At 37.4% G+C, this 144,179-nt stretch overlaps 4 protein-coding genes and 1 long non-coding RNA gene across 7 annotated transcripts; 2 read left to right on the top strand and 3 right to left on the bottom strand.

The window, feature by feature from the left end:
* Window positions 1–25,755: 25,755 nt before the first annotated feature.
* Window positions 25,756–26,929, bottom strand: GPR88 (G protein-coupled receptor 88). The gene has a single exon (XM_052802647.1). It carries the CDS (start codon window positions 26,842–26,844, stop codon window positions 25,756–25,758), a length of 1,089 nt encoding a protein of 362 aa, XP_052658607.1. The 5' UTR covers window positions 26,845–26,929.
* Window positions 26,930–29,287: 2,358 nt separating this feature from the next.
* CDC14A (cell division cycle 14A) lies at window positions 29,288–96,368 on the bottom strand. The gene is given in 17 exon segments (XM_052802642.1): window positions 29,288–31,788; window positions 39,962–40,022; window positions 40,024–40,284; window positions 41,248–41,376; window positions 43,015–43,062; window positions 43,641–43,756; window positions 46,149–46,305; window positions 49,101–49,239; window positions 51,602–51,832; window positions 53,718–53,805; window positions 57,023–57,085; window positions 59,297–59,363; window positions 68,165–68,244; window positions 76,191–76,283; window positions 84,334–84,409; window positions 95,432–95,522; window positions 96,088–96,368. Coding segments are annotated over 17 exon segments (1,836 nt in total). The 5' UTR covers window positions 96,194–96,368; the 3' UTR covers window positions 29,288–31,758.
* Window positions 96,369–96,611: 243 nt separating this feature from the next.
* On the top strand, window positions 96,612–100,406 carry LOC128148619 (uncharacterized). The gene is made up of 2 exons (XR_008237337.1): window positions 96,612–96,912; window positions 98,142–100,406. It is a non-coding gene; the product is annotated as an uncharacterized LOC128148619 (long non-coding RNA).
* On the bottom strand, window positions 99,753–108,289 carry EXTL2 (exostosin like glycosyltransferase 2). Its single transcript, XM_052802646.1, is given in 7 exon segments — window positions 99,753–102,457; window positions 103,059–103,129; window positions 104,526–104,953; window positions 106,233–106,264; window positions 106,266–106,303; window positions 107,484–107,546; window positions 107,987–108,289. Coding segments are annotated over 6 exon segments (1,116 nt in total). The 5' UTR covers window positions 107,539–107,546; window positions 107,987–108,289; the 3' UTR covers window positions 99,753–101,965.
* A 158-nt stretch (window positions 108,290–108,447) lies between these two features.
* On the top strand, window positions 108,448–143,578 carry SLC30A7 (solute carrier family 30 member 7). 3 transcript variants are annotated; one of them, XM_052802644.1, is made up of 11 exons: window positions 108,448–108,947; window positions 109,141–109,242; window positions 115,894–116,002; window positions 117,497–117,584; window positions 119,264–119,390; window positions 120,326–120,481; window positions 122,065–122,115; window positions 124,275–124,410; window positions 135,083–135,173; window positions 136,198–136,347; window positions 139,733–143,578. In XM_052802644.1, exons 1-11 carry the CDS (start codon window positions 108,893–108,895, stop codon window positions 139,778–139,780), a joined length of 1,113 nt encoding a protein of 370 aa, XP_052658604.1. In that variant the 5' UTR covers window positions 108,448–108,892; the 3' UTR covers window positions 139,781–143,578. The 3 variants fall into 3 exon arrangements, with proteins under 3 accessions (XP_052658604.1, XP_052658603.1, XP_052658605.1); XM_052802643.1 differs by having other exon boundaries at window positions 115,889–116,002; XM_052802645.1 differs by lacking the exons at window positions 108,448–108,947; window positions 109,141–109,242 and adding an exon at window positions 109,440–109,635 and having other exon boundaries at window positions 115,889–116,002.
* Window positions 143,579–144,179: the final 601 nt, after the last annotated feature.

Below are 144,179 nucleotides of genomic sequence, written 5' to 3'. Positions count from 1 at the left end.
AAAAACTGGAATGACTGAAAGACTACAGAGCTACTTTGCTACCAAGGATCTGTGTAACTGAAGTCACGAGGAACAAGATTCTTACGTATTTTATAGATGACCTCCTGCTATGATGGGCCACTCAGCCCAGGTCTCAAGCACAAAGAATGGCTGTAGTTCAGAAGGCTGTCTTTACCATAATACAGAAGTTTGCAAACCTTATCAGAAAGAATAAACATCTTTGATAAAGACTGAAAGTTGGCTTTGCAACACAACTTGAAAATACGTCAAAATGGATTTCAAAATAAAGAGACGTTTCAAAGGAAACACATGAAATAGGAAATCTCTAAGGCACATAGTCAAAATCACTTTATTTTCTGATTTTTTTTTTTCCATTATTCTCTTGGGAGAAAATTGGCAGTTACCTTTTTAGTAGCGTCTATTATGACTCTTTAAACATTTCTCAATTTTAGTAGAAAAATCTCCATCTTCTCCAAATACATCATAGATGAAACCTTCCCGTAGCTTCGGTCCTTTTCAAAATCCCAATGTCACACAGGGGATAAAGAAAGGAACAGGATATCCATGTAAAATACACAAAAATAGGAAGAAGTTTGTTTATTAAAGGGCAACCAGAGTCCTGACATATACAATATTCTCATTGTTTTTTTCCTTTGCCATAAGTTTTCTGACCCTTCTGTTTTGTTTTTCTGGTTGATTTATTCATCAGCTTTTTCTATCACTATGGCAAAGGCAAATATCCTTTGGAAGGAAGACCATCTTCCCTCCTCCACACTTCCTCCAGGACAGAGAAGAAAGAACACTGATTTATTGTCCTGACAAAGTTGGCCACCTGGACAGAGAGACCCATCATTCTCAGGCCAGAAGTGCAGGACTATAGTGCACTCTGGCAAAACCTGCCTAAGGAACAGATCATTTGCCACATTAGCAGCATTTACTGTTGGTCCACTGTCTAACTTACAGCGATAGTCAACAGCGGGTGTTTCAGCGGAAGACGAAGACTGCACATAACAGGCCAAGTTCACCATGCAGTGCTTTAAATAATTTCCTTATTTGCACAAAATATTATGTCCCCTTACTTGAGGTATGACTTCCTTCTTTAGCTTGGCTTACTTTACTGCAAATATTATTCCTTCAACAGTGAAAAACCACAAAATTTTTTCAAAAAGTCAAAACCCATGCAGAATGAACAAGACATACATACAAAGAGTGGTAAATACTGGCGCATATAAATTTGTATAAAATTTCAGCATTTTATCTCTGAAAACAACAAGAAGCTTCCTGAAAGTTTCCCAACTAAAAAGTATCACATAATCAGACAGTATCATTATCTGAAATCAAAACCTACTTAATTCAAGGAAATGTGAAGCCTTTGACTGGAAATGAGAGGAATTCTCGATTATCAAAGCACAGTGCTTGCTATTCTTCAGATAAGAAAAGTAATCTTCCTCATTTCATCTATGCTGTGATATTTTAACATTGGAATTGCCTGTATTTAGGCTGTGAGCTTAATATTTTACCTTTAATCAAAATAAGTTATAGAAAGACAGAAGAAAAAATGTAAAACAAAGAAACTTAAGGTTTATGATGGTCTAGAAGTTAAAAATCATTGCCATGCAAGAATTGATTTTTTATTTTTTATACATTCCACCTAGCTGTAGGACTTAGACCGGTTTTACTGAACTTCAGTAACTGCGAGTTGATATATGGACACCTGCAGATATCCTGCAGATGTCTTACATTTAGGTGTTTATATCTGCAGTTTAATCCCATCCTGTTATGTCCCTTTGAAAGGATATTCATTCCCAGTTACAGTTTAAAACTCCTCACAACACAAAACTTTATGGCCTATACTAATACTGTAAAAATGTTCTGTGTTATGTGAAACATGCAGATATATCACTATAATAAGGTATTAATGTCAAAGTGACTTTTACACTAAATAATTATATGCAAGAGAAAACACACAGCTGTTTCTCCATATATTATCATTTCTTTTAGAATAATTTTTTAGTGATTTGTGTGTATACTGCAGATTACTACTGAAAATTTCTCCTATAAGCTATGTTTTACTAAAGCTACATAAAATACAAATAATTTGTTTCCTAGTGCCACAAGGAATGCTATATCTACATTTATTTTTTCAGTATTAAGAAACTCCTACCAAAAAGAGAAACTCAACTCATTTCAACAATGAACTTCTTAGTCCCATTCTCCATAAGACAAGGAATTTATAGTTTAAATTATCTCAGATTTACTGAAATTTAAGTACATTTATAAACATTTTTCTCACTTTGCCGGTGAATGCCATTATCACCAAGTCATTTGTAAGTATACAAGTGGAGGCCATGGACTACTGTTTCTGATGGAAACTGCTATTTGACCTTGTCTAACAAGCTCAGAGAAAGTGTGTGCTGCTATTCAAACTGGGATGGAAAATACTTACTGTGAATGAACTACATGGGAAAGTTAAAGACCTAACTGTAGTATTAAAGGGAGAGAAAATAATACAACATTCCAAGTTCTATTGGAATCCTTCTAGACAATTCAAATGTTGAACCAATGTATCTACACGTGGAATTACGTCAATCTTCAGGAGTACTGTATTCTCTATAGGGCACATAAAGTCCATATACAAGTAAATAAGTAACTCAATCTCAGTTTTAGATTTCTTTAAAAAATGGTTTAAAAACATTTTCAGTTACAAAAAATAATAATTCACCCATATCTTGTTTTGATTTTGGTATAATTGTCATGTGCATTCACCAGCAGAACACAGAAATCATCTCCCCGATGCGGGTACGCAATTGCTTTCAATATCCTAACTTTTTTGTGTGTGTGTGTGTAATACATTCTATTCCTTATTATAGATTTTTTGAGTTGACATTCTAGTCATATTTTTTATAAATGTCCATCCAGCATTGTAATGTAGTAAAGCATCAGTGTTATTAATATTATTAATAACAGAGATAGTACTCATTTGGAAAAAAATTAAGGCAATTGAGACACACTGCTATTTTTTCATTTACTTCTCTACAGAGAAATATGTGACTGGAGTGATTTGGCCATACAAACATACATGAGAATTTCTTCATGTGGGCCCTGTAAATCTTGCCACTAATCAGGCATTGCAAGTTCTTTATCTGCAATAACTTCAGAAAGTTATTGGCAAGGATTAGTGCTAGCCATTGAATGCTATGCATTGAATTGCTTTTGGAGCAATTCAAAGAGGATGGAGCCTTGTCTTCCTTTGGAAGGACTTCATAATTATGAATGACTGCCAAGACAAGCAGCCTTTGCTAGGAAAAGTAATGTTAAAACAATGCAATAGGTCACTGGAAGTTTCCGTCTAAATTTTTTTATGCACAACATTTTGAGGAGCAGAGGGAGGTAGGGTCTTTCATTTGAAACAATAAAACCCAACTAAATATGATTTAAAATATCTTTTAAAAGGAAAAATATTCTTAGGACAATTGGAAACTGACTACTGCTATGTAGCACTGGGCTGTTCTCTTAATTCACAAACAATTTTACTCTAATCAATCCTGCTGTGTGTGCCTAACTGAATGAAAATCTTCCAGGACTAATACAGCTGGAGCAACAGCAGTGAAGAATGACTTTTTTGCTCTGTTACAGAGTGCAGTATTTGGGGCAGCTGTAAGTGCATGCATTGTGGCTTGTACCATGCCCCTGGATGAGCTCTAGACAATTCAGGATGAGCTGTTCCATATGAAATACAAGCAGAAAAAATGGTTTTGGTAAAATATATAGCACATGATAACAGGTAGGACACATTTTAACAAAATATATGGTAACATTTACATATGTTGCAAGACCATATAGCTTCCAGTATATGCTATGCCATGGCATGTGGAATGGAGCAGTTTCTAAGAATTTTTTAGTTACAAGAGAAGACTGTCACATTTAGGGGCAAGTCAACCTGCTGTAATGCTACTTTTGCAATTAGGTTGGTTTTGTATTACTTTTTACTGGGTACGGATACATATCAAGCTAATGTACAGCCAGTTCCCAGATGCAGAATAATTTTAGTCTTGGTTTTCAGTACAGCTTTTAGGACCAATCATTTTTAATTTCTTTCTTAAGTCAGTCTTGCTTTGTACTGGCTGTACTGAGAATCAACTCTGTGATGGAAGCATAACAAAATTCCTCCCTCTGCTATGGCCAATTTTTTTCCAAATATTTTGCTAAAGGTAATTTCCAAGCTTTTGTTTCATTTTGATGTCTATTTGAAAGGTGGTAAGAGGCAGTTACTTGATAACATCAGCAGAAGCTTAAAAATACTGAGGAAGCAGAGAAGAAAAATAAAGGACCCCAAATGCCCACACAGTGATTACAGAAACATAGGCATTTCACACAATTACGTTAAAGAACAGTAGGTGCTTTAGGAGTCCCCATCCGAAAACATTTTCCTGTTTTTCAAAACCTCAGCTACAGATGCTAAATGCTAAAAGATTCACCTTAATGCAGTTCATCTCATTACAGCCCCTATGCCCTGTTTGTAAATCTTCTCAATCACTGAAATTAAGCTTTCAAACAGCTGTGAATGCTTTGCAAACTGACCACTGTGTACATGCCAGATCAGAATCTTATGTGAACTTACCTGAATTAAGGACCTGTCTTCTCTGTGGGGTACCTCATATTTCTGAGGTGCTATAGTAATAATTAAAAGCCTTACAAATACACAAAAAAAAGGAAATTGAACCATTGAACTAAACTAATTTCCTAGTTCTTGATGAGTTTGTTCATTCAGTTATAGGGTTAGCTTTAGACTTTAAAAACACCTATTAAAACCATAAAGATACATTTACAGAAACACAGCTTCACAGGATAAAAGCAATTAGTCATGGATCAAATACTGTTAATAAAATGGAAGTGCTTTGTACTTCCAAACTTGTTCTAGTGAAGATGACTATTGATCAAAACACTTTCTTAGAAACTCCCACATCAATAGCTATATGTAGAAACAAAAAAAATTACATAGTCAAATCCTGTATTGACATCATCTGATAAAACAAAATCTGTCTCAGGGACCCTTCCAAAGTATATCTCCTGTTTTAGTCCATTTTCTCTCTTTGGTAATAAGAGAATGAGTCAGGCTTTTAAGAAACCTGGAGAGTAGACACTTAAGGAAGTACTGCCCTTCCCAAGTTGTATCTAAGCTCTTAAGATACTTTTTCATGATCTCAGAAATTTGTTCTGGTAAAGTATGAACACCGCTTAAGAGAATTTGTCTAGAATCTCTCAATTTGATTAGTGTATTTATTTTGTTTTGCTGATATCTCAAGCAATGGTTTTCAGAGTACAGGCTGCAACACCACGAAATCTGATTAGACCTGTGCTGCTTTACTGCACTGATCTGATTCTCAGACTGTAATGACACCCCCCCGCCCCAAAAAAGAACAACCAAAATTAAATTTGATCTGGACATACAAAGCCTCACCAGTACCCACTCATTGTCTTTACAGTACATGAGTTAAAGCAGGTTGATGGGAATGACTGCATTTTTCATATAAAGGCTTTTTGGCTTTGAGATATTGTCTGTCAATTAAGACTACTTTGAAAATATCTGTCCCCCCTCACAACATCCACTGAATTGTGTAAATTTTCCATACTACCATCATCCCTAAAAATCACTACAGAATCATTTCCTAGGTAAAATCTGAAAATTCTCAACATCAATTTTGACCTTTTATAAAATTTTTCAGTCTGTTAATCTTTGAGGCATGATCCTTCCCTATGCATATGAATGCCTGTATACATACATATTTTACAAATACAGTGGAAAACACATTTTCAGGTTCTTGTTTATTCAACTCTATTAGAGTTTAAAACACACCACCAGTATTTTAGCAACTTCCGTATAAAACAGACGGGTCATAGCAAAGTCCCCAGTGGATGTAACGGTATATATGCTGCTCTTACGATACAATTTTTAATATCCTGCACTCAAAAATACATAGTTGCTCACATTACTTATTTTAAGATATTCCTTAAAACACTCACAACTCTGCAAATTTTAACAATTTTTTTTTATTTTTGACCCAAAAGTTCATCTATTTCCAAATGGAGCTATTACCTAACTATTGTGTATGACCAGACCATACACACAGCACATCTTCAGAGCAAATAAACATGTTTCAGTTCTTGCTTGCATGTACTCAGGATAGTCCTAAATGCACATCCATCATAGCTCAACAGCACAGCTGACCTGGTGGAGCTGCAAGTTTAAGGCATTCCTACAGTCTCTGTCAATATGACACAGTATAATGGAATTTCTGCAATGAGATATTACGTTTAAAAATGCTATTAAGGTTGCAAACACACATGCTATAAAATGGGAAAGAAGAGAATTAAAGTTCACTTACATGCTCACATACTTTTTTCCCAGGAAACCTTCAGTGCCTTTACTGTAGGAGAGAGATTGACTGTAGGAATGAATGAGGAGTTGGAGGACAAGGGAGTCTCTTTGTACCTGAACTTTGCCTCATTTAGCCACAATTAAAGTTAGTGAGAATTAAAGTAGTAAGGAATGCTTATTACTCTGAAAACTCCGGTGCTCAAATTAGGCATTCAAAGTTAATGGAGTAGAGGTGCTCCAGAGAAGTGGGTGGAAAAAAACAATAAATTAATCAGTGGCAGTTTTCTTCCATATTTTGGTAATCTACATCAACTATGCGGGCATAGATACAATAAAAACACATGCGTTCAATTAAGTACATCTACTATCCTCTGAATAAGCTGCAAGGGAAGGGAAAGTTTTTAAATCCTGTTACTTGGGAATGGGAATTGCCGTAATATCCTCATGATTATAAGGAAATGCTTTGAGATCACAGATGAAAAATAGAAGGCATCATAACCGAGCAACTGAAAAAACAGCTTTAGGCTATATCCAGCTTCTAGACAGTTTTTACATGGGAAGTAACACACATTTGTCTGATTTCTGACACACACATCCACTTACACAAGGAAAGAACACCAAGCAAGACCCAGATCCTCACAGCAGTTTCCTCTTGCCAGAATTTCAGTTTTTTCTGTACTAAGTGCACCTCAATTCCAGAGAACTTGAGGGAAATAGCACCCCCAAGCAGAGACTGAGACTTTAGTCCCTGGAGCAGGACACATGCAGAGTCCTTTAGTTACACCAAGAATACCCTTCCTTTTTTAGAAATGGGCCTGATAAAGAGCTTGGTCTGTGACAGTCCATCTTGTAAAACACAGTGATAAATCTGAGATCAGTGAAGCTTGGATGAGCAGCGACTCACAGATAACAGTCCAGCACTTGTGGAGAACCCATGCACCTGATCTCAAGCAGGCAGCGATGTTGCTGTGAGACCCTCCCCAGCACAGGCTCCTCTGGGCTCCTACAAGAAAGCCTTAAAGTTGACCATGAAGAATCTATCCAGAGAGCTCATCAACCAAAGAACAACATTTGGACTATGGAGAGAAAGACCTCATGCAGAATTTAGATTCAACAGTGATTCCTAACACTGGGGGATTTTGTGTGATGTAACACTTGTAGGGAGTTACAATGGAAAAAAATGAGTGGAATTAAGTTTGTTTAATATCAGATAACTTTATATTCCCTGTAACCTCAAAAAGATTTATTTACAACAAACATACAAAAGTATATGCTCTGCAGATCTCAAAAGCTTCAGAACATTACTATTATCATCTCCATTTTCAAACATGGATGGGCCTATGCTGCGAGAGAAACCTTTGCTCACATTAAAATCTTATGCTTCAACTAGCTGTTGTACAAATCATTCCCAGCTAGATGTCCCATGCACAACAGCCTACATTCTGCAATGCAATGGCAAAAATAATAGTCTACCTTTTAACATGTTCACAACATACACAATTTGCTGCTCTTTCTAGAATTTTCTGCATAATAGCATACTTTGTCAATAGTGTGCAGAAGTTCAACATAATCTTTTCTAAATTTCCTTTTTTCTTAAATGGTCTAACTACCCCCAGAAAAAGTAAAACAGCCTACAGGAAAACATTTACTAACAACTTTTTGATAGATTGATGCGCATTAATAGAGCTCCTTCCTGATAAAAATAGCAATGACCAAGCCCCAATGACCTCTTTGTCACTATGTGAATATGTACATAGTATTTCTTATTCAGATGTACAGACAGCTGCACGTCATGTTCTCACAGTAATTTCCTCTTTCCTCTTTTCCTTTTGGGCAGTCAGAAGTTGTGCAAACTCCTTCCAAGTATGCTGATGGCCTCATACAGTGGGGAATAGGAAGTCATGGCATAAATACCTAATGACCACAAACATGTAAAGAACCAGTATCTTATGAAAAGATAGCTACAAAGAGAAATTCATCCTTGGGAAGAAAGCTGCCTCTCTGCCAAGCAGTTTTGCAGTACTGCAATGGCAAATGCCCCAAGTTATTTTGGCGAGTTTGAGATTGGGGAAGCCTCACTGTGTAAAGCACTGAAACACTTTAAACACTACTGTTTGAAAAGTACCTGGAAGAGTTACTTTTCACAAGCATATAGTTCTCCATGTATACAAAATTGTTCTCAGACCCAAAGGAACTCAAAATATTTCCTCCTTCACTATCACATGCTTATACTTCCTTCTTGATTATCACATGCCTTAGCAGCCTCTGGTTCTCTGCAACTGTTTGGCACTTTTGTCCAAGCAAACAGCAATAACCCAGAATGACAAAGACAATCTGCCGACAAAGGTAACTTGCTCTGTCATTCTATCCTTATGAGTCTGTACAATACCAAACCTTGGCTATTCTCCTGTGACAGAACAGTTGCAAGTGCTAACATTTAAATTCACACCAGGTATATGAAACTTTTGAACCTTTGTTGCAGAAGTGTCTCTTTAAGTACCTGGGCTCTCCTCTTTCAATTTCCTTTCAGTTATCAGAAAGTTCAGAGTTATTTTGAAATTCTTCTTGCTGGTAATTAATTTTTTATCTTACTTTCTGGATTTCAGTTTGACTATCTTTCTCCTTAATTATGAAATCATCTGCAACTTTATACACTAGTTTCAGCACATCCAGTTTCCCTTTGCATATTTATTTTCTCTTCCCAATTCTGCAGAGGGTAACTTCAAAACCTGCTGTTCTTTTCTTTAAAGACTCTCTTCTACACTGACAATTCTCACATTTTCTATCATCGTAACTGTTCTTGTGCCTTTTTCTAGTCCTCTCAAGATCACAGGCTAAATGTTCTAATTTCTTTTCCAATATGCCTTACTTACCAAGTCAGTTTCTGACATTTTGAATTACAGCTAATCTCTTATTCAGTATGCTGAACACCTCTCTTACTCCTTTGTAAGCATTTCCTCACTTGTACCTGAAAGGAGTTAGCAAGACCACTCAGCTGACTACTTTTTGACAAGCCATTAATGGTTCAAGCTGCTATTGAATGTAGCCTGCAATTGCTCTGATAGCTAAAACTAGCAGAACTGTAAGACATTTTGTAGCATAATATTTGCAGGCATTTAACTTGTTTACATTTCTTATAACTTCCAATACTAGCTGCGTTCTCAAACTCCTTGCTTCCAAATCCTTCCCAAATCTAGCCCCATATTACTTGCTAGTATTGTGTAAACATGCTATTATTCTTTTCCCACCTAGTTCCTGCTCTGTCATTCCAGCTAGTTCATTTGTACAAATATAGTAGAATTAAATTGATTAAGATTTCCTACTATTCTTTCTTTCAGTTATCTTGTTGGAAATGCCCCACCTACTTAGAAACCTGAAAAAAAATTCTGAGGTATTGAAACTGAAACCTTCTACAGAAGAATAAAAAAGAAAGAAAAAGAAGAAAAAAGGGGTAAAAAATCCTCTTATTTGTGAAATAAAACAAAAGCAGATTTAAAAAAATTCTCTTAATACTCCTCACACTAAGTTTAGTGTAGGCTCTCAGCACCTTGCAGACTCTCAAGACTGAAAAAAGTAGTATTTAGATGTTACTCTGCAGGTAAGTATTTTTGATTATTAGTTCTCCAGAATACTGAAATACATACATTACATCAGTGAAGGCATTAGTTCCAGTTAACTATGTAACTGAAGTCTCATGCTTAAGAGTTTTGCCAAAAGAGCCCTTACTATCATTAAACAAGAAGTGTAAATGAAGGTGTAAAAATGCTAGAAGATGCTCCCCTTAGTTGGTAGAACATTAACCAATGAACTCAGAGGCTCATAGGCTTTGTGTAAAAAAACTTTAACAAACTTTTACTATAGCAATCACATCTCAATAGCTCTGAACATGTTTTGTACGTATGTTCTAAGAGCAGACAGCTGTTTAATGAGGGTTTGAAAGCTGTGGAAATACCCTTGTAAAAGAGAGGAAATGGAAATCCCTCCATATCCATCATTACTTCAAAAATTTATTTATATAAAATTAATATCAGAGTCATGGATGAAGTTGAATGTTTAGGAATATGGAAAAATCTTCCTGCATTCCTGATATTTTGTGGAGAACCACAGGGGCCTGTGTTGTTCCAAAAATCTCCTGCTCATAACTATTCTTTCCCAGTAAAAAATTCATCTCTGTTAGATATTGGTCCCTTCTTTATTTTTTGTTGGAATCACTCTTGTGTTTTGCAAGACTAGACTAGAACGGAAAGAAAAGGAAAAGGAACCTACATGGTCAAACTAACAGCTGCTTCACTCAAGTGCTGCAGACAGCAGAGCAGACGCATGGAGGTGAGGCTCTTTTCTCTGGCTTGTTCCACTGGTTATGAATATTCTCTTTTTTTTTTTCTCTTTAGACCTCACCTGTGCTGGAGCAAGTTGCTTTCAGATACTCCTGCTCGTAATAGCAATACTGTAGTTTAGAGCTGCATTACTGGTCAAAGCTTACACTTGGAGAGGAAACAGAAAGAGAAGCAAAAAAGAGTGATGCACAAGTGAGACACAAGTAGGAATCTCTGTCCTTCCTCCACACAGCAGGCCCTGGAAGGAAGGCTGCTGCTCCCAGGACGGTGTCTTGGGGGTGGGGAGCAATTGTGGAAGCTGCAGCCAATTTCAAAGCTGTAAAGGAAAGAGGTGGTGGGCAGACAGACTGGAGTCACTTGCATATAACCTATTACCACAGCCAGCAAAATCAAGAGTTTCAACAGGAGATGAAAAGAAAGATGTGTGGCTTTCCATAAGCTGTCTCTTTATCTGCAAATGCAGTAGCAAGCTTGGGGGCTGCATCCTAAACTGAGGCAAGCAGAAAAATGGGTCTTTCAACCTCAGCTCTTACTCTGTTCTCTCCAGCCTGCCTTCTTCCACAGGTAGCCTGGAAGACACATTGTAGCTGAGTTACTGCAACTAAATTAGGGTATCTCTGGAATCACTGAGGCAGGGTTGGGAATTTGTCATGTAATTTGCAACGGAATATTGCAGCAAATATTCACAGAGGATTGAAATAAATGTAATTAATTTGGTACCTTCCAAGAATGTTAAACAAATTAATTTACCAGAAACAGTTTTTTAAGCAGAAGAGTGATTTACAAGTGACTATTGCAGTATAAATGCATTTATAATAATTATCTGAAATTCTAACCACTCTTCAAATCAGCACGGTGCAAAATGCTATGTCAATGAAAAGCCCATTCAACATCCCATTATAATGTTGTATATTTCTAATACATTCCTAGTATTGCTCAGAAACTATTTTCATTGTCATAAGTAATTGTTCATTAATTCAGAGCAATTAACACCTTTAAGAAATGTTAATATTTTCATGTACTGTCTGTGTCTTCTGCTAGAAGACTCACAATGCCCTAGGCCTGTTTCATAGGCCCTGTTTGGACTTCCTGGTGAACAGTCACCAGCCAAAATTTATCTTATTACTTTTAGTATTTTACAAATACGTTGCAGTTTTCCCTTAAAATATACTGTTTTGATGAACTGTCTTGTGGATAAATTCATCCAAGCATAGTGAAGTAAAATGAGTGGTTTCAATGTATGGTAAGCAATTAAAAAAAAAAAATTAATTTTTAGAACAATTATTTTTAAACATTCTCACAGACTTAAAGTACATTGACTTTATCAACTCACACTTTCTTCAGTTCACCTATGATACTAAATCCAAAAAACAGTCATGTTGGATTTCTTGCTGAGTGTGCTCATTTTAGGGCAGTTGCTGCAATCCAAAATTAGTACTTTATTTAGCATCAGCACTTTCTTGAAAACAAACACAAAGTTGATGGTTATTTTTAAGAATTTGCTGCATCACACATTTAGAAAATACACATAATGCCAGAAAACATGAAGGAGATGTACCTTATAGACTGTCACAGGAAACAGAAATCTGATAGAACAAAGAGATCTTCCTATCACCAATAACTAGAAATTGGACCTGCTATTGTTTATTTACAACATAGGGAAAACTCTGCTTCCTGTCACTATACATGTATTTTGCTCCATATACAACATGACCTTTGACTTATAATAGACATTAGAGAACTTCTTGGCTTTCATTCAGTTTAGCCATTATAGACTGAACCTGCAGAAGGTTCAGCCAACATCCACACTACTTTAAAAGGATTTGATACATCATCAGAAAAAAGAAAATGTGAGTTTCCTTGAATTCTAGTGGGAAAGCACTTGAATGGCAAAAAAAGGAAAGAACAGAAACATTGTTAGGTCAGACAGTACTCTGTGGACAGTCCTCGTCCTTGCTGCTGAGGCAGCACAAAGCAAAACTCACAGTTATACAAGTACTGCATCAGCACTACCATATTTCTTAGGGCTTTTGAAGGCTGAAATTTGCAGTCAGTTCTCAGATGTTCGAAGCCAAATGGCAAACTGCACAGTATGGTCCCCATAAAGGAAAAAACTGTATGATTCCCATAAGGTTAAAAAGAAATAAAAAAATAAAGATTGGGGTTCAATAAAGCAGCACTAATCCATGGTTAATTAAGGACAAGGCTCATGATCTTCCATGTCTTAATGTATGTTGGAGGAATGATACTACTTACTGGATGATGCTCATTTTTCTTGGTAATCTATGGCAGCTGCATATTCAATGCAAACAGGGGGCAGATCAGCAAATAGGTGGTGTTTCCTAAAAGGTGTTAACAGGAACTAGAGTTTTTCACATGTTGTTGACAGAAGGAAAAGATTTTTTAATTTGTTATATTTTATTCTGAATTTTCTTCCTAAATCCCTCCAGTTTAGCCATTTTGGTCATGGAGAGCTTTTATGTTTTCCAGCTCCTGGGAAGCATCATTTTTCCCATTTAAACTTGAAGTATGTCCTCCTAACATACTGACACTAAGCACAGGAGCTAAAAAGGACTCCTGAATCATCAAATACACAATAAAGCAGGAGCTGACAAATTCAGTGTATCTTGAAATGGCAGGAATACCTCAAAAATAATTGCTGTGAAATGGATTTCATTTTTTTCTTATTTTTAAACAAAGTGCCATGTTAAAAGTAATTGATTTTTTTCTCTTTGCAAGCCCAAGGAAAATTAGGTTTGATGCCCCAGCATATGGTTGTTCTAATAGCTTGGTTCTTCACATTTCTAATCCCACTGCCAATTAACATGGACCTGCTTCTCTGCACACCTTCTACAAAACTTTTGACCTTCTTCTTCTACTATGACTTCTCTCTACAGATAATTCCCTCTCTTCTAGCCTCTCTTGAAGCATCTTTGATAAACTTCCTAGTTCCTTGCCAGTATTGGCTATTTCCATTATCTCATTTTCACTTCCAAGGAGGAGTCTTGTTCTCCTGTTCATTCCGATCCCATTTTCTCCTCTTCATTCCTGCTCCTCGGCTCTATTTCTTTTCCAGCTGCTAGTTCCTTAACACTGTCCTTGTAGGATTGCAGTTGTATGAATTTGCTTCACTGACCTTCATATGCTGTTTTGCAATTGTGTAAGCATTAAAATTCTGTAATTATATTAAGCTTTTAATTTCATCTTGCTCATCGTTTTTTGCAGGTTTCCCAGAAGTTCCTCAAGCGCCTCCCTAGCAACTACTGACCTTGAAGCTTTTCTAGCATTTCCAAATTAGTTACATGCCCATCCATACCCCTTACTGTCATGTTAATGACAGACTGAACTCTGAAGGAACAGTATTCTATGTATTCTATTGTATTCTATGGTTACCTTCTGCCATGATAAAATATTACAAAATCAGTCATTTATTGCATCTGTTTTGTGACAGATGCATGTTTGTGTAACTTGTCAGTTTGTATAGCAACACCTTACCTCTAAGCCAACAACTATTGAACTCCTCTAAAAAAACCCCTCTTCCTTTAGCAAAAGACCTTGGTTCAAACATAGCATGATGCAATACAGACCCCTTCATTGCATAAGCAAAATATACTAATGAAAAAGCCAACAGGCTGGCTTTACTACAGATGCAAAGTTATTTGGCTGCCTGGATTTTATTTACTTTCAAATGTTGAGACCTTTTTTAAACTCATTATTAAATAAGACCTCCCCAGACATCCAAAGCTTAGGGATATTTTTGTTTATTTGTTTTGCGTTTTAATAACTTTCACATTCTTCTAAGGAATTCTTAAGCTTAAATTGCCTACTTGTACTCTTAAATACTAATTATAGGTTAGGTAAAGGCTTTGCTTCACCTTGTAATTTTAATAAAAACTATATTAATATATTCTTGTATGACTTTCATTTCTGATAAAAATACAAATGGATGAATTACATATATTAGTTAACTAAAAACTAGTATAACTTAGTAAAAAATCATTGTGTCCTAAAAATAGGTGTTAGGAAAACTGACATATGAAAGTGAAAATACATGTATATAAAGATAACTTAACGAGTGTCTTCCAGTAACTACCCCAGATATTTGCTTGTACAAAATTTATACTTTGGCAGTGCAGGTCCCTTTATCTCCATCCCTAAAAAATCATCAAAGAAAAGCTTCTTGAGTGGATCAGGGTGGATTTTTTTCCCCTCTAGCTTGCTGGACCAAATAAGATGAGTGTGTTGGTTTCCTTTAACTGCACACATGTGGTTCATTGCTTATCTTCTTCCATACATATTCACATATTTGAGCAGAAATATCTAGGTGTATGTTTAAAAAACACAAATATGTTTAAGTTATGTTGAGGCAATGATGCACAACCCATTTCTCACAGTTTTATCTGTCTAGGCAGTCTTAAAGCTATTTTACATCTGTAGCTTTCTCTTTCATGTCTATATGCTTAAGTTTAAGCCTATTAGTGTTACAAAAAACAAAAGCTAAATAATTGTATCAGTGGAAAGCCTGTTCTCTGCCTAATTCCACTTCAGGAATTCTGACTCTGTTTTTGCTAATATCTATTAAATTCTAGAGGCTTTTTAGACCAGATGACTTCCACAGATTCCTCTTGTTCACCAGCACCACATGATCTCTTTGGACCATAGTGCCATCTAGCTTCTCTTTTCCTGACCTCAGTAATTCTGTGTGCTGAACACAATTGTGTCATGTAGCAAAAGGAGGTCCAGGGAGCTACTGCCAATATAATCGTCAAGCTAGTCTTGACTATTTGTCTAGACATACAGCTGAATAAGGCAAAGAAATTACTCACTGAGCCTCTCAATAAACTCCTCTTTGATCATCCATTCAAAAATGGGAGATAAAAGTATGTATTTTCCTTTGGAATAGGTCTTATTGCTTCCCTCCGAAATGGAAAATCAAGATCCATACCAGCGCTCTAGGCAAACTACCTGTGCCTTTGCGAAAGCTCTGGCACCATACCAATACTAATACACACTTCACAGGACATCAAGGGCAACGTGGCTAAATCCTCTCACATTGCTGAAGGCATTTGTCTCTTAAAGAAAAATCCCTGCTCTCAAAGGAGCAATATTTGAAAAGACTTGGAAGATTCCCTGAGGTGCCAAGAAAGGAAAAATGCTAGAGAAAGATACTTTTTATTCACATGAAGGTGGGGGGCTTGTGTCTCTTCCTTTAGTAACAAAGACTTTTTAATGAGAATAGTAGAGCAGACATGAAATGGTCCACCATAACTCCTTGTAACAGGCTATGTGAAGTGGGAATCCTTTTTGGATAATGGATTTCCTTGTATACACTTGGAATCTGAAACCCACTCAGAGATGCCTGGGTTTCATTTGCTTTTGCAATATATGCAGGACCTACCTATATGCAAGCATACAACAAATCCAATCCCCTTAACAAAGGTGTAACCTCATAACAAAGGCAGCAGTAGAAGAGCAGATAAAGTCTCTTCCACATCTGGGTCTGGCTCACGTCCTTGGCAGCTTCTGGTGAGCCAGGACTATACAAGTTCCAATCTAGTTTCCTTAATCTTTCTTTCTAATTCACTGATGTGCTCTTTAATGCTAGGAGGGATATTTCCTGCTGTGTCTCATGTGCATGGTTTTCTTCCATCAACTGGCATCATTACACAAACTTCTCACTGTTAATGCCCAGTAGTAAAACAGCTGAGTCTGCAAACTCTCACTTCAGACTCAATGGTAAGACAAAGATTTTCCATGAAATTCTACTAATAAACCAAACATCTTAAATGATTAGGGTATAATAAGGCCTTAACCCCTAAATAATTAACAAACTAAGATTCCACTGCCCTTATTCCTTTTCACATAAACCACTTGAAGTCTGTGAAGAAACAAGGATAAATGTGCTACTGAATGTGTAAAGGTGGCATGTATGTGCAGCTGTTAGAGGGATGCAGTAGTTGTGACCTTTTGCAGCTGGCTTGTATGAGGGAGAATAACTCAGATCCCTGGCTGGACATGGTAAAAGAGTGGGCTGCCAGCTAGCAGCCTTCTTGTTCCTAAAGAACATACAGACACAGCTATCCTCACTGCTGACAGCATCCACTAGCATCAGACACCCTTCCTTAACATCTACAGACAACCTTGTGACCACTGAATGTTTTAATGGACATTCCTGGCAATAATTTGTTCATAGACTATCTGAATAAAAGTATTGACGTAATAGATACCTATGCCAATGTAGGAATGGCTGGCACATAAACAGCTTTGTACACTCGTGCTTGAAACCAAATATCGATGTCAAAATATTACCAAAAATATATTACAACAACTCACCAACTTTGTTCTCAAAATTGATTAATAAAAAGCAGTATTTCAATATAGTACTGTGTAAGTGATGAGAATAAGACACAAAGCAACACTGCAGTATTTCTACATATCTCATTTAAAGATAAAAACTTGTATGTACCATTCTATCCTCATTATGGTGATCATAATTATTTTCAAATTACAGATAAGATTAACATACAATCAGCTACTTTATTCATTACGTTAACATAATATTTATAGTATTAGATGTTACTAAATGAGATAATGGTTGCAAGACCCTTAGTTTTACATGTAGTGGGTTTTTATTTTGAACTATTTGCTCCCTGAGTTGCATTCACAGAGGTTCCTCAATGTGGTTTCCTTAGAATCTTTTTACATTTGGGAAGATAATTGTTTTTTACATTTGTATACTTATGAGACAATATTTTTTTCTTTAGAATTAAATGAACAATTTTCTCCCAAATCTAAAAGAAAATAGACCAATGATAGTAATAAAATCTGAAGAAGATACCAGATAATGACTTAAAATCTGTTCTCAGAGTTCTGCCCTTATATTCTACAGAAATCAGATCACACCCTGAAAGCACGCATTTTATTCTCTGGGAAGTCACCCTCTACCTGCCACCCACGATCTGCGGTCTCATAAACATGCGTCTCCCAGGAGTCCTGGCTCTGGTTCCCGGATCAGCTTCTGGGCATTAGAAGTCACCAGCCTCTGCCATGAGAGATACCTTGGGAGGTACAGCCGGAACGCCCAGGGCACCATGTATTGTACTGCAAAAGGGTATGGGCTTATCTACTACACCGACCATGCTGCCAAACAAACTTTCACATGATTTCTTCGATCTCTGAGTAATAACTGCATTTTTTAAATATTCTTAAATTCCCAAACTCAGCTGAAGGGATGTTTGGCAAGGGATAAGAAGTTCTGACAAGTTTTGTTTATCTCAAATGAAGTAAAGCCATAGCTCAAAAGGCTACATATTTTTTTATTTATATACACATATATGTACATATAAGTATATAATTTTCCTTGAATGTTAATAAAAGGCTATATATATTTTAATATACACACATATATGTACATATAAGTATACAATTTTCCTTGAATGTTAATAACTCAAAAACAAAATATTTCCTCCCCCCAAAATCTCAAAATGTATTCGTGTTTGGGCTGATACCAAGCATGGGACACTACCATCTCAAAGATACATTTTTTAGCATAGTATGACTACATTGCAGAAGGGACTATAATTATAATCTTGACATTACCATAACAACCGTGGTTGCTATCAGGTGACAGGTATAATATAGATAATCAGTAGACAGTACAATAGCAATATTTAATGATTCATGAGATAGAAGAAAATTAATTCATGCCCTTACTTCAGCTCAGAGCCATCATTTGTTATATTTGTGTGTGACTTTCCTAATCCTGTTAGTATGTATATAACAGTTACAATAAATAGCAAAGAGCCAAGCAAGATATCTACTGTGGAATCCCGAGAGCTTTCATTTACTCATCATATACAATGAATAACTTTTTTGTTCCTATTTATCTCCTTTTTTTAGCATGATAGATAGTTCTACTGTCTCGTTTTAATACCATACATAAAAAGCTGATAGCCACAGTGAAAGCTATGAAAAGTGCCTTTGCCTTGAAATCAAACAGAAGCAGTAGTGAGGTTGTTCTTTTGTTTTCCCATGTTGCAGTCTACCAACTCTCTCATTTCACCAGCCTGAGAGAAATAACGCCACAAATTGAAAAAAACTAATCTAGAGTAAAGGAAGATGCTCTGTTGAATGGAAGAGGGACATTTATGCTCACTGGAGGAGCTAACATGGCTGCACATTTCAAATCCTGCAAGATTTTACCACTACCTTTATAAAAAAAGGATTAATGGAAAGAGATTTTTTTATGGACTCTGCAATGAAGGTATTCCAATATGTGTAGATAGCAACGGATGAAATGCAACAGAAGACAAAGGAGTAATACTCAAACATAGATATGAAGAAGTACTACTCATATCTTCACAATATTTCTGGTTATTACCTCTGTTCAAACCTTGCTGCTCCTGTCTCCACAGCTACAACACTGCTACAGCCATTTCACTGAGCCTTAGAATGAAAGTTGTGAAGTTTATAAAGAATCACAGAAACAGTGCTTTATGAAATGACATCAAAGTTAGTGTCAGAGGCTCTAGGGCGAGAAGACAGTGTCCATCCCAGCACTGCAGTACACTGATGCAAGGCAGACAAAGGCGGCAGGAGAAAAAAAAGAGGACATTTCACTGTAACACCTCAGTGGAACAAACATGAAGCAAAGTTTGTGTAACGCTTTGCAAAACTGTGGCTATTGTTTGACTTTGTCTCTCAAGCTCTCTCTTTCATAGTTTTCGTCTGTTGCTAATGCTCACTTCTTTGCTTTCAGACTGCCATCACACCTCCATCACATCACCAGCTTCAGAACAGATCAGGATGGATGCAGCTCTTGTCCAAAGCATATCTGCATTTTTAATTCTGCCCTGAGACTGTCACAGGACAGGTGAACTCTCCGGACAGCCTGAAGACATCTATTAAGAAATTTCCACCTGAGATGGCAGATTCATGAAGCTACGAATAAAATAACAAGATATCAAATATATCTCTTCAAGGTATGGTAGTTGCTGCTGTTTCTCCCCCCAGGATTGCACTTCCACTTTCCTCACTCAGCTGCTCTCTGAACTTTCACGAAGAGAGGGAACAGAAAGGCCAGGTCAGTAATCAAAATTTGGCCTCACTGAGAAGCCCAAGCTGCACAGCTATATTTCACAAATATTAATACCTTCTCTAACAGCAATGTCACAGGCAAACACCACCAGTGTGTCCATTCAGAAAACAGCAATGTGACAACCGCCTATGGTATGGCTCTATGATAGCATTTTTCACCAGCAGCTGTTTCACTTTGTAGGGCTGCTCCTGAACACAAGGTGTCTTGGGTCTTAAGTGAAGCTTTTCAATAATAGCAGCTCCCTCTTTGTTCCTTGTACCTTGGTCATTGAACCACGGGAGCTGGTTCTGTCCAGTAAGAATAAGAATTATTCTTTCTTCCTTTGTGTTTCTTTAATAATTAATACTAAATATGGTTTTCATCCGCTGTCGATTCTAGAGCAGCAGGAAAACTTTTGAAGCAGGGGATGATCTCACAGAAGTACAGAAAAAAGGGCATTTAAAGAATGCTGAAAAATTTTGGCAGAGGCACATTTTTGTTATTCATCATTTCAACTCGTTGTCCCACAAAGGCATAGTTCAGCATGGTGAAGCCCATGGTGCTACATAGCTCCCTTGTTCGGCTTGAGCTCCCCCTCCAACAGGCAGTTTGCTTTCCTTCCAAACAACTCGCAAAAGCTTGTCTCTATACTTATGATAAGCTTGGTGTGGGGTTGCAGGTTAGATACCCTATAGTTTGCCCTAAACACCAGTTAACCTGCCTAGAGTGGTTATTATATTTCTTCAGAAACCCAAAGCTTCAGCCAGAAAGCAGCCACAAGTGGTTTTTCTTCAGGATTATTTTGTTTCCAGTTTTTAAATTTCATTAATACCTGCCCAGACTAGGTGTAGCGCAGACGGCACAGGAAGCCTTGCCATATTGAACTCATTGACAATAAACAAACAAGGTGGCCCACACTCTTAAAGCAGAGCTCTTTTCCTTTAAGGTCATGTTTTCCAAGCCAGAAGAGATCATTAGATCACCTTGTACGGTAACAGACTGATCTGAATACTTGCATAAGGGTGTGTATTCAGTAATGAGGTCACTTTTGATAAGTTAATCATAATGAGCTCTTCAGCTACGAAGTTTTTTTCTCCAGCCTTCAAACTATTTGTGACTTTTTTCTATATTACCCCTGTTTTTTACATAGCCTTAATCAAATGCAAGTATCTGTAAATACAGACACAGCATTTGTCCACTACTCTATACAGGAAAAAACCCACCTTCAAAACCTACTCAGTTTTAAGTAGAAATTTAAGCACATGGGATTTGTCCCTCAGTTCTTTTGTCTTAGTTCACAATTGTCTCCCCAAACTTACACTGCTCAGGGAGTCATGCTCTGATCAGCACTCAGTACTTTTCCCTTAGTGAAGGAAATTACAGAAAATACTGAAGAAAGGGAAAAAGGAAAGAAAATAGACTATTACCCTGGTAAAATTATGACAGTGCATGGGAAGGATTGACATAAAAGAGCAAAAAAGGTAGCTTTCTTAGAAGTTAAACAGTCACGAGAAAAGCTATTTTCACTGCCATTTGGGAAAGGGACTTCTGAATTTAAAGAATAGTGCAATAATCTAGATATGTGATTTAAGATGAAATAGAAAGCTAAAGTATATGTTGTCACTTTTTTCTTTAATGAAATGCTACACTTAAATGTCTTCATTTGAAAATAATCTGTATGTGGGTTTTTTTAAAAATAGCATCAGTTTGGTAGTTAGAAAAAAAAGGTTCACAGTGTGCTTATGGCTGACTGAATCTGGAGGTTAGCTAAGATGTTATTTCTGCTTGTAAGTCCAGTAATGCTGTTGAATGCAGTCTCCATAAGAATGCTGATGCAATTCATACCTTTAGTCTTTTTTTATTCCAGAGGTTAAAGAAAATTTGGTGGTGTATGGAATGCTTTGTTAAAAGAAGAAATTGAGACTACAATTGAATGTCTTTATTTATTAAGAAAAGCATAGAATTCTGTTTCCTCACATATATAAAGAATCAAATAATTTGAGACGGTTTATTTCATCATAATCCCAGGCCTCTTTTGGCTTTCAGACTTTTCTCTGTCTTGTTTCTCAGGCCCACACCGTTAGCGCTCCTGTCATGCTATCTTTATCTCCTCTTGTTGCACCTTCCTAGTTTCACTTTGCTGCCTGTACTTTTTTACGCACTTTTGTTTAGGGCAATGATTGTCCGGTTTTGGTGGAGGCTCATATTATTGTAGCTACCTGATTCCACAAAGCAGCTCTATGGCTTTTTACAACTATCTTAAATTAAGGGTAACTTCAAAAGATTTAATCAAAACTGTAACTTCACTAACACCCTCTGCAAGCAATTTTCACAAATAACCATATCACAATTTTACCTTCAAAAAGCAGGTCCCACATGTATTTCTGCACGGACAAACATAAACTGAGTGGCAGATTTACTTAGGCCATAATACACCAAATGGCTGTTTTCAAGCCACATCAGTACCACCGGCCACAATTTGTCCAGCCTATTACTAACTCCTAGCTGCTCTTGTTTCCAGAAGCCCTGAGAAAATAGCAAAGGAATAGGCACCTATTGCACATGAACAATGTGGCTGATCTGCACAACTGTGTAATAAATCCAGTGCTTTAACGAGATCACACCCCTCATCTAATATGTGTGAACCCAGCTGACCAGCCATTCTAGGAAGGGCAGCTTTAGGCTGTGCTCAGACAACTTGCTTGGCACAACACCAGAGCAAAGCAGCAATTCAATTCAAGCAAACCTTGCTTGAATTGCTGACAGGATTTCCCATCATCTTGATTTACACCTCTTGAAAGATTGTTTGGTTGAGACATTTTAAAGGACATTGGCAACATATATCCCTTGCACCTGTAAATTAGTTGTTTGAGCATGACAGAAATTCATATTGAAGAGAAGTCGCCATTGAACTAGCAGTGGACATATTTGAATCACCTGTAAAAGTAAAGCATAGATGCCAAAAACTGAGAGTCAGATCAATTTCCTCAACCAAGAAGCAGTACCACAGAGCCAGGAGAAGTTGAGCTAAGCCGAGCTTCTATTGCAATTTACCATGGAGTATTTACAATGTGGAAATACAAAGAATATGGCTGTAGAACAAGGCATACAGAACTTTTCTGAACAGTAATTTCTCAGAGAAACTGATCTTAAGTTGAGACAATTACTCTTTCTTAATTACTTTAAATTAAAATTCTTTTCTGCGTAATGCTATTTAGGTCACCTGAGTATATTAAAACAGTCAAAGATTTACAGTCAGATGTAATTACATCAAACTTTCCAAGGGATTTCCAGCTGTTCTCTGGAACTAATGCATAGCATAAGGATAGCTGACTGCAGTTTTGTACATGATAACATTTTTTTATACATGTTTGCATCTAAAATGTAGTCTATATAAAATACAGGCATTTCAGATTTAACTTGCATGCTACTTTACAAGGGAAGAAGCCCAGAAGTTCCAGTTATCTGATGTTTGGACATTGAATTCTGAAACAGGTTATTGCTTTAATTCCAGACTAACATGTTCCATAGCCAAAAATGGGGGGCGGGGGACACATGTTGTCTAATTTTTTGTTTTAAAGTTTGTTCTTTTGCTTATGGGCCCAGCACTGAGCTTTACCAAGTGTCTTCAGTTCCTTTAGCTATGGTGGGAAGTGGTGATGTGCATCCTTTTGTGGGTTCCAGCCTAAGGATTACTTTATAGTAGAACAGGGTCTTACCCCTGGATGGCCCTTGGTTTAGCTTTATTTTGGCAGTGATCCAGAGTATTTTCTGGAATTGGTATAGGTGTGGTTGCAACAGTTCTCCTTCTCCATTTGCTGCAAAAACCTAGCAAAAGCACAGTCGCTGTGATGAGGATCAGAGATTACAACAAGAATATAGTGGCTCCTCTGCTCTCCAAGATATGTGCACAGTGTTGATAAAAATAAATCTTGCATATCTTGTATGTTCATGTTTCCTTGCTAGCCCTCCCCATCTTTCTGATGCTGTCACTCGGTGACACACTCGGTCTCTCACACTGTCTCCAAGATGGAGGAAGAAGCTCTCTGTAAGCCTCAGACTCTAGGAGACTTCTCTTACTTATCCACAGGTCCTTGCAAGTGGCTAAAGCTGTTTTCATGTTGATACATTTTCAGGATGTCAAGATAATTTTTTTTTTTTCCTTTTGAGGCCTTGGTTCCTTGTCTTTGTCAAATCCTGACCTCAAGAAGAATCTTTTCTGTGATGATGGTGAATTTTTTTATTTAGAAAACTAAAATATTGGTATGGGTATTTTAGATACATCATTGTATCACTGATGCCTAAGAGGTCTTAGACTTGGGAAATAATGAAATTCTTCCCTTCCTTTTAAAGCAATTTCTGTTGAAACTCAAACCCCATCAGGTAAGGCAAGCAAAGTGTGGAGCATTATAAAATATGGCCATAGGGCCTTTTATGTTATACCCGTCACGCTTGTCTCTTCCTTGTTATTGTCCCATCATTCAAACATCCTCATGAGAGCTGCCAAGCTCGTATTAGCATCCGTCACCCAATGCAACAAACTCTTGTGAAGAAATTTCCTATGTTCCCATGTGTCCGTTGTTCTTCTCAAGATAGCACAATTTAGGTGATACTGCTCATGGATGCCCATGGATTCAGAAAAGAACTACCTTCTTCCAGCCTTTTGTGCCAAAAGGCAAACAGAGCGCTAGGTATCATCACCACAATAACAACAGCAACTGTGTTGGAAAAGGAGGAGAAGGTGGTCAAGCAACAGAGAAGGAAACACTAGGATTTTAGGTCCATTCTTGGGAGGAATGAGGCTGCAGCACTCACCGCCGCAGTTTGTTTCCCTCGCCACCCGCAGTGCGAGGAGCTGTCGCCTTTCCAAATGCCACACAGAATCTGTCATTTTATATTTAGCAGAGGCTGTAAAAACGCACTTCAGCAATACCGTATTTAATAGAAACACAATAAACTGGCAACTGAACAGGTGACAAGGTTAGATGGGTGACACTAGCCTCCATATTGCATTGTATTTTATCAAGTGCATTACCATAAGCAGAAGCCTTTGTCAAAACAGGCCTTATATAAAGAGCTTTCAAAATAAAATACCCAAACCAGATCACCACAAAGGTGTATGTGTTTTTCTTTTTAACAGTTTCCACAGACATCATCATCTGGAAGTTTGCCGGGGAAGGCTGAAGGAGGGCCTTGCATGGAGCACAGAGATCAGGTAACCCGGGGGAAAGGAAGCAGTTCCTGGTGGATTTATTTTTTGGTGTGTGCGTGTAATGAGACAGTCGCCAGTTCTTCACAAGTGAACCTTGTGTTCAGGGAGCTCACTTGAAAGAATTACTTCAAATGCTGAAAGAATTACATGGATTTTATAAAAACAAACTTGCAGTAAGTCTCAAAAAAAGCTGTCTAGGTGCCTGTCTCACACTGAAATCTTTAAAGCATAACAACAGTTACGTGCGTTGCCATATTTACCAGTTATCCCAGATTTCTAAATCCACCGCTTTTGGCTGAGTCCTGGCCGACACCCGGGGGCGGGCAGCTGCCGTGAGCCGGAGCGGAGCTGAGGGGGCGACGAGGGCCGCGCTGCGGGCGGGCACGAGCCCCCCACCCTAGCGCCCGTCCCGCTGCCCCGGAAAAGCAGCCGGAGCCTCGGGCTGCCCGTCAGCGCGGTGAAAGAGGGAGCGGGGAAGAAGTGCGTGGCGTCAGAAAGGAGCAACAGGATAATGTGTAAAGGAAGGAGCGCTACCAGGGAGGGGGCCGGGGCGGCAGGAGCAAGGGGACCGGGCCCCGCGAGGGAGGGGGCGGGCGGCTCGGCTCCCCGACGTGAGGTGACCGTCGGCGGGGAGGGGCCTGAAGGGACGCGGCTGTTCCCGCCCGGCGCGGGACGGCCCCGCGGGCGCCGCCAGGCGGCGGGGTGGGGGGCCGCGGGCCGCCCGGGGGCCCTCGCCCTCCCCCGCGGCGCCTCAGCGCGGCGCGGCGGCGGCGCTGGCGCTGCCCGCCGTCCCCCGGCGCCGCGGCAGCTGCGGGCAGGGCGGGGCGGCGGCGGCGGGGCCGGCGTCAGCGGCGGGGCGCGGGGCGGCGGCGGGGCCCTCGCCGCGGGGCAGGACGGAGCGGGCCGCCCGGCGGAACTCCTCGCTGCGCCACGTGTAGAGCAGGGGGTTGAGGGCCGAGAGGGAGCAGAGCAGCAGCCAGCTGGCGGCCTGCAGCGCCGGCGGCGCCGGCCGCAGGAAGAAGCCCAGGAGGCTCACCCACACCAGGGGCTGGGTGCCCAGGAGGAAAACGCAGCAGAGCAGCAGGACGGAGACGCTGCTGAGGCGGCGCTGGGCGCGGCGGGGCGGCGGCGGGGCGGCGGGGAAGGGCAGCTGGTGGAGGAGGTGGAAGTTGAGGACGCTGACCCGCTTGGCGCTGCCCCGCACCCGCCGCACGATGCCGAGGTAGCAGTGGAGCAGCAGCGCGGTCTGGCCCAGCACGGCCAGGGCGAGGAGCAGGGCGGCGTAGCGAGGGCTGCCGTCCGTCTGCCGCGGGGGCGGCCGCTGGGCAGAGCCCGGGGTCCAGAGCCCGGGCAGCAGCGGGACCAGGAGCAGGGCGAGGGCCCAGGAGAGCCCGATCATGCAGCCCGTGTGCCTCCGCTGGTAGAGGGCCTGGTACACGCTGGGCAGCTTGGTGATGAGCACGTACCTGTTGAAGGCCACCAGCAGGTGAGAGGCCAGGGAGACGGTGAGGCCGAGGCCGAGGAGCCCCCCTCGGAGCAGCCGGTACTCCGCCGAGCGAAGGGAGGAGGAGTTGAGAGGCAGCAGCCCCAGCACAGCCTCCTGGGGCATCCACAGGGCACACACGCTTAGGTCTGCCGCACAGCCGTTCACAATGAAGGCATTGCTGGTAGTCTGCAGCTTCTTGAAGGAGAAGACTAAATAGATGACCATCACATTGGATAAAGTCCCTGAGATAGCTAAGACTGCATAGAGCAGCGACAGGAAGATGCGGGTCCCGGAGGAGTCCTCCCAGAGCAGCAGCAAAGGCGAGCTAGCACTCCAGGAAGAGGCGTTGGGCATCTCGCTGAATGCAGCTCAGTTTTGACTTCTCCCTGTAAATCCCATCCTTGTCTGGGTCAGAAGATCCTGCTGCAGGAGTCCCCCACCAAGCACAAGGGAGGATGTGCAGCTGAGGGACTAAGGCAGGTTTCAGTCATACAAGCTGCAAGAAAACACAGTTTGCAGTAATGATCCAGAGAACAGCAGTGTCCAAGGCAGGTAGGTAGCAAGAGATCCCACAGATTGTAGCTAGCGAAGGTGGGTCCATAGGGAGCAGATGGCTGTTAGCAGACCAGAGCACGACTGAGGATTCTGTAGCTGTGAAAATGCCAAAAGCAGCAGCACCTTGCAATCAGCGGCAGAAACGGCAGCAACTGATACAAAGCTTTGCAGTTTCTCCTGTGCCACAGTACGTACACTGTATATCATTCCAGGAAGATTCAGCCCTTCCACTCTTCATGAATTATTCAGCAGATTTTCAATTTGTTAAATCAAGAAGAAAAAAACCACCAAACCCTATCATGCTCCAGAAATACTGCAGCTACACAGTCTGACTCTTTTCTCTTTGCCTTACCAGTTTCCTGGTTCTAACCCATTTACACAACTTTCATTTGCAGTAAGCTTTCAAACCAGTATCAGTCACTTCTGTCTGAAATACAGTCCATTTACTGTAGAAACTGCTCTACTAGATACTTAAACTGATTTTTTTCTGATCTTATTTTTGTTAAGAGAAAGCACACCATGCTTCTGCAAGCTTAATTCTAGAACTGGTCTATAACAATATACTTTTCAAATTAAATCTTTCAAACACAATAGGTACACAGATCCTTGGTAAGATAGTACTTATTTGAGGAAGCTGGTCCTCAATCTAAATATTCTACATTTCTTCATAAAACTCAGCCTGTCTCAGGCCACAGGAAATCCTGCATCACTAACCTGCCAGAGGTGAACACAGGTGTCAGTAAGTACACAGATAAAACAGAATCAGCACAGCATTTGAAACGGTCTCACACCAAAATTCATTCAGAGCACAATTTCCTGCAAAGCTGAATGACAGGTTCTTAAGCAGACTAAAAGCTGGTTGAAGAGTAGGGCTTAACAGTCCCTTCCCAACTGGAGAAGAGCTAGTAGTGGGATTCTCCCAGTAACTCTATAGTACTGTACTCAAACAGGGACAAAATGTTAACTGTCCTTACCCCGGACAAGATTTAGTAAGAAACTGAGTAAAAGAACTTGCATTTCCTCTCAAAAGCTTTCCAGAAAAGGAATGCTGATTAATTTTGTGGTGGCTTTAGGAAAAAAGCAGTTTTTGCAGGTGAGTTATATGCAGGCTACAGAAGTAAGCAATCTCAGCTCATAAGGTATGATCTGTATATTGACCAAAGATATCTTTAGGAGGTGTTTTTACATATTGTTAAACTCACAATGCTAACAAATAACAATACCAAAATAATATATTAGGAGGTAATTAGAGTTACAGTTTACATTCTTTAAGATAATGAAGTTAATGTGTGGTATAATGGTTTATTTTGTTGCAATACAGCACATCTTTTATTTGACAGAAGGGCTCATGTTTGCAATTGACAGGGCTATTGATCCAGATGTGGATTTGTTACAAACAAGAATATCTGTGCTCTTTTTAATTAATTAGATTGCTCATGTGCTTAAAAACATAACTGAGTGATTTACTTGATCAGGCCCTTAATTACCATTTTTTTTGCCTGCTGCACTTCACAGTGTAGATCTAATCAAGTGTCAAACCTTTTGAGGCCTTTAATTGTTTAGCTGTCAGTAGAGACTAGTTATTATAGAAACTAAAATCCTCCTCTTTCTGCAGTACTGCAATTGAAAAATATTCTCTAAATCTGTAACAAGAAATATCTCCCTAACCAAAAACCTTCATAAAGCATACTTTAAAGAAATGATTAAGAGTTTCATAAGGCATTAGGCACAGAATCATAGGCCCAGTAGAGATCTCTAGATTTTAATCCATCCTTACATGTTTATCAAACCTCTTTTTAAAGAACTCATGTGCTGCAGCTTGTTCTCCCAGAACAAGATATATTTATATATGAAACAACAGAAATGGTAAAGGTCAAGGATAAGCGAACAGAGGATATGAAACAAATTTCAGGGCATTTCTTAAAAGCTACAAGGTTCTAAAGACCTCCCTGACCTTTCACTGTCCCCCAATTTTTTGTTGTTTTAAGAAGCTGATTGGTACAGAATAGTAGCTATATTTATCATTCATTTTTAAGAACAAAAAATATATTGTATATTAGCTGGCATTTACCTATTTCATATAAGAAATCAAAAGAAATTAAGTCTAGAAAAAGGCTAAGGGAGAGGCTGATTCCTACATACTATGAATTTTTTAATTAGCTGTTCTTCCTTTATATTTACTCTACACATCCAAATCACCATCCATTAATTGAATGTAATGGCAGAAGCCTTTTATTGTGACAGATTAGACTGTCACTAGAATTTGGGCAATTTCTAAAGCATCTGCTCTATTCCTGGCTTTGCCATTCCTTTAGAGTGGCTGTATAACAGTTACATATTGTCCACAACATCTATTACAGTACAGATTTATCTGACAGGAATATTAAGCACTGTGGATAAATAATCATGCAACACAACAAATCTGCTGAAAATCAGTAGCAGAGTTAAACAATGTTAGAACCATTTGTGACTAGTTTTTAATTGAAGGAAGGATAAAAGCTAAATGAAGGCATGATCTTTTAGGTTCTTATGGACAAAGACCGTGCTGTTAGTGAGACTAAGAAACCTGTTGCACATGCAAGACAAGGTGTATTACACCTTTAACAAGGGTCCTTGTCCAGGAAAAAAAAAAGTTTCCTCAATTCAGACACAGCTTTTAAATTATGGTATTTTGAAATACAACCTTTACATCATAATACCAACATGTTGATTAAATACTTGATGTTATAAAAAGCAAATACAACAAGGTTAGCTAGAGAGATCAGTTATAAGAGATACCTATCATACTAATGTCTTTTTACATCATCTTATTTATAAATACACTACATACTTTAGAAGAAAGAAGGTGACTTTGGAGAGCTACTCTTCAATTAGAGATCTAATCATACTAGTTTACATCAAAAGATCTAAGTTAGAAAAGCAAGAAACAAGGAAGCTGGCTGATATAGGCATTTTATTATCAATTAGCTGTATGTATCTCTCTCTACGTTTCAAAATTAAACAATATTTTATTAAGGAAAACTATTTATAACAAAGTACATAACAAAATCCTTTATAAGAGGTAGAATTACCTTACCATTAATCTATAATTCATATACAGTATATTGTATATATATGCACACACATATGCTACTTTGTGTGTGTATATGTTACATATACACAGTTGTGAAGAAAGTACAGTATTTGCATGTAAATTTTATTCAGTGATTTATATAGCTGCTCTCAGTATTGCTTATTAACACTTTCAGTACAACTTTCCATAGCAATTTGTGATCTGATCTTTTTAAAAAAATAATGTGGCACTTAATCTTAACTTCAGTTGTAAAGCAAATGCAGGGCATTCACAGGTCTTCAGGAACAAAGACTGACAATTCAACCAAGTTTTATTTTCAAGTTTCCATAGATATCAGAAAAACTCATAGGTAACAAATCTGTTTTGTTTCTGTCTTCTAAATTAGTAGCAAATCGAGTCCTCAGAGCTGCTTACATTTTTTTTGCTTACTATGCACTTGTGGAGTTCTGACAATTTTACATATGATATGTAGTACTTCACTGTAACACCACTTCCTTCTAAGTCTCATTCCTGATCACACCTGATTAAACTATACCTTAAAGAGCATCTTTACTGACAAAAATACTCTGTGATACAGGAGGTTACATTAGCTGTATATTTTAACAATAGTTTTCAAATTAAAAGGTTTATGAAGCGTCCAGTTGGTAAGTGAAAATTTAATATACTTCCAACATTTAGTGTGCTTTGCTAATGAAACTGTACACATACTGCCAACTGTAGGTTAAAAACACGTAAGTATGCAGCACTGCCAAATTCATTGTACATGCACATTCTTACCAACTTAAACTTGGTCTGCCTTCATTTTTGCAGTATATATTGCATAGCAAAATGTAACATTCTATGTTGAAAAGAAAAGTTAAAACATTCCTTTAAGACAAATTGAAAGAAAGTGTTAATTGTACAATTGAATCATCAGATAAATTACTTTCTCTTTGCAGTGGAAGATGTAAGTTACATTACAGCTCAACAAATATTTTCCCTTTATTTTTCTTTCATAGTGTTTCCTTATGAAACATTAGCAGCTGAAAGTGGAAAGCAGACTATGTATCAAGTGCTTTCAGTTGATAGTGTAATAACTAGTTTCTCACTAGTTAGACTTCCATTAAGTTACCAGAAGACCAATTAGTGAGAAAGTAATTACATTGGGCTTTAAGCAATAATGATGGACCCATAAAACAAGAAAAACATCTTGTTCATAAAAAGATTTTCATATCTTTGATAAACATGTAAAAATTCTTTAAAATACACATTTTTGTAGCAAAGTGAACACTAAATTAAAATATATTCTAATTTTTACATAATTTTTATATATATTGCTTACCAAAATATTCTCTCAATACATATTTTAACACTGTACACAAGTTAATAAATGTCTTAATAAAACTCATTAGAAATATATTCAAGTTGTCTCAACATTAATAATTGAAATCCGTATATAACATAGGGTAATTTCCATAAATTCAACATCAGTGCATCTGCAGTAGTCATTAACAAGACACTTCTGCCTGTTAAGAAGCCTCCTGTTGGTGTTAAGGTTTTAATAGGTCTTGTATTGAAGATTCCTCCTCTGAGTGAGCAGCTTCCTTCCTTAAGTTCTTCAATTTTAAGAGGTCAACAGGTTTCACCAAAGCAGCAAGACTTTAGTACTGAACATACTCAGACTGAAGGGACTGTGCAGAGAAGAAAAAGTGATTAAAACTCACTGGGGAGGTTATATTTGCATATAACATGCATTTTGCACTTAAGGAGTAGAGGAGGGACAGGAAGGAGAAAAATAAACAGAGTTGGAGGGGTAACTGAATCTCTGCATAGGTAAACAAAATAACATAGAAGAAACTCAAAAACTACATACAGTAAAGTCCCACCTTCCTGTATCTACACTTACTTTTCCAAACCAAATTCTAGAGATTCTTGAAGAAAGTGTTACAAGTCCTTTAAAACACCACCTTAAAACAATACCTTACAAATGTGTTGGGAAAACATACAATTGCAGTTACTATAATTGAATTGTTTCCATTTATCCTGAATGAGATTCAAAGTGCTACTGTAAAAAATACAGCACACTTTAGATGTTGATTCAGGTAATGACATAGGAAACATATACGGTGTAGCTAATTACTGAGAAAAAAAGCTACAGCAGCACAATTATGCACATGAATAAATTTATCTATGATTACTAAAATCAGATGAAAATGAAGCACTGCAAATGGTTCATCTGGATTAGCAAGCAGTCAGTGTAATTAAGAGGAAAGCACAACCTGGTCTACTGTATTTATTTACATTTCTGGTTCTATTGAAGTCTAACGTTTTATGATAAAGTGATTAATCAATTTAGACAGCATCCAAACATTTTATTACCTCCTATACAGATGTGTTCAGGAAGTCATTCTGATGAATAAAAAGTCTTATCTGAGAGAGCTCTTCACTGTACTAGTATGGTTATAAACAAATACCAAGTAAAAAACCCAAACCATATTTTAAACCTGCATCAATTCATCAGAATTAGAGAACTACTGTAGAACAACATGAATCCCAAGAAAGCTTAGAAGCTTGGAGTCTTCTCTTCTATTTTCCCACTATTCCTAACTAGTCACTATAGAAATGCTCTTTGGCATCCATAGTGAAAACTATTAATAGAAGTGCATAATAGATATGTAAACCTTTAGAGCTCTAACTAATATCACAAGCCCACTTTTTTTTCTGTATCTTAAGTCTCAGTGTATATTTCCAAAGTTTTCTTTTAAATGCATTTCCACATCTTGAAAATCTGAGACCATCTGGATATTCTTTCCCAGGTTGAAAAAGAAGGGCTGTCAGCATATAAAGATTTGAATACCACTGACTAAAAAGGGTCTGTTTTTAGTACTGAATGGATTCAACAAGAAGGGTATAATTTAATAGAAAATACTTTACCATAAAACTAAACATGTAACAGGTATTTTTTCATTATAGGCTCAGAATCACCATGGAATACATAATCATAGAAGCTTATTTTTCCCCCACTCTGTTCTCTAATAATCATTCTGGATTATTAGCTTTGGTGAGAGCATTTATTATATGTGTAAGAGTGAAGCAGAAGGAATAGCCCCTCATTAATGAGCACTTGAAACTTCTGCTCTCTTAATGATCCTCAAAGCTTTCTCATTTTCAGATGTGTATTTTAACAGTCAGAAAGATGGTTACACTTAGAGCAGTATTTGAAATGGATCCTTCAAAACTGATTTCTAAGTAAAGTTAATTAACAAACATTAAAAAATGCATGACGTTTAATTATATACTCTCATATGTTGTACAGTAATAGATTACTTTAAGCTTGGACAGATGAAAGATGACCAGAAAGCACTGTACACTTTTGGTGATATTGGGAACAGCTATCATTAGTTGACAAAGAACTGTAACAGCAGCCCTTTACTTAGCAGACAGTAGTAACCAGCAATTCTACATCATAATTTAAATAAACAAGCAAACCAGAAATTAAAGATTCTGAAGCTGAAACTAAAATTGTTAGGAATCAAAGGTACAAAAATATGGAAAAAAATTAATAGCAACATATAAAAAAGAACAAATATCCATGCAGCACAGATTGCTTGGAAACAAGATAGCATGTTTTGTTAATTTTCATTACAGATGGGTAGGCAGGATTTATTTATTTTCAAATTAAGAAGTATGTTTTTCAGTGTACTGCCACCCTCACCATAGCTCTACTTCACATAGCAATGATTTCTTCCTAATGTTTCAAAGCCTTTTCTGAATACAGGGAAGAATTAAATCTAAGCAGCATTTTTTCCAGATTAAGATTAATTGATGTGACTTCCCATAAAGTTATTACTAAAAACGTGGTGATAGCCATGACAACTGAGCTGTTGTAAAATATACAGACTAATTTTTGAGTCTCAAAAATTAAATTATAGCTGGGCAGGGTTGTTTGGTTTGTTTATGTTTTTTTTGCTCTTTTGCAGTTAAGTGATTTGTGCTTTTAAATCTCTTCATGTTGTCCAAAGAGACTGACTGTAATATTTCAACACCTGTAATTGTGATTTTTTTTTTTTTTTTAAATCTTTTGAGGAGTTTTCTATTTTAAAATTTACATCCCTACCTCCTATTTGCAGTGACTTGAAGTATGGCCTGTGATTCTGAAAGCTTTATTGAAAACAAAAAGCCCCAATCCACCTTTACAAGTCATATGCTGGTATTTAACAAAATCTTAATTAAAATAGAGGTAAAAATAGAAGGAAAAAACCAAAGAAAATTGACTGCTGAATTGCAATGATGAGAATATAAAATCAGTTGAGTAGAATTCTCAATGTGTACTCCTGCAGTGGTCCCATGCAGTGTCAAGCTTGGCATTTTTTACCTAAGTATCAGACATTTAAACAAAGAATTAAGAATTCGATAGCTTCACTACAGTTAATGATATCTAATAAACTTCATGCTGAAGCAACTGCTTAGATCACTGTCAGCTTTCTTCTTCAACAGGTGGCACGGAAAGCCTCCTGGAAGAGAAAATAAGCCACATATCCATCTAGGCACTAGAACCATATTCGCATGCATTCAACTTCACGACCAAGTCAGCTCCGAGTTAACTTTTAAGAGGGAACAACCCTATAGCATTTAGGGCTATTTGTTAGGACTTGAACATGCACTTTTCCCAGATAATTGCAAAAAGTAATTTAATTTAAGTTTTTGAATTGTGTGTCAATGCTCCCAAAACATTGTTGCAGCAGGCAAGAATTACCATGAATACACAGGTTCTACTAAAATAAATTAGGATATATTAATAGAAAATGCATACACACTTGAAGTGATCCTTTGAGTCTGCTAAATTTACAGATCAGTAAGATGCACTAGTGTTTGTCTCTCTTTTTGCAAAGGCTGTCCTATATTCATTAATGATAAGTTCTTATTAAGAAAAACTATTCTACAAGTATAAAGATCACGTATATGAATTTTAAAATACTGCTACACTTATCAATTTTTTGAGATTTTTCCATCTTGCCAGTTTCCATGACTAGCTATAGAAGCAAAAGGTGACTCATCTTAAGACTACCCAGTTACATACTCCTCAATAAAAATACATGTTACAGAGTGATATTTGGATTTATAACTATTGTAAGAACAAAGTAAAAATCTTATTGTGGTACCTTAAATGTGATTATACTCGGTAAAAATATTTCTGCAAATTATAATTGCAAGAGATTCTGTTTAATCAAAACATAGATATGTAAAATTTGGAAATAAAATATTTATTCTATTTGGGTAGAATAGCAAGTTGTCTATTCTATGAAAATCAAGCTTTTCTTCTAGTTCATCAGCATACAACAGCATAAACACAATAAAAAGGAAGTGGATTGCAAGCTTACACTGACGAAGGAGAAAAACCATTAGGGAAAAATATATGGCTGACAAAACCAGGAAGTCATAGTCATGGTTATTTTTTGTTTGTTTTAAATGGAACGTGGAACAATAGTATTAATTTTTTTTAAATATTTTATTATGAAACAGGGGAAAAAAAAAGAGTATTGAATAAATTGCTCTTCCATACTGTGCGGGGGGAAGATGTACTTGCATTGCATAAAAATGAAGTTCTCAATTTCCTTGCTAATGAGATTAAGGAACATTAATTAGAACTGAAAATTTACTGTCCTAAACATTGTAAAATGCTCCTGCACCACTCATGTTGATAGTTAACAAACTTAGAAATAAGATTGATAAGGTGATTTTCTAAAATAGAGTACTTATACAATTACAGATGGTTAGTTTGATATGTAACTCAGGTAAGTGAGATTCTGCTAATAAAAAGAAGAGGAATATAATTCATATCATTCAAGAGTTCTTTGATGAGATAAGTTAAATGAATAAACATAACTACCAGTATATGTAATAGACCTCTGTTAGGTACATTATCTGATGTGCTCCAATTAGAAAAAAGTGCAACGTAATACAAACACTGCAACAAGACCAAGATTTGGCTGTCAAGACTTCCAAGCAATTTCAGCATTTAAAGCAGTGAAGTGGAAATCATTAAACAGAATTCTGTTAACAGAATTCTGCCAGAACTGGTATTAAGGCTTGATGCTGCTCCATATTTTACTCATGAGCTTAAGACCACTGATGAATATCACCAAAAGCAAAATAGCTGGATGTCAGTGGTTGAAGTCTTCCTTGGTTGGTTAATTGGTCCTATTAAGAAGAGGGAAGGGGGAAAGAAAAAAAAAAAAAAAAAAGACGACGCTTTTCCACAGAGTTCCACATTAAAAAAAACAGGGAATGCAGGACGTTGGACTAAAATACAAGTCAGTATCTTGGATGGCAAGAACTCTTTTTCTTTTTTTCTCCCCATGAACTCCCAATGCATTACAGTTCAAGAAGGTAACACAAGCTATGGATTTATAGGCAGGACAGCACTGAGTAGCAGCTTCCTGGACCTGAAAGATGAATGTTAGAGTGCTGCATCTATTTCTTGAAAAGGGATTTTCAAAAACTGTAAAGGATTCGAACACTTTCCAAAAGGATCTTTGAGCCAACTTAGCTTATCAAAAGACAATCAGGTTGAGATAACTAGCATGAAATATCTTCATGACAAGAAAATAAGGTAATAAAGGACTATAAGTGACATAATAAAGATATACAGCAAATTTCAGATTAAAAGTGAAATGGTTTTAAACATGACTGCATTCAACCAGTGGGACTAATGATCAAGAAAAATTATATTGTCTTCAAAATAAACCACAATCAAGATGAATCTGCATTAGCCAGTAAGTCAGAGGCTCACTACCAGACCGAAAGCATTCAGAGATTAAATGATCATATAATCTACTCGTCTTAAACACTGTGACATCACAGTAACTGCACTCAAGTCAGTCAATTGTGCATAAAATGGGTAACAGTTTAGTGCACTCGACTGTGGTTGTGACAGATGCACAGGGCCATACAGTATACATGCAACATTCAGGACAAGTTTGAAAAACATCTTCCAAGTAGGAAAGCAGTTTAACCATTATTATTATATTGAAGTAAGATTACTTCACAGGTAAGTCAGAAACTTGTATTTTGCCACATAGACTTTGCATGGCATGATTCTTCCTAAGAAATGCTGCTTCTGCCATCACATTACATAAAACCTTTTTTCTCTCACCTCACTCTTCCAGAGAAGACTGGATATAGCATCTCATTTAAAGATCTTGCTATATTTGACTGTGTATAACCTCTACTCCTCATCAGCAAATGATATAAAGCCAAGAATTGTTCAGAGGTTACACCCTTACATCCTTCCATGCATTACTAAGTCATTAAGATAGATAGGAGGAAGATTAAAATGTTCTTAAAGCAGGAGAAACGTGCATTCTAGAAAGCTACTTTTTCTGCAAAAATGTTTCCCATTCAACCTAAAACTTTATACTATGCCTAACATATTTCATTTAAATCACTGTTTTAAGTCACTTAATAGTTTTAGTGCAAGAGAACAAAGGTTCATTTCCCTCTTTACCAATAAGGTATTTCTTCCCCTTAGGGCTCTGCATGTAGGTTTACATACTTATGCGTAATATGCAGCTGTAACCAGAATATGGAACAAAACTCTTAAGAATTGCTGCTGGCAGCATATCATTTACAGAAGGTACAATACAAAGGAATGGGAATGGGTTGACCTTCCAAAGAGTTATTGTTCAAATACATTAAATACGAGACAATATTGAAGGTGAGAAACAAACAAACAAACAAAAAAATCAGATACTTTACCACTTAGTTAGTCAGGTGAGTGATTGCTCTCTGCCATTGCTGGTGTATTGACTTTGTTTCCAGTATATTCAACTGGAGCCTCTGTCAGTCCTCCTGAGGACTCAACTTCTGTAAGCATGTTGAATAAAAGACTGGAAACACCTAAAAAGGCTGACTTTCCAGAACCATCAGAATTCCTGAACAAATCAAAGACTCCTGGATGTGTCTTAAAACAATTATCCTCAGCTTGCTATACAGCTTTTTACCTCTCTCCTCATCTCTACACCTGGAGGAATTAAACTAAATTAGTCAAACTAAAACAGTTCTTTTGTTCTAGAACTGGTTTAATCATAAGAAAACTGGGATGGTTTCTATATCCAACTTGAGAAAAATCTCCATTATATATAGTTTACCTCAATCCCATGTAGCAGGTAAAAACACAGCCAAATTAAAAGGGTAAAACAACTTCAAAAAACTGAAAGGACGTGGCAATATTCAAGAAGTCCCTCGCAAATAAGTTACTGCAGATGTTTAAAGTAAACTTTAAACTCAAATTTAAACTCAGTGCAGAACATTCAGTGATCCTAAGATCATGGAATATTATCACTTATTTCCAGATAAGTTGTAGTGGATAAGAAGCTAAATGTACTTTCAAACAAGGAGTCTGAATACATCAAGTACTTCAAAGAGTTGCTTTAGGTCAAGCACATCCTAGCACACTAACACTACTCCTTTTCCAGTGGAAGTATCCATTGAATTTAAGGGAATACAGAATCAAGTTCCCTCAACTAACTTAATTTTCAATGTACTTTGTATACTAGTTAGGTTTCAGGCACACGTGCCATTTAATTCCACAATGGAACAATGAGAATTTATTTCCTACTGTCATCCATCCTCAGAAAGTGCAATTCATACTCCCAAGCTATAAACATGTGGCTTCTGAACTGTAAGTGGTGCCACAACCGAGCTATTAACAAGAGGGTTAGATCCCCCACTTTTTCAGGAAAAAGAGAACACAACCCATAAATGATCTTTTCAGCTGACATCCTAGTTACGTGCAATATGTGTATTAGTTCTTTTAAAACAGGAGACTTGCCACACTCAGAAAAACAGTAGCAGGTATAACACTAAAACTTTATACTGAAACAATTTATCAGTGGTAAGGAAACAGAAAAGAAAGGTGTAATATTCTGAAGTTAATTTTATATGAAGGTAATTTTATTGCCAGCAGCTAAAAAAATAAAAATTGGAAGTGTCAGTACTACTAGACAGAGGCTGACAGGTTCAATTAATTGTAGGCAATGTATTCTACTAGAAACACTGCACTAATTTATATAATTAGTAGGATATCAAATCTTTAGAAAGCAGATAGTTTAATTTTTTTTAGTTTTATAGTAGTAAATGTTTGTTTTTTCCCCTAAAATAGCTGAAGTTGTTTCTGATTTCATAACTGAAGTTTCTCTGCATTTTGTATAGAATCACTTTTAAGTTGCATTAATTTATCCATGTATCCTCTTTAGGCAGACTCTTCACACAGAAAAAGGGCACAACATAAGCCCAATGCAGCTAAGTTGTTGAGGAATGAAAGCTAAAATGCTGAGACCATCAGAAATATCTTGCTCTAAAATACTTCTCACATTTGGTGTTAGAAAATGACTAGGTTTCAAGTCAAGTGGACTCATCTTTCAAATAAGCCCTGTCTTTAAGAATGTTGTACCTTCCATTTAGTATGATATGTACAAAGGTCTCTTTAAATCTGTTACTGCGTGAAGATTAAGATACATAATAAATTTATAAACTATGCTATGGATAATTTGAAATAAAAAAAAAATCTAAAGGGTAAGAAGGTCCATAAAAAAGATATCAGAAAAGGTGTTAGCTTAAGTTCAGGAGTGATTTATTTTCATGAAGCCTCTATGATCTAGGTGCTTGAAAGAGATGGAAAAAAAGCAGCTGAAATGATAATTACTTAAAAAGGTAACAGACAAAGGTGCTGTTCAGAAACATTAAAGGAAGTCAGAGAATTATGCTGGGTTAAGTTTTTTTTGCAACAGCTTTTTGCAACAGAAGCAAGGGAGATAAGCATCGGTCAGATGCCTGAAAGTGCTGTTGTGGCTATGAACTTACAGGAATTGATTGAGTCTGGTATCGTGCTGGAGGAGTTGTAAGGCCCATAAAGGAAGCTTGATGCGTACTCATCTGTCACGGTGCTGTGAAAACTGGTTTGGCTGCTCAGGTTGTTGCCACTACTGCTGTTTCTGTTGTATAAGTTGTTGTTCAGTTCATGGTTATTTCTGTGAGACAGCTGCAAGCTGCCATTCAAGTGGCTGGAGATATGGCTTACAGAAAAACCTGTCCTAGAGGACGATGATGTCATTTTGGTCTCATCATCATCTGAAGCAGCATACAGGTTCCCTAGAGAACTGGCTAGCCTGGAGTTTATGGAAACGCTGAATGGAAAACACATGCAGGGAAAAAAAATACACACAACGTATGTACAGATATATACAAAAAAATAACAGACAATTCAGAAGACATTAGGTGAATAACATAGACCTTTCTGAAATAATTTGTGTTTGCACACAGGTTCATCTTCTAGCTCTCAAATAATGAAAACCAGAATTCTTTGTCAGCAGTTCCCAAACTTTGTTTATTCAAGCACTACCATGGCCAGCTTTCACTTCTATCAAACCATATGCATGTGCAGGAGATTGTGTTAAAAGGTTTAGGCAGTGGCTGATCTACACTGAAGTACTTTCTGTACATGTAATAGTTTAAGAACTCCTCTTCTGTTTCTTGAAATTAGTAATGTGATACAAGTCTTCAGGTAACCAAGAAGTAATATGATAAAATTTGAGAATAAATATAGAGTGTCCTGAAATATGTTTTTAAGTTAGTTATTTTCTTCAAGTAAATATTTGTGCCCAGAAGTTATTAAAAATGCATCAATCATTCTAAATTTCATTTAACATCCATAATTACTTAGTACAATAGTAATAATGGAATTAAATAGCAATAAATCAAGGGTTCATAAAAGTCATACTAATTACCACCCAGTATTTTTCTGAGATTAATAGTATAAAGACTTGTGGGAATACTTGCAAAACTTCTATAAACTCAGATGAGTAAAAAAAAAACCAAAACAAAACCAAAACCTGAGCAACATAATACTGTTTCTGACTTGATATAATGCCACCAAAACCCTTGTACCAGTACTTTAGGTTTTGGTTTTTGTTTGTTTTTTATATCTGCAGGCAACTAAAGTTTGGCTAGTGGAACAGCAAATCACTTTGTAAGTAAATTTGAGCCTTCTTACACCCAAGAACCGCAAGCGCTTCATAGACTGCATATGTGCTGAAAACCACTGTAGTATATAGCAAGTATTTGTACCAAAATGAGAAGAAGAAAAAAACCTTTTAATGTTAGAGCCTGAGGATGTGGGAATTCTGCTTATTCTTTCTGCAGATGGTGAATTAACTGCCATCACTTTGGAGGCCTTCAGAGGAGACATGGATCCTTCTGTGCTACCTGAAGTATTCAGTCTAAAAGGAGTGCAGAGTTTTAGTGAGAAGCAAGATTTTTATAATTGAAATATACAATCTCAAACACATACAGTCTTTCAATACATACACTAGTATTTTAAAAAGTGGGAATTCTTGAGTCTGAGTACTGAGAACTCACCAGCAAAAACTCAACAGTTTGCCTGTTTTCAAATATTTTTTCAAAAAAACTTTTCGAATATCCCACTCCCAAGTTTTTTCCCCGCTGTACCCTATTATACAGTTACAGGCTACTTTTCACCTTAATAATATGTGAAGACTAAGTATCCATTTTCTATCAAATTTATTGTAAATTTGATTATAAATTTTAAATATTGTAAATTTGAGAAATAATACTTTTTGTGCTTATAAAGCAAGTACAAGTGGAAAAAACCCAACACTGTAGGTTTCATGAGAAGAACATCATTTCCAAATGCCAGCAAGAACATTTTTACAAAGTTGCACAGAACATACAGCTCTTTCTAGGGTGGGACTCTTAATGACCAAATTCTTCATATTTTGATAATGAGCTGTAAGTATGGTACACTGGACTACTCAAAAATGTTAGCATTATAGCTGTCCTTATTAGTTTTTTAAAAACTAATAAACAAATAGCCTCACAGTAGTATGAAATTCTCTCCATCCTTAGACCAGGGGCTATTAGCATGATCAGCTCGTAAAGGATGAAAGACCTTGGGTACAAGACTCCAACTAAAAGCACAGAAGGAATGACATTGAGCAGGAATAGTTTTAATTCCACACTAAGAAAGAGTAAACAGACATCTCCAAGGTTAGACATCTGGAGTAATCCATCTCAAAAATCCAGGTTGTCACAACACTGAAGAGAATGTGTTCTTTTCAGTATTAATGCTTTATAATGACAGATCTTTTGTCTTACATGTTGTATTTTAGATGCAATGGTTACAAAACCAAAAGACTCAATTCTGCCATTCCTATAACTCTTAAAATTAAGTCAATTTTCACCCTATGTTTTATTTTCTTTTGGGGGGCACCGTCCGTACTGATTTGAGTTTAGTACAGGTCATAAATGAAAGAAACATTTAGAAGATGAGAAAAAACTATTGGTTCTATTGGCTCCACAGAAAGTTCTGAACAAAGCATGTAGTAAAGTGCAGTGAGGACCCTGTATTAAAATATGAAAAGGAACTAAAAATATTTATCTGGTACATCTTCTAAAAAAAAAGTACTGATTGTATCCACTAAGTAATAACTCCAATTCATCTACTAAAACACACAGGACAAAAATTGTGATACACAGAAAATATGTAGCCAATTTAGGCTTTTGAGACAAGTATTTAATTTTACAGAGATAAAGTGGTAATGAGTTAATTAGTCATCCTTCGTTGCATAACAGCACAGATATTAGAAAATGTGACTGAGGAAATTACTTGTATGTGCTAATTATTAAGAAGAATTCAAGGTACCCCCAAAGTAGAGCTGTAGCCCTCTGTCCATTAGATTTCCCTGTCTGCCCCCCACAGGTGTTTAAAAAAGTTTGTTACCTGCCACTTCTCAGAAGTCTGAAATTGCTAATCAATTGATGTGGAAGTATAATTCAAAACACTGAAAATTTAAGACCTGAGTGGTATACATTTAGAACTATAATTTTAAAGTTAATACCTGAAAGGTTGCGATAGTGACCTGGTGTGCAGTTTCATGTCTTGCAACCTAAAGAAATAAAAGCAGCAATCTTTACCAAACGATAAAAAGCTTCTTGTCTCCCCCAAAACATACTTGCATGTCTCATACTGGCTTTAAAGTACAAGCCTAACAAGAGTTAAGAATTATTGACAATCATTATTTTAATTTAAGGTTAAATAACAGAGAGGTACTCCAGGTTTATTTTCAAACTTCACATTTTTACTGGTTCTGAAAAATTCAAAGTTTATATAAGGAGTACAGAAAAGTAATTATAGAAAAATAACTAATTTCATTGAAGAATATTTTGTTTGAGACATAAGTTTTAAAATGCTAGATAGATATAAATTTGAAGGGTTTGAGATTTTTTTTTTACTTTCTTTTTTACTGCTACATAATAAGTAGATATCCTGAACAGGGAGACGGGGGGTGGGGAGGAATTCATAAACCAAATCTGCAACTAATACATACATACCTAGAGAAGTTTCCACCACAGAAGGTGGTACAGCTAGTACCACTGCCTTAAACAAGGCCATGTACTTGCCATAAAGATCTGATAGCATAGACTGAATTTAAAATTGCAGATTACCTCAGAATAAATTAATTACCTCAGAGCTCCAGTTGTAGCAGAACATGGCCGTCTCCGACTTTTTAAGGCATTAAGCTTATCTCCCTGCGTAATGCCATTCTGAGTTTCCACACCTGCTTTTTCTTCAAAATCATTCTGGGAAACACAAAGTATGCAAGCAAGGAAATATATCAAATCCTTAGGAGTAGTGCAGTTTCAAAGTATCAAACACCTCCTTCACAAAGATTATAATTTAAAAGGCTAATCTACAGTCTTCTGCATACATGGGGCACTACTCTGTCTTTCCATAGTTCCAGTAAATTAAATGTGTCACTGTAGGCGAACGCACATTCACAGAGGCTTTTTTCAGAATCTGACCTCAAAGTCAGTTCAGGATGCTTGAGTCTAATGCCAGTATTTATTTACTTCACAGAAGTCTGTTTTTATAGCATGTAAACTCCAACTCCTTCCTCCCTAACTATTTTAAAAGTTATCATCAATGTGGAAGGGAAGCAGTAACACACAATTTTGTGATATGCGCAAGATGAGGAAAAAATTTATCTAAAAGTTGTGTGTCCTGCAAGAGAAGCTAAAAATCAACTTCCCTAAATTACTAGATTTTTTTAAAAAAATAAAAAGTTCTCATGACCTCTAGAAAAATAGTTTTGAAAAAAAATTCCCTATGAGAACTTAATAAGTAATATAGGAAGACCAGATTTCAGAGTTTTCTCCTACTTCTAGCTTTAGAAAATATTATAAACTCTAAGAAATATTAAAAGTGTATGCCAACACTGTTTAAATGCCTATTTATAATTTCTGACTGATCTCAAAACAGACTTTTCGAAGTCCCAAGTATTAAGTAGAGACAGTATCTTAAGTACCAGAGGAATATGAAAGTTACACAAAGCAAGAAGAGAACTGTGATTTTTTTTAAATTGCCAAATGAAAAAAACTTATACCAATGATGCTTCATTTGACCTCAGATTAAATATTTGTATTACTGCGGTTCCTATTGTGCCTAAGTGACCTCACTGCTCTGCATAAAACAGAACAATAGTTTCTGCCATTAACCAAGATAAAAGATTGACAGAATTAATACAATAGAAGTTAATCAAATTATGTGATGGTCCAAGTGTTGCATTAATTACAGGAAAATATAAATATTTTAGCTAGATTTCATTGAACATTATATGCTAGGCCATTTTTACCTATCATTCAGCCTCAGTGCTGATAAATTTTGTTTCACTGTCTCTACCTGCCCAACAGTTACTGCATGTAGCTGTTCTGTCCTCTGATTCTTAGACCTTACACATTTTTGGGACTGGGAACATTACTTTGTTTTAAACTTCCAGAGAGCCTAGTATAATGAGGTCTTGCAATATAACCAAATAACCAAAGAAATAAAGAGATAAGTTAAATGTTTTGAAAACTGAATGTTAAACAGCTTTAATATGACATCTGTAAAAAACTGAAATACACATATTACGGACAGGGTTACAGTAGAAAAAGCAGCACTGTGGTTTATATTGTGGATCTGTACATAAGCTGCTACAGTGTACAGGTAGTTCAGTTACCTGCAAGTAAGTTGCTTTAAATACTGGAAGCAGTAAAGCTGTAGTAGTAGCTCAGATTCAAAAACATTACTTTTACCATCCAGCTATGTGCCAGCTGTTTTCATTAGGCATACAAGATCATCTCTACACATTGTTATATTCTCCAGTTAGTAATCTAGATATTTAACTTTACACATTCCAAGCCACAAATTGAACTTCCAAAAGGGAAATAGTACTTTTACAGAAATGCATTCAAGGTGCTCTTCCAGATTATGACAGATCACATGATAGACGGTTATTTTAATTTATAGTAATAACTAACTGAAGAAGGTGCCTACTACATCCCTGGTCTTTTACATCAAGTAAAGGATTCCATCAGCAGCATAAAAGCTCTTTAGTTATTACAGAGCTAAGAGAGAATTAATCAAATGCATAGTTTCTCTAAACTGCTTCTCTCAGATACTGTAGGAAACTACAGTTTAAGATTTTTACTAGCCCAGAAGCAGAAGTATGTTCACTTTAGTTTGCACTTCATGTCTGTGCTTCTGAGAAATAATTGTAAGGTCCTTACCCTAAATCTACACATCACATCAGTAATCCATAACACTGATAAAGAGATGGACATCTACACACTCATGCATTATTAGCTAGAAACTTGGAATAAATAGATTTCCAGGAGGAAAACTGATTTTTTTTTTTCCTCCATTCTCTAATAAACAACTGAAAACCCTGAAAGAATGACTTGAAATAATGCAAACCTTTTGAAGTTTGCAAAATGATCTGTAACAGTTTTAAATATAACCTAAGCTTTCTCTTTTCTTTGATTTTTTTAAGAGTGGAGATTTGTTCTAATTATGACCTATAAAAAAGTTTAGCTGTGAAAAAGCAGTCTAGTACTAATAAAAGCCTAAAAAAACCTAAAAATTATCTATAGCTAGTTATTAAAAGATCAGCTCTATCTCTGCTTCTTTGAAGTTTTTCCTACGAACTCTTACCTCCCTGTATTGATCCAAGTCTTGTACTTTATTCAAGCTGTCACTGATTGAAATGTCATTCAAGCCACAAAGAACTCTGTTAAAGTTTCCATCAACTACTCGTTGTTTCTGCTTTGATCGGATGAGATCCCCCTCCAGCCATAACATTGCTTGCTTCCTTTAGGATACAAAAGCAAATCAATTCATATCAACAAATCTGCATACACATAAAATACAATATGAAAACACACTACTCTTACAGGTTGCCAACACTTGAATCTTCTGTACATCTTCATCTGGAAAAAAAAAATTGAATGTCTATCATAAAAAAATCATCATTTTCAATGGTTAAAACCAACAACCACCCACTCTCCCCCTGCCCCCCAAATCACCAAAAAAGTCTGTAGCCATCACAGAAATGTTACAGGTACTAAAACTTCATTTTACAAAATCCTACTGGGAAAAGAGATTAACTAAACAGGAATTTGCAATGGTATTTTAAAGGCTTTTAAAACACAACTTAAAAATTCATATAAAATAATGCTTTTATATACGTAATGTGTAGACTAAATGATGATACAGCACTTTCCAACTTATTAGCATGAGTTTTGTGTATACAGATACTGTGTAGTAAAACTACAACTGACCTGCACAATGGAAGTGGTCATAATCATGTAAGGTTGAACAGGACTCTAGTATCAATTTTCAGAAAATGAAAGATTATATCCTTCAGACAGGTGGTAAAAAAAAAATTAATTGCTACAACGTGCATGGGCTAAGCAGGCTTTTGTTGATGAGACTGCATTATTCCTCAATAAGGAAGTTTGCTGGGTAGGTACCAGTCACGATAGTTCCATCCAAGAACTAAGACCCTATTACATATTATTGTAGCAAAATTAAATTCCTATACTGAACAGAGGAAAAAGAACGAGGAATTAAATCAGGATATACTTTCACTGGAAACTTTTCTTTGTTTGAAAATAAAGTATTACAGCAAAGCTTAAGAGGCAAGTAGTCTGAGCCAACTGTCTAAACTTGCTCAGTAATAAATGGGAAAGGTAAGCACTTCCAGAAAAATTTCACTACTTCCCAAGAAAACATCAAGAGAAGGGAAAAGGAGGGGGTGAGGGGGAGAGGGAGTGCCATTTATTCCACCTAACAGAAGTAGCCTAGAAAACATGCTTGAATTTAAATACCTTTGAAATCTTTCAAGATTAATTGCATTCATAGTAACAAACTGATTCAATACATACTTGGGTGGGAGAGTGTCTACAAAAAACCTACTCAAACCTCCCTTATTTAAACCTCAAAGAACCTCAGAGATGAAGCTTTGACATCTATGAAGGTTGGGAAGATCAAAGTTGCAAGATTTTACCTTTTTGTCAGATGCAACTTTGCAGCCCTGAGGGCAAGATATTTTATATTAGAATGATGCAACTGATGTTAGCTCCTTCTTTCTCAATCCCATTTTGACACTACTGGTGACATTGCTTGAATTTTGTCTGATTGTCAAAACAGGTATCTATTGCCATTAGGACAATAGAAAATTCTTATTGAACAATACTACAGCTCTTAGCTATGAATAACATAGGTATGAATGAAAAAAATCTGAAGGATCTTTGCCTATCTATAAAATCAAACCAAGTATTTTTACACAACTGCAGAAGAGACATGGGCCCTGTTTTTCCTATCTTTCAAGTAAACAGCACTTACTAATCACACTATCTACTACCTTTCTCTCTTAATCTTGCTCTGTTGTGAGAGTTATTTTTAAGAGTGCATCATCCAAGCATCAGCATGGTGTGGAGAAGTTTACTCTGCCTTCAGCGAGCACTTGCGGTTTGTGAAACTTTGTGATTCACAGTATTTTGAATAATGGTAGCCCACCTCTCAAATAAAGGACTGCCCATTCAGTTGCACTGGAAAATAAATTAGAATTCTAATGAAATTGAATTAGAAATTGAATTAGAAAATGAATTAGAATTCATGCTCAGTTTCTCTTACAAATTACAGTAATACTCCTCCTTTCTCTCTGATATCCTATGGATCTTAAGATGCAATGTCAGTGCATGTTTTTACTGTGTATTTACACAGTATCTAGCAGAGCTGTTGCATTCTCTTTTTTCCAAAAAGAGACACATTTGTGGTGGATTTTCTCAAAAAGTTTTTTCTCATAACAGTGAAAATGCCTCCAACTAAATATCATCACGGTGTCAACTCAAAAATATCAGCATAACTACTATAATAGTAAATGCACAATGTAGAAACCACTACGAAATTACATCACTGAAGCCAGTGCAATTTTGTCATTCATTTCCAGTCAGGATCAAACCTTGAATCACCCATTCAAATTATCTGTACATGAAATGTTCTCAACCCAAAGTATACAGTCAATTTTGAGAAGAAGCTGTATTAAAACCATACATTTCTTTTGCTAAAGACTATTGTCTCCAAATCAGAAACGCTTCATACATTATGCTAGGAATCTGACAGAGATCATAAGCTGTCCACCACATACTTATTTAATCTTTAGTTACAAGAAAGAAAAAAACATATCCGTTATACTGTTTAAGATTCATTTTAAGTGTCATCATAGGCTATATATGAAGTATGTAAAGTCTATCCTTTCTATGTTAATACTTTAATAAATCCTTACTGTTGAGTTAATCTTTTGTCTACATCTGGACTTTACACTTCCAACACATTTGTCTTTAACTCCTAAATCCCCTGGAACACAAACATGCTGCCTTGAGACCCTCCGCCCCGTAAGGTGACAAAACCTGTAGCACTCCAGAGAAGACAATTGCTACTAAGTAAGTCTGACTTCAATCCCAAATTAACTAACCTTAAATACACTGCAACAGGCAGTAATATACAATGTCAGCAGACAGAAAGTATATCCTATAAATAGTGCAAGATGGATAAGGATGTAGAGCAGCAGTTGATTCTTAGTAGCAAAGAAGGTATACATACTCTTCCAAGAAGTGTTGCTGGGGTCCTATAATAGAGCCTGGTCGACATACTCTTATCCAAGCAATGGCTTCAGCATGTGTGAACTTGTAGTGTTTCATTATGTAACAGGCAATCAGTGTCCCTGTTCTCCCCAGGCCAGCTACAGAAACACAAATATCAACATTCATATAAGAAGTCATGGGCATTTCATAATTATCAAATTAAAGTACGGGATATGAGAAGACCTCTTTGCAATGTTATTCACCATGTTAATATTTGAAGAAAGAATTTCTGAGTCAGTATCCCGTTTATCACATAATTGGATTTCAATGCTGTAGATATAAGAACAAATATATCATGCTTATAAAGTTAACAGGATTGAAGAACACATGCAACAAGTGATCACTCTTGGCACGTATACAATTGTACTTCAAACTTTTCTTTTTTTTTTTTTTTTTAGAAAAAAAGGCTGATATTTTAAAAAAAGTCATGACCAAGCTGGATACAAACTTCATATTTATAAAATCAGTAAAAAACAAAATCAAAGTACCTTTGAGAGGCCAACACACATACTCTACCAATCACAGTTCAAATGCATGCAAATACATGTGCATGCACATCACAACAGATAGCAGCATGTATCCTCTCAGCCAGTGGCTTTTTCTTTTTGAATCAGTTTTGTTGTGAAACCAACCTGCAAAACTATTCACTGCTATCTGTATAAACAGCAATGAATGTTGGCCAGCTTATAATTTTATATATCAATAGCTTAAAATAATTTAACCCATTGCCCCCCAAATCACAAACTAATCCTGCTTTTAAGGGGAGAATAGAGACAGAAAAAAATTAGCTTTTACTATCAGACAAATCTCTAACTATAGAGTAAGAATTAATCTCTTTCTAGCCCTGTGCCTTATCTACTAGTAAAGTGTCTCCCCATTTAAACCCTATTTTCCCACAAATACGATATTTGCAATTTACAGTCTCATGGTGGCCAGGTATTGTTTATGCAACAACAACTATCTAAATGGAAACTCTTTAAGCAGCCAGACATCTTTGCTGACAATTCTGTGCACAACTACAAGCTCTTTACATTTAACCAATAACTAAATCTTGCTGTGACTTTTTGGAAAGATGATTCAACTCAGGTAAAAGGATGAAGGTAAAAGTTCACAAAGAGTGACATTCCATAACTATATATTGGAAGACTAGCTCTGAAGAATCATTTAAAAAGGGGAAGTATTGTTAGAGAGAGAGTTTGGGGCTTGGAGTTTTGCTTTGGTTTTTTTTAAGTGCAAAAGGAATGCAACATGCAAATAGATAACCAAGACCTGTACTATGCTAAATGTACATCTGAATAAGAAAATGGTCTCTGAAAATTGCAGGTCACATCTACCAACTGCATATATTGCTAAGACTTCAGTTCTTTTCTCTAAGTTCCTGATAACATACAAACTTTCCATAGCAACCCTTTGCATTAAACCATTCTATAACTTCTGGGACAAGCAATTTCTGGTGTGGAAGCTGTGCTTGGAATAACTCTGCAATAGAACTACAGACAATACATTAACTCTGAGTTAACTATTGATTTAACTTCATATAGGCTTATTTAGAAGGGTGTAAAAACCCTAAAAAGAATGAGATTGTTGGTTTGCTTATTAAATGGTCAGATGAAAGACCAAAAATACTTCAGTTTAGCAAGCACATATCTAAGTCACTAGAGAAGTATATTGTATTCCTTTAGCAACTAAGCCTGGAGAGTAACAATCTACTCCTGCTAATCGATAGTTTATACTCTCATTGAGTCAATTAGCAGATGTGCAGCTTATTAATGCCAGGATTTCTGGGTTCTAGCCACAGTAACAACTTGTTAGCAAATAAACTTATTTATATTTGACATGCATGTTTATTGTTCATGGAAAAATTATGAATAGCACTATTCTTGTTTCAGATCAGCAAGACTTTTGTCACCACAATGTCCTTATACAACTCTAAACATAAATCAAGCCGAACCCTTCAAAGCCTTTGTTAATCATTCTTGACTAAGCATGTTTTGTGTATTTTCTGGCTGATTTGCTGAAATAGGCTGGTTTAAAATGCTGGCATCACAATAACTCACATTAACTTGAAATGTGGAAGTCATGCTCCACAGAAAAACATAGAACAGTCCAAAAGCACAAAGAAAACCTTTTAGTCTTTTGCATTTCATAGCCAATTATCATAATGCTGTGAAAGCTTAATGCAAAAGAGAAATCTCCGTCAACTAAAACTCAGGCCTTCAAGTGATATTAAAAAAAAAAACAGAACAATGAACAACAGATTGTCAGTTACTGTAAGTAGTAGTGTAGGATGAAAGAATTTAATATGCATATGAAAATAACAAATATTTGTCATATACTTAGTCAAGTATCATTAAGCAGTATTTCACAATCAGAAAGTGTTATTTTTTAAATGCTTTATTTCTGGAAAAACTCTATGGATTTATACTTATTTTGAACTGAGAAATAAATAAGTGCACATACCTTTACAATGTACAGCAACAGCACCGTCAGCATTTTCACAGATGTTCAGGAACCTCTGAACTATACTGTCACTTGGTGTGCTTCCATCTATGAAGAACAGGTCATAATGCTCAAAACCAGCATCAGTAAAGCGTTTTGCCTCATAAATTTTTTTGTTTAGTCTTATGATTGTTGTGACATTATGTTTCTTGAAATAGGGAAAGTAGGCTTCAGGTGCATGAAGAGGATAACCTATAAAAAAATAAAGCTACAATCATTTAATGTCATAGATGAAGTTCAAAGTCCTACTAATCAAAAGTGCCCCCAAAACCTTTTTTGAATAATAAACATGCTAATACTGAAAATGGTTTAATATTTTATTCAGAATAAACATGTTAAGTGATATAAAAATTGTCCACAAAATGCTCATGAAGACCACTATAATTAAAAAAAAGGATCAGAAAAAAAAATTGAAGCATAGTATATGTGAAACACTGTACTGTCTCCTGTTTAGCCCGTTCTTCTCTCCAAGTAGGGTTTTATAGATAAAGCTAGGCACATATATATGAATTCAGCATTCCAGAACAGCTGTTTATCTACAGTCAGACTGCAGATCAAAGAATAAGAACATGCTTTAAGAGGAAACACTGTGTTTATGAGGAAAATAGATTGGTGATCTATACTATGGACAAGAGGAACAGTCAAAGGATAAACTGCAGTACCAGAAATACTCTTGATCCACTGTGAAGTAAAAAAGCTTTAGTGCCTTTATTCAGTTGAGAGACAAAAGGATCCTCTAGATGAAGGGGGGGGGGCAGGGATGGAAGTCAAAGACCAACCACACCACAACTGTTTAGGACACTTTCACCAAATAGATGTTCTCTGTCAATGAGGGTGTGACGGAGTGTGTGTACATGCACACATGTCTATAGGATGTATGTATGTAAAATGTAGTTTATTCTTTTTCATTAACAATTAAGTCTTATAAACAAAACACAGGAACTACATAGCTATCACAAAAATCAGTTCTGTCATTGACCAGACTCACTGGTTTATTTCCAGAATTTTTATTCCTGTTCAAATAAAGTCCAAAAGCTTCCTCACAAAACATGGGTAATTTCCACAAGTCATATATGTATTAGTAAATGCAATTAGAGTCACAACAAATGAGAAAAACGTAGCTTTGTAATGTGTACTTACACTCACCCAGGTGAGGCTTATTTGTAGCCTCATAACTGGATTTCAAACATTAGTGTTAATTCAGTAATTTTCAGTTATACACGTTAAAAATAAAACACAGGTTTTCCAAATTCCATGGAACAATTTAAGTAATTTTTGAACAAATTCTGCAATAAGGGACTGGAACAGTAATTGCGGGAGAAACCCAAACCAACCTAAATATGTTCTCCTTGGATTTTGTTTAAATCTTCAATGGACACTATGGAATTAGCCACATTCCAGACATAAAGGAAACATAAGAGAGCAGAAGGGGGCGGGGGGGGGGGGGGGGGGGGGATAAAAAAAATAAGAAGAAAAAGGAGGTCGATATTCAGAAAACATGCTCCCATAAACAAAGTGACATGCCACAAAGAATAAGATGAAATTCAGCAAATATCTGACTGTAGTTTTTAAATGACTGACTTTCCTTTTAGCTGGACCGAATCTCTACTTACCCTCTGTCAGTCAAGCTTCTCTTTTTTATTCCATTAGAATCACATAGGTTCTTCCTATTATCCCAAGAATCTTCATTCAGTAGTAAAGGCAAGCTTCTTTTAAAAGTCTTTCTTGGCCTTTTTTACAAAACTCTTAACACAGTCTCTTTTGTTTTATGCAACTCACCTTTAATTCTGCATACTTATCATATCAGGTGTCAGGTTCCAGGAGAAAAGTAAGGGACTTGAATTTCTCAGGCACTTTGTCACTGAAAGTCACTGACAGAATTGGAATTTTTCTAGCAAAAAATTCCAAAACCTTTGGAATTAAGTTCTATGATTGTATATAAAATGTTCACTGTATGATTATTTCTGAAGATGAAAATTAATCTATAAACCTCTATTATCTTCTGCTCATTTGCTATAACTGTTTAACATGCTGGAAAAAATAAGATGATAGAATAGCATTAAAATATACACCATACCATTTTCAAGTTTGCTTTTTGGGTGTGGTCCACTAAATGCCAAAAATTTTCCTGGAACAATCCAGTTGAAGTCACCATTTTCCACTCTCTATAAAAATTTCAGAATAGCAAGAGAAAAGCATTTTAAGATCTGTACATACAAGTTTAAAAAAAATTACTCAAGATCTTATTTTACTTTTTACTATGCTCTTGCTGCATTAAAACAAACACTTCAAATGTAATTAGCTAGCTTACCTATATGGGACAAACTAACTAACCATAAGCTGCTTCTCAGAAATCTCTTAATAAAATGAAATGCAAAAAATTTTGCTTAAGTTTTCCAATAAAAGCAGAAAGGTCCTATATCTAAGATATTTCTCCCTTAGAGGGTTCATCATTTTAAGACACCTACTTATAACAACAAACACCAACATACTTGTATGTTTTAATTAAAAAAAAAAAAAAAAAGAAAAATGCTTCCTTGTAAGGCACTGGCTAAAAAACCCAATTCACAGAAAACAAATTAAAAACCAATTAGCCTTCAAAAACAATTATCCTTTCCCTGTAGAAACTGAAATTTACATATTGGCATAAGCTCTGATGAGCCAGTAATCACAGAAGCAAAGTACAAATCAAATAGACTAAATTAAAAAAACCCCAAACTTTCAAACTATGACGTTTTGCATTTCTTACTCACTTTTAAACAAAAACTTCAAAAAGGCTCTGCAAATTCTGTCAGTGCCAAAATTGGAAGCTTCTTTGGAAATACATAACTAAAGTTTAAAACTGCCTTCTTTATTTTTAATTGAAGAGTGCTCATTCCTCATTTGGCAATGCGGTTATTCTCAGCGTGACTTTTAAGGACATGGCACTCAGTTCAACTGCATTATTAAGCTTGTGTTTTTAGCTCTCCACCCATGAAAACATCCTAACGAGTGAAAGGTTCTGATAATGGACATTACTGTAATCAATTCACCAACCGTTTGCTTAGCTAAGCCCATTAGGCTTGCTCCAAATGTCCTCACACAGTGAAAACTCCTGTAAGTTAACAAGGTTGCATGAGGACTAGTGAACCAATCTTACTGCCAAGCCAGGACCCCTTGCCCCCCCAGATTTATATCACAGACTGCAATCTCAACATTGTAGCACCTCTACCCCCTTTAAGGAAGAAGTCCTGTTCAATAAGTTAAAAGTACTTTTATATTTGTATTACCAGTTTTATTTGTGAATTAAGTAGTTCTTCATAGTTACATAGGTTATTGTGAATAATTTAAATTTTAACCAATCTGAACTACACAACACGCAAACAACATTACTATTAAAAAAAGAGAACTTGAGTATTTTACATCTAGTCCAACAAAAGGGGAATTAGCTGCCTTGATAATGTAGTAAGATGAAAGAACTATAAATGTGAAATAGAATTTCCTTTAGCCTGCTTCCTTTAAGTCTTATGCAACTTTTCTCCACATAACTACACATTCACAGACCTAACGTAGCAAAAACCTGGAACATTTAAAGTTTTAGAAATATAACACAGGACATATCTAAACACAGAAAGCTGACCACGATGTGTAAAATAATAGAAAACATACCAAAAAATGGACAAAAAATTAAAGATGATTCCAAGTTCTTGCTTCTTAAAGTCAGACAGCGGGCAGCATACTTTAAACATCATTCACACATACATAATTTTCACAAAATAAAATAATGTTAAGCATTAAATGAGATAATAGGATAGCTTTAGTAAATTATTTTAATACTTTTTTCAGGCAGATTAATGCCTACTGTATGTAAGAATCCTAAGAACTCCCAACCATAATTTGTTTTTAGAACAAACATTTTCCTTTGTACATAGAGTAAGCAAAAAGCAGCAATTTCATACTTTAAATTGTAGATACTGTTCATTTAATTTCGGTAATTCAGCAAAGGCTATACCAATTTGTCAACCTAATCATTGTGGAACACTACAGTATACAGAAATCCTTCTACAAATGCTTTTAAATTTTGTGAATAGCTATATGTTATAGCATGCCTATTGCAGCCAACATCTACTGTATAGATTTGTGTTGTAAATTAAGTTTTTCCACTGTTTATTCCTCTCCTGACTTCACCCTCTTTCTTGAACATTTATGAAGCAGTTCCTATAGCTGTATGTATTTCAGATATGTTCTTGCTTGTAAAACAAAATAGTAATTTATCAAAGGTTACAAAAGTTAAGAAGAGTAATTATCCTTAAAACTTGTTTGATATTAGAGATATTCAACTTAAGATAATAAATTTTTAAATGGACACTTTCAGACCTCGCAAATTTATTCTCATTATTTCCAAGTTTTCCGAAAATTGCAATAGCGGGGCTGGGGGGAAGAATACGGGCTACAATAAAGTAACACAAATCTAAAAAGAGAGTTAAATATATATTCAAGTATTTAGTATACCTCTAGTTTATATATCTTTCTCCTTAACCAATACAACTGCAGGAACTTCAGGAAGTTCCAAAGACAAGGTCAGTACAACTACATGGTTGTCACTGACTTCAGTAAAAACCCTTTCCCTTCCTTTGAGTGTGGGAAATGGTAGACCAAGATCATGCAACTATTCTGGACCAGACATATATACACTTTCTGTGCCTGCGATTTCCTCTGTAAACAGCCCAGTTCACAGGTGCAGCATGGGCATATTTTAAAGGTTCTCTGCAGCAATATAGCTTGAGATAACGGTCTACTACTAGCAGGTGAAGGTGTGTGTGTGTTACGAAGTTCTAGAAGCATCTAGAGTCATCCAGAGAATCTATTCTTGAGTTGTAAGAAGGCTGGCAGAACAGTGAATGACATCTGTTTCTGGGAATTCATTAGGGAAATATTTTGGATGTATTTTCATTACTGGAATCCCCATATAATGCATCCTTACTAAAAAAGCTCAAAATACGCTTAATCTATGTGGCTATAAAAAATTATCACATATTTGGGACTAAGCATCTCAAGAAGCAGCTCAACACGTGTTGAAAGAAAATACAGATTCTGTGGGTCAGGTGAGAGACCTTGGATTGTATCCTGGGGGAAGGTTGGGAAAGCATGAAAGAGGTCCCAGAAGCCAGAAAGGCTATGAGAAAACAGTAGACTTATGTGATGCACCTAAATTGCAAGGATATTCATGCTGCCTGTTTTTCACATACAGCATACAGGTTTGGATGTACATACCTTACATATGAACACTGGGTTTTACTTGAACTAAAATGTGTTTCCAGTATGTTTTAAGTTGTGGGATACTGTATATTCTAACTTATTTTAACTAACAAATACATTCAACTCACTATTAAATGTACAAACCTCATAGTGTTCATATTCATCCACATCAAATGTCTTAAAGTCAAAAAATCCATGCTGCAAGGCCTAAAAGGCAACAAGGTGTCAGTTTATACTGAAATATGATATATGGTCTCATTTTATAATACTGTTTTTGAGAATCAAAACTAAATCACTAAATGTTTGTGGGTTTGGCTTATTTAAGCCTCTACGTTAAGACAACATTACCTTTTGCACAGATTAACAACACAGACAACAAAAACTCCAACAATGTCACTAAAGCATGTCAGGCTCATTACTTCCCCTTCAAAGACATTACAATGGAACATAAGGTTGTTGCATATCACTTAAATCCTAAAATTGATTCTCCCCACCCTGCTATGTATGTTTTATTCTGTAAGGCAGATGACAAATTAAAAAGCAATTCCCTTTTTGTCATATAGTCATTCAATGATTTCTATGCTGAATACATTTTCATGCAGTTGGACATAACGAAATAGAGAACATTAAGAGTTTATTGATTTTCTATACTTAATATGATACTCTCATTTAATCACCATAATACCCAGGCAAAATGACATATACAGAATACAGTACTGTGTATAACCTGTATTTTATTATTTGCTTTTAATATACATTCCACTGATAGAATGAAGTTCACTAGACTATGTTAGACTGTATTCCTTACAGGATTGAAAGAAGTCAAGTTTTGTATTTGATTACTGTACTATTACTAAATATGCCAATTTTGTACTAAAGATTTGTGCATAATACCATATTAAAAACAATTCTGTGAATAAGGAATTCATGCCCAAATTTCTTCCAAGGAATAGGTGGAAGACAGTTCTGCAGCATATATTTATACTGAACCTACTGCATTCTGAGAAGTCTAGGTGTGACACGACGTTCTGGGATTAAGGTGTCATAAAAAACACACCACAGATCTATGATTTAAAAAGCAATAATCATCAGTCTGCCATTATTTGCTACATATAGAGCACCTTTTTTAAGACAAAAAAAAAAAAAGCTTTGTTATAGACAACATAGGCTGAATGATTGGACCTGTCATGAAACCTAAGATACCAAGAGGTTTGTCCGAACAGCTGATCTTGAAAAATGTATTTCATTTAAGCATGGTTGCCTGGCTGCACTCCAGAATCTGTAGGCCCCCTGAATTACATGTATATGATATATGTGCATGCAAACACCAACCTTATCCAGACATACTAAGATTTTACTTTGGATTAAGGCATACAGTTTCTGCTCAAAGTGGTTTTATCTCTGCAGGTGAACTGGACAAAAATTCAATAATAGATTTTATGGGAACACAGGAAGAAAAACTGATTCTCAAAGTTCTTTTGATGTGTTTGTTGCAGATAAATTACAGTGACTGCACTGACTGCTTCACAGAGCTTCAGGATCCGTAGAATGCCATGCAAATTAGAGTCTTGCTGTTAACTGACAGCTCCTTTCCCACCCCCACAGAACTAAAAATATTAAGCTTGATCTCTCTTTTTTCATTTTTTAAGAAACACTTGTTTTGCCATACTTACAAACAGAATATAAACAGTCTATAAAGTGTCTGTACAGAACTGTTCATATAGCCTGCTCCCTTCATCAAGCTCAATGGGAAATGATGAAAAAATTTAATCTTTGCTTATAGTATGAAGTATATACTATAACACAACATTGCCAATTAAGACGTGAAGTAACACTTTAAAGAAAGCAATATTGGAGCTTAATATTGCCCAGGACCAGGACTGTTGAAACTGACATATCAAAACACTAGTAAGATACATTAGTTTTCAATTTTTTTCAACAATTCTGAAAAGATTAGTGTCAAACACTGAACCAAGTGTTTTGGGGGAAAGTCAGGGCCAAGTACATGCAAAAACTGCTCAGATTAAATCACAGTATACCTAGGTGTCTGTCTCACTTGACTTTATCAACCTATGTTATTCCCTTTTACCAATGGTTATAAATTATCTATTAGCAGATCTAGTGCACTGCCTTGCACTGTTAAGAACTGCCCCCAGCCAGGTCTGGTGCATTTACGCATTCCGATTCATAAGGTGAAGTTCAGAAAGCTCTCAAAGGCCAGGCCAGCCAGGTAGAAGCGTAACCTTCCATTGTCACTACTCAAAAACAGTCCTCAGTAACTTAGGCTTCATGACAGCATACTAGTCAGTCACACACATTTTGCTTTGAAACCCTATTTTCTAAGGTACTTTAACAGTATTTTCCTTCACCTTTTCAAAGTCAATTTAAATCTGTTTTCCTCAGGAAAAGTGTTATTACCTTATTTATTCCCTGTAAGCAGTCCAAGATCGTAAGATTGTATGTGCAGTTCCCAAACGAAGCATCCCTATAGATTTAATACAAATTAATTTAATATACACAGAATTATTTTAAGAACTCAGGGAAAGGCAGCACGCAACAGAATATATTCAAGTTATTCAATCCCCTCTGAGAACTCTGAATTAAAGTTCAAAGACATCTTTTTAGAAGCTCGTTCATGCTAAAGGACTCCCCTACCAAAGATGTAGCTCAGTGTAAATGCAGTTAGATACTGCAAATTATTTTAAGTGCATATTTTATGTCAGCTAACTACATGCCCTTTACCAAATTATTTCTGGTGTCCTGGAACAGGAAGCTTTGCAGCCCCTCTCAATTGTGTAAGGATAGTAGCAAATAAAGCAAAACTTGCTTTAACGATTATTCAAGTCTTAATTGAGTTACACTGTCTAACAGGGAAAGGCAAATAGACTACTTGTTTGGATTTCATATACAGACTCATTTTGATGTCTGATTACAGATGTGAGTAAAAATTATCCAGATATAATTAAATTTAAAATTACTTGACCTCGGTTCTGCCACTATGCAAATAACAATTTATCTTTAAAAGATGACAGGATACCCCAAAGCAAACATATTCAAATGGTAAGAGACACCAACATGAAAACAAATAACACCACCAAAAAATAACAGCAACAAATGCATTGTGGAAAAAAGAAAAAGTACTTTTCAAAGTGTGCTTCAGACCAGTTTGCATTTTAACAAAATTCTGCCTGGACAGATAATTTCCTAATCACTCATTAAAGACATTTTTTTATAGTTTTACTCTAAGCTATGTTATCCAGAGTGCCAAGAACTGTAATTTATCAGAACAGCAAAATTTCAGGTTTCAGCCAGATACATCTTTAATCTGTAACTGATTCAAAATTTCAATCTTTCATTGAAAACTTTCCTTTTTGATAGTCTACTCACTATAAGCAGTATGATATTTGTTATATTGATATGCTTCTTCAATCCCAAGTACTTCTAAGAGTAGAATATTCTCACCCCTTCTTTAAGAGCAGAATAAGTAGAGCAGTTTTGAGCAAGCAATGTTCATAGAAAACATATTTAAGAAAACTAAAAGCTACAATTATGGCAGTGTCATATTATAGGCAGCTATAGAAAAGCTTTCAAGCTGTTAGATTTTTAAAAAATACTTAGCCACAATGTTTTAGAATGGGAACTTTGAAGTGTGAATAAGCCTCAATATCTAAATCCAACAAAGAAGTTTTTCAAAATGAAAAGCCATAAAGTATTTTTATCACATTAGATAAGCAGAATCTAATCATACCAAAGCTGTAAAATATAAGCTTTACAGGCAATATGTTTTTGACACGGGAAAGTTGGATAACAGATCATTTTAGCACAAAAGCATTTTAGCAAACAAAAAGGTCTTCTGAGCAAAAAATCTTAAGGCCCCAATGGGAACATGTACATAGCAGAAAATCTTTAAAAGCTGTTACAGTTTTCTGAAGGTGACAGAAACAACAAAACCTAAACCAATGCAAACCACAAAACTAAGTATTTAGAGAAATACGAATGGAAGATAGGATTGTAGCAGACGTTCTATATTACATGTTATTTTGCTATAACAAGAATACGACTTTTATTTTATCTATCTGTATATAACTACTTCTTCAACTATTAAGGCATCTGATACTGCAGTACATGAAAACAATACTGGCAGAAAAAGCCACATAATCTCTAATCCATTAATAAGAAGCAATATGAGAGCAAGAAAGAGAAGGGAGAGGAGAGAGGGAGGGAGGACATTGAACTTGACCTCGATGTACAAGATAAGCCTATCACAATTCCAGGTGTACACAGTATTCTTAGCTACAGTTCCCACAGACAGCTATTACCAGTGACTCCACTGGATGCTGGCAGCCAACATCTATTGCCTACAACATCCATGCCTCAAACATCTCATTTCTGTTGCTGTGCACCTAACCATTAAAGTAGGTGTACTCTGACTGGAGAAAACAGCTCTACTGACACTTGCCATCCACACACAGTGAAATAATAGAAAGACCAAAAGCCAGGAAAATTCCAAATAGGCAAAGTATTAGAATGAACAAATAAGCTGTTTAAACCTAATCCCAAACTCCCAGAAACTCAAAGAATAGCAGTATTCTAATGTTTTTTAAAGAAATGCAACACACTGAATTAACATCTGAAAAACTCACACCCCCATCTATCTTTTGTGGCAGAATGCAGTAATGTAATGAAACCATAAACAAACTAGATATGAATGACAGTACAGCATGGTAGTGAAATAACACCTGGAAGCAGTGGCTTAATATTACCTAATGCTTCAAGGGAAAGCATGATGTTTGATGAACCATGGCAAATACTGAGCGTAGTATATCAGACCTTGCCATAGTCTCTCTCTTTCTCTCCCTCTGCCCCTCAAGTATTTTCTGGTAAGAAAACACAAGCAAATCATAAAAGTTCCTTCTACCGTAATTTGGAAAACAAGAAAATGGAACAAAATCTATGCACTTTTTTCCCCTTAAAGCCACAGCCATTTTTATTTTAGCACTCCCAATTCTTTTCAGGATAAATCCAGGAATATATTTATTTTTCTTTTCTAGTTTCCAAAAGTACAACTGGCTGATTAGAATCAATTCCATATGCAAACCCCTTTCTGAAACTTTACTGCTTTATGCTCCAGAATCTTAAACTAAGCTATCTACAGATATTAAATTTTAGGTGTAAGAACAAAGAAATTAATCTGGCAGAAGTTTTATGTATAATCCATGAGGACTCTGTATGCTGGATCCATTGATATAGTAGAGCAATATCTGAAGTACAGGTAAAGCCAGTGCTTGTGGACTCAGTATTAGGAGATGAAACCCAAGTTACTAGTTTCAGAACACACAGCAAGCAACAAAATGCACTTTACAGAGTTGTTTTAAAAATTAAAACAATGTAAAAAAAGTAGTTTATTTATGAAGCAAAGTTGCAGTTTACTTACGAAGTGACATTTTTTTATATTCAATCTTCCTATCAAATAGATGATTTCATATTATTCCAGAGAAGTGTTAGTATTCCTTTAGAGTTCAGAGCATTTTGCAGAAGTATTAGAGAGGACAGATGCTTAATGCCAATCTTACTGCCAACTACACATCTAGAAAGGCCTTGAAATACTCAAAAGGCAAAGATTAAGAGTTTACTGTGACCTGATTTCCTGAATGTTTTAAATAAATTACTTGAGTAAAATATCTTTCTGTTTAGAGGGAGTTGTCTAAGGTATTTTAAGGCACTGATTATTTTGATTCTTTCTTTGTTAAAAGCAAAACCAAACCAAATCTCCCCCCCCCACCGTCACCTAGATAACTTCCTCCAGGCTGAGGCTGAGTTATCAAGTTCTTTTTCTATCCCAGAGAAATCTGTCAGAAGTCATGTCAAATCATTAAGTAGCTTTGTAAATATTTAAAAACCAAATTTGATCTTATTTTCTGAATCCTCCTGAATTAATACATTTACTGGAGAAAACTAAATAATTAAAAACTAATGAAGAACAGCTAGTTCAATTTCACCATTCTTTGTGTCAACCTGTCTTCCTACTGATTTTGTATGAGTTTCCAGACCACGGATAAAAATATTGGATACTGTCAGAACTAGTACTAATCTTTACAAAAATCCTGTTAGAAATACAGCTATTCTCATACTGCATTGACATGAGAAGTCAATTTTATAGCACTAGATCCACCAACATGCATTTTCTTTCTACCAATGACAGATATACTGCAAAAGTTTTAGAGCACTAATTAATACTAATTTTAGCTTGCATAAAATGCAATCGATTCTGAATGGGTCACACTTTGTACCACAGTAAAAACAAATGCAAGCACTAACAGTTATGAGGAAGAGCACTGTAAAGAAAAAATACCTTTACTAACCTTGAAGAAACATATAATTTTAGATAAAATTAAAATTAATTCCGGACATTCTTCCTATTTAAACTTATTCTTCTCCTTTGTTCACTGTACACAGTCAGCATCCTATCCTACAGAAAACTAATGTATGTGCTTACATTTAAGACAGTAGTCATTTTTAACTTACTAGGACTACTTACGTGCATACAAAAAACTTTTAGATGTTTTCACTGGTGGAAACCAAGCAATATGGATTTCAAATGTTATACCTTTTTGTTCAACTCGGAAGTTTGTGTTTAAAAAAGCATAGAAGAGAAAGGAAGTCCTCTTCATTTCAGAATACTGGAACAGAGCACATATAGAAATCTCCTTCACAGTTTCACAGTACAGGTGCTCAGACTTCTGTTGCCGATCCCATTATGGTATTATTCCAGTCTTTTATGGCCAAATACATAACCACCTTGATTTTCAAAGTGTTTTACCAACTATTACCTGATAGTACTCTATTTTCTTTCAGAATGAGAAAAATGCGAATATTTCCATGAGATACAGATGTAGTATAAATCTGAGCCAGCATTAGAGCTATAAATCCCACATCCGATTTCAGTTATTGTAGCTGACCTCAATACTGCATAATGCTTTCCCTTTCACCAAACCTCTAAACACTGTCAATAACAGTTTGTTTCCCCAGCACTTGCTGATAAAGAAATAAAACCCCAAAGCTACAAACTAAAACCTAGCTCTGAAATTCATGTCTTATCTACAGACTGAACACAATAGTACTAAAATATATTTGCTTTTTCTCTTTAATAGAAAGCCAATACCAAGTAGTTTGAAGTAATCTAAAACTTAGTTTCACAGTAGGAAACTGGTATTTATGATAATTTTAAATGGTGTTGGCACCATTTTCTTAAATGGAAGTGAGAAGAAGTGAGAAGTACAAGATCTTCAAGAGACTAGATTGTCACCAAGTGACAGTGAATCAGCAAAAAATAAGATGCAAGTGTCTCAAGGACAGTAGTGCCTTATCCTCCTGCTTTGTCTTTAGTTTTTCTATTATAAAAACAAGCCAAAAAAACTTCCATGTATCTTTTAAGAGGGGTATTCTGATTTCCTTCCACCCCTGAACAACATCTGCTGAAGCTGTCTTTAAATGAAATACCAGCTGAAGATCTAAGCTGATTAAGGGTTTTTGAGGTCACTGAGCTAGATGAAAGTAGATCAGTTTCCCAGTGATCACTTCATGTAAACATGCCTCACTACTCCAGAAAGAATCTGACAATCCTGCAGCTTCTGCCTATTGAAAGTTGTCTATTTTTTTCCAAATAGAAGACACTTCAGATATCAAAAACCAAAACTTGTTAAATAGTCAAGGTGTAACACCTAATTGATCATTGCTTACTGATAAACCCTTGCACTTGAAACCAGAGATGACCTATATATACTATGGAAGTTACATAATATCCAAGTTCCAGGGTCCAAGAATAAATTCAAGTCAATAAGTACTGAATACCAATGATCAATATCTCAAAGTATTTCCTTCCTAGACCTTAGGATAGGAGGGAAGAGGTAAGACATTTGGGTTATATTTTTCCTTGTACGTAAGAGTCATTTTAGTCCTTTTCAAGACATTAAAGATGTGGAAGGAGTGCAAACTTGCTCATAGCACCAACTTGCTTATTCACAGTATAGCTTGATGCCAAGCAGATAGACTACCTAAGGCAGTGCTACTGCTTCCAACATAGGTTTATTTGCTTGAGCCTCTGTATCATGCTGTATTTTGCACCAGAGATGTCTCAAATGTCTTAGAATGGACAGGGGGAGAAAATCAGCCCAAAGGCCTTGGAAAACCAGGGAAGGAGGAATGAATTATTTCCTCCTCATTCCCAGCTAATCTAAGATTGTCCCACTGCAGGCCCTCATCAGATCTACTTGCCCTTCTCTCAGCCCCTGTAATTCTTAAGCTCCTCATGCATCTGTTCCAGCCTCTTCCTATGAATTTAACTCCCAAATATCTCCTCCCTAACTATCAGACTCCCCATTTCTTACCTAGCCTCCTATCTAGTCAGGATCCTTCAGTTTATTTCCTCACTCCTCTTTGTCTCACTTCCTATACAGCTAGATTACACAGCCTTCTTTCCCAGCAGGACAAACTATACCACAGGTAACAAAATCTGCTTAGGCTCTAATCCAGTGCCAAGACCTGACAGAGTCCAAAGCAGCTCCAAAAGAAACTTAAGTGTTTTCCAGCCCCACGTCACGTAAGAACACTCAAGAAATCAAGATGTTTAATTCTTCTAGCAAAAGCTCGTAATGCTATATTCCTTCTAGAAACAGCAAGACTCTGCTCAAGATTGCCTCCCTCCCATCCTCTAAAATAGCCAAAGCTGCGTGTTAAAAAAAACCCAGAACCCCCCAAAATGTACCAAAACCCATCCACACCACACAAAACCCCACAACCTCCCAAAGAAGCTTTAGTTTTAGCCAACCATTTATTTCCCAGCAACCCAGGGCTTGAAGCACACGGACAAAGAATGCAGAGGATTTATGTTTCAGAAGACTGCCTACTCTATCCATTGATTGACCTCTTCTCCTGAAGCTGACTAATGGAATGAAGCGATCATAGTTTTGTAATCATTTTGACAACCCAGACTGCAAAAACTGAGTAGTCCCTTTGCTGGACATGGCCTTGTTCAATGTTTTCAGTTAGTATTCTCTCCTCTCAGAAACATGAAATGCTCTTTGTATATAACATAAAGTTATCTTTGGAAAATCTTGCCATTTCTCGTATTTTGTGACCCCTCGTTTGCTGATCCCAGAGTAGCCAACTATTCTATTCTGGAATAGAATTTTATGAGTTCAAACTCACAAGGATTTGCTTTGAATAATTACTTAACACTTAAAATGAAATTGTTTTGTGTCATTAAATTTGTTACTGTGGTTCTTATCAGCCTCACAAGAAGTCACAGAGCCAATTACTTTCACTGCTCCCTACCAGTCGAGCAGAAACACCATTTTTTATTATTATTACTAATATTATCATCATCATTATTATAAGGAATTGGTTGCAAGGCAAAGGTCTATAGCCTTTGGTTTGAGGAAACAGGGTCATATGAGACTGTTCTGCAAACACATTATTCCTCCCAAGTTTTCTGTCTTACAGTTTTGGGATATGACAACTAAGGTTCTTTGCTTTGTCAGAACCTCTTTCCTACACACCTTAATCTTTACTTTGGCAGGGGACAAAGGAACCTAAAGATACAGCAATTTACTGTAATTCCAAACAGTATATTTCTTTAATCGGCAAACAAGATACAGCTATTCTCAGGTAACACACATCCTCCACTACTATGAGTTTTGCTTAAGCTTAAGATTCTAAAAAATTTAAGTCACTTTAGTATTAAAAGCTATTATATGAAAGAAATACTCCTGCCAAAGCTGAACCACTGAGAATCTGATATGAAAGGGAGAATCAGGTTTATTTTTTTTAGACTCCACTGAAATGCTACATAGTAATCCCCAGAAGGAAGGGAAAGACTGCAGGGAAATACTTCACTTGTTTCCCCAAAATGATAAGGAGACAGAAGAATGTATTGACACAGTTTCTGTGCTCAGAATAATAGAGTTTGCTTCAAAGAACTTCTTGTAGCAATTTTCCAATAGCTGAACCTTCTGTAAATGGAAAGGACCAATGTAATTATTTCAAACTGGGAGAAGATCAGGAACCAAAGAATCTAAAAGTGGAGAAAACTATACATTATGTTTTCTTTAACTTAGATCGTCACTCCTGTATTTTATATAGGATTTGGAGATGTTAAAAAACACTGACATGTTTAAAATAACTCATTTTTTTAATGCATTGTACCAAGTATCTTTAATTAGCTGAAAAAAATAGGGATATCAATAGCTCAGTAAACTTCTTGGGCTTTGGAGAGCTATTGATGACCAGGTCAATCCATATACTCTCTGCCAAAAAAACCCTATCACTGATTTGATACCTTTTTTAAAAACGTGTTCGGTGGTTTACGATTTCATAGTCAAACTGGTCTTTACATACAAATCTACCATCCCAACAGTTTACACTGTATCCGGCTCCTGTACAAGCTATGAGAAGATGGACAATCTGAGATTCCTTTGCTGAGTGTCTGTAGAATCAGATGAATTTGATATAGACAAGGTAGGTCTACATTTACAAACGCGTTGGCTGACAGTGAACACTACTTGTAAAATGCTGACTCCCCTAAAAAAGAAGATATTGACCTTCTTGCAGTTGCCTTCTATTGCCATCATTTGCATAAAAATACTGTGAGGTATTTTCACTCATAAAGCACAAAGGCATTTCATGGTCCACACCAGGAGAAAAATCTGGAAGTCTCTTTATTAGATAGGCATGATAGCTAAAACTCCTCAGATTCAAGTCTCAGTATGACCTTAGCACAGAGGATAAAGACAGATTGATAGAAATTATCTCCAATTCATTGAAAACAGAAAGGCAAAGCAATTTAATAACTTGAACATCAGTACTTGTTCTGTAAAATAGAGAAAAATATAACAGCATAAAACCCCTTTCATTCATTTAAGTCTAGCTGGTTAGGTACTAGGTAATTTAAAAAATCTGAATTATTTCCAAATAGTAAAACATGATACATGATGAAGAAAAGTTTTAATTGCTGAATCACAAACATGCTAAGAACTGTTTTCAAAACCTGACATTTTGCAAGATTGGGAGTCTTACTTAAGACTTAAATCAATCTAAATGGCTTTATTACTCCAAAACAGAGCAAGTAATTCCACCAGAAGTAAAAAATAGTTTTTCTGGAGATCAGTCATTTTTATACAATGTCTGTATCAGACATGAAACCCTTTTTTGGGAAGGCAATCTGAAAAATTTATATTCAGCAAATTCCAAAACACAAAAAAGTTAGGCCCGTTTCTCATGTTCACATACCTAAATGGAAGATACGGTGGATTAGATCCAGACAAAAGTGTTCTGTAAGCTTCTTCTGGTGTTTTCTTCAAGTATATTACCTAAAAGAGATGGGGGGAGAGGAGAAAAAAAAATAAAATCAGCCCTCAGCCTGAAAAAGTCATTAACTACATGTAAGCTTCCCCCCAGCCCACTAAACTCCTAAGAATGCATACTATACTCCTTCATGACCAACTCCTATGACATTTACAGGTCAGAAAAGACATACCTACACAAAGTGAAAGATTCAGAAATCAACAGAAACTGGGATTTCTGTTTTGTGTCATTCCCCTCCTTTAAAAAAAAAATTAATTAAAAAAAAATAAATCACATGGTGCTGCAACTGAGAGACTTTAAGACAGACTCAACATCATACTAAGATGAAAAACAGGCATCTATACTAGGAGTTCTCTGTCCAACTTCACATAAGTCAAAATATTATCACAGCAGATGACAAAGGAAACATTTCTCCACCACAGCTCAGTGGAAGATTTTCCAACACAAATATTTTTTGATTCTTAATTGTCAATATCAAACTACTAATTAACAAATTAACAAGCTGAACCTGTTACTATGAGACCAACATATAGTTAATGTAACACCCTAAGACAAGGCTCATTCTGCTATTGCTGAACACTATCAGGTGCATGGCCCGGAGTAAGAAATTAGAATACAACCACATCTTGTTGCATTTCAGTTCCGATTAGTACAGTAAAACTGGTCCTTAAAATAAATCTAATTTGGAATACATATTAGGCAAGTGCATTATTTACAAAAAAAGACTTCATCCAGTTTGGAGTGGCATATTTCATGCGCACAAATATGTTTTGCAAACAAATCCACACAATTTTCCTAGCCATTTCCCCCCAACTCACCTTACAACCAGCCCCTACATGGCTACTTTTTAGCTCTATGCACATTTAACTTGAATATAAAGTATTCTAATAATTATTTTCTTAACCAAGACATAGGTTAGTTCCCGATCTAAAAGCTTTATTCAACTTTTGACTTGAGCACATTAGAATATAAGTAAGTGGTGGTCACTCCCAGAATATTTGTATTCTGTAAGATGTCAACATAGTAGGTAGATTTTCTTGCATTTCTTCCTCAAGCATGGACAAGGCAAACAGAAAAGACAAGGATAAATCAAAAAATTGACTCAAGTAAAACAGCCTAAAAAACTCTTTGCCATGACGCAATGAAAAGAGGGTCCAGAATCATCTGTTTTCCAAATACCACCTATTTCACTGCTTTGAACAACTAGACTAATTTTGGACCAAACCCCTCTACGCAAACTGATTTGCCTTCAAAAGATAAATTCCCTGACATGGAGTTGTACTTCAGTCTCGTTCTCCAGCATTGCTGCTCCACTCATCATGGTCACACTGATAGCATGGATCAGTATAATCAGTACCCAAAAAGACGAACAAACCTCACTTATCTTCAAATGTTAAATCTCAATACTGCAGCAGCGTCAATATTGCTGTTTCATTTAGCAAAAGCGCCCAAATTACATGTTTCTCAAAATTAATGTCCCTGTATTTGCCAGAACTTCCATATTCCCCCCTCCTTAATCTCTGAAAGCAATGCATCCTTTCCACCATCAAAACAGACCACAATTTCTATATGAAAACCATTCCATTTGTTCTGTGTTATCAGAACAATTGTTTCTAACTCAATTATTGGAATATTTGTTGTTGGGGTCAAACCAGTGATTACTAATATTGGAACAGATTGAGAGATTTACTTAATGGATGTATGTATTTACTTAATGCAAAAGGTAGAGTGGCCCATTTCTTTTTATTTTTAAGCTGTAACGGTCTATCTACAGCAATGATTGCTAACTAATGGTACCAACTTCATGTTTTCAACCCCTGCAGCATAGCAATGCTATCCTGCTTTCACAGTTATTTGTAAAAGACTCTTTTAGTTTGTGACGACTTCTTTATATTTCCTTTATAGTCCCCCTCACCACAAAGGTTTTGCATTTAAGAACAATACATCCTTGCAATAGATTTCTGTGGGGGGTGTATTTCAGAGAAAAATACTGATTTTATTAATGACAATTAATGTCAATAATCACATCAATTAGCTTACATTTAAAGCCTAAATTCCTGCTTATAGTGAAAAGATCCTTAGAGGGTAGTTCAGAGGACTTCAGGGAAAGATGAGTTTCCATCTTACACAGTTAGGGAGTCAGAAATCTGAAGTAGGGGCAAATTTGTACTACATGAACGTTTTCCCAATGCTGCAGTTTTTATTTCACAGAAGTTATGGTACTTCAAAGCTGTCTCTGTTCAAGAACCAAACACTGCTAGTTGTCTGTCCACAAAGCTCATAATAAAGACAGCAGGTTGGAAACAGGAAAAAGACATTAAGAACACAAAAGTAAGGAGGAGAGGGAAAGAAACACTGAACAGAGCTCCTGAAAAAAGTCAAAAGTATCGCAGATGTCAAGAATAATGCAATAACTGAAGGAGGAACGATAATGAAATGGAGAAGGAAACACTACAGTACATGTCTTCAGTACTTAAAAAGTAGTGATATCCATTAAGAAAAACTGAGGAGACCATTTTCTGACTCATCTTTATCAATGAAAACTCAGCAACTGAAACTTAGCTTCATTTTTTAATCTGATGAATCTTCAGAGTGCTTTCATTCTGCAACATATACAAATAAAAAAAAAAAAACAAACAACACAAAGAGCCTGTTTTGACTAGTTTGTATAAATTGAACCTGTATCTAAGAAGTAATGTGAATAAAAGCCTTTAAAAAAAAAAAAAAATCACTTTCCAGATAGTAACTATAGTAACTATTTTCTTACAAGAGTTGTTTTACAAGGGACAAGGTTCTCCTCCCTTTCCCCACTGTCACTACTGTAACTCATATCATGTGGCACTGCTACCTGTAAAAAACTGATTCAGCAAATACTGAAAATTCTCAAATTTTTCTTTCTCTAACATTTCCGTTCTTATGTTCTCAACTTCCTGAATAATGAGGTGGTTGAAAGATAAAGATCTCTACAGTTGGGACACTATGCAGGCACATGACATGTAGCAATACTGGGCACATACACACTGCCAAGAAAATTCATACCATATGTCCTAAAAAGTTTACAGAACAAAAAGGGAATTAGTATTTTGCAAGTCCACCTTAACACTCATCCACAATATTTCAAATACAATTTGGATTCATCTTGTTCCCACCCGTACCTGCCATTTTCAAATTAGAAGCATAGGGAACAGAACCACCCCAGAGCTGCTAAGTTATCCCAAGAATTCTGTGAAGCCCATCTAAAGCAATCTGAAGGAAAGTGTTGCTTGAAACAACAGCGGCTGTACACACTGCAGTAACTGAAAAGCCTTTGTACTTGCTGACCCTCCAAGGGAAGGATTATGGATTTGAGTAGTGTGATATGCTTAGATTACAAAAGAACAAACCCTTAAAGCTTCAGGTAGGGCTGAGAAGTCTAATTCATATTTTTAAACTAGGAAAAAACTCCACTGCCAGCAAATGACTGAACATGTCACAGTAGTTCACTATTACCCAGTCATTTGCTGTAATAAAATTACAAACTTAAGAATTCAACAGCTTTTCTCCCTTATTGGCATTACAGAAGTCTAATAAAAGCTGTTACTACCAAAATACACACTTAAAGTAATTGTGAGAAAGAAATATGACCCGCCCATCTGCTATCTACAAGGAAAAGGAAAAAGAGCTCACTGGATCTCTTTTCAGAGTTTGCCACAGTATGAAAGCATTGTGTTTCACCAGGAGTGCTCAAAAGTCAGATTTTGGTCCACTAATCAAGTTTTGATCTTTGAAGAATTGCAAGAGATAACTACTAGGTAGACTACTAGTCTTCTACAAGGGTAGAATTAAAGCTCTAGGTTTACCAGGAGGAACAAGTGTCATACATATATGTTCTCTCTTCCCCCTGCCCCATTTCTCTAGAAGTACAAGAGCAGTCACTTGTACAAACAGACTAGTATTCCTCCTGCTCTTCTCCCCCAGGGAATTCAAACCTTACTAGGTAGCAGAGTACACAACCAGGTAGGGGTTCCTTGGTTTCCAACCAGAAAAGAAAGAATATGGAAAGAGGGACCCAGCCCCATTCATCCATATGTTATCAGACAGGAGAAAATGCACTCTCCTTCAGAATTTCTCCAAGAATGAATTCTTTGATGACAAGTGGGGAGTTCATGTAATCACTTCAGTATAATTCAGTTAAACCTGCTCCCTCTCACCCCCCTAGAAACTACTAGGGACAAATTGAGTCAAACCAGACAACTTTAGTTTTGGTATGCATGAAAGTACTTGTAATACTACTTTAAAACAATTTTTAGACTTTTTTTTCTTTTTTTTTTTTTTTTTAAATCAACTGTTGTGGAAGACTACATAAAAAATCCCAACAACTAAAATAAGTCTCCAAACAGATTAAGGGAAAAACAAAGCAATGCTACCTTTAAAATATTCTCTGTGGTGCCTGGTAAGACTTTGCAAAGCCTAGTAGCACCCTGTTTCTGACATCACTGAACAATCTGTGTTGTAGTCTTGGCCATTTAGGAGGAACCCTGAACTTCTCTGTAAGATCAGTGAAGTCTGTGTGTTCTTCTGTTCTTGTAACACTTTAAATATTTTTTTCTTCTTAATCTGAATTTTATGACAGAAGTAATCTTCGCAGAATTCTTAAAAGCAAGGGCAATAATTTAGCAACTGGACACGATTAGCCCAAATGTACTGAAAGTCCATTGTAAAAACTGAAATTTAGAAAACGCATCTTCCTAAGATGCGACTTACAAACAGGCAAGCTATTGCCAATAAAGTTTTAAGACTTAACTTTCACTTAAATTTATGACTCTCATTAAAGTATTTTAATAGCTATAGGGTATTTCAGTATAACATATCTAAGAAGCTGTTTAATGGAACAATCTAAGTTGCATAACTACCACTGGAAACCCATTCCTAGAACCTGATCCACAGTTTTCCACGTTTCATTTTACACTTAATATTTTAACACCAGGACAAATAAAACAAGACTTCTCAATTAACTTTCACACATTGGTAGAGTTCATAGCTATAAGACTTTCTGGTCTCAAAAAGCTTGTATAATCGAAGAAGAGACATACAATCTAGAAGGCCTTAAATCAAGGAGTATATATGTATCTATCACAATTTGTGATATTCAAATTGTGATAGATCAAATTGCCAATTACACACAGTTCTTTTACTGAAGAATACAATTAGCTTCCTTCAGGTCAGGAATCGCCCTGTCACGTAACCCAAGAGCGTACATCTACTGCATCTGACTGAATGTAGCATTTACAGGTAAAACACTCCAAAAATGCAAATATTATTTCTTGAGTGTGAAATGAATATGCCTGGATTACAAAAGCTAAGCTTCTGCAATTAAAAAACAAAAATTAGATTATTAGGTAGATCATAAATAACTTTTTAGAATAAACAAATATTCATTTTATTAATTTATTGGCATTCGTATCAATCATAATAGAACAAGGTGAATGAACTCCCATGACACTTGCAAGTTTAGGAATATACTTCTATAGAAATAATTCTGGGATGACATACTTATGTAACATTGGATATCTTTGTGCAAACTGTTTTCCAATGTTATACTAAGTTGAGATGAATTGGAAAGTGACTGTAAGGTGTTTTCAACATGAGAACAAATACTTTTTTTGTACTGGTAACACAGTATTAGTAAAAAATTATTCTTGGTACACAGTATGTTCAATAATCAGAAGATACTTAAAACATCTACTAGTCTGACAGGAGAGTAACAGTATCAAATGCAGATGTAGATCACTTGCATGTGCTAACAATTAAGAGCTATAAGCAGCTTAAAACAGGCTAGGGTAGGGTTAAATGTGCATGCACTTGTGGCACACTAATTTACCTTATTGTACACATAAGCAACCAACTCCTTATGTGATGTACCACCTGATATCCATTACAAAGTACACAGTCACACCATGGTACACATACTATGTGCTCCCCATCTCGGCTTTCTTTAGAGGGGTTTCTGCTGCCCTCCCCCTGCAGTGCGTGTGCTTATCCCTAGCTTTACCTGCTGAGCAGCTCCTTCAAATAAGGACTACCAAATATAGCAGACTGTTCCCATGTTTAAGTCTTAAATACTGTAAATATGGCACAGTCTTACTTAGCTGATCAGTCCTCTACTTGAAGGTCTGTCTTGCACCTTATGTACCTCCTCACTTTTCTGTTCCTACAACCTGTCTTTGCAAGAAGTTCTCTTTCAGTAGCACACTCTCCTTGGGTCTAGCTAATACTGATAAGGGCCTTTTAACCCCTTATCCAGAGAACCGCTACTTAGTTGAGATAGTCATATAACAACAACTTCACAAGGGGAATAAAAAGATAATCTTACCCTCTTCGAAATGCCAGTGTTCTACCCTTTCCAAGGCTTCTAAGATGTATCGGAAGGTGAAGGCAGGATCAGACAAAAGCAATCCAGTGAAGGCAATTATGTTGTAATGATGTTGTAATCTACATATGTGCTAGATGAATGTTCTTCTAGCTATAGGCTTAATTAGACCAGCTTTAAAACACAAAGTGAATCTCTCTAAATACAGACTGGAGACACAATGATGCAAACAAAACAAAAAGCAGTCTGAATGGAATGACTGAAGTTCCTTTAGAAACTATAGTGTGGGAATCATTACTGAAGATGCTACAACTTGGACAGATTTTGGATCTGAAGGGACTGCAAAGCTTATAAAGATATGCTATCAAATTTTGAGGCTCCTTAAACAGAATATAAAACACAGAACTGGAAATTTATTCCAGCATTATTAGATATAACCTTGTATGGTCAAAAACTTTAACAAACTTAGAACATTCTAACTCATTTGTTCTTACTATTTGTTTTGCAGAGTTGTTCCATCAGGTCTATTCCCAAGGGTTAAAAATCTAATCCAAAGATTTTTGAAATTTGAACTTATCCCCAATTTTTTTCCAAATTCCAATCCCCAATCTTTAAATTTAAATAGACCTTCTTTCTCAAGAGCATTTACACACTATCCCCATACTTGTAGTAAAACATTTGGTTTAATTACAAGAATCTGCAACGTAAATTCTTTCAATATTATCATCTGCATTTATTTAGCTTTGCTTTCAACATGACCTCAGGCCTGAAAGAAATATACCAGCTTTCACACACCATAAAGCCTGACTTGACAGACACTTCCAGAACTCAGCTGACCATGTGGATGTCAACTCAGGACCAGCAGCTTGTTAGGTTGAATACTTCATCAGCGTAAAACATGCTATCGCAAAGACTCTTCAAGTTTTCTACAAGAGTGCTCCACTTCTGGACAGTAGAGCAGGAATGTGAAATTGAAGTTTGAGCACAGTGCTATGAAGATACACAAATGGGTGTGCAAGTGTCAGCTTGGGACTATCAAAACTTACATGATATCATAATAAATTAGGCTTGTGTAACGACGACAGCCCTGTGTATTGCATATTATCTGTAATATCAGAAGGCTGAAATCCCTCAATTTTTCCATTATTCTGGGTAGGCTATGAAAATTAACTGAGAAAATAAATCCATCCAATAATCACTATGCCTCTGGTCTAGTAACTTTAAGAAAGGCTGTGCAAAAAAGCTTTCTTCTTCCCAGTATGAATCTCACTACTACCATGAGCAGCAATTGATCCCAAGAGTGCCAAGCTTAGAGGTAAGTTTGTGGTTTGCATTTTTGACATTCAAGAAGATGGTATCCTATGGGAAACATGCACATGATCTGCCAAAGCCACTCCCTGTGTAGTAAAGTAAATGGTGTTAAGTGCCAAAGACAGGGCTTCCCTAAAACTCATACAGCAGAATTTTCAAAGACAGCTTAGAGAAGAATCAAGTGATAATCTGCCTACCTCCCTAAAGGACCATCCCTTGAGTTGCTATTTTACACATAACAGATGTCTCTTAAGGAAAGTTAGAAGTATCCATGTGATAAATAATACTTACAGCATATGCACCTATTAAAAATGCCGCATTTGCTCGTTTTCGCTGGTCAAAACTAGTATAGTACACTATCTTCTTTCTGGATAGACTGAAATACTGTTAAAAAAAAAAAAAAGACAGCATATTTACTGACAGACTAATACACTTTAACAATACTTTAAAAAGTCATTTTTCCAAAACTGAAAAAAAGTCAGAAAAAATTCTTATAGAGAGATTCTTAAAATTAAAGGAGACAAAATTACTGATACCATGAACAATCTTCTTACATTATAGATAAGAGTGCAGGGAAACAGCCGCTCTATCAGGGCAGATCTCCTAGTTTTCTTTGCGAAAATGTCCTATAAAATGCAGTTGAACCAAAACATTCAATATAAAATACTGGAATTTTTTTCCCAAGTTTAAATATTTGAAAAATAGGTATGAACATTGATTAAAGACATTGAAATTTTCAGACTAAAACACCCTCCTATATGTTCAATCTCTTTAGCACATAATTCTGTGGAGAAGAGAAAAACTGAAGCAATCAATCTTATAGGCGTTTTATAAGTTAAACACCAGTCTTCCATCTATACTACCAAAAAATGGGGTGACAGACGTCTTTAGAAAGCTTCAACAGCAAGAATTTATAAGAGAAAATAAATGATTGCAAAAGTGAAAAGCCTGAAAAAAAAGGCTAGGCAGAGACAAAACTAGTAACACTTGCAATTCTTCTTTAAGAAGAAAAGAAGCCTCTGTCAGAATCCTGTGGACAAAACTCCCATTGAAAACAAGACCAACAAGCACCAGAAAAAGAACAATAATGACAAACTGCAGCAAAACTATTTAAAGCTAGAGAGAGATAAAATTGTCACTTAAAAACGGCAAGTTGGACAGTTTATTGCATTATTATTTTTTTAGCTTAATGAATTGCTACACCTTCATTATATTCTGCAACACTATCACTCATGTTTTTCCTGACAGTTTCTGCAGTACTACTACAGTTGTGCGGAAGTCATCAACAGACATACTGGAATCTGCTTCTAAATATTTGAAGCACGTTTCTATTTTTAAAAAAGTTGCACATTTTATAAACTGCCTTTATACTAGTGCTGCTGTTACCCACTTCAGGTTTTTAACTCCAATTTGACAATTCTAATTTACTTTCTTTTCCTACTCTTGGCACTGATGACACTTGGGGGTGGGAAATAAGGTAACTGCTGCAGAATTGTGTTTTATTTATTTAAGTAGTGCCAACTGTATTTCACTTCCACAAATCTGTAAACATCGACTCTCATCTTAAATCTTGTTGCAAATCTTAGGACAGCTTTAACCACAGAATCAAATTTTGCAAAAAACCAAATAGCTGATAAACTTAGGAGAAAACCGATGCATGTAGCACAGCAAGCATCTTACTCCCACCACCCCCCAGGAATAGCACCTTTAATAGCAGTTCTAACTGTACATTCCAGCCTGGTCTTATTACCCACAACTTCCATAGGTGGAAGGAGTGAGAGTTTACGCAACTGAGTATATCTAAATAGGACTGTAACTCCTCAGATAGCTGGTTGCTGTTGATTGGAAGAGGCCATCTCTTGAGACCAACAGCAACATCTCCCTCAGTGTATATGCAAACATACAAAGCACCAATAGTTATTTAATTAGTGAAGCATTCAATTATTAAAACTTGACAAAATTAATGCTGGTATTTTAAGATCCCTCCTTTCTTCCCCCTCCTCAATTTTTTAATTTTAGTGTTCTCTAACTGCAGTTCCACCCATGATGTGTAGGTGGGATAAGATTACAGGAGTTATGCAACAGTGACAGAACTTCAACTATAATTTGTTGACTACTACTTCTTTTAAAGCAAAGTTCTTTCCAACAGTTTACAGTTCACCTGAAATACTATTTTAAACTGCAAAAAGCATATTCTGCTAGCTAGCCAGAAGTAAGTTCTATGTAATAAGACCATATTTCTTGTTTCATTTTATGGAATAGGTTCTTTTAATCATATAGGTATGTCAAGTCATTCCAATTTTGAGATGCTTTTGTACCTGAAGTAGCCAAAAAGTGACAGCTCACCTTAAAAGTTCCCCAAACATTTAAATGAAAGCAATATATCATTTTCATTGCTTCATTTTCAAAATGTAAGGGTTTAATCCTTATCAGCCATATTGCTGTGTGAAACATTTAAATGTTTTTTGAATCCTGACTAAAATTTTAACACAAAATCGAAACCTGACATTAATTAACAGCTTACAGCATAGCAACCAGAGGAAAACTGCATCAGGATTTTACTTTTCGGAAGCCTATAAAACAAACCATTGTTTTTATTTGCATGAGTTACAGAAAATCAAGTTCTACAGTCAGTGTTTGCTGAAGTGCCAATGCAAAGCCTCTTTTAACATTAACACACAAATTCTCAACTCAGTACACTTTCAATATCAATACTAAGCTATATGATCTATTTTTAAAAATATTGATTTTCTGACCATGTTTAATAAGCTAAGTCTATTCCTTTGGCTAGGTTCAATGATAACAAGTGCTAAAGACAGTTCTTTAAGGTGACTGTTTTTACAGCTCCAGAGCTCCACCTGAATGGATTAGGGCTTTAGTTCCCTTAGATACTGCGCAACTCAGAACAAAAAAATGTTTCAAATAAGAATTCTTCAATACAGGTTGTCTACAGGATAGCTATAGTTAGAGATAATATAGTAACAAAGTTACAAATAATCTTTTTTCTAAAACAAAACTAATACATGCACTATTAAGCACTAAAGATACTTTTCTTTACCAGTAAGAAAATTTTAGCAGTTTCACGCATCATTAAAAGATATAAGGTAACAACATAATGGAACAGTATCTATCAAGATACATCCCCGAGGAATATACTTACGGACAATCTTTTGAACTAAAAGCAGAGGTTATATGAGAAGTGTGGCAGGTTTTGTTTCAGGTGATAAAATTAATTCACTGGGTACATGAAAGGGTTCCAGAACAAATTATTTTCATTGTGAAATTACTTTTTTTTTTTAAATAATATATCAGTTCTTGTTTCTTGAAGACCTCAAGAGAGATTTACTTGCACAGAAATTGATGACAGGCTTAGAAGGTGACATTGTGGGCAATTACTAGATTGATATCTGTTTAGAATCACCAGATTATTTGACAGTATTTTATTTAATGGATATGGCTTATTATACTTGCATTGTTCAAGCAAGAAATAACTGCAATATGTTTAATAAGCCTGGATCAATGCAAATACTGTTTTTATATATATACACACAGGTATATAGATGTGTACATATAAATAGCAGTGAATACAAGGCTGGCAAACTGTTGATAGAAAATGATGTATTAAAACACGTACACACAACCCTGCCTCAAAATCTAAGCTGTCCTAAAGGAGATGTATGCAAATACTATAATTCTATGTGTACGCCTAGCAGTTTATTTATATTAAAACAAAAATAAAGCAAACCCCTCTGTGATTCAGCAGCAATACAGTTAGCATACATGAAATGTTAACCCCATAGTGCATGAGCCTGCCAGAACCTTCCCTCTCCTGCCTTTGATCTTCTGTACTTATATCATTTATCTCAGCAACACTCCCTCTCTGATTACCCATCCTTCTGAATTTGAGATTGTGTAAGGCTAGACACGCATAAAACACAGCAGGTTTTTTAAAGCAGTTTTTATGAAATCAGACTTGTTTAAACAGAAGAAAAAAAATATTTGTTTCATAAATGAATCATGGTTGCTTAGTCAAGCATTTTTTCCCCAAACAGAACTCAAAGAACAAGTAGGAAGATAGCACGGCCAAGCATTTTTTTCCTGCTGTTGACTTGGCTAGTCAGGATCATCTCCATAGCAATCAGCAACCAAAACATTACAAACATAACAAGGTCAGAAAGGTTTTCCTGTAAAGCATAACTAGGACTTCAGCTCCAACTTTCTCAGCAAATGGATATCTGAAAAAATTTTTTGGCTCTTCAGAACAGAACTATTTACTGTTTTTAAAATCAGTCAGCATAAAGTTACAATAGTTTACTTTAAAATATTGGTCTGCCATTGGCACATTTCAAACTGGTACCCTTCTCCTTCCCCACCTGTCCCCCAAGAAAGGAGGTGAAAGCAGAAGGCTGCCTCCACGCCTCATTCCTCTCCCAAAACAGAAATAGATATAGCTGAAAGACTTGGAGGAGAAGTTTTGGGGGTTGGTTTGTTTTAATGAGATCTTATACTCTCATTTCTCCTGTTCCTAGTCATAGAATTTTTAAACTTAATAAAAGCCTAAGTCTTAAATTTCTTTTGAGACACCACATACACACGAAACCCATCGTGTTCTGTGAATAATGTTTTTGTGCCATGCTTCTTTTAAAGACTCTTTTCATAAGAGAAGTACATGAAGTGCGTACCCAACCAGGTATATACCAAATTACAGCAGGAGTCATCTGGGCTTAAGCACTGTGATTGCCTCAGGGTCCCAAAAGTGTTGCAGTATGGCAACAGCAACCATCCTGCAGCAGAGGCTAGATTTCCAGAGAATGATAATCTGCAGTGCCTTTTACTTCCCATGATCAGCCAACTCCTGCTGTTGATGAGGGGCACGGTTACCCTTAATGCAACGGTATGCAAACAGCAGGTTGCACAACAGGACTCTTTCTCCATGTTATTAGTCCTATCAGCACTTCCCACCTCTGAAACGCTGATCACAGGCTGCCTACATGTCCGCCTGGTACCACATGAGAGTTGCCACACTTTTGCTGCTGCAGTTGCTCATTGCATCAATGCCTTGCTGGCAGGTAAGTCACAGGTTATGAACTTGTCTTACACACACTTTCTGCATGAGATTTCTCTGTCCTGTTCCTGACCATCTGTACTCTTCACTTAGCACTGCAATTATGTTTGCTTTTTTCAAAAAAATAGAAAAGTTACATTAAAATGACATCACGGTTTGCTTGATCAACCCTGCAAGTGTCAGAGTTACTAATACACTTTCAATTTGGCTTCCTTGTGTATTTTTTCCATTATAATACACAATCTTTGTATCACCATGATTACAAGCCATTTATGACAAGCAGCTTGCCTCATTCAATGCAGATGATGGTCTTATAATAAGAATAAAGTCTGTAGAGACATTCCTGTTTAATACTGAATCGTTTAAAAAAAAAAAACAACCAAAACAACCAAGTCCTGAGGTATTTATTAGCTGTGTTCTTATTTTCTGGGTGAAACTCTTGGTACTTAGGGTCCAGTTTGAAGGCATTCTAGTTCAACTATAGAAGTATGAAGGTACACTTCAACAGTAATACACAAGACTGTATTCAGGTCCCAAACTGATCACAGTCTCAATTTGAATCTGGAAAAAACAGAACTAATCTCGCTAGCTCTCATTGGCACAGTGAAAGTTAGAATAGTAGGTTTATTATTGGTTCTTCTCTGGAGTAACCGCTTTACAAAGCAGGCATTCTCCGCAGTCTTTAACGCAAATGTAAGGTCACAAACAGCAGAATTAAGGTTAAAAAAAAAAAAATAGATTCTTAGGTGGGTGAGCATCATTGGTCACGTGTTTGAATGGGATAGTGGCACTGGAAAATAGGCCGGTAAGATAACGTATTTATTTATAAACTCTATTTAGTGTTAACACAGAAATGGCAAATCCAATGTCTTCCCAATATGAACACAGGCATTCAAAATTAGAAATATTAGAGTTTAATTTGTAACTTATTTTCTGTACTAAGCAGCAATGTAAATTTTCACTAGAAGCACTTTTTTACAAAAAGGTTATAGCAATTCTAAAAACCCCTCAATTTGCAGAACCTCCTCTTAAGACTACCTGACTTTTAAGTCAGCACACCCCTGGAGGCAGCAGATAGCATGAATCAACTTGCAGAATGGTTTCACTTGTGCAGCTGTCCTGGTTTCAGCTGGGATAGAGTTAACTGTCTTCCTAGTAGCTGGTACAGTGCTATGTTTTGAGTTCAGAGCGAAGAATGTTGATAACACTGATGTTTTCAGTTGTTGCTCAGTAGTGTTTAGACTAATGTCAAGGATTTTTCAGCTTCTCATGCCCAGCCAGTGAGAAAGCTGGAGGGGCACAAGAAGTTGGCACAGGACACAGCCAGGGCACCTGACCCAAACTGGCCAACGGTGTATTCCATACCATGTGACGTCCCATCCAGTACAGAAACGGGGAAGTGGGGGGCAGGGATTCGCCGCTCGGGGGACTGGCTGGGTGTCGGTCGGCGGGTGGTGAGCAATTGCACTGCGTATCATTTGTACATTCCAATCCTTTCATTATTGCTGTTGTCATTTTATTAGTGTTATCATTATCATTATTAGTTTCTTCTTTTCTGTTCTATTAAACCGTTCTTATCTCAACCCACGGGTTTTGCTTCTTCTCCCGATTTTCTCCCCCATCCCACTGGGTGGGGGGGAGTGAGTGAGCGGCTGCGTGGTGTTTAGTTGCTGGCTGGGGTTAAACCACGACAGCAGCAAACATTAGTCCCAAAACATAATGTCATTTTTAATACAGGAATCCTCTAAACAGTGGCCAATGTTATCGCATATGCTGTCCCATTTTCCCCTTCTGTCAGTGACAGCTCTAATATTTTATATTTCTAGAGATTTTAAATGTCATATGTAGTAAAGGGTCTCCTTGATATTTGCACACAAGTGATATTAACTAGTACTTTGGAATTAAAACATGTTTCATTTCTTGCAGTTGATAAATTTTCTATATATGCTGCAAACCACTTTTTCCACAGGCATCTGGAGACCAGGTTAAATCTACAGCTATGCGCTCAGTGTACTGAGTCTTGCTGGAATGGAGTTCGGTTTTCTCCATAGCAGCCTGCATAGTGCTGTGTTTTAGATTTGTGACTAAAACCACACTGATAACACACCAACGTTTTAGCTATTGCCAAACAGTACTTGTACAGCATCAAGGCCTTCTGTTTCTCACTCTGCCCCCACAGCAAGTAAGCTGGGGTGGGCAAGATGCTGGGAGGGCACATAGCCAGGACACCTGACCCAAACTGACCAGAGGGATGTTCCATACCATATATCATCATGCACAGCAATAAAACTGAGGAGCAGTCTTTCTAAATTAGCAGTTGCTCAGAGACTGACCAGGCATTGGTCTGCTGGTGGGAGGTAGCGACTGATTGCCTTTGCACCATTCATTTTGTTCCCTGCCCCGTCTCTCCCCACTTCTTATTCCCCACTTAAGTTGTCTTTATTTCAACCCACAAGTTCTACCTGGTTTTGTTCTTCTGATTCTCTCCCCTGTCCCACACTGGGCTTGGGGCAGTAGAGAATGAACAGCTGCCACATGTTTAGTTTCTGGCCAGTGTCAACCCACACCAGGCTTGTGGTTTTATGATGGGACAGTGTCGTTAGAACAAAATTCAGTCATGAATTAACTGCTGCGTTTACAGATTCTAGACAACTTTATAAAAAAAGGACCAGCACTTTGCAGTCAAAAGAAAAACTAATGTGGTATCCAAAGAAGATAGCAAAATTTTCTATCTTTAGTGAAGAGTAACTCAAAATTGCCTTGAATCAGCAATCATTATATGGAAGTAAGAAAGCTTCTACAAATTAATTGATAAGGAGTGACACTTCTCCAAGACAGACAAAAGGAACCATTTTTATATGTGTAAAAACACATTTCCATAACACTTATTAGAAGCAACATTTTATTAAATTGAATGAGATTTAGAAGTTTTAACTTTTCCACTGAGTGAGACTTAGTTCAGATAGTGTGATTTCAGGGCCCATGTTTTGTTGTTCTTCACAGGTGTGAGGTTTTTTGTTTGGTTGGTTTTTTTAATAGCTGTTTTAGTTATTCATATGAGCATACCCATGCTGCAAACCCATGAAATACCCAGCGCAGTTCTTGTTACTATTGTCTTGAAACTGTAAGGTTACAAAAAAAAAGATGAACACAGCCTTCAGTGCCTCACCTACTAAGCAACAGTGACAGCATATTCATTTTTTTCCATTCTTCAGAGAGAAAAGAATTCAGAACAAAGAATAAGCCTAAAGCTTAGTAGTAACTATCTAGATAATGAGCACCTAACAACCACTTTCAAACTGGATGATACATTTTAGTTGAATTTCAAAAGACAAAAATATAGGAACATTGTTTTTAAACAAAGCTTACCTTTAATTTCTTATTTAGTTTACAGCAGTATCTATATAACATTGCCAAATTTAAAGGTCCAAAGTCTCCGTAGAAACTGGGAGAAAAAGAACCAAAAAAAGTGTTATTTATACAAGAGCTAAGCAAATTTCAACATGAATGTTGTTGATAGTTAAAGCTGCAGTAACTTTTGGAGGATACCGAGTAGCCAATATATATGGTACAACAGATAAGCCCTTTACTGATTCATTTAAGAGGAAGATAGTAACAATGAATTTGAAAGCATTTGTAGCTTCAGTTTAAGATGCTCTGGTAACTACCCTTTCCGTTACATACGGACACTAACTACAGAATTTTTTCTTCATCCCATGATATCCAGTCTGGTTTTGGCCAAAACTACAGAGTGAAGAACTTAAAGACATGATCTACTCCCCTTTAAGCCATGTTGATGTCATCCTAGATAAAGGTTCCGCAACTGCTGAATATGAGAATATCTCATTAGATACTATGAAGAATAAGCCAAATAGAATTTCTTATGGGTAGTAAAATTTATTTAATAACAGCTGTCTTGATCTCTGTCTGAAATTCATTTCTTTGTATCCCATCCTCCACTATTACATATACACTTTACATATGTTTCCCTTTGCCCTCCCCCAATCCTCATCTCTAGGCTGTTCTTCCAATTTATTATTTATTTCATGTCTTCTGATTGTTCTTGTTTCTCTCTTCTAGATTCTTCTTAAACATTCATATTACCTTTGAAGCAGCAATCACTGTCCTTAGCATAAGAGCTAGCAGCAGTAGTCTGTACAGGAAAATTATTGCACAATAAAAGTAAGTTCCTGGTAGGGATTCACAGTGCTCTTCCTAGCTAACCTTTCATATAGACACCTTTACAAGTAAGAGCAGTCTTTATGCAATCAACTTATTATGAGACCTTCTAGAGCTTTCTCCCTCCCCACCCACTGTGCAAAATTACTCAAAATTTAAATTGCAAGCTTTCTCCAATATTTTTCCTTTTTGCGTAGAGAAGTCTTTATCTTGATGGTCTATGAAAATTTGTTGATGCACACGTTATAAATTACAGTGAGAACGAACCTTAACTTAATCTGCTCTGCCTTAATAAAGGAGACAGGACACTTCTTGCTTATTGACAAACAAAACAGGCCATCAGCATCTGAATGTGTGTTATTTGGGGAATGACAAAAGAAAAAGGTAACTGTTCTATGACTTCTGGGCTCTGAAGGAGGGAAAACTTACTGAAATCAGATGACAGAACAGGTGGTAGTACCTTTCAAGCTTTCTTCCCCCATGGCAGAGGGTTTATTTTTCAGGAAAATTAATTACATTCCAGTTAAATATATGAAAACTTTTACTTTGAGGGCAGTCAAACATTGGGAAGAGGTTGTTCAGAGATGCTGTGGAGTCACAACCCAGTTGTACAAGGCTATGAGGAACCTGCTCTTGTTGACCTTGCTTTGAGCCTGGGGGTTGGATTAGATGATCTCCGGAGGTGCCTTCCGGCTTCAGCCATTCTGCTATTCTAAGTGGACACAACAACAAAGTAGGAGTTTCCTATCTTTTTGGTGCTTATAACTTTACTAATATCTTCCTCCCTACATTCTCTCAAACAAAAAAGCCAAGCCCAGTGCAAAAAGATACAATTACATCCAGGACGAGTAGCCTGCCTGCCACACCAATGCTATTTCAATATCAGCTACTTTACAATTTCAAACAACAACGTAAGTGTTTGTTAAGATTCAGTTCAACCCTTCAGTACAAAATACTATGACATAATGCTTAATTACAGAAACTCATTAGCTGGGTCAAAGACTAAGCTGTCCAACTATTAGGACTTTATTTGTAGGGTGCACAGAAGTTAACTCACTCAAGGAAAAATTGCAGCAGCAGTAAAGCAGGGTTTAACTTTAGAATTCCTCATCTTTTCTTAGGTAAGCCTGCCAGATATGGTCAACAGTTATAGCTATTTTTAAAACAAAACCATCCATACAGTTTTTTTAAAAAAAAAAATTTCTAAGAAGGACAAGTACGAGTTATGACAAATAAGTTAAAGCTGGAACTCTAACAACACTAGAGTTAACGTAGCTTCTAGAAAAGCTACATAGAAGGCTTACTAACATATCTTCCCATTCTGCTGCACTAACACCTGCTCTAAATCAAAACATGAACCCTATCTTGTTCCATTAACTTTAGAGTATTATTTCACTTAAATATATGACGGAAGAATAGAATTTAGGATTTTAAGATTATTTTGTGAAAAATACTTTAAAAAGTATTGTGAAAAAGTGTGGAATATGATAGTTGCTAGAATACAGAACACTTTTTTTTTTAAATCAGTGTAGGCAAAGTAGCTTTGATCAGCTCAAAGATAGAACTGAATACACAGTTCATCTAAAGCAGTGAAGCACTACAGCCATGCTTTCAATAGTAAGTTATTATTACTATTAATTTCCTAGAAGTACATCAGTACAAAGTCATATATCCACTTCTACTTTTCCATATGATTAAACTCAAACAGAAGTGTAGGAAAAGCACATTAAAATGAATTTACAAATCGATTTATTGACAACAGACAAATTAATTACTATTTTGGTGGGGATAAGGATAAAATACATTTGAGTCTATCCATGAAGTAATTATATTTCTACAAAATAAAGCTATTCAGATTCCCTTGGCCACCAAGCTAAAGATGTAAATCTTAGACCAACTATTTCTCCATCACTTACTACCATTAAGTATGCTGTGCTTCTCTTAACACAGTGGGGGAAGTATCAGCATTTAAGATTCTGGTACTACCACTGTTTGTCTATGCTGCAGGAACAAGATATTTCTCAGGATCCAAACACAATCATAAAGGAAAGGCACTTTTGGTCACTGTTCCAACAGCATTATTACCCATAAACCAAATACTGGCAATTCCCAAGTTATTTACATAACACTATGTAGGCAGTATGAACCAGCCATTGGCTTCACTGACAAAACACTGTGGTAGATATGTGAGGGAGAAAGGTTATTTGTTGTATGTATAATTTTAACTTTCCCCACTTAATACCTCTAAACTGGAATAAGCTTGAATGTCCTTTTTTTAATGTGTTTAAGTGAAACAAGTGCTTTACAAACCTCCAAATCAAAGAGTTCTCTGAAATACAAAGCTCTGTATTGAAGTCAATGAACTCTGATCTACAAAACCCTTTTTCAGTTTATATCCTTAGAACTAAATACACTTTGACATGTTTAAACAGAAGGGTTTAATCTTATGCGCCCTCATTACTTTTAGAGTAACAGGCCATTTTTGTACTTGAATTAGAGACACTTGATCCTGACTTACCCAGAGGATTGTCTTCTTAAGAACAGAATTTTGACAGAGTTAAATGTAAGTGGAAGATGGGAAATGGGGGCTATGGGAATAGCGAAGAAACGACACACTAAGTTGTCATCTGAACAAAGAATTTTATCTGGCAAAAGTTGAAGATAAAAAATATAAAAGTCATTGAATCTTCTTATGTCATACTCACTGATAACAATCTACCCAATACTATTTTACTTCCATCTCTTTTACAAGTAATAGGCTTTCTTTGTATCTACATGTTTTAATAAGCATTTATACCCAATAAGAAATCAGGATGCCTCTGAAGCTTAAGCCAGTTAAGAGAGACAGTCATTTACAATGGAGGTGGGAACCAGATATGAGGAACAGAAGGCAAGTATAGTATTAATCTACATTTAATTATATTTTGTTTTAAGCAAGTACTTAGATGATAGCTTAAATTATTCTTCCCCCTCATCCCATGGAAACTTGCTATCCTTATGCTTCTCAAACTAAGCAGCAAAACCCCAGAATATACTAGATGAATATTTAAATACTCTACTTCAAAAATACTACCATAATGCTACCTGGAAGCAGTAGCATAGGTTTCTTGTACCTGTATTCTCCTTAGAATAGACTCCTAGATCCACTCCTTCCTATCAGTTCTTATAGCTATGCTATAGACATTATACGTCTGAGGTATTTGCTGTACTGTATCATAGGAATGGTCATCCACCTAGAAAGGCCAGCCCATGAAGAGCTCATTGGTCTACTCTGTCATGCGAGCAGTTACTGTACATTCTTCCAGGAAATTTAATGGTGAAAGAAGTGTAGTCCACAACTCTTTAGGACAGCAACTCAAGTTGTTTCTGACTGCAGTTCCATGGGATGCCACGTGAAGGTGCCATGAGTCAGCTCAAGCCTTGGGCACCTCTTCTGAATGCTAAAGTCACTTTTTGCTAAGCATTTGAATACCACTGACCCTAGTACAGTAGAAGAACGATAAACGGCTTTTGTATCTTGAGCTATTGGATGGAGTCTGGTTATGGTCAATGAAGGAATCCTATAGCCTGGCAGACTTTGAAATGAATTGATAACCTCCACATTAACATTACAGTCAATCTATTTATGGCCAAGGTATCAAGTTATCTTTCAAAGATAAATTGCACTACTTATACTTTACCCCAGAAGCCTGATACTTTTTCTTCAGATGAATACACCAGAGCAGTAGTTTTATACTGCCATTCACTTACAATTTTGTGATATAGCAACAGAGGTACAGATGAAAGGATAGGAGATTCCTATCTGAAAAGCTATTTCAGGATTCTTTTCTTCATGACAGACCAGTGTAAATTCAGTGTTATTGCTATGCTGAACATGCATAGGGTATGCACGCATTCCTACCAGGGTGTAGGCATTTCCAATGGTTTGAATATGGTCCAAAGCCTAATTACCATATTGGGAGGGGAAAAAAAAAAAAAAAAAAATAGGTGAGATCCACCAAGTCAGTTCTAACAATGCAATAATGCTCAGAGGGGATGATGTTACTTGCACGGAAGCTTACTCAATAATTGGTTTAGTAACTTGAAAACAAGTTTAACAGTTTAACGATTACAATAATTTTCTGGAGTATTACCCCAGAAGTAGAGTACAACTACTCCTTTAGGTAGGAAGCTTGCCTTCTTGGAGACTAGCAACCATATAAAGTCATTTTTCTGCCAGAAAAAGAGCACTCCAAGCTTGCAATTACTCAAACCAAAACGTTAACCACAAGAACTTCAGGAACTAGCAGAAATACAGCTTCCTAACTGCAAAGCTACACTAATTTTTCAGCATTTTAAAAGATCCAGCTTACTATTAAGATAAAGCAATGAGAGTGAGTTGAAATAAAAACATTCTCCACTTGCTTTTCTCTCCTCCTTTCCTAGGCTGGATTACGGGAATCTTCAGTTCACTGCATTGTAAGGCCCTTGCTGCATGTGCTCTGAATCTAGTCATTAAGCAGTACAAGAACCAGCTACTGCAAAAGTGGCCAACTGGCTACTATGCATAAATGCTTCAAATCATAAGCTCAACACATCTTACATGCAACAAAGTTTCTGGATGAAAGCCAAGAGGATCAGTCCACACATACATTACAACCTAACTGCTGGTCAGGAAGTGTTACCTCTTCAGTATTCTTTCTCCAACTCCTGTTTCCTGGAGTGTGTTTCTCTTTCCTACTTCTCAAGTGCACAAAAAAAGGTGGGATGCTCAACAGCACTGTCTACCTGCTTTAGCCCCACCAATTCCAGTAACACATGAATTGCTAGGAGCTTTCTTATCTGGGCTGAGACACAATCCCTAACACTTACTACTACTTAGAGATTGCACACTTCTGAGTGGACAAAGGATGATACAGCAAATATAACCCTAGAAATGATGTATCACCTCACTGCCTGCATCTGAAAGTAGGAATAATGCAGAGGCTCTGAATTATGCAAAACACCAGGTACTCACTCCATTTCCCCTTGAATGTTCCAAATCCTCCTCAAGATCCTGATTCTTCAAAATCCAGCAAGAACTCATAGATCCAAATTATAGAAAATTAAATAGCTATTCCAGATATATGCATTTTTGATACAATGCTCCATGACGTCAAGAACAAAGCATCAGTGAAGAGGTTCTCCTATAAAAAAGTTTCCCTATAGAAGAATCTTCAGGTCGTGTTCAAAACCCACTCTCTATGGAAAAAAAAAGTCATCTTAACAGAGGCCAAGTTTCTCATAAGCGGTTTCCTATATCAAGCTACACTCCTATCCAATATAAAACTGGAGGCCAGAAAACAGATCTGTTTTATCCTGGTACCCTTTTTACTGCAAACAAAAAAATCCTCAATACTTTTGGCAACTGCTTTTATCTTTTCCATATGCAGAAGTGAAGACAGATATGGTAAAGCAATATGCGGGTATAAAATTTATGAAACTGTTGGACTGGAGAAAACACCGCAGGTGTTAAGGGATAGCACTTCACAAGTTTCAAATATAATATTATGTCAGTAGTTTGTGTCTGAAGGAAAAATTGACACTCGAGTTCTTAGATCTTCTGATTTTCTTGTTTGCAGTGAATTTAAAATCTCTCATTTTAAGATGGAAAACAAAATAAAGCTGGAGTACTACTCTTAATACTCATCTGTAAGATTTAGACATACAAAAGCTGGTATTACTATGAGGTTTTTCTGCTCTGTATTTACATTCACACTGATAGGAGTTAGAAGTTGGGAAATTTCCTAATTTTTTTTTTTTGTGGACTTCAGCTTACTAAGTTATCTTGGTCATTTGACAGTCAAGTTCAAGTCTTCAAAAACTACTGATGTGAACAAGGAACATCCTGTTCTCCGTGTGAAGTGACAGCTCTGTTTGTTGTAACGCGGCTAAGTTTAAGTTTTCTTTTTCTTTTCAAATGATATAAGCCACAGAATAATGGAGAAGTTCAGGTTTCCTATGCAAGTACTGTTACTGGATAGCCACAGAAAAGCAGCATTTAGCCAAAGTACAAATAAACAAGTTAACCCTTACTCTTCTCAAAGGAAAGAGAAACTGCTTGTTTGCATATATACATGCAGCGAAGGAAACAAGTCCTACAAGTCGAAGTCCAAACAGTAGTCATTTAATATTGTTGTAGCTAAGCATGTAAGAGTTTTATTCTACTGCTGCTCGAACTCTAAGCAGCAGCTAACATTCAGACTGCTGTGAAATGGGAAAGTAACATACCATGGCTTGAAACAAAGTTTTAGTGTAAAACATATCAGAGAATATCATATTACTTTTACAGCCGTTCACAAGATGTCAGAGACTAGATTTGCAAAAGCTGTTTATACAAGAGATCCAAAGTCAGAACAAATGACTGAATAAAATTATTAGGATTTATGAAAGTTGCCATTGTAATTTATCAGTAACAGATTCCTGGTTTTCATTATCTAAATTTTAATTTTGTTTGAGAAAACTACTCAACAATAAAAAGGACATCAAATGTTGCTTAGATAAAAATATGTGAAAGCCAAGTTAACCAGTCAAGTGTAGTATTCTCAACCCAGATCTGTTTACTGAAAGGTGAAACATGAAAGACGCTATTCTTGGAGAATAAAAAGCTTCTTACTAGTGCCTAACTCATTAACTGAGGTCTTGCCAAGGCAAGGCTTGTCTATTTGCCAAATGACAGTCTTCATCAAGCTGGATTATTTCTCATTAACTCAATTTTCTTGAAGTAATAGCTACCTGCACTACATTACCCTGAAAGATTGTATTCTCTTATAAGCAGTGGTGCAGACTTTCTCAGGAGGGACCTCGGAGAGTTTCAGAAAGAGACTGACAATCTTACAGAAACGGAACAATCAAAAACAAGAATTCAGAAGTGGTTAAATTCATTCAGGTTTCTTGTTCCCTCAGCTGAGGAATTTACATACCATTTCCCTAGCATAATAGGTTCAAGGTTAAATTGCAGCACATTTAAGTGAAATGGTGACAGTTCTAGTAGCGAGTTCCTAGTCAGCCAGCATTTGAGATGTTCTTAAAAGCATTTAAGCCTATCTTTATTATTTTTAAAAGTGTGAATGTTTAAATAAGACAGTGGTATGAATTCATTAGAACAGCTGACAACTTCAAGTAGAAACTGAAGGCTAAAGTACTCAAGATTACATAACCACACTTCATGTACAATTTAGCAATAAATCACATGATAAGCTGCAAGAGCAAGTCAGGTCAAAACTTCCAAAACCATTAGATCTAGCACTACAGCTGTCTGTTTAATAAATGGGGTGTACTATTAATGTACACTATTACTTCCTTACATCTCTTCAAGAGAGGAGGAAAAAAAGGGAAGCAACGCAGTGAGATTTTAAGTACTATGTGATCCAATAGTATACTCTCTGTAATCAGACAACCCCAAACCTGCGTATTCATGAGGTTTTCAGATCACATATTGCTTCAGTGAAAGCAGACTGACACCTCAGTAAAGTCACCTAAATAAATTTCTGTAACACTTCATACTTAAGCATTATCACTAAAGTTAACAGAATAACAGCCCAAAGAAAAGCAGTTTACTTCCATGCACGATGAAGTTATATTTGTCTTGTCACTGGAATGATGCATTTAAACATAATTAAGGCAATAAACAGTTGTATTAACAAAATTACTTATGTACCTCACAGGTGCTGAGGATTTTGTGCCCAAGTCAACATCTCCTATCCTCCTCCTTGTAACAATCTGAACAATTCATTTGATTAAAAAGCAGAAGTGGCCACGAAATTGTGATCAGCAAGAACAGCACAGGCAGGCCATTTTGATGAAGACTCTGGAAAGCACTGTTCTGAGCTACAGCACTTCAAAACTCACTTCCAAATGTTTATTTTGCTATCATGTAACAAATATTTCTAATCACTTTCTCAGAAAGAAGGCTGCATTTTTGAGAAAATGAGCAGAATATCTGATCTGGTGTATTAAAGTTACACTCCACTACTACTTACACACAACCCCTGACGTCAGGCCCCTCACTTTGCTGTGCAGCCTGTAAAACGTAACAGACTCATATCTGGCTTGCTGATAAGCATAAGGAAGAGGAAAGCTATAGTAAAATCAGTATTTCCCCAGGAACCAAGAGACTTGCATTCTATTCCTCATTTTGTCTCTAGCTTTCCAATTTCAGAAAGATATTAAAAGAACAGATAAAGTGGTAACCCTATTGACACTTGCTTTTACTTCCCTGAGACAACATAAATTTCCTTGGAGATGAGAGGGAAAAGAAAGAGGAAAAAACAAAAATAAAGTCAGGCATGGTTTTACTACCAAATATTGCATATATTAATAATGATGGGTGCTGTAATACAAGTATCAGGGGAAAGTTTAATAACCTAACTCTTTTACATAACAGTGCTAAACAAAATTCATTCATATCACCTGGTGACTGTCACTTAATTTCTACCTCATATTATGCTTTAGTATTTTAATTTGAAAGCACAAAAGGGAGACTACTATTACAGTATCAGATATACGATATGTTTAAAAAAGGCCACATAGATTAGGAACTATCAATTCAGAAAACACACCATGAGTTACATGCCCAAAATCTTTAGATGCGCCCTAGAAGATAAAGGGAAACTTTGCTTCCTTCCATTATCTTGTAGTTATATCTGGTATAAAGTTACACACCCTGATATGTGGTTAAGAGGTGATTGGGTTAAGGAGTATACTTACTGAATTTCCTTTACACATGTTAAAGAAAATTACTCTCCCCCCCCCCCCCCCAATTTCTCTTTTTTTGTAAAAAAATATGATACTGTCCTCACACAAAATACCCCAGTTACAGTCCTTGGTTAGTACAATCATCTGTAACTAACAGTACAGAACTGCTCCCCCTTCCCACCCTCAAGATCAAATCCCACATAAGATTCCTTCACCCTTCTTAGAAGCATATTAAGAGTTAGGAACAAAATACCTCAGGTCAAGCATAACACAGAAGTCTTAAAAGAGATACAAGATCAAATTTTTCTTTCATTAAAGAAAGTGGAACATACTCATGTAACACAAATTACTAAGGACCTTCTCCAGTCAAATTCTGCTTTTAATATTAGGTCAACCTTGCCTTAGGGTACTCCTGAGGTCCCTTCCAATCTAAATTAGTTAGTTAATTAATTACAGAAACTACTCCCAATCCAAGCAGTTCATTACAAAAGTCAACTTTGGGAACGAATCTCTGGGAACTCCAGTAGAAGACACACAGCTTAAGATAATGAAGACTCAAAAATGTGTGTAGAAAAGAAACCCTAAAAGCTGTAAGCTGCACATAGAAAGTAAGCTAGAAACCAAGAAAGATCGGTTTACACCTTCACAGAAGCAGTACTGAAGTCACTGGAGAAGGGAAGGAAGAATGGTTGATGCTCACAAGTTTAACTCATATGGAAAGCAAGTTATATTTAATATAAGACCGTATTTTTTGTTTCACCTCTGCTGCAGCAAACCCCTTGTCAAGTGGCTAGATATATCATCACACATGAAACAGTTGATCTGGAACACAGTGTAGGGCAACTACTTTTTAACCACAGCATAGAGCGATTACTTTGTTTAGTGCATTTTATGTCCTTTAATAGTATTCACAACTATAATCAATTTTACTTTTGGAGGACACTGACAGCACAGAGAAGGTCAAACACATGAAGCTTTTACTTCACAGAAAATACTTTTTCTGCTGTTCTAAAGCTACAAAAGCCAACAGGAAGTGCTGTCTCAAAACCTTCTGCAGACTTACAAAAAAAGGTGCAGATGTTCTTCAAAAGCACATTTAAGCTTTGCATTCTCATGATTCTGTATAAAAGATGATCACTTCATACTCTCTATACAGGAAAATACATATAAAACAAACTATTGTTTCATCTATTCATACCAAGTAACAGTGTTCAATTTAAGACACCATTTAATAAGACGTAATTAGTCTTGAGATCTTCTCCACCTTATAAACAAATCTTACAAAGCTCAGATATATTTCCCCTAGCTCAACCACAATTTAAGCCATTTAACTGGCCTCATAGCTGGTTTTGTGGTTTTTTTTGTTGGTGTTTTTTAATAGCAATCTTGTTAACTAGTTTCAGCTAATGTATAAATGTATTTAGGCTATATATAAATATATGTAGGCTAACTTTATACTCATGCTTTGTGGAAGTAGCTAAATGGAGAAAAAATACTCTAAACAGTATTAAACTGTGTTGGGAAGAATCTCAGGCAATCACTTTGAGTATGCAAAACACAACGGATCACTTACTTTTCATAGACCAGTTCCTCATCGGTACAAAAGTAGTGGGTATTTACGGTACTTTTCGGTTTATTTCGTAAAGTAGCGAAGTACAACCGATCTGAAAGACAGATTAAGGCAACAGCGTAGGACTGACGAAGCAGACCGCCACTTCCCCACCGCACGCCCGTCACCCCGCCGCCCCGTCGTGCCCCGCCGCGGCCCGGGAGCGGAAGAGGCACCGCTGATCCTTTTTCTCCTGCGTGAGCGGTGGCGGGAGCGCGAGCGCCCGCTCCGCCCGCGGGCCCTGCCCACCAGGACCCCCCCGCCCCGCTCTGACCGGCCGGGCACCCCTCGGGAGCGACTTCAGGAGGGCGGGGGAGATTTCCGACCCAGAACACAGCAACACATACCAACAGGTGCCGGCCCCGCTTCTTACCGGAAAAGAGAGGAGGAAGGAACCGCTTAGGCGTGCCCCGCAGCAGCCGAGGGGCAGGCGGCTGGCGAAAACCGCAAGGCAGAGGGGGCCGAAGCCGAGCCAGGCACGCAGCAGAGCCCACGGAGCCGGGGGAGGGAGGTGGAGGGAAGACGGGGAAGAAGCCAGTGGGTTTCCTTTTTGAGGGAGGCTCCGGCGAGCGGGACCCCCGCGGCCAGGGGACGGGGAGGGCTCCCCGGCCCGTTCTCACCTTTCACGAACTCCGAGGCTCCCCCCAGCACTTCGGAGGCGGCTGCCGCTGGCTCCATCTTAAACAGGGCGCGGAGCAGCGAGGCGCGGGGCGGCTCCGAACTCATGGTGCTCCCGGGCAGCCCCGGCGTGGCCGGGGCGCGCTCGCTGGGAAGCGACCCGTTGCCCGGAGGGGCCGCCCGCCAGGAGCCACGCTGCTGGGAGCGCCTCTGCCGCAGCCCGCATAGGAACGGGAGCGGAGACGAAAACTAGCTCCGGGACGCGGCAAGCCACCGAGCGAACAGGCGGGCGCCCGCAGGGACTTCAGCTCCGCTCCACCCCGCCCCCAGCCAGGAGACGCCCCCGGATAAAGAGACAGCGGGCGGTTACCAGGCGACCGGCGGCGCTCTAGCAACCGCGTTACCCAGCCTTTGTTTCGCCCGGCTCGGGGCCGCGACGTGCGAGTGACCGGCCCCCACCTCCCCCCCTCCCCGGCCCGGCAGCCCCGCCCTCCGCCTCACAGCGCCTAACCACCGGGCAGGCAGCCCGCCAGCGCCCCTGATCCGCCAGGCAGCGGCTTTGCACCCGGCACAGCTCCGCCCTCCGCCTTAGCCTTGCTCTCACGCCCACCTCCCGGTGGAACGCGGCTCTCTCCGCGCCTGGGCAGCGCCTCAGCGCCCCGCTGCACTTTTTTTCTCCTCTACCCCCGCCCGAGGGCGGCCCGTGGGAAAACGCCCCACGGAGACAGAGGGGGTCTTGAGGTACAGCTCGCAGGCCCTGAGGCAACGGGAAGCAGACCTGAGCCGGAGCTAGTACCTCAGCAGTGCAGGTCCAGTTCAGGATGGAGGTGAGCGAGCCGCGCAGGCTGGGCGGGAGGCCGCCTCAGGGGAGGGGAGGGGAGAAGAGAAGGGAAGGGAAGTGCTGCGCTGCGCCGGCAGAGTTCTTTCTCCTCCACCTGGGACACTTATTAATGCCGGGCCTGGCCCGGCTGGGTCTGCACCACCTGATAGACAAACAGACTCACCAATCAAAAGCTGCTTTCTTACATCTCCAGCCAATGAGCGAGCGGTGCCTGGTGAAGATAGGGCTGCTGCCGGGCGCACATCTCGAGCGGGGTTCTCCTCAGCGGAGTTGCCTCCCGTCCAACGGCCGCACTCAGGCGCCTTCTTTCCCGCCCGCAGGGGTTGCTGTCACCTGCTGGGCCCTCCCTCAGACGAGGAGTTGTATATGCCGGGCGGCGGCGTCTGCTGGGGAGAACTGAGGCGGAGCAAGATCTCGGGGAAGCCGCTTGCGAACAGAAAGGGAGGACGCGCACCCCTATCTCAAGAGAGTTTCTTAACGCGCTGGTTCGAGCTACGGGCTCTCGCTGTTACTGAGAAGTCATCCAGCAGTGAAGAGTTTCACGTATACTTCTAAGGCTGTCGTGAAGCTACACAAAATTACTTGTAGCTTGAGGTTTTAGAAAAGTGAAAGATTGACTTTCTGGTGGTTCATTTACAAAAGCTGAATTAGCTTGTAGTCTGCAATTAACTTACTGCCAAAGAAATAGAAGCATTAAAAGGGTTAGAAATGCCTTTCTTCTACCAACCTCCCCTTTAGAAAGAATTAGTAAGTGCCAGAGCAGACGGTCCATCTCTTTTTTACAACTAAAGAAGCAAAAGGTTGCAAAGGAGAGGTACCTTGAGGAGAAAAAGATGCTATTCTCCCCCAAAACAAAAAAACCCACCCTCAAAACACCTTAAAAAAATGTAATACAAAGCAATATGAAGCCCTGATGTCCATATTATTATCACCATGTTTTCCTAACACTATAAATAACCTACTGTAACTACCAGTTCATATAATTAATTCTAGTGTGTCTGCAGATGAGGCTAAACACGACTGTGAAACACTTTTGACTCTTCAATTTTTAACCTAGTGTCATAAACACTGGATACTCTTTAAAGCCTTACAAATGCAGTAGTACAGAAAACACTTCTTTCGTGCAATTTTTTTGTAGTTGCTTACTTATTTTTGGTATTTCTAATAATTTGTACCCATGTTCTTAACGTTGCTCTTTTTTCCTTTTTTTCATAGCTCCAGAACCAATATTCCTAAATACAACTCTTTTTGGGCCTGGTCCTGTGAACTGAGGTAACAAACCTCATTTTCAGTAGCAAGTACTATTCCATATAAGATGCTTGCAAGACTGAGACTGTAGTCTTCTGTAACAGCAAGCTAAATAAAGGTTGTTGGTCGGTATTTGCTTTTCATGGAAATCAATGTGTTTATCTTTTCCTGTATTGTTCTACAGGACTTTCACTTGTATTTAACCCTTAATTAAATCAAATATTCCATTTTTTAATTTAAAAGCAAGGGGTAAAATGTCCTGTGTAAGAAAAGAGGTATCAGTGTATTTTCTCCAGAACCATAGTTTTTTAACACCATTTTTTACTCAAACTTTCACTACAGTTCAATGTAACATACATTTCTAAGTCTCTGCTGCACTCTACTTGAAGGGACTTTGTATGAGCATACTCAAATTAGCTTTAACAAAGCTATCTTGAGCAAACAAGCAAAGATGGAGCAGCGTAACAGGCTAGCTATCCAGTATCTAGAACCCCTAGGTACATAGTTTGCGTTAAAGCCTATTATTTGTAAATCCATCCAGCTAGGCTGGTCAATCTAGGAGGCAAACATGACTAGAAACTGAAACTCCACTGTCAAATGTTGTTTGTATACTGCTTATATACCTTTTGCAAAATTACAAATATTGTTTTGGTTGCATACAAGTTCTCACTTGTGGCAATTAGCTAGAGCCTTTGTAAGAATAGAAAACACTTAAAATAATCTTTCTCTTTTTCCCTGTAAAAATATGTACAAAATAACCTCTACATTTTTTCAGTGCCAGTATTGTCTCATAGCTTTTAGTATGATTATCTAACGAATTTCACCTTGTAAAATGCTAGCTTTAAGAATGTTTTCACCACATACAGTTTTGTTTTTGTAATAATTCCAATTACTATTTTTAACTTTGATGATATCAAGGCCACAGTGACATCTTGTGGCATTTCTTTAACTGTAGGTAAAGAGCAATTTTCTTGTAGTCTTGTTGCATCATTTTAAGACTATATCCCGATTCTTTCAACAAGGATTTTTTAAATATCTTTTAGATACCACTTTTAAAGTTCTGTGTTGCATAAACATTAATTTCTACAGAACATTCAGAGGTGGTGATGAATCTGTTTAGACTCCAAAATATTTCCAAATGACATCTAGATAATCTCTTCGAAGAAATCATCACATGCCTATTATTTTGTTAAAAATATAAATTCTCAGTAATATATTCCATTAAAGGATCTTAAGGCACTTTTGTAGCCATCAAGGGATAAAAAGTTACCGCCTTTAAAAAATAAACAAACCAACCCCTTTTGAATCCTAAGCACAATGAATTATGGCTAGAGCTGAAGTCTTACCTTTGAATTTTCTTTGCTATCTAAGACTAACTGCTTAAGGCTGTGTTTTTTAATGGCTTTTTTGTCCTCATGAGTGGGCCTTACCTAAATTCAGTGAATATATGTGCCAACAAGTACACTTTTTTTAAAAAATGAAATCTTGGTGCTGCTCACCTGTATGCAAACTGTGAGCTTACTTCAGATATCTAACTGAAAAACTTAGTCAATAATCTGAAAATAAACACATCGCAAATCTGTTCTATGTATTTTATTTGACAATGGTACAAATTAAATTTACCAGTATAATAAAAGCTTGTTCTATTAATTCTTGCACTTACACAGAAGAACAAAAAAAACCCCAAAACCAAAACAACTCCTTCCCCCATACAAAGAAACCAATACTAAGATTTGGCTGAATTGACAGTTCATTTCACATTTTAAAAGTAAGGTAAACAACATCTTGAGTTTTAACAATTCTAGTTGATACTGCACAGAACAGAAATTACAGAAGACCAGTACTAAATGAAATGCAGTAAACAGAACAGAAACTACAGAAGACCAGTACTAAATGAAATGCAGTAAACGACCACTAGGAAAGTTGCATTTTTGGAAAGATCATAGACCTGTTTGTACAGTACATATCACTACAGTACAATAATTAAAATCTACTTTTCACTATTACAACAAAATTAAGCAGACTTTGCATTGCCATGTTAAGATTTCGCTCTTCAAATCTTACAAAAGTACTAGGAAGACTTCACTGAACAGAAAACAAATCCTTTAACACTGATAGTACAAGGCAAAAGAATCCTCCGTTCCCCCAAAGAAACCCAAAGACTCACACCCAGATTCAGCCCTGCTGTAAAGAACTTGTCACATTTTTCAACCCCTCTTTGTTCAGCTAACTTACTACCAAAAAAAAAATTATAAAATTATACACCATCTGTGCAGATGCTATTTGTGTACTAGGCATTAGCTGTTATTGATTGCCCATAGATACCTTTGAACTAAGAATCAATTAAAAGCTGATGCAGATGAAACTAAATCTACTTTGGATGCCAGATTTGATTCCTCTCTTGTGATCCAGGAAAATTGCTGTCTTTTGTTCTTTCCTCCATACCACAAAAAAGTTCTGTAACTGCAACGGAAAAGGTTTGTCCTGTCTATATTAACACCTGTCCAGAACTATGGAGTCCCGATCTAACAAAAGCTATTAATAATAGCTCTGTTTCTTGCTATAGATGAAGCCAGGGAATTCAGAGACTGGTAATAGTCCAGCCCTATCAAATATCACTGTACCTTAAAATGCTTTACCCATTCATTGCACATTTTAATTCTGTTGTCATAGCCACTAAAAACAGATGAAAGGAACCAAAAAGCAAACACTCATTTGAAAGAGTAGTTAAAAAAACAGTAGACCTGTAATATTACAAAATGTACATTCTGTAATAAATGTAGAACAGCTTGCTCTTAATAGGAATTGTAAATAAGACATTTTTTAAAAGTGAGGATTTTCTTGGGCACATTTTTGTAACAATGTACATGCAAAATATCAAAATAAAACTAAGTACTAAAGAAAGTATTAGTAAGTAACATCCCATCCACTTCTTCTGGCTGCTTACGTAAGTTTCGTATTTCATGTATTCATGTTTCTTACATTTCCAAGTACTAGGTTTTACCTTTCAGCTGTTTGCAGTGTTTCAGCAACTCTAGGTGAACAAATAATAGGATAAAAGCCACATCAGAGATCATTTTCCACTATTTCAGCAGTAGTAGATATTGGAGGCAATGGTTTTAGAACTATCTGCAACTAAGGTGAGGTACTCTCTTTCCGGCTTGCTTTCATAGCAGCTTCAGGAACATCTCGGAATACAGAATAGCCTATATACAAACTTCAAAGGGGTTTTGTACAGGAGTCTAGAAGCCTGGCCAAGATTTTACTATACCCCTTCTATAGTTTCACTGGGAACTGGGTAGGAGGAGGTGAGGAGAGGAGGTGGAAGGCAAGGAAGCATCTCAACATACAACTATCAAAAATATGCCTAGACCTCATTTGACTAGATACATATATTTAAAAAAAAAAAACAAAACCAAACAAACACCAACCCCCCCAAAACTCCAAACAAAACAAACAAACAACAGAAGCACTAAAGGGTAGGAGTGCATTTTTGTCTGCATGTTTCTGAAGAACTGGCCTAATTAATTGTAATAGCTTTTCAGGTTTTAAGGAAAGAAGATGATTTTATCACAGCTAAACATTAGTATATATTCTTTAAGTTTTCTCAAAACTTACCTTGGAGAATTAGTAAGAAAGGAAAAAAAAAACCCTATAAAAAGCCATATGGAAAAAATTCAGAGGCTACAAATAAGGACAACCAAGATGCAGTAATTACACCTTCTTCTCTCCTTGAACTCAGTACAATTCACTGAGTATTGTTTAACATCTAACCCCTTAAATTCATTGGCTTACATTTTATTTTTGTGATTGGCATAATTAGGAAAACCAAACTGAGAAATCATGATATTAGAATATTTTAAAGGCATGCCATCATAAATATTAACCAGTTTATTTACACAGTAAGATCTCTGTAACAAATGCTCTGCTCGGTGCCACATTCCAGAATAGCCACTGTTGGTGTCTTTTTCTAAATTTCTTATATCAACAGGCTTCACAAACACTCCTGAAGGCTTACCAGTATGCTTGGCTACGAGAAAATTCATGGCAATATCATCACAATTTTGAGTTTCATCTATTAAGGCGTAAACAGCTTCTGGCTGTCTTTGAAAGTCTTCTAAATATCCACTATGAAAAAATGCTGCACCAATAAGAACCATAGAATACTGATCTCCGTTTCCAAACCCAGGATTCTGCAATTCGAAGCTGCCATAACTGTATACACCTGAAGGAGTAGAAATGTGCTTTCTAGGAACAAATCCCACTATATGCTCTGGAAATTGCTGAAAGAAAAAAGAAATTTAAAACATCAAAATGAAGCCCACACTGTGAAATATGTGCTAAGTATTTTCATGAGAGAGATTTTATTTTAAATGAGAGGAGCACAAGATTATTGCCAGGAAAGAATGAAAATTGCTGGCATATGGTCCTTTGATCTGCATAAATGTTGCAATTAAATACAGTTTTGCAAAACTGACACAATATGCCTCATTCCGTATCATGTAGTGCCAAGAAACATCTATCCACAATTTCCAGCTGTACATTTGGCACTCAAAGTAAGTTTACAGACAATTTCTCTTAGAGAGATAAAACCCACACAATTTTGTTTTGCAGCCTACTATAATTTAAATAAATTCAGCAGTCAGCAACTTCAGTGTTCTTGTACAAGAAGAGTTAAAAATTTGAAAGTTACAGATTACGGGTATAGCTATTATTGAAGAATATTTTTGCAATTTCTACTACTCAATGCTTCAATCCTTATAAAATCTAACTTTATAGCTAGAAAGTCAATGGTAAAACATTATGATATAGCGTTACTCTAATTAAAACCATTAATCTCAATTGTAACTCACAAATACTGCCTGTCAAGGTGCAAAACATTACCTGCCAAACAGAAAAGGCAAAAGCAAGGTCATGAGCACTGACTAGTGTATCATCATCCATCATTAAAACAGCTGAACGGAGAAAAAAAAAAGAAGAAAAATTTTTAACTTATCAAAAGATTAAACACATGAGCACAGTATGTAGCGCAGTATTTGACAAGTTAGCTGTGAAACTTCTGTAACTATTAAGCTGAATTGCAGAACTGAATCGTAACTCCTTAAAAGTAGATTGAGAAAACATATTTAGATTTCAAAGCTAAAGCAAGGTTGCAGCTTTGTAGTAACTGTAAGCAAACCTAAGTTTTAGATTATTTGCCAGGCTCTAACAAAGCTCAGCAACCTTTGATCATCTGTAGTACAGCTGGACAGATGTGTGTTGGAAAACTTGGGAGTGTTTGGCAGAGCAACTTAAAATTCTACTAATCTTGTGTAAAAATACAACTAAAGAGTTAGATACCGTTCTTTAGTGTATGAGATATATACGGGATTCTTAGTATAAAATTTTACCAATCTCCTTACCACTTGCAAGTTCTAAGTAAGCAAGCTTAATAAATCGCACAGGCAACATTCAATATGACTAACTACAGAAGGAAGAATCTTTGCCTTAAATTTTAGGCAAAAGACTATCAGAAAGTGGAAAAGGAAAGATATTCTTAGATCAGAATTCCAGACGCATTAAAACTCTTTAAGTTTACAGTCAGAACAAATCCTATTACAGTAAATAAAACACTTGGCAAGTTGACGTTTCTAGTGTCTTCCTAGAAGTCATGGGTTTTGAGTAGCAAGGCATGTTAGGAAGGGGGCAGTAAACAGAATTACCTTTACTAATCATGAGTAAGGTCAGGTCTGTAATGCAACATATGGGGTTTTTTTTCCACTTGAAACAAACAGGACTTATTGTTGTGCTTCTCCTGAAAGAGCTTAGGAAGAATATTTAGATGAATAGCCAAAAGACTGGGGAAAATACTCTTAAAAAGGATGCATAATTTGAGATAGACAGCCAGACAGCTAAGGAGGAAAGTTTCTCTGAAGAGCAGAACATGCTTGAGAACTTAGTCTTAAAATGAATGGATTAAATCAAGTCTTTACCAGATGACTTAAGTCCAGATTAATGCAGAGACTCAACAATACATGCACTATGAATTTCAGTTTACACTATAAAGGGAGGAGAGGCTGAACTACATATGTTTGCCTGACAAAGGAAATGGAGAACAGACAAAGTTGCAAAAGCCCATGAAATGCATTTGACATCCCTCTTTTTTTCCTTACTCTTCACCGACAGCCTGGTAGTGGTGGTGTGCATCTGGTATCATAACAGGTTTTTTCTTCTATATTACCCAAATTCTATTAAGTGGCCCAACAGATCCATGGATTTATTACACAGTATAACTCAAACCATCTCTCTTTTAGCATTCAGATTTTAAGTGTGAAAATAATCTTGGTAGTAGCGATATGAATGGCTGATTACCTTTTGTTTCCAGTTCAGGGAAATTCTGGAGTCTGTTCCTCATGCGATTTACAGTTTGAACTTTAAAGACAACAGGGACAGGATGAGGCCCCAAGGAATTCCACATTTCCTCTGGTATCTTCTCACCAATGTTGTTCCACACAACAATTACTTTATGAAGGTGGGGGATGGCTTGATAATGATTTAAAAGCTTTAGCAGTAAGTCAGTTCTATTATATGTCTGCATAATAAGAGTAAATGAATCCAAGGCAGACTGACTCTGGCTTTTTGGTTCCCTTCTCAAATTGGGCATTTTGTCATCTTTGATATTGGGAAGCAAAGCTGTTAAAGCACCTGCCACAAGAAGCAAGACAATGATCACCACAGAAGTGAAGCGTAGTAGACGGACTCCCATAACTCTTCCTGGAAGCTTACAGAAGTGAAAATACCTTTAAAACAAGTAACAGGAAAGGAAAAGTCATTAATCACATGTATAGTTATCTCCCTTACTTGAGCAAAACACCCACAATATTAAGTAGACTTTTGTTTAAGTAAATAAATAAGGAGCATTTTAGGACTTGAGTCAATTACTTTCAACTATCAAGACAGATACTTCTGGTACTCAGTTTCTATGTTTACTTGCTTTTCACTATTTTTGGTTAACTTTGGATTTCATCTTTTTGTGAAAATGAATCTAGAGTAATTCTTTAACTCTACATTGTTCATCATGTCTTATTTTCTCAGTGCTGCAATTTTGATTAAACATCTACATACCTCACCAAACCCATCCAGCTGAAATTAGAAAGCTAATTTGTACAGAGACTCAGTATTTTCAGCATTGCAGGAGCTCTGCCTTAGCTGGGAAACAAAAGGGAGAAAAGGTGCCTTCTCAAGAGCTCTGGCAGAAAGGAGGAAGTAAGATGCTCTTTCTTTTTCCATTGCTGAGGCACTGTACACAGAAGGAATGATCTTTACCACTGATTTACTGGACATTTTGTCAATAGTTTTTATATCTGCTCGATAATGGTTATTAATGTGGAAAATATGATTCTGATCATACTAAATGAGGCTACAACACAGGTGGAGCAAAAGAAACATGCCAAATGGAATAATGTGGGAATGCAACAACATCAGTAACAGCTTGTCTGCTAAATCTAGAACTCAGCAGAAACTGGAAACGTCAGATGCTAGGTGCTATGTATCAGCTAACTGGGGGAGCAGCCTTAGTATAAAGCAAGGGTTTCTTGATCCTCCTCATTTTGGAACTAAACAGGAGCTCTTAAAAACCAGCTCCTACAAAGGTAGCCCTGACATTCACGCTGCTTAAGTAGCCCTCCCAATTCTCCAGCCATTTATAAATTGTAAACTCAGCAGGATCCAGCAGCCACTGCATTCCAAAGTTTGCCCCTCAAATGTGTCGTCCACATCTCTTCTTCCCCCTTTACTTGCAAGATTAGTATTAATTGAATAGAAGATGAATATTCTAACTACTAAACAGTTACTCACCTATACATATTACTCATGTTACTCCATTAATAATTTCTAAGCTTTCAGCAGGGAATTCTGATCAAATTAGGTGATCCAGGACAGCCCCATCAATTACAATTTTTGAGAGAGTATCTGCGTGTTTTTTTCACAGAAGTTTTGATCATTTTTTTCCAAAGTGCATATACCATGCTAGAAAATATGAATGTAAATTATTTTAGTCTAAAAAACGTCTCAACTTACCTCATTGTTGCCAAGTAGGATTGTTTTTGCCCCCCTTGTTTTTACAGGACAGTTGTTTGTGATCTTTGAATCTGTTGGAAATTAAAGGGACTGTAGAACTGAAGATCAACAGTTACCCCACATGCTACCCAGCATTCTTTTACAAGTAAACTTTCTTCTCAATTACTGATTGATGTACGCATTCTTGGCAATCATCCAATCCCTCTTCCTATTGCTCAGTTGAGTAATTGTCTCTGCCTTTCAATGAACACTCCAGAAAGAAGTTATTACACCAGCTGGTTAGAAAGAAAAGCACAGCATATTCCTCTGCTTGTAAAATTGTCGCTTTGTGCCAATGCAATGTCTGTGTGTTCCATCCTTAGGGTCAACTACAGAGATACAGGTAGGTCTCCAGAACCTCACAGTCTGTTGCTTTGTTCACCAGGCACCACTAAAATATATATTTGGCTACTACAGTCAGGCAAGTATTCCCAATAAAATTATTTTCTTTTCTGGCTCATCCCCCTCACACTCTCCTTCCACTAGGCTTACCAGTTGTGTTAGAGGTTTAAGACACAGCATTTTGTTCTTCCATCTGGTTGGGCAGCTTGGCAGAAGGGAAAGCAAATATGAGTGTAAGCACAAAAAGGAAGGATGAAAAAGATGCAGGACAGCAACTTAAGAAACCTGTGTCTGTTAAAGCTCCTAGGTTGTTAGAGGAATTTTTGTTCTTTAAAACTAGTTAAACAAAGAAAGGGAGTTTTTATTTTGGATTTAGGAATGGTACTACAAAAACTTAGAAAACGGTAATTTGTTGAACTCGTTGAATACTTGAACCTATGTGAAATTTCTTAAGAGTGGTTTGTTTAGGTTGTATAAACTTGCTTCTTAAAAATTTGTGTGTATACCAATCTGAATATGCCCACACATGCAGGTCTTCCCAATTTGAGTTCCAGTTTTACCACTGACTTATTTTGTGAGGCTGGAGAGGTCACTGAAACTACTTCCAGAAGCTAATCACTTGTTCTGGTTGCTTCATTTTATAGGTGTAAACAATCATGCCTGAATTCTAAAAATGATGGGCAGCAGTGGCTACTCAGCATTTCTGAGGTCCACCATATCTTGGTCACGCGTGCTTTTAAAAAAGGTGAACCTGAGATTCTCTTTCCCCGGTTGCAACCTAGACGCAACAATACTTACCAATACTACTGTAACGACTAATTAGTTAAAATTTAAAAGCATGCTTAAGATGAAAATATAAATATCGTTTACTGTGGTTATGAGGCTTCCTGGCTTTCCATACATTCTTGCGTTTACTCACTTGCATACAATAAGCTGTAATGATAAGTAAGGATGATATTATAACATACTCTTTTTTTAAAGTAAATGCCTATACAAAATCTTTAAAATCAGCATACTGGCACTTTCCAGTAAGAAAGTGCCCATCAGTTTTGCCAATTAAGTCATCAGATTGCAACGCAAGATTGACCTCTTCAAAGAATTCTTACAATACCCCCTGTAGAGAATACCTCTTCAAAATAAAACTGAAGAAAACAAAAACCCTGTGTCAAAATACAGTACTTTAATCCTCATTCCAAGAGAGTGACTTCTTGAACGGGTTCCCCTCTCTTCGCGGGCAGCACCTCGTACTAGCATTTCATAATAATTACGTGCAGCCAGGCAGCAGAAGCGAACAGCTTCCCCTCCCGGGCACAGCACGCCGTCCCCCCGCACAGCGCCCAGCCCGGCCGCCCCTCACGCACGGTTTCACTCACGTTCAGGAGGGCGCCAGTATTGCCGCTTGCTTCCCCGGCCGTGCGGCGCTACCAGCAGCTGGGCTGCGCTCCCGAGGCGTCACCAGCAGCAGCGAGCGCGGCGGCAGGCCGCAGGGGAGAGGAGAGGGAGAGGAGGTGCCGGCCCGGCACCCCGCGGCGCGGCTCGGCTCAGGCCGCCCGCGCAGGCCGCTCGGGTGACTCAGAGGCGGCCCGGGCTCGACCGCCGCAGCGCTACGGCGGCGGCGCCGCCCTACCTCGCTTCCTGTGGGGCGTCCCTCCGCTTCCTCCCGGCAGGCCCCGGTTTGTAGTTCGGGGTCCTGCCGCGGGCGGGGACTTCGCCGCCGCCACCGCCCCCCCCCCGCGCCCGGCTCGGGCAGCTCTGGCCGCCACGCAGCTTCCCAGAGCGCGGCGTTACGCCGCAGCCTGCGTCCGGCCGCGGGGGGCCGGGCCGCCGCCCCAGACCCGTACCGAGGGCTGCCGCAGCAGCTGTGCCGGGAGCACCGGACATCGTAAGCAGAACGCGGGCGAGCAGCTGGCGCGGGACGGATGAGAATTCATATTCTGGCTTTTGGTTTGGTTTGGATTTTTAGTCGGCCGCGGCAGCTCGGGCAGCGCGCACTCAGCTCCGTGTGACCGGTACCCTGGAGCCCAGGCCGGTAGCGGGCCGAGCACCACCCGCCGCCGCCGCCGCCAACCCGGGCCCCGCCCCCTGCGCGCGAGCGGCCCGTGGCGCCACGCCCCCGTCGCCCCTCGTGCTGTGGCGGCGCGCAGGCGCGCAGTGGTAGGCCGGAAGTGTGACTGGCGTGTGGGCAGGCCGCGGGGGGAGCGCTCCCGCCCCGTCTGGCTGCCCTGCCGGCCGGGCGCGCTGCGGCCCCGGCAAGATGCTGCCCCTCTCCATCAAGGACGATGAGTACAAGCCGCCCAAGCTCAACCTGCTCAGGAAGGTGTCGGGCTGGTTCAGGTGAGCGGGCCGAGCCGGGCCGGGCGCAGCGGGGGCCGGGGCCGGGGCCGCGGCCGCGGCCGATCGCCCGCGGGAGGGACTGGGGAAGGCTGATGCCGAGGGCGCCTGGGCCGCCCGGCGAGCCGGTCCGGCCTTCCGCCGCTGCCTCCCGCTGTGCCGGCGGCGGGTGACCCGCTGTGTGCTCCGTGCGCAGGTCCATCCTGGCGGACAAGACCTCCCGTAACCTCTTCTTCTTCCTCTGCCTCAATCTCTCCTTCGCCTTCGTGGAGCTGCTTTACGGCATCTGGAGTAACAGGTACCGGGGCGGGGGGGGGCGCGGCGCGGGGCGGCCGGCGGGGCGGGAGCGGCTCCCAGCGCGCAGGAAGCGGCGCCTCCCGCCGCGGCCAGTGCCACGTCTGCCTCTCGGCGGGGCCGGGGCCGCGGCCAGGGCCGTGCGGCCGGGCCTGGCCTCCTGGCCCGCCGTCCGGAGGGGGCCGCTCGGCAGAGCGTTGGGGGCTGCTGGGGAGCTTCCCTGGAGCGCTCTCGTGGGTAGCGACCGGCTCCGTCACCCTCTCAGCCGGATCTCAGGGGGGAAGCGCTCCTGCGTGGGGGCGCGACTCGGCGCGTGATGGAGGAACGCTGCTTTGAAACTGGTGTCTTGCTGGCCGTGCTGCTCGGCTCTTCGCTGAGGAGGAAGCCTGGCCTTGGCGTGAGTTACGGGACCCGGGGGTTGTAACCGTTTCGTGACTGCCGGTTGCCACAGAGGTCCTTTGTCTGGGGACGTGGCTTCATTTGTAAGTTGGTAGCTGGGTGGGAAAAACTAGCGGCACACCAGACATCCATATCCCTGAGTGAGAAACTGGATTTAACACATCCTGGTATAGCTAAGTGGTACTTTATATAGCACGTAAATTCACAAAGGTGGAAGGAACAGGTGGGTCTTGACTACATTGCTACTGAAAAATCTGTAGTAAAATATAAGCGGGAATGCAAAATAGCTTCAGTACTGATGTATGGTGTACAGGTAGAGAACGGACAATAGTGGTAGTATATCCATCATGCTTTATTCTTGATAGAGAAGTTGTTTGATGGTGGTATTTTTGTCTCTATGTCAGTAGTTCAGTTCGAAGTGGACTGGCATGGGAATGTCATTTGTCGTGGTTTAACCCCAGCCAGCAACTAAACACCACGCAGCCGCTCACTCACTCCCCCCCCACCCAGTGGGATGGGGGAGAAAATCGGGAAAAGAAGCAAAACCCGTGGGTTGAGATAAGAACGGTTTAACAGAACAGAAAAGAAGAAACTAATAATGATAATAATAACACTAATAAAATGACAACAGTAATAATAAAAGGATTGGAATGTACAAATGATGTGCAGTGCAACTGCTCACCAACCGCCGATCGACACCCAGCTAGTCCCTGAGCGGCGATTCCCCGCCCCCACCTCCCAGTTCCTATCCTAAATGGGACATCACATGGTATGGAATACCCTGTTGGCCACTTTGGGTCAGGTGCCCTGGCTGTGTCCTGTGCCAACTTCTTGTGCCCCTCCAGCTTTCTCGCTGGCTGGGCATGGGAAGCTGAAAAATCCTTGACATTAGTCTAAACACTACTTAGCAACAACTGAAAACATCAGTGTTATCAACATTCTTTGAGTACTGAACTCAAAACATAGCACCGTACCAGCTACTAGGAAGACAGTTAACTCTATCCCAGCTGAAACCAGGACATCATTTAAGCCCAACAGTGTGTCCTTCCACGTGGAACTTAAAGTAGTCCTTATCAAAAGCTGTAATATGGACACAGATTACTGGGCTCTTCATCAAGAGTCTTGAGTGAATGCAGCAATGCAGATTTGGAAACAGTTGCATCCTAATATTTACCATGTTTCTCTGAATCTCCCAAACTACTATAAAATCCTTAACCTTGATTACAGTAGTTGCTAGTGTAGTACTAGTGAGAACACAGTGCTATCTTGGGCACAGACTGTATCATGGCAATGTGCTAGACCATCTCGGGTGTGCTTGGTTTTGACTTGCATGTTGATTCACTTTGATTCACTTTTCAGTTGTGTGAGGATTATTGTACGCGTAGCCAGTCTACTTGAATATGGATATTTTTTGTAATAGCTCAGAGGATACAACAATTTTTCTCAATGGTTCAGGTATAAAGAGCTTTATATTCATGTGAATTTGTTCCAATGTCTTTCTTTTAAGCATTTTTTTTTTGATAGTGTGACCAGAAATAAAATCTGTACCAGAAAAAGTCCTGTATGTGAGATAATTAAATGGAGAAACTGAAGTGACACTTCCGAGAAATATGTCACTGAAGAGTTGGGCTTACTGGAATTGAGAAGACTCTTATTTATTTTTGTTCATTATAGAGATTAAGAATTCAGATTTGTTGGATAATCATTAGTTGGGCCTCTTGTTTCTATTTCAAGTCACTAATATCAGGTATCTTTACATTAAGCCTAGATTTTGGGCTAGAACAAAACAGTATCTTAGCAAGTATCTCTTTCGTAGAGAGGAGTAGCAGAGAATATGATGAGGAATGCCTTCTGTCAAAGCAGATGGTTCATGCCTTGGAAGAACAAACACACAACAAGCAAACAAGGAGCCCTGTAGGGAAAATTATTTCATCAGTTTGAAGAGCACAGCTCCTTTGCTCGTCACGTGAGAGATGCAGAAACGGAATGTTTGTGAAGGGCATTTCCTGTATCATCTTGGAGCACTTCTTTATTCTACTGTGGCCTGTCTTGGGTATGGCCAGTGCCTGATGCCGCAAGTGTTAGAAGCGTCATCTTGAATTCTGTTCTCTCTTGTGTCCTTGATGATGTCAGTGAGTGTAAGATAGCAAGGTTAACAGGCTGCCATGATTATTCAGATGATTCTTCCCTTGACTTCCACAGACTAAGGAATTTCTTTTTAATTGTGATTCTGAAAAGTACACTTCTATCTGTTTAAATTTAAGCAGATTGCTGTGAGTTCTTTGACTGGGATATTCTTATCTCAAGATCAAATCTATGATTTCAGCCCCCAAAATTTTTGTCAGCAAGTTCTAAAAGTCTTCAATTTTAATTTCTTTTTTTTTTAATTCTTAACTTCTTACATTCTCCTTAGCTTTTGTTTGCCAAGTAGGTTGTTTCCTGAACTCACGTAGCTGTTTTGTTATTTATATGATTCTCTTAGAAATACTGTGGTATGTTGATGTTCCTGAAGCACAGACAACAAAACTGGATGTGGTATTTTGCGAGCTGAGAGCTTGTTTAAAGTTGAAATCTGCTACTTGGGCTGTTCTGTTTTAAAATACTATTATGTGCATACTTGTGTAATTTGGTTTTAAACTTGTGTTATTAAATCAACTGTGGAAGCGTCCTCATTTAGACATAATGTGTTTGAGTACAGGGTTCCTACTAGATTATACTCTGGATGATGTGTTCCAGTTCTAATGGAAGTTCTTGCATACATCCCATGTTGCTAGTGGTTGATTGGATCGCTTGTTTACTTTAGTAACTAATCACTTTGCACCCAGTTTTTTAAGGTCTCGTTAATTTACAGGTTATGTAAAAAAAAAAAAACAACTTGAATGAAATCAGATTGGCCTCTTACTAGGCTTCCGGTCGTTTGTGCAGTTGAATCAGTTATAGCTGTACATACAATACAGAGTATGTTTATGCCATGTGGTGAATTGTGTTGCATACACAGTCTGTACTGACCCCTGTTGATAAATTCGCATGCCTCTGGCTACTTGGAGATGTTAGCTTAGGTCTTGAAAGCAGCACATCCGTGTTGCTGTTGCACCTATGGTAAGTCTTGTCTCTGTGAGATTTGAAGGTGTGAGCACAGTGCCATGACAACTTGCTGTATGATTTCTGGTTCTAGACCTACTGTGGGATTTTGTTTCAATAACAGTCCTTACATAGTCTTCTCTTTCCCAGCAGACTCTACAAAAAACCAAAAAAACAACAAAAAACCCCAAAACAAAAACCCCAACTCAGAAACCACTAGCTATCTCTGTTTAGCCATGCTTATTCCTTCCATTTCATAATCATTACAAACTTAGGGTTAACTGTCACCCTAAATACCTTCTATCTGAATGTTTGGTGTGTTGTGTGGTTTTTTTCCCCACCGGATCTTCCTTAATGCTCAGAACCAAACCTAAAATGAGCTGTTTCCCTAGGGATGTCACCTGGTTTTGGGGAGGGGGAAGCTGTCACCTATACCCTTCAAGAATTTGATAGGGAATTCTGTTGTGCTGCTTCATAGGCATCCAGCTAAAACCTTTGGTCTTCCTTTAAAGTTTGTTCAGAATGACTTCATGTTTCCTGCTTTGGTGGCTAGAGCACCTAAGGACAATTTATCATGCCATCACCCTCTGCCTTAAATGTGTTATAGTTGTATGTGTATGTACCTCTGTATGTGTCCATAAAGTATATATGTAAATCTATAGAGAGCGCAAGACTTTTGTTCTCTGTCCTCCAAACCCACTCCTTCCACAGTTGAGTGTTTCATCTGAAACACTTCAGATTAATCTTGAAATTGATTTCAGTCAGGTTGAAATGGTTTGGTTTCTTAATGTGAAGTAGTTCAAACTTTGGCTAATGAAACTTTGTATTTGACTTAAGTGTGAAAAGGTGGCTATCCTCTAGAACTTGTTACTACCAGTAGCTGCTTTTTGTTCTTCAGTTTCTGAGAACTGAGTTGTGTAAATAATTGTTATTAGACAGCCAAAGGATTGGGGAAATGGAACTTTTAGGACACTTGTAATAACAAATGCTCATCAGTACCTCAGTATCAAATGTCTCTTCAAATATGAAGCAATTTTTGTGTTTTGATGCACACACTTCCTTGCAGCCTTACAGAACCTGTTTATGATTAGTAGTTTAGTAAAACTTGGCAACTGTTGTGCGTGGTGTTAAATCCAATTTACATACAGCCTACAAACTGATAACAAGTTCTACTGACCAGGTAACTTGTGAACTAAGTTAAGTTGCTTTGAACTTTGTAGGGTAAAACATCATGCTAAACTTTTCCTTTGTTTGTCAGTCAAGGCTGTAGTTGTGCATTGGTCATTGAAATAAAACATTTAAGAAGTGGTCTTTCAGCCTTTGCTTCCTTCAGCTTCTAGATCAGAGAGGAGTGTGTCTTCTAGTCAATACCTTGCAGCTGATAAGGCAAAGATTTGAGGACTGATAAGGTTTATAAGCAATTGGTCATCATTGTTCTAATACCACTATTTTTGAACTGGAATTAGCTTGGATCCATTCAGCTGAAAACACAGATGGAGCAAGTATTTACTTGCTTTTATTTCTCTGTGGACATATTCCAGTCAAACTAAAAGAGTAATGGTGATCACCAGCAAAAGGAGCAAATGATTGCTATCGTTACACTTAGCAAAATGAAGAGGCAGCCATCCATAGCAACTTAGCACTCTTGTCCATGTTTTTATTTTTTAAAATTGTTGATAGAGCTCTGTGCTCTCAGGAGTACTATTGTTGCTTCCTTTGATTTAGTGTAGCTTCACCACAGTATGTTAACCTTGGATGTGTGTGATCCCAGTAGAGATCCAGATGCTGGAAACCTTGCTTTTTGCTGTGAAGTAATGTAGTTACTTATCCCACTCTCATCATGATCTGTTATAGTGAGAAGAACTAGATGCGTCTTGGATAAATTCTATACCTGTTTATGATGCAGGCTAAAACGCTGGCTGAAGGTTTGTGATTGGAAATTTGGAGACTGAGCAGCAATAAATTAAAAAGAATGTAGGTGTGGTGCTTTGGCAATGCCATCAGGGACTGGCTTCTCTGCTCAGATAAAATGTAAAAACAGCCATCTTTTGTGTTTACATCTATTTAGGAAAGGTATGTAGTAGTCAAAAGCAGTTAAGGAGTATATTGCTTGCTGTTCTGCTTTTATTTCAGGCAAAAAAAATGCTTAGAATTCCCTGTGTACTGAAACTCCATTTTTTCAGCCTGCCCTACTCATAGAAAGTGTCAGGTTGCTGCAGTGTGAATGAACATCAAAGACAAATTCTCATCTGGTGATGTGTTAGTTCTTAAGTAAGATGCTTGAGAGGAAAACTGCTATGCTGAAGTAGACTTTACAGTCTTGGAGTGTTTGACATAATGTACTAAGATTGTAAGTGGAAGACTTCAGTCTTTACAGGCCTAAAATACTTTACGTTTGTCAAAATTTTATGAAACTTTATTTTGATTGATTCATTGGTGGTTTTTTACTGCAGACATTAAAGAATTTTTGACCAATTCTTCCTATGGGTGAAAACTTCCAAAGTATCAAGTTTGAAAATGGATTTGAGAATATTGCTTTTGTAATTGCTTAGTGCCATCGCTATGGTGGTATTGATAGTCTTCAGCAGAACAGTTTTAGTGTTATTGAACTAGTTACCCTATATATACACACTGCGTATTATAGATCCTCAAAAGCAGTATCTTTACACCCAATTTTCTTTTTTAACTAGATGTGAAATACTACTTTTACAAACTTATGTGGGATCAGTATTTAAACGCAGCTTGTGTGTATACACTTTTCTAGCTGATTTTGCTCATATGGTCAAACTGTAAATCGAAATATAAGAACAAATACCTGCCACTAGAATTGTGCTGGCTAGAGATGCGGCTGTGTGTATATCTACACCAGGGGCTTTGGCTTTTGTCAGTGGAAACCACCCTGCACTACCATCAAAATCATATATTAGGAAGATTTCTTTTGCCAAGCACTCCTCCAGAGTGCCTTCCCAAAGCTGACAAAGGCAGTTTTGTCATCGTATTTGTGTTGGTGATCTAGTGAGGATTTCTCCTCTGTGCTAGCAAAACCACGCCTGAAGCTTAGACACACAGTGTATTCTGCTAGTGTGTAAAAGATTAAATGCAAATGCTGTTTTTTTCATACTGAACATGTAGCATGTGGAACATAACATTTTTTTTTTTTCCTGTTCCAGTTTAGGTCTAATATCAGATTCTTTTCATATGTTTTTTGACTGTACTGCTTTATTGGCTGGATTAGCGGCTTCAGTTATTTCAAAATGGAGGTCAAATGATGCTTTCTCATATGGGTAAGAAACTTCAGGCTGTTACCTTAATGTATTTTAGTAAATATCTAGGTAGTCATTTTTCACTGTATGAACAAAACCTCTTTTTGCAGAACATGGAAAAGCTATGTTGAAAGTGTGGGTTTTTAAGGTGAGTTATGTAAACCTTTAAGTTAACATCCCCTTAGAAATAGTAAAAATGTGAAGGCATTGCTTTTGGGGGGCAGATTTATCACTTCTAAGATCGCTGTGATCATACTAGTGGAAATAAGTTACACAACAGGAAGTTGCTCTGCATCGTCATGTGCTAATGGCACCAGTGAAGTTAGAGCAGCCACATCATGGGGCATCATGGGTTTGTCCTCACAGTGCAGTGAGGTGCGTTACAGGGAATTTCAGTCTGCTGATGCCCCATGTCTTCTTCGGAACAGAAAGTTAGAACTGAAAGGAGTTCAGTCTCAGTGATGCTGCACTTGAGATTATAAGCTATGCTTCTCAGAACCAGCAGGACTGAACAGCTGTGACTACCATTAACACAGATCCTCAAGGCTGAGGTATATCGTCCCATACCACCCTTCATGGATAGAGCTGCTGCAGCTGGTTCTGTTTCAAGGGCACTTGGTTCCCCTGCACATTGCAGTTGTGCCCTGTAAAACAATACTGGTGATACAATATTATTAATTGGTGATACTGATTAATTAACAGCAAATGAACTATAACATGGGTTGTTGCATTCCCCATAGCATTACTGACCTGAATGTCAGCATTTAGCTTCAGCTGTCTCGCCTAAGCATGGATCATGTAGTTTGAAACTTAACAGCACTGTTTAATTAAGGTGGAAACTCCAGTGTGCCTAGAAATCAATTTAGGAAGAATTGATTGTACCATGAACTAATTGCAGTGAAAGCAGGTTCTGTATTAATTACTGCTATGCATTTAAACAGCTGGTGTTCCATTTATTAGAGAACAGCCACAATTTATTAAGTCTGATGTTTGCTACATTGGAATTACATGTTATTCTAACCTGGCTGGTTTTAATTGAAAAAATTTCATAGCTGAAATAATTAATTTCTTCCCAAAACTTTTACTAAAGATCCCCCTACCAGAGGGGGAGCGAATTACTGTGTGGCTGTTTGATATTCAACAGAACTTTATATCAGCAGACTTCAATTACATCTCATATGCTTACCTTACTTTGTGGCTTCCAAGTATAAGTTTATACCATAACTTCCAGTACGGAGGATCTTAAATGGGACGATGTTGACAAACTGAAAGTTTTCTTTCATCTAGATCTGGTAATGGCTGATCGGGATCAGGTAATTTCTGTGAAAATACAACATACTGAATTTCATATACTTATCTGTAGTTTATATACTGCATCTTCCATTTAGCAAGTCCCTGTGTAATACAACTGTTTGAGATCTAGAAGACTGTACTGCAGTCTCCAAGTTCCACTTTTAATTTTCAGCATTTAAATGGAGGTGTTAATACCTGCTATTGCTTTTTTGTGTCTTTCAGGTATGTTCGAGCAGAAGTACTTGCTGGTTTTGTAAATGGTTTATTCCTCATCTTTACAGCATTCTTCATTTTTTCAGAAGGTGTTGAGGTATGTTATGAAGCCAATTACACTATCAATTGTCACATTTCTATTTGTAGAGCATATTTAATGGGGAAAAATGGAAAAATTGAAAAATATTGGTTAAAAATCTGTGATTTGAACAGAGAATAAGGCCATCTGAAATAGCTGTTTTGTGACACAGAAACCCAGCTTTTTCAGTGTATCTATACTAGCTTCTTAAATAGTATATTTTTATTGTGTGTTGTCACCAGGACATGTGTAAAGACTCTGTGAGATTTAACCTGTCCTTTTTTCAGCCAGTTAAGTATGTCATAGGAAGTTCTTTACTTCTCATTGTTAGACAAATGAGTCTGAGAAAGAAAGGCCAAAACTAGTCGTTCAGAGGAGAGAAGTTAGTCGTAAGTCACATTCTGTGACAAAGTTGGACTAACTCATTAAAGAAAAAGCATTATCTTCCAAATCTTGAAGTCTAATATAAATGGCAAGTAGTGATAGCGCTAATGTTTACAAGGGCACTTTTCTTGAATTTTTTTTGCAAGATGGTTCAGGTGATTTCAAGATTAAAATTTAGCCATCAAGGGTGTCTGCACTGAAGTGAGGTAGGATTAAGAGTAAAATTGATAACTGATTCTAATCAGCTTGCATTAATGCTTTTACTTTTTAATAGGAGGTACACTATAAATTTGTTTAGACTTCTATTTCAGAATACATTCTAGTGTGGTTTTTAATTAAGAGAGAACTGGGAAGAGCTTTCAGGAACATATCCTCTACATAAATAAGACTGTAAATACTTCAAAATCAGTACAAACTGGGCTGAAATTGCCTAAAAGCTTGGGAAAACTTCACTCCAAATCTAGAAACAGCAACAAAACTTACTAGAAAAATTTTAAAACTATTACTGGAAGGGTCAAGGGTAATGTTGAAACATCATTTTTTTCCTGCTGGTCTTAGCTCCCATGCTTAGTATTCCCTTTGCTTGTGATGGTGACTTCTTTTCTCTCTGTCACTTCAAAATTTTACATCTGCTGGAAGTTTCATTGTCTTGCTATTGTCTGTACCTTTCATTCCTGTGGACAGATGGTGAATGTTCCTCTCCCCTGTCAATAGTAATTTACGCTCTTCAACACAGCTTCAGATGCAAATTGTGTTAGGCCTATAATGTCTCATTGAAAAAAACTTAAAAGAAAGTAGGGTAAAAAAGAATTAAAAAAAAAAAATCTAGATTTTACAAGTTTTAAAAAAATGCCACAATTTGTTCTCAGTCTTAATTTCATTCCCCTTATCCCCTCACCCTTCTATGGTGAAAGGAAGAAATGGCGTTCTAGACTCATAGAAGTTGTTTGGATGACTTGGGCAATCCACATACTACAACAAACTTAAGTGTTTTTATATGGTGTTGAGCCACATCCCACAGCATAATGAAATCTTACGATAAAAGTTAGCTAGACTATCAGAATATTCTACTTTCACAGCTTTAATAAATAAAACTTCAACTTCAGACAGTAAGAATTAGTCTGTGTACCATCCCCAAAACTGAAAGTACTGAATAATTTCTAATTATGTCTTTATATATGCTTGTTTGTATGAGAATGCCTTTGTATCTAAGAAGTTTTTTCAGTGCCTTTTAATAATGTAAAGAGATTGTAAAATTCTACATTTGCTTCTTGGTTTGTTGTTTTGGGGTTTTTTTGTTTGGTTTTTTTTAGAGAGCACTTGAGCCTCCTGACGTGCATCATGAGAGACTTCTTCCTGTTTCTATACTAGGATTCATTGTAAATCTAATAGGAATATTTGTTTTTCAACATGGAGGTCATGGGCATTCACATGGCTCTGGTAGGATGTCTATAATTTTCAGTAGTTTCCTTTCTTGGCACCCTGTGCTCCAGGACCTTATAATCTTCCAATGAGAACCCTAGTATTAAATTCTAATGTATTTTTAGTGGGAATCCTAGCCAAATGTATGTGTGACTTGTTGCAATATTGACTTTTATTTTTTATCACTAGCTCTAGTATGTCACTACTGTACTTTTCATGTTAATACCCATTAACTGGAAGACCTAGAACTCCAGAACCTGCTTTCTGAACATGCACTCTTCTGCACCTTATTGGAAGAGATTTGCAGAGTGTCTTTTGGACAAAATTAAGCTGGAGTTAAGCAAGGTCTTGGCTGGAAAATTTACAAAACAGTGTCTGAACCAAATTTTAAGTATGGAATGATTCAGCTTCAGGTGCTACTCAACTCAGTGTCTTGAATTTAAATGCAGAATTTATTTGCCTAAATATGTATGGTAAACATTTTGGGTTTGTTTTTTTTCTGCAAAGCTAATTGGTGTCTCTTTCAGCTTAACGCATAAACTGATACAGACTAGTGGAAGAAAATAGTCTTTGGTCTTTAAGCAGCAATTTAAGCTTGAATTTTTAATGTGTAAATGACAGCCAATTCCTGGTTTCTTAAAACAGCTATTTTTAATGTGCTTGTATCTAATTATGTGTACCTTTTTCAAATTGTACTAGAAGTGTAGCACAACTTGTCTCAGCAGTGGGAATGTATAAAAGCACTTGACTTCTCAAATCAGGTGTATGTTTTATACAGCTGCACAGCATAGATTTGGATGACAAACAGCTTGTGTTGATTGTCTTGGCTTATTTAAAGCCATACCTTAAGATGACCTAAAAGATGAATAGGTTTTGAGTAGCTTAGAAACACATGTAAGCATAGTTTTATTCAACACTTAAATTTATACTCTGACTGTGATATTTGTTTATAGGGCATGAACACAGCCGTTCTCTATTTAATGGTGGTCTTAGCCATGGACACAGTCATGGAGGTCATGGTCACGGCCATGAACATAAACATGCCCATGGACACACTCATGGTCATGGCCATAGCCATGGACACTCTCAAGGTCAGGATTATTGTCATGGTAAGTACTTAGCTAATGTCACAGACCATCTTGACTCAATTTAAATTTGCTATTAATGGTTTACTGAAAAAAAAGAGAGGATGCTGGCAGCTTGTTACGAGTATACATGGAAGTAGTTTCACTAAATGTGGTGTGCTATGCCACTGCCATGTTTTGTGGCTCGTTTTGGTAAATGCTGTTTCACTTGCAGTAAGTTCAGTGTTAGTTTTTAAATGTTTTGCTTTACCTACGTTTTTTGAATGTTCACTGTAATGTTATGTGTTGGTGAAAAATAAAACAGATGTATGGTATAACAATATAATGAAATTAGTTGAGTGCTCTGTTTCAATTTTTCATTAAAAACAATAGACAAAATTAAGCTGCTTTGCTAGTGTTCTCCATTTGAATAATTTTACAGATCAAGATATTAGGAAAGATGAACAAGCAATTTTGCTTTGGATACTGAGGGATTGATATGTCGTACTTGGTTTGTGATCTCGGATACAAGATTTTCCCCGTCTTGTGTAGCTGTAATCTGTTTTAAAGCTGGTTATGAAAAAGGTACTTGGTATCTTAGCTATGCTTAGATCTTTTCTATAAAGGCAAACAATCTGTGAAGAGACATCCATGCAAAATATGATCAGTAACCTTCACTATAGGAGAAGAGACAGTATGGTTACTACCTATTTGAAACAATGCAAATGAAAGCCTTATTGTAAATGCAGGGTTGTCAATCCTTCCTGCCTAAGCCATAAACTAGAATCTGATGTGACTGAAAATGTGCACATTCAGAGCAGGGAATAGTGTGGTAACTTGCAGACAGGAAGTGACAAAGAGTATAAAAATATTTACTTGTCCCTTCTATTTTTAGTAAAAAATTGGTCCTTGTTTTCCAAGTGTTCTCCTGGAGTTTGGTTGGAAACAAGGAGCTCCCCCCTTCTGCCTCTTCCTTGCTCTCCCCATGTCCCCCACCCCAGTGGAAGCGAATGTAGCGATCTGTTTTGTGCAATTTGATATTCAAATCAACTTTTGCTTAAATTATTATATATCTTCACTAGGAGTCATTTGCTATCCTTTAACAAGTTTTTCTTAAAATACTTTTCTGACGTGTTCCACAAAGGCATTAATCTGCTTCAGTGAGAGGATTTTTTGACTTGGTTCTACCTTCTCCAAGTGTTATCCTTGTTGTTTTACATTAGGTATAAAATGCTTGCTTAAGTGAAATATTTATGGTTAGCAAATTTATTTGACCTTACTCTTCTTGCTTGTGTGTATTGCTTGTATTCTTGAGGGGGCCTTACTTTGCTAAATACTAGAAAGGTCTTATTTCTCAGTTTGTTTCCATTAAGAAACAAATATTGATCTTTTAAATTTTCTAAATACATATATAAAATCTGTTGTGTAAAGTGGTATTTTCTTTTTTAAAAAATATGTGTTTTAAGACTTCTAACTTAATTGCTGCGTTAAAAAACAGTAGCTAGAGTAAAGGCCAGTCATTGTGAGCACCTTGGCTGTTCAAGAAATTTAGAAAGGAAGACCATAACAGAATATAACACTAGAGATTGCCTTTGTGTACATTAATATGCCAATAATTGTCTTCACAGATGACCATTCTCTTGAAGGCATGGGTGGATCCAGCAAACAGATTTTACAAGGTATGATGAGAATAAGTATAGTGGTTTATTAGTTTTATCATGGTCTGCCTGCCTGTGACTGTTTGTCACACATCTGTTTTAGAGGGTGCCTCTGGGTAAACGCTACATTTTTCTTAGAGGAGCTATTTTATGAAGTCCCCTTCTGCTGTAAACAGAACAGTGCCATACACTGTGCATGGCTAGGCGTTGAGACATTCACTGAAATCCAAATGTAGTGCAGTGTCAACACAGTTTAAAAGGGAGATCCTAAAAGCGGGGATTCAGCTTCTCTTCCTGATGCTGAAAAATCAAATAATAAAAACGTAGGAAAGAGTGGTTAAAAGCAGAAACCTAAGGAGCCTAATTGCAATGTAGGCTCTGGAAAGTGAAAAACAGTATTATTAATATAGAATGTATTTGAAAAATGCAGATCGATATAATTGTTAAAGTATACCTGAGCTTAAAACTTGCATTTCATCAAGCTATTGCAGTTGGTTTAGACAAGATGGTAATTCACTCTAAATTGCTTGAAGGAGTATTGGAGTCCGTGATCTCCTGAGCATTAGTGTAAATAAATTACTGATAATTTAGATGTCAGTTTTGAGCTTTGATTAATTTTTTTTGAAGTGTTCAAAAGTTAGAGGGGAAAAATTATGTAACGTAAGAGAGAGTAATTATTTGGCATACCCAAGTGTACATACTGTTTTATCTTATTGGATGATTTTCTGGCTTGTTTGTAGTCCTTGAAAAGGAACATTTTCAACCTCTTCCAGAATTTATAGTATACCGTATTACGTATATGTATACTCAGTACTTCACTAGGAGATATTTGAAAGTCAGTCTTTTCATGAAAGGCACATTTTAATTGAAGCACATTAAAAAAACTCAATTTTATATAATTTTATTTTAATTTTTCAGTACTGTGGTGGGTTAGCTCTGGCTAGCAACTAAGTACCCAGCAGCTGCTCTCCCACTCCTGCAGTGGGACAGGGAAGAGAATTAGAAGAGTAAAAGTGAGAAATAGTCTTAGATTAAGATAAAGTTTAATAAGTGAAGCGGAAAAAAAAAAAAACTGAGGCAAAGACAATTGCTCACCACCTCCCACCAGTATATCAATGTCTAGGAAGTCTCCGAGCAACAACTATTTTGGAAAGACAACACCCCAGTTTTATCGCTGAGCATAATCATATATGGTATGGAACATCCCTCTGGTCAGTTTGGGTCAGCTGTCCTGGCTATGTGCCCTCCCAGCATCTTGCCCACCCCAGCTTACTTGCTGTGGGGGCAGAGTGAGAAACAGAAGGCCTTGATGCTGCACAAGTACTGTTTGGCAATAGCTAAAACATTGGTGTGTTATCAATGTGGTTTTAGTCACAAATCTAAAACAGAGCACTATGCAGGCTGCTATGGAGAAAACTGAACTCCGTTCCAGCAAGACCCAGTACAAATGTAGACTTGGAAAAATCACTACAGAGCTGATTGATAGTTGTGTGTTGTTTTTGTGAGGAGGGATTATCTGAGTCTGGACAGTTGTATTCAAAAAGCTGTTTCTGAATGACTGTACCCATCATTGCCAGCAGAGAGCTCCAAAGGCTAAATTTTAGCTAGCTGCAAAGTGCTTGTTTCATTGTCTTTTAAGGCAGTGTGTTATTCTTCAAAGTAAGAGTGAAGTTGTTCATGTCTGCAGTATTGTTTAATTCTCAAAATCATTTGTCTTGGATTTCTTTGCCAAATAACTTCTGCAAGATATTGTCAATGAAACATAAGCATCTTTCAAAGCTTTACAGAGCTGTTTCTCTTAACAGTCTTTCCATCTTATACAGTACTTATCATTGTCTGTAGGCATCAGGGAACATGAGTTTCTTTAATATGGATGGGTATTGAAAGAAAAAAATTTAGCTACATCTGTTAATCACTGCTTAAGTTGATAGCCATGCCATGAAATAGCCGTTACTGCTAGGTGCAGAAAATAATGTAAATCCTTCAAATGCTCTATATTCTCCAAATACATTGAAATCCTGTGATCATTTTGTGTGTGTGTGACCAAAAATTGACCAAAAATTTAACAAGCATAAATCATGTTGTCTAGTTCTTGCAACTCTTCTCCGTAAACTGTCTTTGAAATACTCTATTAGCTTTCAGAATACCAAGTTGTACTGATATCAATTAATCTCTTACAGGTGTATTTCTACACATTGTTGCAGACACGCTTGGAAGTGTTGGTGTAATCATATCTGCTATATTGATGCAGAACTATGGTCTAATGATAGCAGATCCTATTTGTTCAATGCTGATAGCGCTACTTATAGGTGTAAGGTAAGTGTTGCTATCACTGGCGTTTGGTAGTATTTTTGATGCTAGTTACAGCACAAATTACAGCTCAGAAGAAAAGGTTTGTCTGTTATGCTAATGACTTACAACATTTGCTTTTCTTCCAAAAGTGATGCGTTACCTCTGTTCCGTACAGCTGTTCTGGTGTGCTCTTACATGAGCTATCTTTCTTTTCCTTTTCTACAGCTACAGCTTTTGCTCCTAAATCTGCATATTTTACCCCTGTTTGCATAATACTACAAAAATGTCTTTCAGGTTCAAACTGTAGAAAGTTTCCTCTGTGTTTTTAGTACATGCTTATATAAACCAGTGTACTCCAGTAAATGGAGCAGAATGGCTTCAGGGCAGTAGAGTTGAGCCTGCTGGCACAGGATGTGCCCTTGTCCTTGACAAATCAAGGCTGGTAATTTTTATTTTTTTTTTTTTTTCCCCGGTGAGAACTGTTTTTTCCTTTGTATTTGTATTCTGAGACATCCTTATTCCTTTTAAGATCTGATAAAAATGCTTCAAGTAGTTCTGGGCTTTCCCAGTTGTTACTTACCAAGATCACTGTAAATGTGAAGCTATTTGAATTAGACTGGACAAGCAAGCATTTCATTCAGTGATGCTGTTACTGAGGTTTTTCTGGCAGCAGTTTCAATGGTGGCATAGGGCAGAGTGCTGCAACTCCAGTTACAACCTAATAACTGAACACCTTTGTCTCTTCAGCAGTAGTGAATGTCATCTGATTAACTGCAGCTACTTATGTTTATACCATATATGGCATCTTTATACTCTATGCATGGCAGTGTTCACAGAATTATTGATGTGAATCTCCCTATTTATCAGAGTAGGGCAATATGCATCAGGCACTAAATGCCCACAGAGATCTGTGTGCTAGAGATCACTATTAAATTACCACTTTATATTAAACTTAATATTTTTACTTAAACCTCTTGTAATTTCATAAAGGACAAATTATTGCAAACTTATTCTATTACTGAAATCTCAAAAAATGGGAAATAAAATTTGCAGGTTACCAAGGGGAAAGAAACTATTGCTGAGGCAATAGGTGAGTAAAATACAGATTTCCATACACTTTGTATTTTAAGGGTCTAGCTTTGTGTACAGCAAAGCACATGTGGCGTACTGATCCGAAAATACCATGTGAATGAGAGTTTTTTTCGTCCATTTGTACAGAGGTTGGATGAAGACTACCTTCCATAATAGAGGTTTCATAATAAAGCTGTTTATAGGTCTTCTAGCACAGTTAGGAGGAACGTCTGAGGTCCATGTTCTGTGCTGAAAATGCTGGAGAAATTTACTGTTTGATGTGTCTTTTGACCTGATACCAGACCTCAGCCTGTAACATTATTTTGTTGGTCCACAACACTATTAACGATCTATAGAATCATTATGCTAACTGAATGCAGTCAGTTGCATCATAGTCAGTAGAAGCAAGCCTGCATTTCTTGCAGACTGACACATCCTGGCACAGCAGTGGAGCAAAAACTAATTGCGTGGCGGGGTGGTGGTGGGGGAGTGTGTGTTATTTTTTGTTTTAAGCAGTCCTACAGACAACTACTGATGGTTTTGCTTGAAATGCACTTAAATGAGATCATAAACAAGATGACTGGCAGTTTCAGGTAGATGTTCTTTGAGAGCTTGAGTCCCCTTTTGTGGTGTTTTGCTTTAGTAATCTTCATTTACACCTCTGGACATAAAACCTTTGTTTATTCTGCCTTATTCTTCACTATGCTTTGTATGTGAAGTGCTCTTCTAGAATTAATGCAAGAGGTTTTTCAGATTTTCCCATAAGGTGATCTTTTGTAACAATAGTATGGGGGCCAAACTGACAATTGGCAGGATATATAATAGTTTTGTCCTTAATCTTTTCAGGTCACCTAAATCTAACCTAGAGAAAAGAGTATACTGAAATTTTATGAAATTTAATTTGAGGTGGAAAACATTGTTTGCAGAAAGACTTTAAACTGATAGTAGCAAGAGCTGCGTCTAGTCTTTTTTAAATTGTCTGTTTGCTGATGGGGTGCATGTGGGTTTGAGGTGGTGAGGAGGGTGATGTTCAGTATCTAGTACAGGGATTCCTGGCCACTTCTGTGGGCCTATTTGCAGCCTTGGTAAGTAACTTTTGTGGGGGATTTGGCTTTAGATTAAATAACTGACTGCTGTTTCAGAGGAATATTTGTCAATTTTACTTGTGCGAAGTAGCCCACTCACGTCCCTTTTACTACTTAAACCAACTTTGATAAGGTGGAGTGGGATAAGAATATATGTGTGCCTCAACAAGTGGACCCATGCATGTGTGTTTAAAAATCAGGATCTGTTCTTTGTGGCTGTAATAAAGCAAGCATAGTTTTGAGGCAGAGATGCAAAAGCCAGTCTGATAAAGTTGTCCAAAAGTTTTAATGCTGTCTGGGGACTTTCCCCTAGTTGGGACTGTAAAGCTTTGCTGCCTTCAAATAGGGTTGTGTAAAAGCTCCAAGGTGCTGTCTCTTTGTACAGGACTACGTTAGCTGTTTGGTTTAAATCTAAATAGTAGTGTATTTTATTGCTGATCTTCCCAAGCTCTTTTGCCTGACTCCACATTTTAAGTCTATGAAATTGTCCATTTCTGTTTTAATTAGCTGCTTAGACCTCTGGTTCTACATTAAACGTATTAGTTATAAACTGATGAACTAGAGCAAGCAATACTCTCCTTTACTGCTGTTAATGTTAACCAACAGCTCTCAGTGAAAGTGAAGCCTTGAGCATGGATCTTCTTCTATGTCTTTGAGTATTCTGAAGCTTTAAAGTAAAGCATTGAAATGTCAAAATCTATATGGAAATGCTTTTCTTCTTGGCTGTCAACTGTTATTTGGGAGGGAGACTTCTTTCCTAGGAGAATGTCTTTTTATGTGTGTGTGTATGTCTTTTTATGTGTGTGTGTATCTTTGAGCTCTTGTTGTGCTGACCTTCTGTCACTTGTTCTCAAATGCCAAATTACCGTATTGGATTACGACTTGCCTGTAGTACAGGTGCTCTTCTGTCATCAGGAAGGTATCTTAGGAAACAGTTGTGAATATTGCAGATGGCTCCATGAGTGTAAATCTAAAGTCATGGTGGGAGAGTTAATTAACAGAATTGAATTCTGTTAATTTTTAGATAACGAGGATGCACTATTGTGAATGTTAGAGTCTAGAAACCCTGCTGGTTGTATATGAAAATAAAGTATACATAGAGCAAATTATTTTGATAAAGTTGGAAATTCCCAATAAAATACAAACTGGTAAATTAATTTTTACTCATGTTAGTTGGTGGCTTTCTTCTCTAAGGGAAGGATCCTCAGACCAGTCTAGATTTCAGTATCAGTTTGCATCTGTGTTTAGTCCAAGTAGTTAGTAGGCTTTCCAGCTGGGACGAGCTTGCATAGAGATGAATTAGGACAGAATTGTAGATGTAAATTTGAGGCAGGTGTCTTCTATAGGATAAACACCCATCTTGTAAACAGTATAATAAGGTATCTTGAAAGAAGTTTTTGGATTCCTAAGTTTAAAGAGTAGTTTTCTTAATCAGCTGGACAATCTGGGGCACTATCACTATTGGGATTTGGGAAAGATTATATTCTTGCAGTATGATGGGTATTATTGGAAGTGTGTATTCAGAAACATGTTTGAATTATTTTCAACAAAACCAGGTTTATTTTCTGATGCTGAACTTTAGGTATATCTATTTAAAAGAGGAATTCTTGTGGTAAAAGTTGCAGGAGGAGCAAAGATAATGGTGTGACAGTAGTTAGGTATGTGGGTTTGAGACTACGGAGAATCCATTCTGTCTTTAACAAATTAACATTGGCATGTTTTTTGGCCTGATGAGAGATTGTCATAGGAAGATCTAATTAATGCATTAATGTGGTACCATGGTATAACTAACTCACAGCTTTTATATCCTGTAAAGATACTATGATGCAAGTAGTACAAAGTAATCTAGAAAAGTAATTAGATTAAAATGGAGGAATAACAGATGTTGAATTTGGTATCCATTACTGGATCTGGGATAGTATTTATGAAATCACATGGCATTTTGCTCTTTCTTGAAATAAGCAAATGGGTATAGTGGACTAACAAAACTATCACCAAGAACTTTCAGGTTCCCAACTCTAGCTGCTTCGTTACCTGAGTATGTATTGAAATTTTCTTAAAATGGAAAATAATTATCTCACTGAATTTTGTCTCAAATTGTACAAAAATAAAGACTTTGCAATTCAATTTCATAATTTTCCTGAAACTGATGATTAAACATAGTTTAATTTAAAAATATATACCAGTAAATCTACATTAGTATGTCACACTTTGCATGTCCAAGCAAATATTTAATCAAAATGTGGATATCATAGTGCACTTACATTTTTAGTGTACTTTAAGGTCATTAAGTAGCTGTTGCAATTTATTTATGCCATTGCAGTAAGCTGTGTTTCGTTGAAAGTCTGATGATACTGTGTTCATACAGGCCATTAGATTTTAAATACAAAATGCATACATTTTAGGAATGTGTGTAGAACACTTTGTGTGGTCCAAATTTATCAGGCAAAGGCATAAGCTGTATAGAGTTGGTTTTAATTTACTTAAACTGTAAAAGTAATGTTTTTGATTCTTCATGTACAGTTAATGTTTGAGATAAAAAGCTGAATGAGGTGATGGTGATAAGATGCCTTTAGAGGTTCATGAGACCCTTTGAGGAGCATTTTAATAGCTTGCGTTTTAGCAAGGAAATTTTAAAGAAAAAACTACATGAAAAATGAAAGACAAACTAAAATTAAGAAATTACTGTCTCATTGGTGAATTTAGTGTTTAATACTTGGTACGTTTTTAGTTGTTTGAGGGTTTAATTAAGTTTATATTTTGTGCTTTTTTTCTGAATAAAATGTGCATATACCACTTAACCTGATAGTGATTTGGCTTCAATCATGTATCCTCCAAGTTAATTGCTTAATGGTCTGAGTTTGACTTACAGAGTGTGCAGGGCATGGGTAGGGGGTAGATTTGATCCAGGGCTCTTTTTTTTTTTTTTTTTTTTTTTTTTTAATCTGTATTCTTTCTAGGATACTTATCCAAAGAGGGAATAAAGGCAGAGCACAACTCCTTATTCCCTTCTGTGGAACTATGTATAATAAGCCAGTAGAATATCAAAGCAGTTGCATGTGAGTGCAGAGGGGAATCATTGCTCTTAATCCAAGATTGCTTGTGTCTAGATGAAATAACTGTTCGTTCATTTTATCTTGAGTGTTTGCTAGCTTCAGTGTTGGGCATCTCTCTCTGATTTACTTGAGTCTTGCCTGCTCCTATTAGTGGGTCTTCTGTGTTCTGTTTTCTGAAATGATGGCAACACTTGCCGAAAGAAATCGCAAAAATATTTCTATAGGATGACTAAAGAACTTATTGTTGCCATATAAAGCTGTACAGCCTCTAATTTGAAACCTATTTTGTCTTGTGCAGATGCATGAAGGATTGAGCAACACCTCTTCAGAGAAGTCAAGCAGTGCTTTTAATTCAAATGGTTGAGCCTTCCTGTAGACATGTCTAATTAGTGCAAATTGTCAGCTACTGACATGGTCGCTCTGTGTTGCTCCTGTGATCCTTCACTAAGGCTGCTCTAAGATGACACATTCTCTGCCTAACTCCTTGTGAGTTAGTGCAGAACATTCTGGCTGGACAGTGAAAATCCAGTATGGGATTCTTCTGAGGTTGTTTCCACTGACAAATACACTTCTAAGCTTAGTGGAAGCTGAAATCGGGTAGCTCTTGCTAGAGTACAGAGAGGTAAGATTAGTTACTTGCCTTCTGTAGACTATGACTGTCTACATCCCAGTAAAAGCCTGTCTCTAGTACGATTATATAGAAATATCGTTCATACCTATTACACCTCATGCTTTGAAATTTTATCTTTTTGGAGGAAGAAAAATTGCCTACATATTACTGTTCGGATATAGAGAGGCAAAGACATGAAGTCAGATACTTTCCACTTTGCAAATTTTATTATGCTTTTACTTGCTGTAGAAAGTTGTGTTTTCTCCATTTATTTATTCATCTGTTGAGCCTTGACAAGCAGAGGGCTTGGTAGTTTGTGGTTTCTCGATTGAAGGGCTATAGCCTGTAATTTTTTAAAATCTCTGCATCATAAATCTATGGCCAATTCTGAAGGATGAAGCTGGTGTGGGTGGGGGGTTGTAGCTCTTGAGTGTTCCTGGAGGCTACCACTAATATCTGATGAATCTTTCTTTGATTACTTTCTGTACTATCTCATGCAAGTGTCCATTAATTATAAAGCATAAATAGGACATGCCTAAAAGATGAGTCTGGTTTATAGCATTTTGTTTGAAGTCTTTTTTTAAAAAAAGGCTTGGCTATTCATAGTTGTTCAGGTCGACACAAGTATTTTCCCAAGGTGTTTTCCTCATAATTTAATGTGCCTGAATCAATAAACAATTTCTCAAGTCTCTGAACTGCTTTTAATATTTAAAACTAGATGTTCCTTTATTTTTTTTAGTCTTAGGATTCTATGCCTTATTCTGAAATGTTGAAGCAATTTTAGTATTTCAATCAGCTATGTGAAATTAGTCATCAAGCAAAAGCCACAACTCCAGTATAAAGCATGAAGTTTGTCCGAAACCACTGTTAGAGCCACATGTTTCTAGAAAGGCACCGTAGACTAAATATGAAACTAGATTGGATAGAGCATGCAGACTACATATTAAGTGGTCAAAGAAATGAGGCAATTTACTTCAGTCATTTAGTGAAGTTGTTTCCATGGATTACATCATTTTTACATAAAGTCTAGAGCTGCTTGAGCATAATATAAAAGACCTTTGGGGGAGGACATGCCTGTAACGTATGGTGTATATACCTATAAAGTTTGGGTCATAACAGTATAAAAAAATTACTTTTTTAAATGAAGTGCTGCATTCACTAAGATTCAGAAAGAATGTTCTGTAGGAAAACTCCCCCAAACTAGCGTGCTTGTCATTGATGGTGTTTTGAGGCATCATTGCTAAATGGCATGCCTTTTATTTACAGGGTAATGGTACCTGCCAGCCTTGTGTGAGAATCAAAGTACCATGTTACTATGAGAACAGACAATTTAAAATTGGAAAAGTAAATGTTGAACCTGTGATCCTTGTCTTGAGCAAAGCCTGCAGTCTGATTAAAATTGCCATTGCCTAATAGAAAACTTTTATTAAAGTTCTGAAATAGACTGACAGTCTTGGCACTGCAGATGTGGATGGTGGCTGGAAAAAAAAAGATTTTGAAATCTGGCTGTAGATTTTCAGCTATGGTATTTGAAGAGCCATTGCTGGTCCTGAGTCTTAGCAGTGTTTGTTCACCTTCCACATCTGTCACAAGTATCCTCTATTTTCTATAGTGCTGAGAGCAGGAAATGAATTTCCAGCTGTGCTCTGACTACAATGACTGTGTAAAGGGTTCTTCACGCCAGAGTTCTTTTCAGCCTTTCTGTCCAAGATCATGACAATGCCAGAGTCTTGCTAGTTATGACTACAGAAACAGTGGCATAAACAGGATGGGACTGGCATGGGTATGAGTATTATCTGAATGTGATGCGAGTTGATTAAGAGTCTGATGCTTTCACTCTTCATTGTTAATCAGGCCATGTGTAGTAGTGGCAGGCTGGATATATGAGACTTATGTCAGTGGCTTTTATCTTTTTGAACACCTTTTGCTTCTTCTTTAACAGTGTATGTGGAAGTGTGATGTGCTGCTGACTCATTTGCACACATTAGCTGCTTTTGATATTATGGCTTTTGTAGAGGATATGTTTACATCCCAAGTCTTGTTGTGGGTTAGCGCCTCGTTCAAATTCCATTGTCTTGTAAAATTGTGATGTTTTAGGTTCAAGGCTTGGTAATCAGAGACCATTGGAAAATTGCATCTGCTTTTAGCAGCAAAGCTTACAGACTGCTTATGCATGAAAAAACTCTCCACTTGGTGAGCATTCAGCATTATTTATTTTCCTCAGTAGTCTTTCTATAGACCAAAAAAAGGGGGGGAAATACCAGTGCAATAGTTGTTGTAGGGACAACCACGTGTATTTTGCACTAATGACTAATCCAAAACCAGGAAAGCTTGGTCAAATTCTCTAACCATGTTTTCAGCCTGCTTGGTATCATCATCTTTCCTAGTGTTTTCTTCAGTCACATGAGACGGAACTAATCTTTCTAGTGCCTCCTGCTGATTAAGTAATACTGGTTTTTAGTTAGTTTTTGAGAAAAGAGCATACTGTGTGGCGTTTGGGGTTTTAATTAAAGGTTTTTTACTTCAGTAGTATGCATGAAACAATGGAAAACCCGAGACATCAGAGAACTGGATTCTGTAGTTTGTCATGCTAGTTTGTCATGCTAGTTTGTCTTACCGTAAAGGACGAACTTGTAAGATAGTGTCCCTTTGGATGCAGAGATGAGTGCGTGGGCTTCTGTGCTCTAACAGCATTTGTGAGGGCATACTGCATCGCTGCTGCTCTCTTCTGGCCTTTTCAGCTTTGCAAAAGATAAATTTGTAGCTGAACAGTGTGTCTAAGTTAGAGGAGGGAGATGTGAACTGGGATATGCTTCAACTTGCACCTATAGTATCAAGCCACATCCTGATTTACTTCTATTCTTTGGACTTTTAAGATGTTGCTGTTTCAGTTAAACACCATGGCTTTAGCATTTTTGTGAAGTCTGGATAAAAGCATATCTTGTGCAGCATTACAGCCAAAAATTTGCACAGGAGGTTTCCCTCTTACAGCTTCAGCGTAGAGCCATTACAAAAACATGACTGGGTGAAATCTTGCCAGCAGGGAGACTATCTTTTAAGCTGTACCACCTATCCTAGGAGTGGCGTGTCTTCCCCATTCACCTTTTGAGCTAATGGTTCCAATACGTGCTGCTTTAAACTGCACCCCATGGCCTGGCAAGGAGAGACAACCTTTGGTACTTGTACACACCTTGCTGATTGCATAGACTTAACCTTGGAAGATAAGTTTCTTAGGCAACAAGGTTTTCAGAATGAAGCAGATCTTAATTTTAAATGCATCTTCAGCTGAAGAACTTTTGTAATCCACTATCTGTAGAATGTGAGGCTCCAGTTAAGCTTCCTTTAGACAGATTGACAGTTATTGCATTGCTAAATGTTTAATTGTCTTGGTGACAGGTCCAGTTTAGGCAACTCCTGCCCGCTCCTAATTGCTTCTTCCTGTTTCTGAACCGATTCCTCAGTAGCAGTGCAACTGTGTGAGGCCACATGATGGAGTGCATCAGGCAGTGAATTTGGCCGGAATAACCAGTGTGCCTGCGAGTAGACTTAATTTTAGGGTGGTGGTTTTTCCAGGGGTTCATCAGACAAGGCATGCAGCTTCTAACTCCCTCCCACCCCTGGCTAAGCATTAGCCAAGGAGTGAGCTGAGCAGTCAATCAGCCAGCACTGCTTCCATGTGCAAATGGAACCATCTCTTTAAAAATGGAAAGGAATGGTTAGGTCATGGTGTTCAACATCTGCAAATATACAGCTGGTCTATGCAGTGCATTCTACATCACTTCATGAGATTTTAAACAAAGCTTCTGTGGTTTCCTTTAACAGACGGCACAACTAATCTCCTACAAATGTTTTCTGGATGCTTTTTATCCCATCACTATACACTCCAGCTGTGATGGCAGCGCTGAACACTGAAATTCAGCTTATAATTTCTGAAATATATCATCACTTTTGGTCTAGAGTGTGAGGTGACTTACATGCTCTTGAAATTAGATTGCTATTTAAGTTTTAGTGTTGGGCTATAGATATTTGTCATCTGCTTGAAAATTTTAGGATGCTCTGAGCCAGACTTGATGTGCTACTCAAAAAAAAAAAAAAAACCACCAAAAAACAACCCAAAACTTAATAAGAGTATAAATTTTTAGTGGTAGCTTCAGGGTATGGGCTTACTGGTCTCCTGGTGTTATTAAAAGAAAAAAAAAAAGGAAAGGAAAAATAATAAAAAAGGGTATTAGTGTGATCTTAGTTTGCTGATTAAACAAGACCATTTGGCCGGGAGGGAACCTCTAATTGCTTCCAAATGTTTAATCCTTGAGCTTGGATGAGACCCTACACTTAGTTCACTTCAAGAATATGCTAAGTTGTCTGTTTCTGACAAATAACTTTGTTATAGCTGGACTGGTCCATACTAATTTTGTTTTATGAACTCCCTATTATTGTCTTAGTTCATAAGAAAAATATGCCTTAAGCCAAACACAAAAGCAAAAACCATTTCAGTTGCATATTTTTATCATTGGTTGTGAGTGAGTGCCATTGAAGTGGGTTTTGGTTTTGAGCAATACTTATCAGCTGCTTTGTCAGATAACTTTTAAGACACTAAGAAATTTCATCTCAAATCCCATGATTAAACTATTAAGTCTTTTGTGACTGTCCACCAGTTGTCTCTGTGGAAAATCTGTGGGAAAAGTAATCTTGCCTTTAGTAAGATACCATAGCAATTTTGTCAATCCTTTTATTTTCTATATCAGGCAACTTTCTCAGCTTCTGGTGGAACAACTAAAGAAAAATTATTCAAGAGCATTAAGGAGTATTATGTTGCTCTTTGTTCTGCATCTTTTGAAAACATAATAGTAGCTAACTTCCTTTTCTCTTTCCAGTATTGTTCCACTTCTAAAAGAATCCATTGGAATTCTGATGCAGCGAACTCCTCCTTCCTTGGAAAACGCCCTGCCTCAGTGCTACCAGAGGGTGAGCTCTTAGGCCGTTTTTGCTTCAGATCAAGCTGCTGACTGAATGAGTCTCAGCTGTGTGTATGAGGGTATTTTGTGATGTTTTTCCAGTAATCCTTGTGAAACGTTCCTTAGATTATACAAATGGAGGTACCAGTTTGATTCTTATCTTTCTGAAGTCCTAAATTGTATATAGCTTCAACTCAGTTTGTGTTTTAAAATGTGCTATGTTGGTTTAGAAAAACAAATCCTGAAGCTTTTCCTCTCAAAGTACTTTGTGCTGATATAAAGTGCACGTTTTTCTGTTTTGTTCAGCTTTTGTCCCCCTCAAAATCTAGTTCTTAGTAAAGTGAGGTGGAGTAACATTGGAAGTGTATTTATAAGAATATGTAGATTACTCTGGATTTGACCTCTCCTAGTACTCCTGCTTAACTTAGATAAGTTAAATAAATAGGTATTACTGTGTCATGACCTGAACATTGAAGCACCTTTGCAAAGTTAATAGAAAGCACTTGTAGGAGTACCATCTTTCCTTGGGAAGTTACAGGATTGTAATCATCATGTGGAGGGTTTGCTAAAATTGGACAGAGGAAAAAGAAGGGTTTTGACAGGACAAATCTAAGTCCTCACAAAATATTTGCAGAAATATTAATATATTACTGTTAGTAGTTAGAATCTCTCACAAATTGTTTAATGGGAAAACTCCTGCATTGCAAAAATTGCTGTTTTAATTGAATGCCCTCTCAAATTTAATAACTGTGACTTTTCTCCTTGGATGCCGCTGTTTTCAGAAATGGTTTCAGTTGGATATATGTAGAATGTAAATGCAGCAAGATAAAAAATCATGACCTGTACGTACAATCTGTATGTTTTCACCTTCCTTACAATTACTGAGATGGTAATAAGGAATTTAAGTGAAATATCACAAATTGCACAGTTAGCTAGAAGTAGAAGAATGCATTGGCTTTTATAATATTTTCTGTAAAACAGTACAGACAAACATTTTCTGAAATATATTTTTTAAAATTTGACTGTATTTTCAGGTGCAGCAGTTGCAAGGAGTTTACAGTTTACACGATCCACATTTCTGGACCCTCTGTACTGATGTTTACATAGGGACTTTGAAATTATTAGTAGCTCCTGATGCTGATGGAAGGTGGATTCTAAGCCAGACTCACAATATTTTTACTCAGGTATGTCTCATCAGCAGAAATCACATCTCAAAGCGTAAATTGCCTGTCATGTGATGTGACATTGTAATTCTTATCAAGAAAAATTAAATGTTTCTGGTTTTGGTATCAGTATGTTTTGAAAAGCTTCGCTGCTCCAGCTGTATAGAACAATTTCAAAATACTCAGTAATGTAGATGGAATTACTGTACCTCTCTGCATTATTTTTTTGATGCCACTTAATGGAAATAACAGCTGTAATTGTCTGAGGTGTATCAAATTAAGTTGAAACCCCATATTGACCTATGAGGAACCAAGAAAATAGATGAGGCTTACCTCAAGATACAGCTTCCGACCACAGACTGGACCTACTTAAGTTTTTCATTGTGCTGATGCTGTATTTGTCATTCATTTCTATCCCTCTAAGAATCCATGGTCTTTGCATATTTTGTGTTTTAGTAATATCCATGCTGTGGTGATGTCGTGGTTTAACCCCAGCTGGTAACTAAGCACCACACAGCCTCTCACTCACTGCCCCCCCCCTCAGTGGGGTGGGGGAGAGAATAAAAAAAAAAAGTAAAACTTGTGGGTTGAGATAAGAACAGTTTAATAGAACAGAAGGGAAGAAACTAATAATGATAACAATAATAATAAATGGCTTGGAATATACAAAACAAGTGATGCACAGTGCAATTGCTCACCACTTGCCAACCAATGCCCAGTTAGTCCCTGAGCAGCGATTCCCACCCAGGCCAACTCCCCCAGCTTACATACTAGACATGGCATCACATGGTATGGAATATCCCTTTGGCCAGTCTGGGTCAGCTGTCCTGGCTATGTCCCCTCCCAAATTCTTGTGCCCCTCCAGCCTTCTTGATGGCTGGGCATGAGAAGCTGAAAAATCCTTGACTTAGTCTAAATGCTACTTAGCAATAACTGAAAACATCAGTGTGTTATCAACATTCTTCTCATACTGAACCCAAAACATAACACTATACCAGCTACTAGAAAGAAAATTAACTCTATCCCAGCTGAAACCAGGACAGGTGATCACTAGTTAAAACGTAACCATCAATTGTCATGTTGTATATGGCCAGTATGTTCCCATTTATTTCCCTACAGTTTATATTTTTTTATATAGATAGTGATGTATTTGATAGCACTTGTAGCTGATATGAAATGCTGGAATTCTTGTGAAAAACAGAAACTTTATTAGAAGTTGATAGTTCTTGCCTTAAGATTAAAAACTTACAAATTTCAGAAAGATTTTTCTGTTGCTTCCTTATACTTTGAACCATGAAACATGAAATTCAGTTTGGCTGCCTATCCAGTATAGCTACTGGATGTGAATGGTTTACAAGTAGAACTTAGAGTCTATTAAGATAAAATAGAAAATTTCTCTCCAAGCAAGAGAACTTTGTGAAGCATAAAGCTGGAAACTTTCTCATACCATGCAGAGCCCAACATCCTGGTTTTATCCTTGACGTTGGAGGACTGTATTTGAAAAAAACTATTACATTTTTCCATAATGTCCTTTCTCTGCTTTTGAGTAATGGAGAGTTTTGTAGCTGAAAAGGAGACAAATATTCCTGTTTATAACCAGTGTTTTAGGTAACAGAATATTATTAGCTAAAGGGTAATATTTTGGAGATATGTAAATTACTGACTTCTCTAAGTGAGCTGGACAGTGAAGAAAGGGAGCTTCTGATCAGGTATATTTGATACTGTAAATAAAGACTGCTTCTGTCAACAGGTTAATTTGTGCTTGCATAAATGTTCTTTTCAAAGCTTTCTACAGTGGGGAAAGTCTGTGTGTGCTCACATGCACATTCTTTTCCCTGTTCTAAATGTTGTATTGGCCCACTGCATTGGCAGCTTGCGTATGTCATGGCTTAGAGAATTTTTTATGCATCTGATAAGTGCCCCTTTTACTAACTGTTTTACAACATTTATTAAAAATTCCAGACTGGATTGGGGGGGGGGGGGGATTTATGCATCTTGCCTACTAAGTTTCTGGACTTTCAGGAGAGACACCACTGAAGCCAACCCTACAATGTGCTGCCTGAGCGCATGAATTCTTTCGAACTCCTTAAAGTTTAAGGAATTTTAAAGTAGTCAGTCGTGGGGAACCCAATAAAAATAAACGCAGGTAATTGTTTTTATGTTAGAGACTTAGGAAAGGAGGATTTGTTGTTACAAATATTCTAAAATCAAACTTTATGAATAAAATTTGGTCCTTTTTGAGATGTTCCATCACATACAGCTTTAGATTGAGTAGGTAGAAATCAGTCTGTGTGGCTTATTCTGCAGACTAAGTAGTTTGAAACTAAGGGATATTTTTTGGGAAGGACTATACAGAACATTCTATTACATTAAAACTAATTTTACATCTCAAGTCTCCAAAGGATTGCATTTTCCAAGGGAGTCATTAGCTCTTCAGCTGTTTTGTAGCTGTGCAGGTATCAAGAGCCATGTGTCTAGGATGGGAATTGGGAGAACAAGGTCTATCATTTTTCTTACCTGACCTATGGTAATAAGTGGAGGAACAGTTGAAGCAAGTAGAGGTTTTTCTCCTTAGTAATATTGGCCCTCATTAATCTTAATATAATTGATAGTTGTTTTTGCCACTCAACTGAGCTAAAAGCAAGTTGATGATAGTTGAAGACAATAAGATCTTTAGTGGTGTTCAGCCTAATGCTTCAAGATCACGTTGCATAACCAGTGACCATCACAACATTGTTGCTGGCCTGCCGCGGAGGTTAAAATGAATGACTAAATGATTTTTTTTAAGGCTGTTTTATACTGAACGATGATAAAACTAAGCAAGTCCATCTAAGCCTACTTTGATAGGATTTCTGAGGAGACAAATACTTTCATACAATTCACATATGTTTACCAAAAGTTATTTTAGTGTGTCATGATGTCATGTAAATTCACTGTAGTCGTTGTTTCTTGCTAAAATCTTAAGCGTAGAACTGGTTCAAATAACAAATCCCATGTTACGCTCTTGTGCTTACCTCCATTTTAAACTGACAGCTCTTCAAGCAGCTTGCTTTTCAGGAAGTTTAAACTTGTACAAAATAAAGAATTGCTTTTGTGCAGTTTCACGTACAACAGTTATTTAGGATGAACCAGACAAGGTAATGTAGCAAAGCTAATGTTAATATATAATTACATATGTGCACTTGACTGTGTGAAGAACTATGTATTCATACAGCACTCTCAAGGTTTGTAGGTTTCCAGATTGCCAGTATCTCAGTGAATGATGTGCTAAATGTGGAAGGTGAATTACAGAAAAATAAGATGCTGAGGTTTTTGCTAGGTTACTTACTGATGTGGGCTGGTGTTCAGGTCAGTTAAATTGCTTTGGCTTTACAGGTTTTTTTCACTCTCCTTCTCTCTTCCATAGGCAGGAGTAAGACAGCTTTACATACAGATTGATGTCGCAGCCATGTAGTGAATTTCTGAAATCTGTGCTGTTGGACCAAAGTTTTCTGTACTGTAATGGTATAACAACATACTTCTCAAGACAGAGCCTGCTACCACCACTGTTCTGGAATTGACTGAATAGATTTTTGCCCTCAGGCTATGGATGGAGTTCACTTCTAAGGAGCAGATATTGAATGAATGTTATGGACTTCGGGTCTTGTCTTTTTGTGGCCCCTAAACTTGTACGTTTTTGAGGGTTTTTTACTTACTAAGATTGTGGTACTGGAAACCCTGTCATGTCTTCAGTAAAGCTGCTGAAACCACTGCTCATTCCCATAAAACCAGTGTTATCAACAATTGGAAACTTGTTTTGTAGATAATGTCACAATGGCTGACATGCTTCAATATAATTCTATGTTTGTACAATTGTTTGTACTTTGCAAACTTAATGAACCAAACCATATTGGGTTTTCAAAGTGCCTTCTATATCAGGAGAGGTATTTGCCAGCATAAATATGGAGCATCAAAGGGTTTTATTACTTTTACAAATATCTTGTATGCAGTCTGATTATTTACTAGTGATGTATGTGGGGAGGTTGTGTACTTGCCTAACTGTAGATGTTAAGACTTCCCTTATACTTGCATCTTACCAAACAGACAGAAAAATTCTAAATGTAAAAGGCAAAGCTGTTGTGAAGAGACTTGCTTCCAAAACAAACTGGATATTTTGTTCCACATATCTTGTGGAAATTATTTCAGTCAAAATACTAGGTTTAACTCTAATTCTTAGTCTCTTCATATTGTTGGGAGTAATCAGACATTACATGATGCTACTCACGTTCATAGTCACTGAAACAACAGGCAGCTGAGGGAAGATGCTGGTGATGGAAGCAATGCTTGAAGTTTTTTTATCTTCCAAGTTACGTGGCAGGAAAAATTAAATCCCTAAATTGTTTGTGAAAGCTTAAGTCTCCTTGATTTTAATAGGTTGTAATAATTTTTATTAAAGTGATTGCTGAGATAACTTTTGCCTTTCCAAATACTGAAAATAATTGTTCCTGGTGGTAATACCTGAAATGGAAATAAGGACCATGGTTCATGCTGTTTAAGGTTATGCTTTTTCCAGGTTGACAAGTCTGATATTTTTTACTATCTTACTATCTGTAGCCTTGTGTGTTTTCATGGGGAAAAAAAAAAAAACTCTTAGTGCAGTAAGTAGGGTTTTTTTCCAGAAACATTAGTCTGTCATATTTTTCTAGCATTTATAATCATATTACGCTTCACAGCATTGTTTTCAAAGACAATCTGCTATACTTGGTATTACGGATGATAATTCCACTATGCTGTAGTAGTTAACTTAGTAATGGAAGATTTTATAAGAGGACATTCTACAAACAGAACATTGGGGAATAAAAAACAAACCAGGCCTTCTTCTGATAAATCATAGCCGCTGCTGACTGGTATGGATTTTAAGTCTGGTACCCAATATGTGCTAATACTGAAATCAATGCCCTCTGAAGCTGACAATGTCTGTGTAGTAAGTGCTAGGCACTATGAAAGTACCGAAGATTCATTTGCAGAAATGGTTTGTTTGCTACTGATGTTGCTGAATTCATGATCGAGATGAAGGGTTTCTTGCGTTCATTCAGTCGTTCCTATACAGCACCTGAATTTTGATCTCTCTTCATGTGAAAACACAATGGTTGCCAAATTGATAGGTGGTTCCTGAATTTTCCAGATGAAATATTGAAACATGAATGTTGATTTTGTACAAAGCTTGGGGGTGTACTCTTGTGCTTGGAACTGAAAACTGGGTGTAAAGAAAAATAGCAGTAAAAAGCCTCATACATGCTGCTTCTGAGCTTTACAGTCTCTTCTAGTCTTCAGATCCCTCCTTCTCCCTACTGCTGGTTTCTGATCCTGCTCGCTTCTCCTGGGGATGCAGGTGCAGAGTGCCCTTTCAGCTGGCTGCACTGTTCCACATCTCTCTCTTCTGGCCTCCTGCCTTGGCACCCTGTAGGCTCCCTCCCTGTCTCACCTTGCAGATGCTCTGCCAGGCCTGGAGTTCCTGACTGGAGGATGGGATCTGAAAGTTACACGGCACAGGGTAGGGTGCAAGAATCTGTCGAGCAGACTTGAGTATTGCAGTTTAAGATACCATTTGCTTATATGTTCACAGAAAAGGTAATTAAAATATGGTTGTGACTACAGGGCGGAGATCCCTCATTGTTTTGTAGTATGTCGTGTATAGACTGCTGCTTGTTCGTTGACAGCATGATTGCTTGATTTTTTTATTTTTTTTAATAGTTAATATTACTACTATTTGAGGCTAGAGAAGATCAACTGATACCACTTTAAAGGCAAGCGTCAGCCAACTTCATTGCAATTATGTCATGATCCAAGAGCAGGCTTTGGTTTAAATCATTTTTATACTAGCACGTTTCAGGACCGAGTATTCCTGGACTTGCTGAAATACTGTAGTGCTGCCCAAATTGCTGAGCATGGCTCCTATTTTAGTTTTCTTAATGAAAACACAACTGCTACAATTTGTTTCCAAGTGAGAATCTGCCTGAGTGGCAATTAGGTTTGTTGTTGGTGTGGTTTTTTTAAGATGTACATCTACAAACTTTTTAAATATGGGAAGTTGAGTGAAAAAGCCTATAAGCTGGTTATAATTACGCAATATTGGTTTTAATAACTTCTGACATCTTTTTGTTGCTCATTATGATTTATCTGACTGTTGGAAGCATATGTACAAGTGGGAGTTTTCTAACCAAGATAGCACTTTCTTCATTATTTTTAAGGACAACTTGATGTTTTTATAATAAGAAGTGTATCATTTGTTTGTTAAATATAATTGAGGATAGTGTAGGGAAGTCAGATTCAAAGTAGACTTTAAGCCTTTTTAGGCTTTCTGAAAAAGGGTAAGCATCACAAAATTCTACAAAAGACAGCAGATGACATGTCCAGTAGGTAACTACAATCACATCTAATACATTGGTAAACTGTGACATCTGATTTATTTTTTCACCTACTAAAGGGATACTTGCTCAGCTTTTAGGAGAGTACAAATCATGCAGTTACAGGTGCAGCTTTTCTTATCCTGAGAGTCAAAGCTCCATTATTTTGTGTTTTGCTAATTACCTAACACTTGCCTGCTTATGTAACACTTTGCTTTTAACACTTCATTGGCGCTGCATCGCATCATTTAAACTGACTGATATCCAGAGATGGATGAATGTCTGCAGATTATCTGCTAAAACTCAGCTTCCTGGTATCCAGTATGGAATTTTGAACCAAGTTTTCAAAGTATGATTTTCTCATGTTTTCATGTAGCTGGTCTATCTTTGTGGGTTTTTTCTGTGACTGAAAACAGTAACTTACAACCATATTGTCCCAAAGAGCAAGCCTGCAAACTGCATGATTTTTACAGGACCTACAGTAAAATAAGAAGATACAACAAGTGCTACAGAGTGTCTGTATTAAAATGCCCCAAATGTTTGTCATGGTAAAAAATAGTGGAAGAAGACTACTCTTAAGAGAATGCACAGTGAAGACTGGTCCTTCGTAGGCTAATCCTGTTAAGTCTATACATATGGGTGGACTTGTTCCTTACATTAGTAGGGCCCCTACAGAGAGCTAGATCACTTGTGCAGTTTACTTAACTAAGGCAAAAAGTGCTAGTCCAAATAAATGACTCTGCTTTTTATGTAATACTGCTTACTAAAACAAAAGTTTAATTGTATCATTAGTAAGAGCTGCTGACACTTTTTACGTAAAAATTGAACCTGCTGCTATTAATAAAATGGACCTTAGTGACTCTTAACATTCTGAATTTTTTTTCTGAAGAAGTAAAGCTGGGTTTAAAGGTGAAGGAAAGAAGGGTATCTCTTTTTAACTGTTGTAAGTGAACCTGTTTTGTGAATGTAAACAAGATACAAGAGGGGAGAGAAGCTGCTGCTGAACTGCAGTTTTCCACCCTTTGCACCCACTGTGCAATCAAATTGTAAAGTTCATGGCTTTTCTCTCACAGTGCAGACTTCAGTTGCAGAAACCTTCATGCTTCTATAAAATGCAAATCCTAATCACTACTTGTTAAGATCTTTAAATACCAGTTCAGAGCAACAGCTTTACTTACTAATTAAGCCCTGTCCTGTTTTCCCCAGTACTTGCCACTTGCTATGATTATTGATTCTCCCACCCCTTTTAAGCGTGTTTGGGAATGAATATAGAGGGACTTTCTTTTTTTTTTTTTTTTTTTTTTCCCTCTAATCCATTTCTCTGATCCCTAACACTGACTCAGTGGTTAATTCCTCCTTTACACTTCTGTGAAAATCCCTATCTGCAGCTTGCCGGCATTCCCTTTTGGATTTCTCGCCCATTCAGGCTTTGTTGCAATGACCATCCCTGTTGGGACTTCACTGGCC

Source organism: Harpia harpyja, chromosome 11 (assembly GCF_026419915.1).
Source record: "Harpia harpyja isolate bHarHar1 chromosome 11, bHarHar1 primary haplotype, whole genome shotgun sequence".
Lineage (NCBI taxonomy): Eukaryota > Metazoa > Chordata > Aves > Accipitriformes > Accipitridae > Harpia > Harpia harpyja.
This window is presented reverse-complemented; position numbering and strand designations above follow the sequence as displayed.

What these genes read in the sequence shown, in the direction of transcription:
- GPR88 (XM_052802647.1), bottom strand. Translation starts at nt 26,844, where the DNA reads ATGCCCAACGCCTCTTCCTGGAGTGCTAGCTCGCCTTTGCTGCTGCTC.
- SLC30A7 (XM_052802643.1), top strand. Translation starts at nt 108,868, where the DNA reads ATGCTGCCCCTCTCCATCAAGGACGATGAGTACAAGCCGCCCAAGCTC. An exon ending in TTTTTTCAGAAGGTGTTGAG is followed by an intron (nt 117,585 to 119,263) that starts GTATGTTATGAA and finishes GGTTTTTTTTAG; the next exon opens with AGAGCACTTGAGCCTCCTGA. An exon ending in AGGTCAGGATTATTGTCATG is followed by an intron (nt 120,482 to 122,064) that starts GTAAGTACTTAG and finishes TTGTCTTCACAG; the next exon opens with ATGACCATTCTCTTGAAGGC.